Source organism: Cygnus olor, chromosome 2 (genome assembly GCF_009769625.2).
Source record: "Cygnus olor isolate bCygOlo1 chromosome 2, bCygOlo1.pri.v2, whole genome shotgun sequence".
Lineage (NCBI taxonomy): Eukaryota > Metazoa > Chordata > Aves > Anseriformes > Anatidae > Cygnus > Cygnus olor.
The window spans coordinates 114,651,028-114,768,770 of NC_049170.1; the positions used below are offsets into that span (position 1 = coordinate 114,651,028).

Consider the following 117,743-nt stretch of genomic DNA (forward strand, 5'->3'; position numbering starts at 1 on the left):
AACAAGCAAAGCTGTTGTTTTGTCCCAGCCGGTTTGCCTGTCTGCAGGATTCCCTGTCGAGGTGTGGCTGTAGGCAGCGTGCTGTGGTTAACTAGGCCACACGCTTCACGGCCCCGCTGTATGTGCTCGGCCTGGCTGCATGCTGTGGTCACTTCACGAAAGCACAGAGAGACAATCCCCAGGCCACACTTGAGGTTGCAGACGTGGGCTTCTCAGCATTCAAAGAGGCTCAGATTTCAGCCCTGTGCTGTTGGAAACAGATTAGGCATGCCAGGGATGAAATATTTTAGCATCGTGCCATGTTTGGTTTCCTTATGTGGTTATAACCTTCAGACATTAAATACAGTATGCTCTTCACCTAGATTACTTGAAAGAAAAAAATATTTTTTGTTTGGTTTGTTGGAAAGCATGTATTTTGTACATGGATTTTGTATGCCAGTGTACAAAAGAAATGCAATATATATGCAATATATATGTGTATAAATATTAAAATCACTATTATTATTTTAAGTGTAAGGATTCCTATCAAATGTCCATTAGAAAAAATAAAATTAAAAATCTTTATCTATTACTAAGCATGAATGATTTCCTCCAGCAATATATCTAAGTCTTTTTGGTACTGAACAGAAATCCTTTCTTCCAGAAATATTTCGTTGTAATCAGAAGAACAAACGGCAATAATGTTTTATTGGGTCATTTAGCTCTGATAAAGGAGGACCCCACCCACCCCATTCCTCAGGGTAGACTCAGCCTCCGTGCTTTTCTTCACCAGGGAGGCACGCAGACCCATAGCAGCTCCTAGTAGTACTGGGCTTGTCCCAGCCCACTGGAACACCTGGGCAGGGCTCAGGGCACATTACACCTGCACTGTGTCCTCAGGCGTCATCAGTCAAGTGAGGACTGCAGCCCTGCGTCAGACGTGCAGCGGGTTGGACGTTTGGGGTGACAGCTAGGGAAAAACAGTGCTCAGCAAAAACACACCAGCAGGTTGCTTCCCTCATCAGCATGATGCCAGCTTGGGCAAAAATGGAAATTCACAGGAATAATTATGAAAGCCTCTAGTTACTGCTGATGTGATGAGTAATATAGAGAAGGTGATCATATCCTTTTGGCCAGCATGTGAAATTTCTACAAATGCTAAATTGATAACATTGTGACTTTTTTTACGGCCTTTTGGATTGTGCATGTAATGCACTAATGTGTAGTGTTTTAGTCTTTATTTTTTGCCTTGATATATGTAATGTGAAAGCCCATCAGATTCTTTGGGTTTTTCTTCTTCCAAAGCGAATGGAGTGTGTCTTCAATTTATTGTCAATAACAAAAACAGATGACAAAAACCTATTCTCTTTCTCTTTCTAAATAGGTAATGAACTGAAAAACAAGTTCACAATTGCTGTCCTTTGTGTAGCCTTTACATTGCTTTGTACATTGTTTTATGGTGTGGTTAATACTAATATTTGATAATTTGGAGTAGATAGTTCTTCTTTGATCTATATTACCATTTCAAGTCTTTTTGTTGTTGTTGTATGAGACTGTATTTGCTTCAGAAAACTTGTCAGCTTCTTTCTATTTAACATACGTCTACTGCCAGGTATTGAAAAGATAAACATGTTTGTAAAAAATTGATTTTAGTGTTTATCTGGTTACCACCCAATACTATCTCAGTCCTTATCTATTGTTTGTTTATTTTTAGTCAGTCTTTAATTGTAGTTTTTTCTTGTCTCACTCTCATGGGGCAGCTCTGAGGCTCAGGATGCTCTCTCTTTCAGCTCCAATCATACTATTCAACAAAAGATTTTACTCCAAGTGTTGCAGGGCATTCTCTATAATCTGAAGCCAAAAATGGCTGATGTCACAAACATGATTAAAGAAGACTCTCAAGATATGACTGATCTTAGGAGATAATAAACTGTCAAAATATTATATCATGAATTTAGAATTCCATTTAATTATGGAAAAATATGTTTAATTTCTACCTAAGAAGACACTCTCAGGAAAGAGTTAATTACTGCTAAGTCTTCAGTAACACAATTTACATGAGAAATATTAGCTATTTTTCTCTTTATTATAATTAGTCACCTTTATGCATGATAAACAATTTTGAGCCAAGCAGGACACTATCATTCACACCTACTATATAAGTATGATCACGTAATATGTCATTTTCTGTATTAGTCATTTAGACAGGAAATTCTTTGGAAAATAAAAAGAAAGATGTCTCCAGAACAATTTAACTCCACGTGCAGTCCTTCAAAATGTTTTGATCGACAGGCAAGTACTGCAGCCTTTATTCAGTCAAAATGACCATCAAAATTAAACACTCTAGCTTCTGTAGTCATTTTTCCCTGTGGAAAGCAAGCAGAAAATAATTGTTGTCATAAAGACATATATAATAATATATAAATATATAATTGCTACTTCTCACTTTATAAATGATTATAAAAGGAAAGATGTGGTAGAGAGTAATGAAATAGATAGTAGCTACTTAATGGCACCTCCTGTGAACAACTGTAAGCACAGTGGGCCTTGTTTACTCATCAATTACACCTTTTTACATCTGCATAATACTATTGACTTTTTTGATTTTTTTTGAAACAGCTCTTGATAATGAAGTGAATTGAGAAACAAGCCGACTCACTGTTCTTGAAAAATATTGATACGCATAATGAAACACTTTGGATTGCATATCAATTAAGTAGAGAGTAACCAGTCAAGACTATTTTTCTGGCATTTTCTTGGACTGTTTTATTCAGTCAAAGCTAAGCAACAGGTAGTATCTCGGTCTCGACTTAAAGTGTGTATGCCATAAGGTTATGCAAAATCTCTGCAGTTCTCTAGAACTTGATGATACACTTCATAATTTACCGTATTTACAACATATAAAACCACATCAAACCTAATGAGGACAACTTACCCTTGTCCCTGCTTATGTTTTTCTGATGTGTGTATCATTTTACTGATAACAATTCCCTCAAAGATCATATAAAATGCAACTCAGATCTGAAACACTCAATTGCCCTTTGTGCAGTAAAATGAGATCCAGGAGGAATGATCTAGCAAAGCAAATCTACCTCCAGCCAGTTTTGCCCACCCTTACTTATCTCCTTTTTTTTTTTTGCAAAGAGACCAATGGAAATCATACTCTGTAAATGAACGTTAAACAGTAAATGTATTTCACCTTCAGAAAACTGTATGAACTAAAAGCTTTCTTACCAGTTTAGGCTTCCTTTTCCATTTTTTTTTCTTCTCCCTCCTCCTCCCTCCCCTAGCCCCCCCCCCCCCCCCCCCCCCCCCCCCCCCCCCCCTTTAACAAGGTATGCAGATGTGTTGTGCTCCTAAACAAGGCTGATAGGTACTGAAAAGAGCAAGGAATGCTCTGACCCATGTTAGTGGAATGCTATGAAAACCAAGATGCAACATGCATGGTGATATATAAATGCTAGTAGTGATTTATTGATGTGATTTCCACATACACAAATAGTCCATTCAACCCACATCAACACATACAAGCACAAAATGCACGTTCAATTTTATTACTAGAAAACTTGTCTCTATGGGAACAAATTCTATTCAGTGTAACAACAGTAAGTTTGGCTTTAATGTTATTCACCAATATATGTAGACTTTAAATTTTAAAGGAGCAAGGAATTCCACCTGTATGAGTTACGTCAAAAATATACTGCTTCTGGATAAAAATACTTAGCTTCACAAAAATGAGACATAACCAGGCAACAAATATGCAAAATAAGCAGTAAGCTTTTGAAGATCACAAGCTGAATTGGATCCAAGGATTTCAACTACTGCAAAAAAACAACAAATAGAAATAGGAACAACAAAATTATTATCCTGATAACCCTGATTTATAAAGAGAAGCACTGTCTGCAATATGTACAACACAACTTTCTGACCTCCTAATCTCTGATAAGGCTTCATTTCATGTGGTCATTTAAAAGATGCCTATAGGAGAGCTACAAGGATGATCAAAGGCCTGAGAAACTTGGCCTATGATAACAGTTTGAAAGAACTGGTATTGCTTTGCCTGAAGGAGAGGAGACACAGAAAAGGCACCGTAACATTCCAAGATGCCGCAGGAAGAAGGAGGAAGTTGAAGTCTAAGTTGAAGTAGAAGTCAAAGTAGAAGAGGAGGGAAGTAGTTTCAAAAAAAGTGAAAGGATATGTGGGAGAATCTCTACAGAAAAGTAAAGTTGTCTGTGACAAAACAGAGGAAGACCCTTTTCCATGCCACTTATGAGCTTCCCCCAGTCCCTCAGCATGGGTGGTGTGCCTGCCTAGCCTTGCTTCCTTACCTTTACTCTCCTGAACAACCTCTCCCATCCCTTCTGGAGAGGCAGAGCTCTCTGAGAGCACCACTGGCCTCCCTGTGGTCCCCTCCACACAGGAACAGCCCAAACCACCATGGCCCTTCCTACCGCTAGTCCCTTCTCTCATCTGAAATCACTCTGAATTAAGGATATATTTCACTCTGAATTAAGGATATATTTTCAAAGAGCCTTGAATTGGCTCTCTGTGAAGGCCCTGAAGGACTTAAATAGTGAAGTTGCTTTACTCATAGGACACCATAACTTGCTAGTATGTTTTTGGGGAAGCCTAAAGCGTTATAGAAACATTAAGTACTTTACCACTCACAACAGCATTTTAAATACAGTTATATGGTCAGTTTGGTTTTCAGAGGGAAAACATATCATGGGTACTGGTGCACCTTACCACACTTCTTCAATCACAGAAGCAATTAAAATTGAGGGAGAGAATAAAAGGTGGGAACTCCAGGGCTTTGAGCCTCAACTTCTAAACTCCTAACAGTAAATTCATCTGTCTAGGAAAAGAAAAGAAAAAAAAAAAAAAAAAAAAAAAAGATTCATTTTATTATTTGGCAGATTTAATCTCAGTAGGCTATATCTTCATGAATCTGAAAACTGGTCTGAAATGTGTATGAAAAAGAGACTTACTTCAAGTGCCTCTACATTTGGACTGACTGATTTCAGTGACAACTTTTTTCTCTCATTTCTAACTAAGCTTACATTACCCGTTCATAATAAATTATTTTCTCCCTACTGAAACACAGTTTCATTCTCTACTTCATGAACTCGCTACTCATTTTTTAAAGACTCAAAACCAGGCCCCACATTCCTCTGTTATCAAATACTTGTTAAACTCTTCCACATTTTCTGAGATTCATAAACTTAAAGAAACTTTCCTCTTATCTATGAATATAATTTTTAATGTGATATAATTTTTTTAATTTTGCTTTCTTTTAACCAGGCCAAATTACTGAACTACATCATGTTTGAATCCTTTTTTTAGCTTTCTGAGAGATGCATAGTGGCCAAAAAGCAAAATTGTGAGAAACACTCGTTTGTTTATTTATTTATTTATTTATGATTATTATTATTTGTTTTGTTTGAATTTGTTTGCTTGATTGTTTAGTGGATGCGAGAATCAGTATTACTCCACATTTTGAATAAATCACACGTTTCAATATGACTGCAACTATCTATATTTTAAACTTGAATTGCTGTGCTGTACAAAATGAAACTTCGTCTGACAATATTCTTCATTCTTCATTATATATATGTATATATATATATATTATTTTTTAAGTGACAATGATTGCTCCTCTTCCTGCAAAGTAAAAGAACTAAAGGGGAAGAAATATTTACATCCTGAAGACGATTGACTGGAGATAAAATTTCACCAAACTCTTCATACATTGGTTATTAGATATAGTGGCAGTATTGAGATGATTAAATGATGTTGTTGAGTTAATCCACTGTACTGTGTAGAACAAGACAAATATTGTTAGCCTTTCACAGTTTCTTCATAGAATTTGGAGTAGTCACTGTTATCATCAGAAACTGATTAATAAGATATTTATATCTAGCTGCCTAGTTTAAATGCTGTTTGTTTGTGTGTTTGTTTTTCTGTCTTTTTTTTATAACTCAGAATGCATTCATTTTATGAATTTGTCCTAAATTTATCTCAGTGTAGATAGCCTCCTGATTTATGTAAATTGAAATGAAAGCAGAAGAACAAATAAATTTTTATCTGCATTTAAATTAGGGAATTAATGGTTTTCAAAATTTATTTTTTTAGCTATATTTATCTATCCAAACCCAGTAGAGTAGTTGGATTAGAGTATAAATATTTTCATGGGACAGTATTTTCAAACATGTCTCTTGATTCATTTCTGTATCACAAAGTACCTTGCAGGGATCTCTCATTTTCTGTTGGACATAGAAATTAGCCCTTACCATTGTAAAATTATTATTATTGCATGTAATTATGAAACCAGAGAGCCATATTCCATGTGTTAAGTCACATCCAAGATTTTAGCACAACTTTCACATTCTTTATATAAATAAAAATAACCATTTATGAAAATGCACATAACTTTTGGGTTAAAATTTTGGGGTTTTGTGTCTTTGGCATACACTTCCCATTAATTCTTGTATAAAATATGGTGACTTAGAAATAATTATCTCTAGGTTTTGAGAAGTCAAAAACATTGCATATTAACAACAAATGTTTCCTACTGTGAAAAGATACTAAAATAAATTTTACCATTCCACAGGTTTTCCAGCTGAACACATTCCATTTCCATCTTCATTCACACTCTTTCTTAAATTTGCACATCAAAAAGAAAGAAAAATGCTATTACACCTGAGGTGTAATACTGCCACAACAGAAGTGGTGGTCAAATGATAAAATAAATAAATAAATAAATAAAAGCAATATTTGAAAACTTATACTGCAGCCCTTTTGCTTCAGATCTAGAAGGAATCTTTAGTGAAGATGTGGCATGCATGTATTTACACCATCAAGGCTCTTTGCTTGCCCTTGAAACTAACTCTTCAAACCGATATGTGTCTCAGGTTCCTATCAAGGCAGAGTGGTTGATGCCTGATCACATCCTCCCTTTCTTTTCTGGATCCAGTCCAATTCTACTGAAGTCATCAGAAAAAAAAAAAAATATATATATATATATAAATAAAATCAAAAACCTCTGGCTTGAGCAAGACGTTAATTTGGGCTTTCTTGGGTTTGTGGTATAGGGTGAGACTCAAGCCCTCTGTCCCATAATTAATTTACCTGCATTCTACCTTCCAATATTATAGCAAGCCAAGCTAGTACTGCATCTGGAGTGTGCAATTCTTTTATGTTGTATTTCAAGCAGTTCAAAGCAAAGTCTTATTTTATGTACCTGTGTGTAATTATAAAACTGAGATCATCGTATGTTAAAAGCAGATAAAATCTGTGTGGTACACAAGGATATAACAAAGGGTTTTTCTTTTTTTTTTTTCTTTTTTTTTTTTCTTCTCTTTTTTTTTCCTTCCTACTGGATAACAGACTTTCTGTTTACTATATTATCTGGAATAAGGACTGTGTAAGATAGTGACTGGCTAACAAGGAGTTACGATAGTATTCATGATGCTTACATTTTTTCCCTTATGTTAATAACTTCAAAGTTATGATACACTGATGTCATAATACTGTATTATAAGATTTGTTTTAAAAATAATAAAAGGAAGAATTAATTGTATTTCTGATATGAGGAAAAACATCTTTCATAAGCTGAAATGTTTTTCTTATGGTTTATACTCATTTTTAGGCAGGAAACTTTAAATTTTTAAGCAAATTTGAAGGAAAATTACATAATAAAAATACAAGTTTTTAGTTCAGCTGGAACATGGCTTAAAGAATAGCAAAAGAATTGGGACATTTTTTGTTGGAGAGAGTCTGAAAATTTAAGAAAATATTTGATATGTTTTTCTATGTCAAATACACAGTCGCTAATAGCACTGAAGGAAGTGATCAGATTCAGTCACCAGTTCAACAGTCATCAGATATGGACAGTAAATAAAATGTAAAAACAAGTAATAAATTAAGTTTTATCACATTCTGAATCATGCCTGGACCATTTTATCTGTGCTTTAATGGAAGAATATTTAATGACAATCTTAACACGAAGATTAGCATACTCATCAAGTCAGAAGCCAAACATTTAATAACAGTTTTTGAATGTCTATCCTCTTCATATAAAGATCATGAATGATGCAAATTTTGATATCCAGAAAGGATAATACTACTTCACAAACTTTTTCATCAGGAGGAAATTTCTCATTAAAGTAAGATATAGGACAGAAGTCAGCCTGTTGGTCAGGGTCATCTCTACAAAAATCAGGCTTGGTGACCAGCAAGTTTTTAATTGTTTTTACAATGTGGACCAGGTCTGATAGGTTAGAAGGGTGAGAAAAAAAATTAGTAAAGGAAACATTCAACTATCGTTTGTAAACACCAAGGTAACTGACAGCCAATCCTTGAGATTTATTAATGTGGGAAACTGTGTGAGATACAGCTGAATAAATGTGTGTTTACTACACAGACACAAAACATCTGAGCTTAGATTTTTTTATAGTCAGCAGAGATCTGGCCAACAGTTGATGCATGCGTCTTATCCTAAACTAGATGCCTACATTTGGTCAGATTAATTTTGCCCTGTGTGGCATTGATCATATTTACTGTACTTCCACTGAATACAAAAGTTGACTAGGTGACCCTAGTTTTCCTGTGTGACTAGCTCAGGTGCAGATATCTACATCACAGACACCAAAAGATGGATAAATTAATATTGGCCCTTGTGATATTGTGAACAGAGTTTTTGTGAGATTCATTCATATGTTACGCAGATCCAATTAAAGAGCCTGAGCAAGGCACAGTATAAAATAAACAGTTTAGGCTATTTTCTTGGAATATGAAAAACTTTGGGACATATCTTTCTTCTTAATTATTCAAAGAAGCAACTGAAATCACAATACATTCTTGCAAACTGTATTAATTACAGGGCTACTGTAGTCCATATTTGATATGAATGGTACTTAAAACATTGGAAGATCCTCTTTTCATTCCAGTGCAGCAGTGCACGATTTATTTGAAAAACCTCTGATAGTTCAAAGAGATGGAAAAAATATTTTGCTCATTTCAGTTCCACATTTTTTGCTATAGCTGTGCCTCTAAGGCACATTTGAATGTCTAACCCTTTTGATCCATCTGGGGGAATATATAAACAGAGCCAGAGTAACTTAAAAGGGGAGTTGACTTACCTTCCATTACACATTCATAGAGCTTTTTGTTATCTGCTTAACATGGCACACCCTTATCTGGTCCCTTGGCACTTCACTTGAACCAGCCTTAAATTGCCATAGAATTGTCTTAACCTTAGACTATAAAGGCTAAATTCAGAGATGATCTGTCAGATGTAAAGGGAATCCACCGTGAATCTTGAGTAGTTTACCCTGGCAAATTACATAAATTTAGATTACCTCTAGTGTTATTTCATCTCACAACTACAGTTGTTTCAAATTTACATAATATTTAATTCCTGAAGGTGGCAGTATCATAAGCAAATCTATATATAGCCTTCAATGCACACAGAAATCCAGAACATGACCATGCAATTATAAGCGTTAATTTAATAGTAGTGCCTATGAACATGTATAGCTGAGAGTAAATTCTGTGCTAGCATTAGGTTAGAGGTTTGTGCTGAGTACTTACAGTGTGTTTCCCCTGAGCTGTAAAATGTAAAAAGTACATCCTTTCCCTTTGATATCTTTTAGCAGTTCATGCTACTGTTCTTCATGAATTATCATAAATATTGCATGCCAGAAATAGTGATTTTTTAAACATTTTTGCCCTGTTTCTTTGTTTGACAAAGGACATTTTACATAAAACGCATATAGAAAAAGGAGTCACAATGCCTCTTCAGAATGTAAAATGAAATCTGTAGGGAGTCCCCATTTTTCTGAAAGTGGTTTTATTTGACTTTATTGTTCAAAGTTGCTGGCTATGTCTGCATAGACTGGCTGGTTAGACAACAATGTGGGGAATAAGAAGTTTCACCTACCCATGTCCCTATATATACAGAAGCATGAATCACCCTTTTCTACATAAGCACTTTTTAAAAAATAAATAATTTTTTTAAAAAAATGTCTTTGATAGCAAACACTTGAGATTGTGCTGAAACCAGGGGGAACAAAAATCCATTAAGCTTAATGATTATGTGAGAAACCTTTGATTTAAGTAGACTGAAAAGGGAAAAAAACAGAGAAGAGGTACAGGCCACTCTTGCAAAGTCCCTAGGACAGTCAAAAAGTCTGACTCTGCTCCCGGAGGAATGTAAGCTTGAATCCATCCCCATCTCCTCAGAAAAAGCAAGCTCTTCAGTGAGGGTAAGTCCAGCCTTTCACACTTGGGTAAAGCAGGGCAAACCACCCCATGCAATGTACCATTGCCACAGAGAGGTAAAGCAGTATGCAGGCATGTTCCCTGGTGCTTCCTCCTGGAAGAAAGAATTTGCATCATTTCTTAATAATGGCTACACCTGAATGTTGCAAACTAGCCCTCAGTTCTTCCTTGCCATTATCTAGAGCACACAGCTCATTTTCTGGTTTAACAGGACTCTTTCCCCCCTGTAGCACAGGCCTCTCGTTGTGAGGCCCCTGGAGCAGAAGCCTCCAGGTCTATGCCATGTTGAGGGACCTGGTGCCCCCCACCTCTCCCACATCCTGCTCTCTTGGGGCAACCAGGAACTGGCTGGCTCCACAAAGCACATACTTTTCAACTAGAAAAAGGAGAAAATATATCTAAAATGTTGAAATAGCATGAATAATACTTAACTTACCTGCTTGTCACATGGTTTCCACATCAAAATCCTTTGGAGGGTTTACCCCTGTCTTGCTCAGCTTTACATCTGTCAGTGATCAGACGGGTGGTGTGCTTTTTCCCTCATGTCAGAACCCAGATTCTCTGCATTTTCACATCCTCCGTCTTCTAATGCTTCCCAAACCTGACTGAACTAGTCTAAGCAAGTCCCACAGGGCAATACTTCAAAAGACTTTTTTCTCCTTCATTTTAGCATTACAATTTACCCTCATTATTTTTAGTTCCTACAGCAAGCATTCCCTGGTTTAACAGATAAGACAGGAAGACTTTAGCTAGCTCTGTAAAAATGTGTAAGTAACCTCAGTAAAGTCAGGATTGTTGCTACTGAATCTTATATGCTGCTGTAGCATCTGCAAAATTAGCATAATTGAAATGAAACAGTTGAAATGCTAACAGCCTGTTATTTTTATTGGGGAGTTCCTGATGCAGCTTCTTTAGAATTTCACTTAAAAAAAAAAAAAATCTGGCTCAAATGCAAATGTTAGAGGTCTACTGAATTGCCTGTGCTTCCGATACCTCCAAGGCAGAATTAGCTCATCTCTGGTGTGGTTGCACTATAGCCAGTACTACATCTGGGGGATTGTTTTCACCAGAGACACTTTGCACTCCAGAGATGCTTGCAGACTGAGAAAATAGGACGTGTTGCAGTGTATCACAAAGAAAACTGGGGTTTCTAAGCAGTATTGCTTCAGCTAATGGCACGCATTACTTACCTGTCATTCTGAATAATCATCAGCATAAAAAATAATAATTAGACTTAGAAATATATATAAAATGAAGGGCAAAATTTGAATGAAGTGGAAATGATGCCTATGACCCTCTAGTTTCTCTGAAATAAACTCAGACTTCTAGAAGAGCCATGGGTGTATCAGCTGTCTAAACGAGACTGTGCCCACCTGAGACAGGCTCTCCCAAGCCTCTTCTGAAGCACAGCTCTTCCTAGGCACCTGTCTTGCAGTGGCATTTTGTCACCTGCTGCTGTAGCCATTCATCTCTGGTGACTGTCACACAACAAAGGTGGGAATACCAGCTCCCTATACCTCCTTCTTTCTCTTTTTCTCTAAAAACCCATTTTATCTAAAAAGCAATACTCTCAGAAGCCATAACTGCTTTGCAGACCATTCAGATCTGCTGAATGATAAAAAAATAAAAGGAAAGGAAAAAAAAAAAAAAAAGGAAAAAATAAAAAACATTAACTAATTAGTTGCTGTACAAAAGCTTTTCCAATGGTTGATTTTGATCCTTGTATTTTTAACTTAATTTAATGCTTTACCTTTTTAGAGATGACAGATGAAAGCACACCACATATTGAATGGAAATTAATCTGTATTTGGGAGGGAAAAAAAAGTCAATGCAAATTTTATGCCAAGAGCCTTGGAGCCTTTCCAGCATTGCCAAGTTAAAGATAAAAAGGTAAAAGGTTTTATGAAAAGGTAAACAGAAATGTACAAAATCTTTTAGTCATAAGTAGAAAGTTTCACCATTACTTCTCATTGCTATGCCTCCAAAATATGTTGTTAATATTTTTCTGACAATGTCAAAGTAGCTGGAATTCATCAGAGAGATTTTCTCCAGTCAAAATTATAAACAGCACCTGATGTTCAAAGACATTGGAAGTACAATGCAGTCTTCATATCAAAAATCTTTTTAATGCACGTCTGTGCTTGATGATCTAATGCATGTAAACAGATACTTTCAATTTATAAATATTTCATTTTAGTAACCTACAAAAAAACAGTGTGTGCTACACATAGGTTCATGTGTCCTAAAGCATATTTGTACTTCTGCTCTTACGGACTTTACTCAGACAAAGCCTCCAAATGAAGCATTTCAAATATATCTGAATTTCCAATTATAAAATAGATACCAGGCCTTCATGGGAACCAAGAGCTTCAGAAAAATGGTTTTTAAAACAGGGTGACTTGGCTTGGGAGTTTACTTTGGCTTCTGTCCAAGGAGAAAGATTCAAAAGAGCCAATTACACCTCCACGCCCACTTAGAAAGTCTGCAGGTATTAAGTTGTTTGTTAACTAGAGTCATTGCGTTAGTAATTTTAGCAGCATTTGTTCTTTGTGGAAGGCAACAGGCTCTTCCAGATAGTTTCAAAACATGGCAGGGCAAAACTTGATCTTATTAAAGCTAAGTTTCTACACATGCTATTTTTTCTCACTTTGCAGGTCTCCCCTACACTTTTCAGCCAAAATTGTTGTTAATATATCATTATCTGTGAAATATCTTTTTGACAATTTTTTATTTTATATATTAGATAAAAATATTTTAGGGAAAACAAACAAACTCACAATGTTCACAGCAGACTCCAAGGCCTCATGGGCCTGTCTTCTTATGATTATTATTTTATTTTCTGCTCACTGGGAAAAAAAAAAAAAAATAATAATAATAATAAAAAACAAGTACCCCTCTATTGCAGAAAAGTTCTGCTACTTTTTTTTTTTTTTTTTTTTCAAAAGAGAGAAACATGCTTGCACAAGATCAGTAAATCAGATAAATGCTCAGTAAGCTTCCTTAGACTTCCAAACCAAACGTTTCAGGATTACTTAAAGCTGAAGCACAGTTCTGTACAGTGAATGCCTTACTATGTTTGTGTGGTTAGAAAGCAAGGATGACCAAATGATTATGGTAATAATCATATGTTTCATTTGGTCCTATAGCTGGTTTACTAGGAAAATGCTGTTGGAACTCCAGAATGAGTGAAAAGGTCTAGAGCTGTCATCTTTCCTCTGTAATGAAACATCCCAACTGGTGTCACTGAAGGGCAAGGCTTGCTCCAGCTCACGGACATATAACTGAGGGTAGAGTTTAGTTCAAAGGTAGCTATACATGTACCCTACAAGCCCAGCCTGTTCCTCTGGCTCAGTGAGACTGCTCAGATGAGGAGGAAAAGCAGGATTTGGTTTTGCAGAGGGAAACATTGCTTCAACTCTTACCATATTAAACCACAACGCAACCCAGAGGAAGTCTGCTATGCAGGTGTATGCAGTCCCTAGCAAGGGTAATCTTCCTAGCACAGGACTCCCATGCAATGCAGTGCCCTTAGTCTCCCATATATTATGGTGTCTGCAGACAGCTGGCATAAGAGGTGTAGCGGTGGCAACTGGATATGCAGGAATTGCAGGCACAACTCTCTCAGGCTTCCTTTGCCTTGCTTACTGCTGTGAGGTTGCTGTGCAGACTCCTAGCCCCTCTCGAGGAGCTCAGCTGTCCCTCGGGCTCCATCACCGCTGCCGACACTGGCTAGGGCAGTTTGAATTATGCCAGCTCTCAGAGATGACTCAACCTTCTCATGTCCATGTCTCCAAGCATGCTCAAAATCAGCATATTTTGACTCACGTATGTTTCCTAGGCCTAAAAAGGTTCTTCTGCCATTGCTGTGGATTGTGTGATTAGTTTCCAAGTTTGACAGAGATAAATGCCTCTTTGTTGGCTAAATTTGTAATCTGCAAATGATAAGATTTCTTTTGCCTTGTCATAGCTCTGTGGAATTTCTTGTGAATTCAGCCACAGCTTAGACACTAACTTGTTTTGCAAGCTGTACAGAAGTGGGCTGGTAACATATCCAAATGGAGAATAAGCCTTGAGGCTTCTTTTCCAGTCAGCTTTGAAACTATCATATGTTTAAGGCACTAAAAGGCCTGTGGAGCATGAACCTGATGGAATGTGTGGTATTCGTTATCTCTGGAAGTTTACATGTCCTTCTTGATGAATCAGAGCTACAAAGTGACAAAGTCCTGGACTCCAGTAAGAGACAAAAGAAGCTGCAGAGGAAGAGCCTCTGCAGTTACACAAGTTGCTCAAAATCTTGAGTTCACCAAGCAAAGATTTGGTCCTTCATTGAAAATAGTTTCAGAGATGAACAATTTATTGGGCTTCTTGACTCCAGAAAGGTTTATAATAACTGCTGTATAAAAGGACAGTATTTCCCATTTAATGGATAGGTCAAGCACAGAAGCCAAAATGTAAGTAGATGTCTGATCCCGTGTCAAAGAAGAGTGTAAAGAGAGGGAGCAAGCCACATGTACACCCTAACCACAGAATCATCCTTCTCTCTTTTTAAGAGTCAGCTTTACTTTTGTGTTAAATGTCCACAAAGATCTACAAATTACTTTGAAGAGAAGACAGGAATGACCAATTGTTGCTAATACAGTTTTATTTGCAAACTATTTAGGAGTTAAGAACAATTTATTGATTTATATATTTAATTTTAATATAGTCCAAATGGCAATGGGATACAGGTCACTGCAAAGGATGCTGAAGAATTCATTTAAACATGCAAAAGACAAAGTTTAGAGTTGGACCTACCATGCAGCTTGCCTAAGTCATGCAACGTTGTTTCTATAGTCATACGATGTGGAATAACTTTTATAACTGGAGAAATATCTGTACAGTGGATTTCTTCAGAGGTATGGAAAGCCACCTCACCGTAGGCCTCTAACTGATGTTCTGACTTGCTAATTGTTGTCATCCTGCACTCCCTCTGTAGTCACTGGGAGGAGATAAATATGTCCAACAAGTAATTCAGATCTTGGACGCTCTGATTCATCCTCTAGAGGTGATTTCCTCTCTGCTGACTTAACAAGGAGGATGTGCTCCTGTTTGATTTTCCAGAGTTGGGTGCATAAAGCGAAGTGAACTAAATATTACTGCAGACTAGCCAGGGGGATTCTAGTGTATTTTTCCCTCTTTGTTTTCTCTTTTCTTCTGGAAAACAAATTACACAGGATTTGTATTCCAAAAACCTTTATTCCTTTCTGCAAATGAGATAGATCCCCACAGATACAGGCGGGGGATGATATCGTTTTCTCATAGTAGGGAGACAATAAGGATTTTTTTTATTGTTATTTTCAACTGCACCAAGACTTTACCCCAAAGATTTTGGGAATGGTTGGAGCCAGCCAGCCCCTTTTCTCTTTAGCCATAAATCTCATGCTTCTAAAACTGGATTTTCCAGCCTTAATGATGGACCCAGTTTAGATGGTGGAAAGAGAGAAAAACCCTCTTCCACCTCAGGTGCACTTGTTGCCTTTCTGGGTACTTCCTTCAGGGAGCAGTATGTTCTTCTAGGGATTGCTCTCATGATGAAATTTTGCACAATGAGGAAAGGAGAAGGAGAGCAAAGCAGACTGTGGCCTGGCATGTGTGGGAGTTACGGAAGGTAGAAAAGAAATGGCACAGGTCTGTTTGGACACAGAGACTAATGTCCCCTCATCAATCACTCTAACAAAGACAAAAAGTTGCTAAGAGTTTTTGAATGGTTGTTGCCCACATCTCACACTTCTGCCTTCTCGATGTCTGCTGTTGATATAATGCAATCAGCCATATATATATTTAAGTCTAATTGCACAGTTCAGATGCAAAGAAAAGGAAAACAAGACGTTCTTGACTAAAAGGTGGAGACTGCTTAAGTAACCAGAGACTGATGAAAAGGTTTTGCAGCTGGGGATATCTTTTTCTAGGAAGAAAAGAGAGTTGAAATGAAAAGAGAAAAAAAAAAAAAGAAAGGATAAAAAAAAGAATAACTGTTGGAAGGGCTGCTGATACCACTTATAACAGGGAGCAGAGAGGTCCACAGGTATTTTTGTGTGCCATAATTGCACGCATGAGGGGGAGATGTTGACATTAGCAGGCTCTTTAACTTCAGTAAAAAAAAAAAGCCAAAGCAAGACTAAGAATCTGAAATCTGTATTCTAGAGAAATACGAGCTGTAAGCACTGTGCAAATTTTTCATGTGGAAGTGTAACAAATATTAAACAAACAACCAGGGGAAGTGATGGGATCTCCACCTACAAAAGCTTATGTCAAGACCACACATATCTCTGAATTATGTACGCCAGGTATATTTTTGAAGTATGTACTCTGTTTCTAATCCATGGTAAATGAAATTATTATAATGGTCCCCTCTAGCCTTAAAGTACATGAACCACTTGCTCTAGTGTAGTAACCTAAAACAGCGGGCTGAGGGGAGAAGGAGTTTATTATACCAGCTGTTGCCCCTGTTCTTAAAACCACACCCCAAAGGAAAGGTGCTTGAGAGGAAATTGGTGCAGTAGGTTAATGAAAGGCAACAGTGACCAATACAAATAGAGGATTCAACTACACTACTATCTGTACTCGTACTATTTGCACCAGCAGTGGCGGGAGGAGCAGTAGAAGAAGCATCTGAGAAATCACAGCTGAGGACAAAACCTGGGGGTTAGGAAAGTTCTTCCAGTGGAGCTAGAGATTTTTGTTTTGCTTGCTGTGTCTGCCCAGAGTCACTAGCCCAAGTACTGCCATTCTTGTAGGATACAGGAAAACATATCAAGCAGAAAAACTTGTACAAATCAAATGCAAAGCTTATACACTACAAAATACTTATCTGTGGATACTTCAAACTTTTCCATATCTCCTCCTCATATATAAAAACTAGTTGAACCTGCAATGCATACCTTTCAGAGAAAAATAATCAAATCTGAAGACATTTAGGAAGCTGTGAAGGTTTCCATGACTTTTCTTCAAATCATTTTGAATTTATAGCAAAACCAACTTGAGAATGTTAATTTTCTTCCAGAAAATCTAAAGTTCCAAGTTTATGACAATTATATCAGTAATGTCTTCCATAGATTTATAGTGGTCAACAGCAAAAAAGATCAGAAATAGCTATTTTTTTCTACCGAAAGATTGGCTTTTTATACATTGTAAATCATGACTGAATTTTAACAGGATTCTTAAAAAAACTGTTTCAGCTCCTAATCTGTGCATTTTCTGTAAACTGAAAAAACTATGTTCACTGAGGAGACTGACAGCCTGCTTTTTGCTTTCATAGCAATTTCTATACCAAACTACTGGCTGTGTCACTGTCTTTCTCAGCAGTTTCTTAAATCAAGTTGTACCAGTAGGGTGAGGTTGCTTTATTACCCTTCTTGTAACATTTTTGACAACTGTTAAGAAGAAGGATATTAGGTTGTTTTAAAAGGTCTACTTCATGCAGAAAGAACCAATACTGTTTATAACATCCAAAGTTCTCATATTAACTTATAGGTGCCTAGTCCCATTATCTGAAACATTCAGCATCATTTATTTTAATATAGTTTTCTTCTTCTTTTATTTCCTATAGATTTTTTACATGTTTTGTCTGTTGTTACTTTCAGGACTGAAATATTTGAGCTTAGAGGAGTAAAACTGTATTTATTTTCAAGAAAGCCTCTGTTGCACACTTCACAGAAGTTGGAGGATTTCTTGTTTTTTTCCCAGTTTGCTATTACCCTTATTAATACCATTACTACCAATACAAAACATTTATACAGCGCTGTAATTTTTATAAACAAGGCTAAACCCAAACTCTCTTTACTAAAGAGGTTTGTCATTAATTAACAAAAGGATAAACTCGGATCACAGTCCAAGGGGATTTGGGGGGTGGCGAAGGGGAATATCTATTGTTAGCAGAGTGGCGGAGCAGCATCCCATGCATTCCTGCCCCACTCCCAGTCGACCTGAAGGCAGTGCTTCGCTGCAGCGTGCCTATGGCTCATGCCCCTTTTAAAGTTAGTTTGGCAGACTTGCACGTCTCATTACACAGCTGAAATGGTGGATGAGGCATTCTGACTTGCCGGAGTGCTGCTTATCACCTTGGATGTGAGGTACAGAAACTGTTTATCAGTTTCCTGAGTGACTGGCTGTTTTCTTAGGTGTGTGCCTGTACTCAGCGCGCTATAAGGCCGCACCTCTCCGTTCTCACCACTCTCATTCCCTGTGCAATTATATGTGCGTCGTCATACTCTTGAGAAACCAAAGGGACAACTTGCTAATATCATGACAACTTTTTTTTTTTTTTTTTTAGGTTGAGGCATCAATTTTATATCTAACAATGACTAAGACATTTTGAGTGTTTAATCTTTCCTTCTTCTGACAACATCAGAAATTATTATTCATTACAGTCAGAAAGGCATAAACTGCCAGTAATGATCATAATAATGAATTTTGGTTTCAGAGTAAACTGATTGAGTGGAATCCAATATTTGAAAACTTATAATTGTTCTTAACACCTGTCTTTTCCTTGGCTTCACTTTCTCATCCTATGTGTATGAAGAAACCCAAATGGTTTTAAAGCATTTTTGAAACCCAAAGAGCACAATCATTGGTCAGTGGTTTTTGTTGTTGTTGTTGCTGTTTTGTTTGTTTGTTTTTAATTTAGAATGAGAGTCACTATTCTCTCCAGGTCCAGGTTCAGTACATGCCTTGCTGAGGGGTATCCTAGCTAACTGAACTGATGTATGGAGCAGGAGGAACGATGGGGGAATGACCTCATGTGAATTCAGTGAAATAGTAAACAATTTAATGTTGTCTGATGTTACACAGGTGTCTCACTCATTGTTTGGCAGGTGCAAGCTGTTTATACATTCTTATTATATTCACTAATTTGTGAATGTATGTTCATGAATGTATGTCATGTATTATGCATGCATTAGATATACCAGATGATCAGGAATAGCACCTGAAATAACTTGTGTGTCTTCCACAGCAGCGAGGAAGCCCTCCTAGACAGGATACCAGAACAGGAAGCTCAAAAGGGTTGTAGAGGTCTAAGGGGTGAAGATCCCAGGGAATGGCACCTGTCAGAGGAGGACCTACACAGCATCTATCCATCTGGAATAAACCTCCAAGAGACCCCTGAGAAATCACTTTGCTCATCACCAGTCCATGCCACTGGGAGTGCATTGCAGGTGCTAATGAATAAGGGTCAGTTTTAGATTTGAATGGCTTTAGTATGAACCTCTTTATCCAAAATGCTGTGCAAACAAAATTAGAATAATACATATCTGCAGGTTTAAAATGGTTTTCTAGAGGCAATTTTCCTGTGTAAATCACCAGAAAGGGAAAAATAAGAGGAAATAGTAGATAAGGAGAATACATATTTTAGATTTTCTAATATACTTAGAGTGATTTTTCAAGAAACTTAAAGTAAGCATGAAAATGAAGTGTGTCCTTTAGACAAAATACACAGGCAGAGTGATCAAATGGTATCAGTTATTGTCATCCCACTGGCTTCATTAGAGCAAAGCTCCCCTACTGCTATAAGTCTTCATGCAATATTATGGACAACTTTGTGTTGGCAGGGATGGGTCTTACTTCTGTTTTCTGTGAGTTTGGAGTTCAGAATTACATAGAAAGGTGCATTTCCTGTGTAATTTACACATTTTCAATGTTTTTAAACATTGAAACATTTTGTAACAAACTACAATGTTTTTCTACTCTAAAAATAAAAACATTGAAGTCTTTAAAGGGGAAAAATGACTGTAGGAAAAAATATATATATTAATCCTTATTGAGGGCTAATCACTGTTTTTATTATGTGAATGAGAGTCTCTTTAAAAGTGCAAGAAGGCAAGCTGCTCAGAACTGGAAATGAATGAAATATTAGAAAATGACTGAAAGTTATAATATAGATATTGTCTCCAATTTGGATCCAGTTTGGAACTTTTTTTTTTTTTAACCAATTAGTTCTGACAACCTGACAACTGTTTTTTGTTAGTTAGTTAGTTAGTTGTGAGATTGCAAAACTTCAGGAGAACACTTTGGAAAACATTTACCACTCATGACTGAAAACACTAGGTGACCCCAAGAGCAAACATGAGCAACTGCTGACTATCTTCAGCAATAGTCAGCAGAGTTTCGGCCATGGCAGACTCTGCTGACTTCCCCACACCAGTGGACCTGGGCAGAGCTCTGGTACTCCATGCTGGTGGAGGGATTCTGAGAGCTGCTATGAAAGGAAGGAGCTCTATTCCCCCACAGCTTCCACCTGTTTCATACTATGTGTCTCTAAGCAGGAAAAGAGCTTCATGGATCCAGGGTGACTGGGGGCTGCATGGATCCAAACCCACTGAAATCAGGGAGGTAGGCTGTAGAGCTGAGATTTGGAACAGGGCTCAGCTGGGAAGCCCTGTTGCAAAACCTTAGGAGAAGACTAAGCTTGGAAACAGCCTAGATAAATAAGTCACCTGGAACAGCCATCTTATTTGAAAGAAGGATCTTTCCAGATAGTGCACAAGTCCTGCTTGTTTCTCACCCATCTCCACAGAACAGAGGAGTGACCCCTGCTGTGGGCACAACACAGATTCCCCAATTATCCAGACTGGTAGGTAGAAATGTATTTCTGACATGCTTCAGGGGAGCGGGTTTTCAGTTCCCATCGCATCCATGTGAGCAAAGGAAGTGAGGCGAGAGGAACATCTCACTCAGCCTGCAGAAGCAGCCCATCGTCAGCGAGAGCACTGGAAGCTGTGGCTGCTGTGGTAGGTGTTATCTGGGAAAACTGAGAGTACACAACAAGGAGTTTCAAGAAGCACAGTACAAAAAAAAAAAAAAAAAAAAAAAAAAAAAAAAAAAAAAACATTAATCACACTGGAGAGCGATAGAAACAGAAACTTTGCCAGAGGGGCAATGCCTTTCTTCCACGTTATGTTGACCAAACTAGAAAATTAGTCTCTTGAGATTCAAGAAGAAATAAAAACAGGATTTATTTTGAAATGCAAGACAGACACCTGGATAACACAGAACTTTATAACAAACCTAAATCTCTGCATTTTATACACAGTTAATGGAAGTTAATAGACAAATCAGTATGTAAGGAGTATTTAAAAAGAGAAGCTTTAATAAATGCCAAAGCTGTTGTTTGCTTGCATGGAATTTCAATTGCACCATGTAATGCTGGTAATTGTTTCCTTCTAATTAGACATGTAATAGGTACCCAACCCAGTCTAGATGTTCTTCAGCAACTTGTCTGAGATGTCCATGAGCCAGATTGCAACAGGAGCTGACAGAGGAACGATGGAGCAACACACTCAGTAAGCCTGTCCATAATTAAGTGACCACTGCAGTACCTGCCACATCTTCAGTTCCTGCACAGTTGTAACTCAGGCCTGAATAAACCCCATCTGCCTGACTAAAAGTCCACCAAATGAAAGCACCAGGGCAAAAAGCGTAAGGTTAAAAGCACATTAAATTTGATGTCCTAAATAACTGAAAAGAGTCATCTCTGGAGGCTCATTTTTGAATTGTCTTGAGCACATGACACATTACTGGCTATGTATATATTTGTGCTGCTTAAACTAGGCAGGTGATATGAATCTAGGCTTTGGATGAATATAAAGGAAAGCTGATCCAGAAAGCAGGCCTGGTAGGTTATGGGAAATGGGCTGCATCATTACCAACAGCAGATGCACAGCCAAACTTACTAAATGCTATTTAGTCACTGGTGATCCACTTCAGGCTCCATGGGGATTTATTTATAGCATTTAGAAATGTAAGTAGTCTCCACCATCTGTTCTCTGTGAAGCATTTGCAAGACCTAGCTAGGGTGACTGTTCCAGGTCTGCTGCTACAGTGTTCAGCTGTGGCAGCTCAGAAGAATAAATTGAAAGCATGATTCACATAACTTAGGATTCGATCTTCATGAATCTGTATTCAGTCCTCTTGTAAAGAACCTTCTTGCTCTTCTTAATTACATGAATTTGGGACACCCACCTCACCTACAGAAACAGATTTTCTCTCATGGGACCTGTTCCAAAGTTCAGCAAACTCAAAGAGATCCTTTCCTGTGAATTCAATCCTCTGGGTCGGTCACTTCCCAGAGACGGAATCCAGAATGACTGGGAAGATAAAACAAGCCAATCTTTATTTCCAGCAGCACACCATATTCAGCCTTAATGGTGCATAATGACTGTCATTTACAGGGAAGGATGAATCTTGATTAAAAGAAAAGTTTAGCAGCCGTTCTTAGAAGGTATGCATTTCATTTTGTTGTCCCCATCATTCAGTAGGATGCCAGTGAGTGACATGGAGAAGGTGACTAATGAACGACTACTTGCTGCTTCTCATAACAGGGTACATTCAGTGAAATAATCAGTCCTCATGTTTAAAATAACAGAAGGGAGGACTTTTTCACATTGCACCTAACATTACATAAATCTATGGAACTCGTTGCCAGAGGATGTTTTGGTGGCATAAAAGTGTTAAAACAAATTAATGGAAGAAAGGTGTATCAAATACAATTAGACATAGCCATACGGATGCAATTTCCAGCTCATGAAGTTCCTAACCACCAATGACCCTTTTCTGGGAGTTCCTTTCTGAGCTGGACTATTATACTAAGCAACTGCTGTTGGCCACTCTTGAAGGCAAGCTGTCAGGCTAGAGGGAAACTTGGTCTGATTTCTACATGTAGTGATGTGATGCATACTCATGTCATTATCTCTACTTAACACTTTTTATTCAGACATCTTACAAATTCAGTGTAAAAGCACTGAAAATGCAAAGATCCCTGGCCAGATATAATACTTTAAAGGCCTTGTTTGAGGCAGCAGAAGAGTTTGGATGCCGGTGTTACTAGTGCTCATATAAAAACAGAAACTAGCAATGCTATTGCATTAAGGAAGCTGACGTGTAATATGTTATATAAATAAAATGTAAAATGGATATTACATTATGGAAAAAATATTTATAAATAAAATTTAAAAAATTATAAAAATATTTATATATATATACATTGTCTTTTTCCCAATAAATTAAATAAAAATTCTGACATCTTAAAATATTTTTGGTGGATAATGTGGAAATCTGTGATCAAAAAGATCACAAAAAACAAGAGCTAGTTGGTCAAATTAACACTACTTAGGAATTCAGTGTTTTCCATTGGTCACAATATATTGAGATACCACCATTCTCCCTCTTCAGAGAAAAAATAAAATAATCTTAATGTTACTCAGTCATTTCATGTCTAATGTCTAATTTTAAATAAACCACTGTATTAGAGAGATGTTTTTGCTTTACAAAATATCAGGCAATGCTGATATTTTATTGATGTTTGCTGAGCTATATGATTTCCACTTTCTCATTGCCTCAACATTCAGGTGCAAGCTACACCACAAAGATCTGCTCTTAATAAAAGACATAATTTTAACATTTAAAGTGTAAAAGTTTAACATTTAACATCCATCTGCTCCAAAATAATTTGGAGGGACAGGGCAGAACCTGAAGTTATTATCAACGCAGTAATGACTAAGACAGCAAAAACATCTAAGCAAACAACTACTTCTTGAGGGACCCAGTTCATACTTGAATGAAGATGGATTCAGAATGGCTTTTTGCTATTAGTCATGCAATCCACACAACAATCACTGCCTGAGCAGTCAGATTAGACAAGAAACTGCATGCTTTGCTTGTGGCTCATCTACCTGCTCTATACAATCAGTTGAAAAGAAGTGATCACACTCCCAGTAGTGTCATGACAGCTGGTTAGCTAGTTCTATGGATGTGTAAATGCCTCCTGAGCCTCAGCAAAGCAGTACATGAAGACTGCTGACCATGCCCTGCAGCAGTGTGTACAAATATCGTGTTGTTTCCATCTGAAGCCTCTGTTGAGATTTCTGTAATCACTTGCAAGCATTACAGAAAGGTTTCCTTTCCCTCCTCCCTCCTTTCTTTCCTCTTCCCAGGAAGAAAGGGCAGTCAAGAGATTAGCTGTCCTCCCACCACATGTGAAGGCATTGCATTTCACCCAATGAAAGTTCCTGCTCCCTCTCCTCTATCTCCGTAGCAGCGTGATCAGGAGGAAGAGCATGCTTGTCTGTGTCTCATACACACAGAGCTTGCAGGTGGAAACAGACAACCAGAGCTGTATGTAGGCTTGGAGGAAGAGATATTATCAAATGGTGCTAGAAACACAGGCAGGACACGACACCATACCAGGTAGCCTGAGCAAAAATTTCATTGCTAATTAAAAACAGAAAAACATGTGAATGTGTATGAAGTGATAAGTTTAAAAGCAATGTGTTCTGAGATATGTCTGGTGCAAGCCAATGCAGATTAGCATGGAACAAGTTTGTTAAAATGGCTTTTAAAACCTACAGGTAAAAATCCTGAAGATATCTCCTCCAATGTGCCATCCAGAGCTAATGCTCCTGTAAGAAAAAGCATGCCAGTGTCATTGTAGATGCCTGGCTTTATTGCCACTCCTAATACACAGCCCTCCTCACACTCATCACTTTCATCAGTTCCTGCCTTCAGCACCCTCTCATCTGCCCATCCTCCTCAGCAGCTTTCCTTTGGTAAAAGTGAAAAAAAATAATAATAAATAAATAAATAAATAAATAAATGGGAGCACTATGCTCCAGGGAGGTTGTTTGCCTTTAGGTATGTTAAACAGCAAGGCTGGATAAAAATATAACATTGTTCAGTGTTTTAGATACCATGGATGTTTTAGTACAATATATTTAAATTAAGATGAAAAGTTTGCTTGTGTGAGTTTAGAGATTCTTTCCTGGCTCATTTGGAGCTGATCGCGGGCTTAGAAAATATATATAAATATACATATATAATTCACATTCCTGGGATTGGAGTATATATATATATACATATATATATATATATTCCTATAAACACGTTTTTTAGAATATATATCTAAAAAATCCAAAGTATCCTGTCACATTTTTCAATTTTTCAAGCTTATAACACACCTTATCCTTGCTGTTTAGTTCTCTGGTTCTTAAGTGATATGAGTCTTTGCATGCCCTCCACCTTTGAAGACAGAACTTCAGCAGGGTATGTGAGGTAACACTGCCATCCAGAAAGCGGCTTATTTTGAGGTAAGATGAGAATTTTTAGCTGCAACTGATATCAAAAGGGTAAATGCACATTCTTGAGGTCTTACTAGCATCATCACTGTAGGAGTGTGAAATGTCAGCGTAGATTTTACTTTTTTATGTGAGAGAATAAACTGCAAAATTGAAGCAAATACCCCACATCTCAACAACACTAATGTTCATTGAAATTATTCCAAAAGCCTAGAAAAAAAAAAACTCTTTACTATGTACAAAATGTTAGCAAGTAGCTGAGAGGCACGATGGCAGAGTGAGGAAGTTAAATTTTTCCTTTATACCCAGGTACACTCTTGCTCTTCCACTTGCCAACAGTCAAACCTGTTGAATGTGATACCTAAATTTGCACCCTCTATAGAAGATTCACCTTTAAATCATGTAAGTGCAGGGGTTCATGCTTTAGATTATCAAGCCAACATTTTCTTTATTCTTTCTCGTGGCTGATGAAGCTAGATGCTTAAAATCATCTTATTCCTTTTGAAGTGATGCTGTGATGTTGTTACCCAGTATGGTTTTCTAATTAGCAGGTCTGATTTTTAGCAACACTAATCTGGTGATGCTTGGCACGTTTGATAGTTATGCCACTTACTTAGATGCTTGAATGTGATTTTATAAGCCTATTACTTGGCAAGAGCTTTTGGAAATTTTGATTGAAGCTGAGCCTTGACTTATCACAGAATCAGTCCTGGGTAGGTCCAGATTGCTCCTATATCTTCTGGAGCTTCTTTCTTTTCTTGCTTCTTTGGCTTTTTTTCTCCATCAAATCTAGGATCATAGCCATTCTTTGTTCCAGCATGTAGGCTCTCTCCTTTATCTGCAGGATAGCTCATGAGATTTCTAATGGAATTTCAGTTAAACAAAATACACAAAAAGAGCATGTTTTCTAAATGAATATTGGTGTTTCACTCTTCAGCCACTGAAGAAATGTTCAGAAATAATTCACTATTCAGCCTAATCGAAGTGATAGAATATATTTCATTAGAACAGACTCTTCTTTATCCACATTGGTTTAGCCAGCCTACTATTCCCAAAGCCTTTGAACCTATAAACCTTTGACTTTATTTAAATTCCAGAAATGGAATTAGATACCACTAATTATCTTTCATGTGATACTGATGTTTCAAAAAACTGGAATAAATAATTGAATAGATAGGAATGATAAAACTGTTGTAATTTAATATAAATAGTAGGCTTTTTTGTTTAATGAGCTATAATGGCTGCAAGATGTCTGGAACCAAATGTGTATGCATATTATATTTTAAAGATAAGGAAAAAGCCTTTGGAAAGTACTACGTCCTCTCTGAGGGAAGCAAAGGGGCAATGTTTCTGAAACACATTTCCTTCTCTGCTCTGCGTCTTTGTACATACCAAGTACATAGCCATGCATATATATAGAATCATAGAATCATTAAGGTTGGAAAAGACCTTCAAGATCATCTGGTCCAACCATCACTCTACTACCAATGTCACACACTAACCCATGTCCCTAAGTGCCAGGTCCAACCTTTCCTTGAACACCTCCAGGGATGGTGATGCCACCACCTCCCTGGGCAACCTGTTCCAATGCCTGACTGCTCTTTCTGAGAAGAAATGTCTCCTTATTTCCAACATGAACCTCCCCTGGCACAACTTGAGGCCATTCCCTCTAGTCCTATCGCTAGTTACCTGTGAGAAGAGGCCAACACGCCTTCCTTCCAGATAGCTGTAGAGAGCAATTAGGTCTCCCCTGAGCCTCCTCTTCTCCAGACTGAACAACCCCAACTCCCTCAGCCACTCCTCACAGGACTTGTGTTTCAGGCCCTTCACCAGCTTCGTAGCCCTTCTCTGGACACATTGGATATGGATACATGGGACATAATATCACCTGAATAATTAAGTTTTATATCATTCATATGGCTGAATAAATAATTTGTTCAGAAACTGTGGTACTATACTGAGCTATATAATTTGAAGTGGAGAAGAAAGTGAAGCAGGATTAGAAGGGGAGAAGTGGATTTTAACTGCTTTCAAATATTGACTTGGGATTGCAAACTCCTTTCTAAACTTGTGAATTCCTTTTCTGTACTGTGAGCTCCTAGGAATGGAGATGCTGTTAATACGATTTTTTTTAGCAATGAACACAATGGAGCCTGTTGCCAAGAGCAGCCTGTGGGCATTCTCTGTGTGCTGCTGCAACACACAGATTCAATCATACATGTTATGGCAGTGATTTCACTTTGGTTTGTATGCTCAGTGTAATGACAAATAGAGCATCGGCCTTTAATAAAAGGCACACTTAGTGGCTTCTGATGGACATTTCAACTAACATTAGTCTCTTAAGTTCTGGTAATCCTTCGTTATTTATGTAGCTGTCTACACTTATGTCGCAGGTAACACAAACTTCCCAATAGCTTTTAATGAAGTAAGATGTTTTGTAAGATAATTCCAGAACCGTAATGTTTTTCCTTCACATTTTTCTACAAACCTATGTTTTACTTTTTCATTCATTTTAAGTGGAGAGACTGATTGCTCTCCAGTATTTCTGAAGTCAAACATATCAATGTCACCTTTACTTCTGAATCTTTCCTCTGCAGCACGAGTTTGGTTTTTTGTCTCCATTTCTACATCAAAATAGAAACTTCTGGTGAATTATGTCCAGAAGGTTCAAACTGCTGAGGAGACATTGGCACAGCAGAGGAAGGTACATCCACTTCACCCGTTACCAAAGAAAGTCAGACAAGTTATGAGAAAATAATAGTGTTATGAAATGACATTTCTTCAGGTAAAACGGTTAAGCCAATACGCTTGATTAACAAGAAGGAAGTTAATTATACATTGCAAACAATGCTTAAACATTGTGAATATTAAAAAAGAACATTAATATAAACCATCTATTTTGCACTCATATAACCTCTACCTACTGTCCAAATTGTACAGGTTTACTTTCTCCTGTTTTATCAGGACATCTGAGTGTTACATACATAATGGGGCTACACATACACAAATGGGGCTACTTCAGAGACCCAGGTTGCCAAACAGCCTTGGGTCTCACTGAAGAGAATGGGAGGCCCTGTGTCTGGGGCATTAGAAAAAAAAAAAAAAAAGGCATCAATCAGCAGCAAAACCCGGAGAAAGAAATGAAGGTGGCCATAGACCCTATCTTTAAAGGGATAACTTGAGAATCCACTGCATATTAACCTTGCCACCTGAGAAACAATCTTTGATCTTTATGGCTCCTGGCTTGTTGTTGGTTTCTAGAGCCTCTTTGATATCTATTACCCTCCTCTTCAGTTCTGTCTTTCTAGACAATGAAGATAGTCTAAGTAAACTCACTGAGAGGAAAAAAAAAAAAAAAGTCTGTTTATCCTCTTTTCCTCTAAGAGGTACAGTGGATGGTTCAGTAGTAGAATCCAGACAAATGCATAGATATGCTAGATCTTCACAGCTCTTCCACCCATACCCTTCTATAGCCAAACATTTTCTCTTGAGGCTCTGAGGGAAATATTAATTCTGCCTCCTTTCTGAACTACTTCTTTCTCAGGAGATAATAAGGGATAACGGGATAACTTTAGGATTAGAGACAGACAGAGAGGGGTACTTACCTGTAAGACTTTCTTGACCTTCCACCATGTCATAGGAGCATTAACAGTGACTTCAGTGGTGGCGCTCGTCATTCAGAAGGATTCATCGCGATAATTCATTCAGGCAAGCAACACTTTACTGCAGCTAAGCCTAGACACTACTGCAAATTCTAGAATCATTCAATTGGGCTTCACCAGAAGACAAAATTCACTAGTAATATAAATAGATTAATAAAATCATATAAATAAATAAATATAAAAATAAAATTTAAAATAGTATATAAATAAAAGGAAAATTTTACTCCAGACTGGGAGAAGAAGAATAAGAAGACAGCCAGGACATGTTAACTGCTTGAAAAAGTAGCAGGTGACTGTTTCCCAGGTCACCTTAAACATTTTTCCATTGCTATTCACTCCAAAGTTTTCATAGAGAAGATAGGCATCATCTCAGAGTGAGATTTCATGACTGCATTGCTCTAATCAGTCTAATTTCCACATACTTCATTTTTCTTTCTCACCTCCTACTCTCTGGATCATGTTTAATTTTTCTACTTTTGTTGTAAGGCTGTCTTTCTGATTGTGCTCATAGGCTTGACCCACACATCTTCAGCAACTCAGCAATGACCGTGTTATCACCACGATTACTATAATAACAGATATGAGCATCAACAGTAAGCTGAAGCGAATAGGCTGTAAAAATCATCTATTCTGAGGAAGTTGAGAAATTGCCTCTTACACAATCCTGTCTAAATCAATTTTAACATCCAATTTCATTATCCACAGAGAAGGACTGATAATATAACGCAAGATGTTGTTAATCAGTCTGATAACAAGAGATACTTACCCATCCTAGCAACTATTTTTGTCAGAGAGAACTTCTTTTAGACTGAAATGGGTACTTAGCAGTTGTAAGTAATCTTAACAGAAGTCCATACGCCAGAAAAATTTTATCACCAACAAAAGTGATCCTGATGATATTCAAATCAGATTCCCAAATCACATCTTAATATAAAGTATATAACACAATATAGACCCATATATCATAAGGATTGCAAAGTCTGTCTGTGTCTTATGTTTCAAGCAATTCCCAAAATCTCCAGCTCCATAAATTTAAAATAAGGTGTATCAGAGGTAAGTACACTGCCATATGCCACTTGTCATATATCCTAAAATGCAACAGGTGAGACAGATTTCTGTACCTGTTTTGCTGAGTTGTTTCAGACAAGTCACTTCATCTTTCCATGCCTCAGGTTCCTCATATTAAAATAAGGCTAATGGAGCTGTCTTCCTCATACACTGCTTTGATAGAGCTAATGATATTTCTCATTTGCCTTCTCTTGGGCATATATATGCTATTACAGAAACTTTCTTCTTTGACCTTCCATATAGAACTGAATATAGCATTGACAAAATAATTTAAATCTATGTTCCTGCTTGCTTCCCAGAAAACAGTTTAGAAAAGTCCTAGGCTGGCTTGCTTTTTCAAAATGGAGGTCTGTATGGACTTAGGAATGACAGATCCTCCAGGTAACTGCTGGAGAAACACGTCCTTTAATCAAGAAGATAAGACTGTAGCAGAAAAGTTTAATTATATAAGTATTTTTTCTTTTTTTTTTTTTTTTCTTCCCACACAAGAGACTCACTCAAGGCTATGTCTGAGAGCCATTTCAAACTTCAATTTTAGGGTGTGTTTTTGTAGTTATCTCAGGTAGATCCAAGCCCTTTCTACAGCTCAAAGGCCATCCTCTTCCCCTGGTTTGGCACCATTAACCCTTCCTCCTTACCGTCATATGTTCTGTAGGTGTAGTATCATTAGAAAGTGCAGGTTTTAAGCCACTTAGGAAATCTGAAAATAGTACACAGCCTCTCAAACAAAAAGAGTATACACATGTTCTTTACAGTCAAGGGTATTGTAAAATTGTATAAATACATACACTTAGTTCAGACAGAAAAATTGTGAAAACGTTTAATGAAAACATGTTAAGTTTTAACATAAACTTCTAGGAAAAAAAAAAATGGAATTCCCCGCAAAATCAGACTGAATGAAAGCAAAGTAAAACAAAAACAAACAAAATAAAGTTAAACTGAAAAATGCATATTAATAAAAAATAAAAACTTTACAAGATTTGATCAATATAATGAAACTGGAGAATAAAGCGAATAAACTAAAAGTGGTAGAGTTAAAGAAAGCTAAATATTTTCTTTTAAAAATTCAGTTAAGATGTCCCCATTAGTCTGCTCTGTAACAGTCTAATAAAGTCATAATGAATTTATAACTAAGTCAGTTCAGCATTAGCATTCCATATCATACTATGTTTGCTATTAAAGACACTTCATGTTCTTTTCATGTATTTTCTTTTTATAGTAGAACTCACGAGTTAAGATTGTGAGCTTGAGCCTAAAAACACAGAAACATTAACATCAGGCATGTGCAAAAACACCTACAACATAGGCTGAGACTCACAAGTGTCTGCTGGCCTTATCAGGTGATGAGCGGAAGGAAATATTTTGTGCTCCAGAGGAAAAGTGCTATTGTCCTGGAGTTGTGGTTTGCCTTACTTAAATGCTCTATGAAAAGAAAATATAGGAAGATCACTAGCTGCCACCTCATTTTTCAGAGTCCTTTAACACTTGCAACAGGTAACCTCATCACTTGGCCTGAAGGTAAGGAGCTGGCGAGCAACTCTCCTTGAGAAAGGCTTTTTTGCCAGCCTCCAAACTGAAACAAGTGCTGGCAATGGATTTATGCCAGCAGGAATTTCTTATTTGCAATTCAGTTATCTCTTCATCAATGGTGACTCCCTCCTCCTTCATCTGTGACACAAACAAGCTAAAAAAGATTCATATAGCCTTTTCTTTTGTAGTCATATTACACTGTAGAATAATACTGATTCTTCAACCCAGCTGTAGGGAGAACAGGCTCATGGATAACTTCAGATCGTATTAATTTGATTTTCACACATTTTGCAAATGACTGGTTATGTTAATCAGTCTTTTTCAATTGAGAGCACTAACATAGAGATGCCGTTAACAATCACAGAATATTGTCATAAATTTTGTCAAGTGAAAATTTTTATCCCGTTTTGCCATCCAGATGAGACACAAACTGTTGTATTTGTAACCATCTAAAATTTCCGTTGAAATGCACTGGTGCAGAGCAAAATCACGTTACTGTTGTTTCTGCTTTTATATATATATATCTTACAACACTAATTTACAACTTTCAACTTTTTTTGAGCATCTCCCTCTCAGTGGACATCTTACAGATTCTGAGAAAAAAATCTGCCTTTTTTTAATGAGACCTGGCCAGTTTACAAAAGGTCTACCCCACCATGTTAAATTGTTATCAAAATATCCAAGATTCAAAAATACCAATGTTTTATCAGAATAAGAGAATATCTCTAGCTTTTCCATGACAAAGGTATTTCTTATTACTTCATCGTCTAACTTTTGTTATTTCATGTTCTTTTTTTCTAAATGAAGTGTTTTTTTTTTTTTTCTCCTGTACCATGGAAAATGTTAAAAAAAAATGGTTCTCCAATGTCTTTGGGTATGAAAATAAATTCTATTTCTGGGCAGGAGGTAGAGAAGTCCTTCTGACCGTGGAGAAAGGTGCAGAGTGGGTGATGAAATGGTGAGAACAGTGACTGACCCTTGACCGGAGGACTAGGTCACTGCTGGTCTGGGGCAAGAACCCCCTGAGCCGCAGCAGAAGGACATGCATAAACCATATTGAAGACTGTGCCAAAAGGTGTTCAGGAACAAAATTTTTTTCCTGTGGGATGATCAGAAAGTCAATTCCAATGTGTGTATACATCTATGTGATAGAAGGCTGTATAGATGAAGTGAGTTTAAAATTGGCTGTAGGCTTGGGCTGATGTTGTAGCTGTCATGTTTAAGAGCTTACACCTTATTCAAAAGTGTCTCAAGAACAGTCTTAAAAGTAATGAGACCACCACAGTAGGAAAAATATGCTTTCTAAAGCACCTGAACATGTTAGCTACTTTGTGCAAATGGAGGTCAGTAGAAGCTGGGCCAATTTGCAATATCAACAGGATGAATTTTTAGACACCAAAACATGTTTGAAAATCTTTCTGTGAAAAGTGAAATTTTAACGTAGTACATTATATGCTGGTTGTATTTTGAATTATGCAGTTCAGTGATCCCATTGATCCACATTGATCCACATTGATCCCAGGCGCTTCCCTCTGCTGTTCTGTAAGGTGCTGAGAGGGTTGACAGGAAGGAAAAAAAAAAGTTCTTCATAGAAAGTATAATGGAGAGAAAGCCTCCCAGAGCACAATATGTCTGTTAGGTGGATGCCACCAATTCTGCCATATCAACCCCAATGTTCGCAAAGGATAATGGTCAATGGTTTAGGAGTTCTTCTTCAAGCTAGATCAAATCATTGTAACTTTTTTTGGTCATTTTGCTTAGACTAAACCATTATTAGTAATTGTTAATATGCAAATAATCCTTTTCAAAGTTTGACCATTTGTTTTGAAAACCCATTTGAAATTTCATGCAACAAGTTTTCCCATTGAACAATTGTTCTTATTTATCCTCTCTGATAAGTCCATGTGCACTGTACTTCATAATAAGATATGTCACAGAGAGATACAGTGTAATAGCCGGTGGGGGTGGTGGGTTGTTTTCACTGTTGCTGGGACTATTGCTATTGTTTGAGGAATTTTATCATCTTTCATACATCAAATTATTTTTTCTTGTAATAAAAATATTGACACAGCCAACATGAGATACTTTTGTCTGAAAAAGAATATGCCTATTTTACATTTGCAGGAAATAACTTCTATTCAGTGGTCAAAATGGAAATACAGAACTAGCAGAAGCATTTTAGCATAACACTTTCAGCCTTTCTTGTTTTCTGAAGTTTTCTTACCAAGTCTCCTATATAATTTTCACATGCTGTGATATATTGATAATCTAAATAAAATATTTTTTATCTGTCTTCTTTCAAGGATACTCAAAAAATAGTCTACTGATCCTTCCCTCCAATGATCTGTAGAGAAGTTTGAGAATACTACTCATTTTGAAGCCGTGTTTGCCCTTCTTCTATGTATTTCCCCTACATAAAAAGTATAGACCTAACTCTGAACTGCCAGAACATTGGCTCACTTCACCTACTACTGCAATAGTAACACAAATATTTTTCATGTTATTGCACTAATGATGATATCATTGGGATATGAAATATTAAAAACATACAGAAAACAATGCTACGAATTCTGTTAAATGAAATAAAACTCTAAACCAAACAGATGAAAAACACAGAAAGGAAAATGTTTTTAAAATGATATCTTTTGGAATATGTAACTCAGCAAAAGTTCTGAAATAAGCTATTTTGTTCCATAAGGAATATGTACATTCTACATGTGCAACAAATAACTTTTCATTTTGTCTTTATCCAAAAGAAAATTTCAGATTGTTGAGAATTTCCCAGAAAAGGGAAAACTCCAGGTGGTATCTGTTTAATATTTCCTGTCCCAGTTCCCTCACCAACTCACTGCCAGGCACGTTGTGCTCAGTGGCAAAGGCTGAGTGGCAGCAGGGAGGTGTGTGATAGGCTTCGGCAGCCCCAGCCAGATGTAAGGCTGCAAGGCACCCGTGCAAAGAGGCATGTAGACATGGCATGCTCCCAGCAGAAGCATGGGGCTTCATCCCAGTAGCAGCTGCATAGCCCCAGAAGTGCTGAGACCTCTTTTCCCAGCTTGAGATTAGTCCTGGGACATGCCCAGCACCTTGGTGGGTTCAAGGAGCAAGAGAATGCCAGTTGTATTGCACTTTTGGGGGATAGAGTTTGCACCCTTCTCACAGGCCCACCAGCACAGCAGATGCCCACCTTTATCTTTCCCATCATGGGGCAATTCCCAAAGATGCAAGGAAGCACTTACAAAGCCTCCAGTGCAGAGCAAAGGGGTACGCTGATGAGCAAAGATTTCTCCATCCCACACATATTTGTTCTCGTGCCATCCAAAAGGAGGCCAGAAATGAGCTGTGCAGTACATCCTTCTTTTGCACTCCACTGCCTGTCAGTTGGAGCAGCTCTCCAGTTTCTTTGGAGGCATGTGTACATCTCCATGCCGGCTGTGTCAGCAAGAGCACAACCCATAGGAAGGGAGAGGTATGGCATGAGGAGACTTTGCAGGTAGTGAAAGCAGAGTCTCCTTTCTCTGCTTCTGAATACTCTTGTGGGCTAATGAAGAAAACACTTTTTTTTTTTTTCTTTTTCTCAAATTAATAAGTTACTTTTTTTAATGGCAACCTGTTCTGTTCTGAGTACTGCACTTCCGTTGACAATGTGAATAGAGCTGACTTCTCACCTGACAGTAAACAAATGGACGTGTATTTTAACTCAGACTAATCATTTCTTCAAGTCCATGATCTTCACAGCAATATTCATGAAGTTCCTCTATTATACTTGGTGTAAGGAGAAAACTGGCAACTGCATTTAAAGCAATGATAAGTTACCATTTTAATGATTCCTTATGTTGTGAGTAATTTATAAATCACTCAGTATCTTCCGAGCAAAGCTTGCCTTCTGTTTTTAAAACGTACCCTTTTGTATCCAACAAAGGGTTTCAGTGCAATAAGCATTAAGGTGTGTCTCCTAGCTTTTACCTGCAAGCAATAATGATGTTGTCAAGCGTTTCAGGTGAGACCAGCCCAGGATTTTGGGGTGGGGAAAGACACTCTGTTATACAGCATCTTCAGTTCTTCCCTCAGAGGGAGGCAGAGACACCTTGAAAGGCTGAGTATAAGGACATCTACCGAGTGTCTTTTTACATAGACATCAGAGTTGGGGGGGGGGAGGGAAAAGGAATAGACCTGTAACCATAACTCAGTTGGACTTGTATCCGAGAAGTCAGATGCAATGGATTGGCTCCCTCACCGAACAGCTGCTTTTCTGTTCCTTTTATTGGTAAGTCAAATTTTAAAACAATATTTGTAAACTTTATGATTATGCCAGTTGAATCTCCTCAGCAAACCATTACTTTTCACAGTGTAAACTAACCTGACCTTCCCACCCCCCCGTAGCCAAAAAAAAAAAAAAAAAAAAAAAAAAAGTGAATTTAACACAAAAAAATAAAGCTGTGATTGTTTTAAACTCAGTTTCTGAAGATTCTATACAAGTAGCTTAGGTTTTCATTAAATGCTGGCAAACATTTCTTCTGATTATGACTTTGCAGTCTTTTGATGCTTAATACATGACTTTCTGTTTAATGCACGAATTTTCAGATTAATATTGTTTATGGGGACAGTTTAAGGAGTTGCTTTTATTAATAAAAATCTTATATATTTTTTTAAAGCCCCAAAAAACTGATTGGATACTATTTGCTTCTATGTCTTTATTTGTCTGATTGATTGAGGGAAGATGGAGAGCAAATATTATTTCGTAAACTGATTAGCTTCAGAGCTGAATGAGTTTTATGGCTAAATTCCAGAAAAAAAAAAAAAAAAAAAAAAAAGAAATAAAAAAAAAATTAAATTTAGTTAAGATTGTAGCTGAGCAAAAATCAAGACTTGGCCCATGATTTCACATTACAAAGAATTCCTACCTTGTAGTGTGCATTTGTGTCAGAGCAGTCATGTGCTCAGCGAGTGAATGTGTGATGAAAGTGTTGCTCTTTGGGTTTGTTATTCTTACTGTAAAAGGAAAGTTGTGGGTACGGTCAAGTGGAATAGTTGTACAGTGTGTTCATCAAGGCACAGAAATTACTGAGAACGGACTTAAAAGAATTATGGATGCCCTTCTACTCCTGCTTTGTGATTTTCACATGGATTCTTCTCACTCATCTGTGCTGCTCTTTTAAAATTATGTAGAGGTTTAAGGCCCTGAAGATTGATAAAGTTAGAATTTAGAGTATAGTTGTATACTTTAGTGTATTTCACTTTACACAATGTATTAGTAAGCGCAAATGTTTTTTAAATCCTTATTATTGACACCTCTGGAAATGCGGTAGTCAGGGAAGAAGGGTTTGTTGTTAGAGTGTATGAAATCCCAAGGCTTAAACAGTCACAGTTTGGCAATCAGTAAAGTAGAACTAAGCAGCGCAGGGCAGCTGCCAAGCAAACAATGTCAAAACTTGGCAAAAGCAAGTTATGGTTCGGATGAGTTTCTGCTTGTTTAATGCAGCATGCAGATCTGTGAGATTGGCCTGTTGTGCATGATGCTAACAATGCTGGATTTTTATATAACATTACTGACTATTCGTTTTATTCTGTTACTTGGTGATGCATAGTCCTGATGTGTTGAAGTTCCAAAAAAAATTTAAAAAAAAAAAAAAAGGAAAAAGTGAAAAAGTTTGCTGTACTGTATTTAAAATCTGTCTGTTCAAAAGGGCTTTTACTGCTTTATCTTCTCTTGTCAACTCTGGAGCAATTTTCATTCTTTCAGTATATTATCATTATGATTGTGACTGCACTAGGGCATGTCAAGAAAAAGGAGTGACTATGAAAACTGCCACTACATTTTGATGAGTACCAAATATCTGAACTTTTACTACCCAGAGGAAACAACTGTTGTTCTTGTTGTGTGCTTTCCTGCACAGCAGTGTTTATGGTGGCCTGTACAGCCTAACTGCATCTTTCAGCACTGTTCAGAAAGCTGATGGGCAAACCATAGAGAATAACTACATTATAAATTATGTATATGATTTTAGTGCATTCTGAGAAACACTCTTGGCTTTCAGCTTGGTTAATCTTTCATGAAAATCACCTGTCTCAATAGTGTGTCTGCTTAGTATATTGTTAATAAGTTGTATCAAATAAAATGGCTGTGGAATTATACATATTTTAGCACACTAGCACACTTTCAGAAAAAGAAATCTTACGAGCTCTGAAACTAATAATTTTCCATATGCATTTCACCATTGGTGGGACTGATTCTGCAACCCTTGCTCATGTGACTTCAAAGGTGTTATTCTCATGAGTAAGGGAGTTCTGCTTGTGGTACTTGCACAGACACGTTTTATGGAAATAACCCGTTTGATCAGGTATGACTCTCCTCCTCCCAGCCATCAGGTGACTGGTAATAATTTTAAATTCACCACATCTCTCATATGCACTTTTGTCTGGCTACATTTTCCCACGTGTTATCTACTTTTTTTTTTTTTTTTTTTCCAGTTGTTAGGCTCTGGTTACACCTCCTACTCGTAACTTGGTTGCATATAAAAATATTAAGGGGCCAAATAATCCACTTGCACTTGCATACCAAATATCTGCAAGGATTTAGCCAGAAAACTGCAGGCCCTTCTGCAGAAGAAAAAAATATATATTATAGAAACAGAAACTAAAACAATTCTGCACCAGAAATTATCACACAAAATGAGTTTCTTAAGTTTGCAGTTAGATTCCTGAGTAAAAATGGCCCCTAAGCAAATGTGTATTTGCAGCTGGAGCACTCTAAGCCATATTAGAATTCAGGTTTTATTGAGGATATTTATTGAGGAGAGCACAATTAGAGCATGTCTAATTTAAAAAACTAAAATTTGAATGATAATGGCTTACACCCTGTATTGAAATTACTTTCTATTCATTTTTCTAACGGTTAAGCTCAGATAATGTATGGAAATCCATTATTTCTGTATGACTTGTCTTCTGTTATATTTCTCAGTAGAAAAGAAACAATCTCAGTGGAAACGTTCCCAAAGTGGTTAGTTCTTTGAGTAAATATATTTTAAAATAAATACAACTTTAGAATTTATTCTTCTGAGTGACATGAACATTATTATATTTCTGTTGAAATAGTAGTGGGTCCTCCATCCCAAGTGCAATACAAAATATTGACTTCACTTCCTAAGACAGGAAGCAACAGAAACACCTAACTTTTGCAGAATTACAAAAAAAATTGACAGAAAAATGAAAAACTACCCTGAAAAAAATCCCCTTAAAAGTGAAAACACATTCATTAGTGACCTGCAAAAATGAAAAGTACAGACAAAAACTTATCCTTGTTTAGATTTAAAAGTGATCATACTGCTTCTTTTTAAAATATGAGTTTGTGTCTTATATTTCAGGTGTGCTTCTTATTATTTAATGCACTGATTTATCTTTTCTCAAAGAGGTGCAGAAAGCATGAAGAGAAGGGTTAATTATTTCAACCTTTTGCTAGACAGAGCTTGGCTGAGTAAGACGTAAAAGTCCCGAAACGCTGACACAACCAGAGCTACCATGGCACCCTGATGACTCATATAATATATGTGAGTTCTCAGCACTCCTCCCATCGTGGCCAATAACAATACTGCTGTTGACTTCAAAGAGTGAGAAGCAGATCCAATATGAATAATGCTGGGAAGATGTTACAGGCGTGTTCAGTCATTTAGATATGAGTAGGTGGAGGAGGGAGTATTCCATAATTGCATATAATATTGCTTGGCAGTCAATTAATGATTAGTTAATTTTTGTTTGCAAATTGCTTTGAAGGTGCAAAGAACTATGCACATCCTATGGGCCTAATTCTCTTCCCAGTTACATCAGAGTAAATCCAGCATAAATCCAGTGTGATTCTAAGGCATCATTTTATATACAAGGTTCATAGAATAGAATACAAGCTTTCAGACAGGCTACTGTGAGAATGACAGTAACAATAAATATGTTTTCTGCTTGCACCTCTCTTAGTCCACACCAGAAACAGATTGTGCAACTAGCTTCTAGCTTCTCAGCAGAGTTTCCATTTTTTCAGGGTCTCTCAGAGACTAACAGGACAGGGAATTCTGGTTTCATTCTGGTCAGCTTGCCTGCCCCAAGGTCCTTAAGATGCATCTCACATGTTTCAGTGCTTTCTATTGCTTTAATTATCATTAAGCACTGAATCTATGGAAAGTATTGCATGCAGGCACTCAGATACTAGTTTAGAAAGGAAATTTGTTCATTATCTACAAGAATACCAAAGTTAGCTGCTAGCAGACAGATGACAAGATGTACTTCTCCACTCAAAATAACACTAGATAAAGAGTTTGCATCACACAGATGTTAAAAATAGACAGCTGGGGTTGGGGGGGAGCCTTCTAACTGTTGATATTAGTGGAGAACTAGAAAACATTAGGAAGGCAGAGGACTTTTAATCCCTGTGTCATGTTGGATAGATGTCACTTCAAAATTGTCTAGGTTTATCTGGTGAATGAGACAACTTCATATGGTGTATGCCTGCCCTCCTTCCTATAATACAGCTGTAACTGAGAAAGACTTGTTGAATGCAGACCTCAAGTTCATTAGATCAGCATTTTCAAGAAGCATCACAAACTGTACTAAGGACTTTGGATTCAAAACTATCAAGATTTCTTTAAAGAGCTTCCATTAGCAGCATGTAGCAGCAGGGTCCTTTGTCAGTAAGGCACAAATGTGGAAATACTGGGCCTTAATTTACAATTCCCAACATCACTGATGAACAAATTCTTGGCATTCCCAGTATCTGTGCTCCAATGGATGAAACTCCAGTGTAAAAAGGATATTTTCATTGCTTGGAAGCAGAACTCCCTGTAGACTGAAATCAAGTTTTTTAATGAATATTTATGTCCTTAAAGAACAGAACTCTCCACAAATTTTTCTTTACAGAGATGCCCAACACAGTTTTTCAGGTAGCCTTGTTAAACACAAGAGTGACATGACCAGATGTGATATGTTAGTTTCACTGTTAAATGACAGAATAGGCCATAGGATACAGTCAGCAGACAAGATTCACTGGTATTGCATTAGGAGGTGTATACCCATACTTTTCTAGGTCAAGACAATTCCTTGCTTGCATGCCAGAAGAGATTTCAGCCTAAGGGTGGAGAGGATTTCACTGTACTTGCCAAAGGAGTCTCTGTTGTGCAGGTGGGATCAGCTGATAAGAAACGTTGAATCAGTGCCATTTCTGGTGGACCTCGTCAGTCAGTCTCTCTGGTGAGGGTGTAATCTGCAACTTCTACTCTGCCATGTTTTCCCAAGCCACAAGGGATTTAATAAAAGCACAGGGTTTAAGTTCTACTGAGGTGAAACCACTCCACAGTTTAAATGAGTCTGATATTGCAGATTGCCTTCTCTGAGGTGAGTAATGACTCATATGAATCCCATTCTGCAGCCGAAGATTTAAACAGTCACCAAGACATAAACTCAGATTAAAAGCTGTATTGATGTTCTGAATGCAATATGAACATATCTGTTTCCTTTCCAAAGACCTAATGCAACTTTGTAGTGATTTTCCTGCACAGAACTTTTCTTAACAATTTGTGTCAACAACTTGCTTAAAGAAACAAACAGAAAAAAAAAAAACTTACTCTTACTTCAGTATTTCAGTATAGTTACTGAAGTACTATATGAATAAGTACTTCATATTACTTATGAATTGTCCCTTAAATTTAAATGTAATATATATAAAAAAGAGGTAGATCCACAGCCCAAACACCCTCCTTCACAGACATTAGAGCAGCTTTTACATGAGGTTTCAATGAGTGTTCTTGGGAAGATCAGTTCATTAGAGACATCGTTTAAACGAAGTTGAAGGTGCTGTTCAATTATCTTTTGTATGTAAGAGATTGTTTTAATATGAAATAAGTGGAAAAAAGTCTGTGCTCATCTTCTGGCCTTGATAAAACAACAACGCAGTACGTTTAAAGTGTGGAAAGTCCCATGAGGTAAAGATACTACAAACAGAAAAGTCATCTTACATTATATCCATGCAATATCTGTCATAAAATCTACCAGGCAAAAGACGTCAGACCAAGAAACAAAACAAAACAAAACTTGAACTGTACTGGGAAATTACAAAAACATGGAAAATTGAAAACTACAACCATTCATCACGTTTGGTGAGAAAAGACAAACTCTGCATTGCTTTTTGAGTCACCTAGATATTTTGTTTTCTCCTAATTATGAATGAAGCCAGAATCCAGTCATGCAGATCCCATGTTCTTCAACCTTTATATCTGAAGAGAGCAAAGGTAGATCCTAAATCAAAAGCAGTGCTCTCAAAAGGTACATTGACCAAGTGAGCTTTATTGTCACAATTTATTTAGGAAGAAGATTAATTAAACAGTGCTTTCTTATAAATTGTGCTAATCAAGAAATTGATGAATCTCTATGATTTTAAAGTAATTACTCATTGCATCTGACTCTGTAAACGATATTTACTTGAGCCTTTAGCTGCATAGTTAGACTTCAAATTAAAGCCCACTGAACTCCATGAAAATCTGCCTGATTGCAGTTGGTTTTCCATTATACCTGGAATCTCTTTAACCTCAGTGAGGAGGTTGAAGAAAACTTTTTGTTCCTTTTGGTTAAACTGTATATTGAAGTATTACAGGTCTACTGTGGACTCTCTAAATAAGATACAACAACAACAATAACAAAGAATAAAATACACATTCTTTAGAACAAATCTTGCAATCATTTCTTTCTTCAGGTGAGATTGTACAATGTAAAAGTCTGTGTGAAAGCTGCATTTTAATATAGGTATAACTTGTATGGCACATCTCTTCAAACTGAAAGTGCCTTGAAAGACAGAAATCATTTTAAAAGCATTAACTTTCAAAAATTAAAGTGATATATATAGAAAAATAAAGGAATGGTGCAACGTAATTTATGGAAATCCTTCAGCTACAACCTAGACATGTTATTACAATAGATTTCAGAAAACATACTGCTCCTGCTCTGCAATTTAGTAATGTATAGCACCCAAGTTTTGGTTATTGAATTATGTCCTGTGTGTTTATATGCTGATCATCTTATCATTCTTGCAGGTATTCTTGGATTTCAGCACAGGATTTCATGTAGAGGTAATATATATTTCTTTAGAAATCAATTTTCTGATAAAATGTAATGTAACCAATGTAAAAATGACATGGAAAATACTAAAGTTTTATTTCTGAACTTGAAGATTGAAAACATATTTACATAATAAACAGTTACAGGTAATAGTAACCTGCTCATCCTCTCAGAAATTCTCCTGAACCTATATGAATATCTCATATGCAGAAATAATTTTAAAGTACACATGTACAATGTTAGAATTTGGGACCTGCAGATGTATTAAAAAACACGTTCTATAAATATCTCTTCTCCTCCCTATTGTGGGAATTTCTATATGTCTGAATTAATTTCAAATGTATTGAGGTTGGTGGTCATATGATACTGGTACTCTATGTCAAAGGTAAAAGAATGGAGTGAAAATGGAACAGCAAGATGGAAAACCTACAGAAGACAAAAACGTGAATGGATAAAATTTGCTGCAGCTTGTAGAGAAGGAGAAGATAATTCTAAGAGGAATCCAATTGCCAGAGTAAGTAGAAAGCACAGCAGAATTGTTCACTGACAAGGAAGCTTTTTCTAAAGTAAGATAAAAGCAGAGAAATTTAAGAGCACATTTGCTTAGACTAGTCAAGGCAAGGAATGTAGAATAAAAGAAAAATGGTACGGTATTTCCAGGTCTGCTGACAGTCTTATATGTGAAACCACACAACTGCTGAGGAGTGATCAAAGGCTTCCTAGAACACTGCAATCAGGCCCCTTCCTGGAGAGCTCCAACCATAGTCTCTTTATTGTGCAGTGTCTGTACTAGTTTGAGATATTTTTCTTTTCTCTCTCACTTTGAGAAATCCCTGAACAAGCACAAGTTAAGGATGATGCCTGACTCCTGTGAACAACAGAGCAAAGAGTTTGAGCGCCACAATACAAGAAAGACATAAAACTATTAGAGAGTGTCCAAAGGAGGGCTACGAAGATGGTAAAGGGTCTGGAGGAGAAGACGTACGAGGAACAGCTGAGGTCCCTTGGTTTGTTTGGCCCAGAGCAGAGGAGGCTGAGGGGAGGCCTCATGGTGGCCTGCAGCTTCCTCACGAGGGGAGTGGAGGGGCAGGCGCTGAGCTCTGCTCTGTGGTGACCAGGGACAGGATCTGAGGGAACGGCATGGAGCTGGGACAGGGGAGGGTCAGGCTGGGTGTTAGGGAAAGGTTCTGCACCCAGAGGGTGGTCGGGCACTGGGACAGGCTCCCCAGGGCAGTGGTCACGGCACCAAACCTGCTGGGGTTCAAGAAGTGTTTGGACAATGCTCTCAGACACGTGGTCAGATTTTGGGTAGTCCTGTGTGGAGCCAGGAGTTGGACTCAATGATCTTTGTGGGTCCCTTCCACCTCAGGATATTCTGTGATTTTGTGATTCTTCTTCTCCCCCGTCCATACCCCTTCAGCCACAGCGTAATACTCCTGGAAGTTTCTCTCCCCTAACATCCTCACTTCACCACCAGAAGATTTCAAGGAAAGAGGAAACCTGTCCAGTATTTAAGGGCAGACATAGCTATAGGCTGCCTGTTTTTTAGAAGAGCCTTCAATTTGTTCTATAAATTGAATCTTGTGAAATGTGGTTAGGAGGAAGACTAAACTTATAAAGATTTTTTTAGGGAGACTAATTATAGAAAAAAAGAAAACACTGCAGATGTTCTCAGGAAACTGGTATAAATCATATTATGTAATAATATTATGTATTATTGTAGATTCGATCAGATTGTGAAGAAAACAATCCAATCACATACAGCATCTCTGGAGTTGGAATTGATCGTGCCCCGTATGGAATATTTGTTATTAACCCGAGAACAGGAGACATTAATATAACAGCAATAGTGGATAGGGAAGTGACCCCAGTATTTGTTGTAAGTACTCCCATTTTATCTTTCCTTTAAAATGATGAATGCAGGGTGGTGCAGGGGGAGCACAAGGAGAAAAATGCTCTAATTCATTTGTTTCAGATTGTAGCTTTGCTTCCTTCAATTCTGGTTTTAACATGAGTAAATCTCTTTATCTAGATACGCTGCTTTGCTAAACACTCAGTGACGGGTATAGATTTGGAACCACCTCTTGAACTTCGAGTCAGAGTTCTGGATATAAATGATAATCCTCCTATATTTGCACAATCTGTATTTACAGGAGCTGTTGAAGAATGCAGCATGGACAGTAAGTAACTATGTTATTGCCTATCATAGTAAAGTTCGTGAAGATCCCATAGTACAGTTAATATAAACCTGGGGTGTTCATTCGACTTTTTTTTTTTAGGCAATGACGTACTTTTCCCAAGGCTACTGCAGAGGAAGGAGCAGGAGATGCTTCTCAGAGTGTTATTGGAGTAGGGCCCAAGATCGTTGCTTAAAATTAAACAGCAATGCTTCCCCCTTCCTCCCACACACCAGTGCTGAATATTCTAGTTCCTAACTGTACCATCATGAAATTCATTTAGATGTGACAACTTAAAATAAATTGGTCCATTTCTTCTCATTAAATAATAATAACATTACAACTGCATTTATTTCCTGCGAAGATATATAAATTACTTTTTTTTTTCAGCCTGAGTATTGAAGTTGCAGTAGAATATTACTAAACAAGCCCTTTCTTAAACACCTAAAATGGTTCTTTTTACCAAAAGCATTGCAAGTATCATTAAACATGAGAATAACACTGAGTGTGTTACACTCATGTCCTACCTTCTAGAAATTCTCATTTAAAACTGTGGAGATATCTTCTGTGAATATCTTCAGGCTCAAAACTTACAATTTTTACATATTCCCTATGGTGACTTTAAAAAGTTCAGTGAAAATCTACCTTACCCCATCTGACCTTAATTTGTAATGCATTTTACAGTCATTCACGTTCAGTCATAATCAGTACAAGGAAATTAAACTTCCATTTTCTTCATAAATGTCAACAAACAGATAGCTTTCTGTCATTTTTATACGCCAGGTATTTCTGATTTCAGAACAGTTTTTTTCTGATTTTTTTTTTAATTGTTATTCTTAGACACACTGGTGATGAAAATAATTGCATCAGATGCAGATGAACCTAATAACTTGAATTCTAAAATTGCCTTCAAGATAGAGAGTCAGGAACCTTCAGGCCCACCAATGTTTGTTATGAAAAAGGCTACTGGAGAACTCCATCTGGCAAATTATCTTGACAGAGAGGTAACATTTCCAAAGTCAAATAACATGATGTCATGGTGTGTGTATGTTATGAGAGTGAAAAAAAATAGAGAGAAAGAGAGAGTGAGGAGAGACTGAGAAGGTGTGTTTTCTTTTTTTTTTTTTTTTTTTAATGGGTAAATGCATTTCTTTATATATGTTAAAATAAAATATCTAAGGCAAATTCCCGTATTAGGAAACAGTAGCACAACATAAGTATTTGTAGTTTATAACATGTGCAGATGCTTGTAACATGGTCATTTCTCTTTCTGTGACAGCAACACAGTAGCTACACTCTGGTTGTGAAGGCATCAGATCGGGATGGAGCTGGAGATGGAATTTCATCCCTTTGTAGCTGTCATGTGAAAGTTATCGATGTCAATGACAACTTCCCAACTCTTGCTCAAAGCTCTGTAAGTGTTTAATATCAAAAGCAACATTATCATTAGAAAGCACAAATCCATTTCTGCTAAGCTGCATCTGCAAAAATTTGAGGTGATGCAGCTCTTCAGATCTGCAACCAGAATCACAATTTACACAGAACACAATTATTTATTTATTTATTTATTTATTTATTTTACTGTTAAAGTTAGTTTTAGCTGAGGGAAGAGCATTTTTCAAAGAATTCTCTGTGGTCAGCTGTATCTCCCTCACACTACATACATTAGTGTTTGCTAATAGGTATTTATCTGTCATTACAGTTTTCAGCAGCTATTTCAGAAAATTCACTCAGTTCAGAACTGCTACGAATACAAGCTCTGGATGCTGATGAAGAGTTTACTGACAATTGGTTAGCGGAGTTTTTTCTTTATATCTGGTAATGAAGATAATTGCTTTGAAATTGTTACAGATCCAGCTACAAATCAAGGAATCCTTAAAGTAATTAAGGTATGGATAAATAATATGATTCAGCTGTTGAAATAATCATCTTAAAATAATTTTAATTGTTAAATATATATATATCACTAACAGCAATGACACTGAACCATTTAAAATAAAATATTTAAATAAGATTAAAGTCCAGGAAGTTTTATTTATTTTCTGATTTTCCATGTTTTATCTTTTAGGAACTGAATTATGAACATATCCGAACTCACTCACTGAGTATCGGTGTCAGGAACAGAGCTGAATTCCACCACTCTGTTATGTCTCAGTACCAAGTCATCGGAACACCCCTCATAGTAGAAGTAAAAAATGTGATTGAACCTCCAAGGTTTAATCCATCTTCAATTATCTTTTTTGTGTCACAAAGAACGAGGGCAAACTATGTTGTGGGAACATACACAGCATTCGATGAGGACACAGGGACTACTGCAACCAATGTTGTGTAAGCTCTGATCTGCTTAACCTACTGGATGGAATAATTGAGAAATGAGATTTCAATGAGATTAGGAATAGGTATTCTCTATTCCAGACAAAGAAGTAGAAAGAAGTAGAAAAGGAGCTTGCAAAGGGTACTGTAAAATAACAGGAAAAAAAAAATAATAATAATAGCAATAGAATAATAGAAATAGAATACTATGTTCTTATGCTATGATTGCTTTTGTTTCCTGACCTACTTTCCTTAGCCTTGTGCACAATGCAAACAAGATATCATTCTTCTCTCAATCTGTAATTTAAATAAATCAAAACAGATTTTTTATAAACCAACTTAAGAACACAGAAAGAGAATCTGCCTGCATATCTAAAAAAGCAAGCAGAAAACCACAATAATGGGCAATATTATACAATCAGAACAGAAGAGGTCACTAATAGGTCATTCTATAGTTTAAAAAAAAAATGGTTTGACATTTATTTCTGATGAAATTCATGAAAGTTAATTAATAAGAATAATTTGTTTTATTAACCTATGTAGAAATAAATGCACCCGATTTAACAAGGTTTGAAAAGCTTTCATAAAACAGACAAAAATATTAGCAAATACAACCACAGTATATTATAGGAAGAGTTGTGGATTTAACTACTGATGTTATTAAAGCTTTACAGGAACCAGACAGATTTTATTTACTTTCAGACTATGATAGCACTTTCAAAATATAATGAACTTTATGCATTTCCTTTGTTGACAATTATTTTTTATGGTGTATATCTTTTGACATCTACAAGAATTTTGTTTGAAAAGGTTAAAATACAATGGCATCTAGCATAATCTAAAGAAAAAATATTCCAAAGTGACAAACATCATTTGCAAAATAAATATATAGCAGACCACTATACCATATGGAGTCCACATTAATTGGAATAATTTATTCCACCTACATAACTAGGTCTGCATTTGTACTGTTTCATATTCAACATAATTCTGAATATTTTTCTTTAAACAAATACAGGTATAGGATAGGACGTGATCCAGGCGCCTGGTTCAGAATCAATCAAAACACTGGTGAAATCACACTGAACAAAGTTATTGACTGGGAATCCTCCTATGTATCCCATGGGCAGTACAGAGCAGAGGTTCTGGCTATTACTAGAGGTAAGAAAACAGATTCGGTTGTCTAAAATAAAATACTCTTTGTACATTTTTTTTTCCCGTTCCATCTTTTCCCACCTGAACTGCATTATTTATAGTATCAATATTGCCTCCTGATTACAAATACCTTCTTTTTACAGGGGTTCCTCAATATACTGCTACTGGCACCATTGTGCTTACAATGCAAGGCGTCAATGACAATTGCCCAACTATTAATACAGCATTAAGGAAAGTATGTATGCATTCCCCATCAGTGGTCATCACAGCAAAGAGCATGAATGGTGATCTATACGGGCTCCCCTTTACATTCAGCATACATGGTGAACCTCAAACTACATGGATTATCAGATCAATAAATGGTAAATTAAACTACATTTTATAACAGAATAAATCATAGTAATTACCTCCTATCTAAGATTACAGAGTAGGATACGTTTTCATAAGAAACAATACAAAACAGTCATTAAAATCCATTCTTCTCACTTAAATATGATTTTATATTCATTTGAATCCAAAGAGTTGCTCTCTCTATATATGTTAGCACTGAATGAGAATTATTACATGCATTTTATCTAGTTATCATCTTTTAAAGGAAACTAAAAATATGTTGATTAAAAATAGAACTGTAAAACTGTATGTGAGTGTGATAACTACGATAAGCAGCTTTATTGGTCTAAACCTAACGAGGCAATTCAAAAGCAAGTTGATATTTTTTTATTTCTATATTATTTAATTCTATTAATTATTTTTATTCTAAGTATATGACAAAGCTCTTATATTTATATGAGAGCAAAAGTTCTTTGTAAATTTTATGAGAGCCTTATGAAAATGGTAAATAAAGATTACAGCTTTTGCAACGTATGGTACAAATTCTGCTTGCTTTTTGATTAATCAAATCTCATACATTTCTAAATGATGGAATTTGCATAATTTACTGTATGTATAGAAGACTTTATTAAACAGTAAATATCAGATTTGCAAGTACCTTTGTAACTCCCATTTGTCCTAAACAGACACAAATTGATAATTTTAAATATTTTAAAAGAATTGAAATACCTTTTGAAAAAAAATAAAATAAAAAAATAAAAAAATAAAAAACCAGAAAGCATAACTAGCATATAAATTTTTAGTGAGAGAAAACAAAATGTGTAAAGCTTGCAAATTATGTGTTAACAATTTTGGGAATAAAAATGAGGAAAACCAGCAGTAGATATAAAAAACTGCATTTGCCCCTTTTATATTTCTCAAGTTAAAAAGTGATAACTAGATTGATCTGGCTCAGGTTCTCCAAATGCAAAATAAATAAATAAATAAATAAAAATAAAAACCAAACAAACAAATAAAAACCACCAGCATAGATCATGCTTCAGCTTTGAATAAGTACTGTAGATGCATAAGTAACTGAAGATCTAATCCAAACACTTAGTCTGTACTATTAACATTATTCACCAAAATTATAGATTTGAGCAGTTTTTAAAGTCAACACCTTAATCTAAATATTTTTCTCTTTTTTTTTTTTCCCCTAAAGCTACCTCTGCAGAATTAGTGAGTCAGAACATGGACTTCTACCTTTATAAGATCTACATTAGAGTAAGAGATAGCCAAGGCCGAAGCTGCTTACAGCCGTACATAATTCCTCTACAAGCTTGTCGCTGTGACAGTCGCAATTATTGCAGCAGTGGGGCCACAAAAATAATTATCATCGGTGGTGGTGGTAGTCCTGATGGTGAAAGAGTTAGTTGGACTGATAGGCCTGTTACTGACGTTGTGACAGACTGGGACACTACCACTGAAACTCTTGAAACATATACATCTGATGAGGAAAATGGTTATCCTATCACATATCGCCAATCTTCTACTACACTTAGCGGTGCTGCCATTGGCCTGATGTTTCTTGGTGGCTTAATATTTGTTTGTAAGTATTAAATTTATAATATATATATATTTTAACCTTTACAAAGTGTATTTTTTATTCTTCTAAAGTAAGGTGACTTTTTGGTCAGTTGTTAACCCATGGGCTCCCATGTGCAACTTGACAAAACAAAAACACAAACAAAACCAAAAACTATAGGAATTGTATGGATACATATAGGATGTATGTACATGTATGTAAACATATGTATGTATCCTATATTCTACATATATATACATGTTTCATTCAGAAATAACTCTCTCCATCCTAAGACCTAGGGTATTCTTCCTTAGGTATTCAGTTCTCAGACTACCATGAAGAGTTGAAATGTTTAGTAGAAGATTCAGAAGATTCTGGCAAAAGCTGCCTCTATTACTTTACAATTTACACTTTGCAATTTGATCTTCAGTTAAATTACTAAAACAAATGGGCAACTATCAAATTGGGTATGAAAAGATGTAAGGAAAGAATGAGTTTCCTTTGAACTGTAAGACAGATTTCAGTGGTGGAATGAAGAAGATCATCATCTTAACTTTTGGCCATTGCTGCTAAATATGACATCTGTTAAAAAACAGTACTGTATACAATAAAGGATCAATATGTGATTTTCAATATATGAGCTTCAGCAATTACTTCTCTGACTGCTGCAGTCAGATGTGATTGCTCTTCTTTCGTGGCATTGGCATCAAGCAGTCAACATCTGAAACTGTCCAGTGCAGAAGTACTGACTACAATAACTATGAGAACCTGACTCTTGAGGAGGCTGATCGTATTGGTTTTTGATCTCTGATTAACTGGGAATCAACAAAGACAAAATTTTGAAGCTGCAAAGAAGACTGTTTTGTTTCTAGTTCCCATTTGGTTAATTCTCCAGGAAAGGCCATCTTTCTGCCTTCAGAAATCTCCTTTCCTAGTCAGTGGTCTGGATTCGTTATGTCCTTACTCATGTAATGTGAGGTAGCACTGTATACACTTTATTGCCCTTTCTCTTTTTCTCTTTGTTTCGCTTTGACGTTAAATTGGGAGTTTTAGATACTTTGGCTAGTCTGCTGTAAGCAAGTGTGTCTCCCCAGTAACTCTGCAGCAATATTAGGTTTTTAACTTAACTATCTAGGTTAATAGCCTAAATACAGCCAGAATGAATATTGCAGCCCCTTCCTAAAATGAGCAATGCTTTTTTTTCCAGTAATTTCCAACACTGAATTATTGAAAGAAATAAGCATAATGCACCACACTGCGAAACCTGACTCACTGTCTAATCATTTTTTAAAGCCAGGCGTTGAGGGTTTGACTCTTGCTTTTCAAATAAGCATCATATATAGGTGATGGGAATATTGCAACTGGAGTGTCAGCTAAAGATCACTGTAGCCACATGAATAGTACCCTATTGATTCTTATAAGTTTATTGTTACTAATATGTATTTCTGAAAAGAAATTACAATGTCTGAAGAGAAAAATATATGCTTATGTGTCAAGAATGAATATCACTGAATGCTATATATAGCAAGACTGGTTCTGTTTGTTTAATTTTCTTAAATCAACATCTTATATTCATTCAGTTGAGGTAGATCAAAGTCTGTTCCTGGATGTATAGCCATAAATTCAGAGTAACAGCCCTACTCCACCCCAACTTTACTCTGCTGTAACTGAAGGTACAAATTATTCCGAATATCCAAATGCATACATTTTCAAAAGCAGATAATGATTTTGAAAGGCAGACTTGCAGGCTGATTGGTTTGAAACATTTCAAAAGACCTTTTTTCTAAAGTTCTTGAGCACCTGCCCTCTGGGTAAAACAGCTATTCCTATGAAGAAAGGATGTCCTAAATCCCTGTTTCTTGTTTCTTCCCTGTTAAGTGATTCCAATTCTGATGTCAATGAGTGACTGTTGTGGCTGTGGACCTGGAGCTGCAGCTGGAGTTGGAACTGGATTTGAACCTGTACCTGAATGCACAGAAGGGGCGATTCATCCATGGGGAATAGAAGGTGCACAGCCTGAAGATAGGGTCAGTACATCCCATGTTTCAAAACCCTGCAGTAATTTCTGTTTACAGAAAAGACTCCATTTGTCTAGAAGCCAGAAAGTGATCATATTACTAAGTCATCTTGTAAAAGAAGCCTGGCATTGTCAGCCATTGCCAGGCTAGTATGAAAGGTGATTCTTAATTAAGATTTGCAGATGGAGCTTGTGTGCCTTAAGTTGTTTTCGGTTATCTTGGCCCAACAGTCTGATTTTACTATTCCCTCAGCTGAAGTGTAATTTGCAAGCTTTTCCAGTGCAAGCTAGGGCAAGATAACACAAACCATCTTCACTTACCACCTTTTACCTTGAAACTGAAAAATCTTTTTTTTTTTTTTTTTATGGGAGTTGTAACTCTTAGCTGTCATTAACACTTTAAAGTGGTAATTCCTTAGCATGATTCACAAAGTCTTGACCTTCATAAGGGAATTTCAAAGTTATCATTCAAGGAATCAAAATGTTGTTTTCCAGGATGTCTCACACATTCTTGCCCCAACAACAGCTGCTGGAGGTGATTTTGGTGAACCTTCTGGTAAGAATATCCAAAGATTTTCTATGTGTGCTATCATAAAGCTGTCTTTCAGCACTTCATGTCTTCTGGTTCAGGGAGCACATTGGTTTCTCAGCTACAACACAACCCTTCCAACTGTACCTCTGCAGATAGTCAAACTGATGCCAGTAGGACTTCCAGCATGAGTGAAGGGGCTGAGGCTTGAGCCTTGAAAATGGGCAGATACATTTCTTTTGAAATATTTGCTGAGACTTTCAAATCTCAGGCATTTTTTTCTTAATCATTCCAGCTGGTGGATGGAGGCTTTTTTCAAGATACCAGTTTTAGCAGAAATGAATCTGAAGACCAAAATAAGGAAATTTTCTTTCATAACTCAGTGGTGGAAGGTTTGTCCCTTCCCAATTTCAAGGCTTTCCTTAGCACAAGGGAGAATAGGACTCACCAAGTAGCTAGTTAATTACTGCCCATTCGTGCACGAACCTAGATAGAAAGCTGGCACACAATATAAAAAATATATGTTTCTGTGATAAGGTTCCCCCAGGAATTTGGTGGCCATAGAGTGTAAGTCTAGCTCTGCAGTTCCGCTTTCTCTTTTTCCCCCTTCCTTACTCCACAACAGGAAGTAAGGATGCTGGCACAGATCCATTTCCTCTAGCTTCTGACAGGAAGAAATGTCACTGTGCAAGCAACGACTTCTCAGATGAGCACTGATTAGCCAAAAATGTTCTTATCCTTAGACAAAAAGATAAGAGAACATTTTGGGTCATAAATATGAATGTGTCTTTGTTCTCAGGGAAGTTCTGCTGCCATGGCAATAGAAATGTTTAAGACTTTCGCCTGTGATTTAGTTATTTCCACTGTTCAGTATTGCTACAGTGAGAGCCCCAGGTTCAAATCCTGTCACCTGAGACCAACAAGATTAAATAGAAAAACAACAGAATTTGGCCTATATTTCTTAATGCAATCACAGGTTGTCAAAAAGACTACTACATGTAATTGTTTTATTATATTACATGCTAATATTTAAGACCACGCATTCATTGCTATAATATATGAAAAAATGTGGAGAAGATAAAACTCTGAGTGTATAATTTTATAATTTAATATAAAGGTTATTTTCATTCTGTATTACTAACACCAGCAGTTATTATGATCAGCTATTGTTCTCCTGAATCCCCCTTAACAATCTAAGAACTAGAAAATTTGAAAGGAGTTAAAAAGCTATTTCTTTTAGTTAACAGTTTCAGACAAAACAATTCAACCCCAGTGGGGTTATAAATAAGCATCCATGCATTTGCATAAATATCCATAAGCATTATCTTATTTGCCAATGCAAATCCCATGGCAGCATATGCGTACACCAGACAGAAATCTCTCCAATTAAACAAGCCAAACGCTGATATTTTAAAGCATGTAAGTCTAGCTTTAGCATCACAAAATCAAAGTTTTAGATGTCTGCTGGTATGCACTTAATTTTTATTGCAGTTTTAGTGTTTGGCACATATGTGTGGATCTGTGCCTGCAAATAATCTAAAATATCTTTAGAATTTCAGTAGTTTCATTATACTATTTGCAAAAACAACTGGCAAATTCTGTGAAAATTTTCACAGAACACAGGAGAGAGAATTTTTCTTTTCTTGTTCTCAGATATATATACAAACACATATGGAGGAGGAGGAGGAGTATGTCATGGTGTTGAAGAAACTACAGGGGTTGGCTATGCCACTGGTACTGGTTATGGAACAGCTGGAGGAGTTTCTGGAACAGGGGAAGTAAAAGGGTCAACGGGAGGAACGATAAAAGAGTATCGAGAAGGAGGGGTGAACATGGCCTTCCTAGACAACTACTTCTCTGAGGTAATTATGTGGTCTTCTTTGTGTTGTATCTGTGAGTCTGCTGTTACACTATCCTCCCCAAGTGACACTGTGAAAATACAAAATCACAGGGTCATGGAATCTTAGGATCCATAGTTTGGAAAAGACCCTTAAGATCATCAAGTCCAGCCATCACCTAACAGTACCAAGTCCACCATGAAACAATGTCCACAATGTTCCTAAGCACCACATCCTAAGCACCACCTCTTAAATACGTCTAGGGATGGTGACTCCCCACTTTTCTGGGCAGCCTGTTCCAATGTCGAAATACAAATAACCCTGCTCAACTGAAACTCCCATGATACAAGACTGGTGTAAGAGCAAAGCTCACTGTACTAGTTGGAAAAAGCAGGATATTGATAATACTGCTTTTGAGTTGTTGGCATAGAAGTTTTGATAGTTCAATTCTGTAATTCTGTTCATTTCTGTAAAACTGATGGACACACTGCAGGTATGGGCAGTAATTAAATTATTTCAGCTTAATAAGTGACCATCAAATGTATCTATTTTCCACTGTTTTCAGTATATAGATATATAATATCATTGTGAAGTTGTTCACAAATACTTTTTTAGAGATTGTTAAATGTAGTAATTTTAAGTCTTAAGGAACTCTGAATACCAGTTCACTTTCTTCCATATTTTTATTGCCTTTTTTGTTCTGTAAAAGACTTGTGAGATGCAAATGACATAAACACACAGTTTCGAACTGGGAAAATATTAAGTAGACTTTACATATGGGATAAAATCCTATGGAGTTTACATGATTAATGGATTTATTGGATATAAATTGGATTTAATGGATATATTTTTATAATTATCATGAACTGTGATGCATAATACTATAATTGCATATGTCTTCAAAAACAAAATCAATTCATTTGTAAGGATTACTATATTTCAAAATCTACTCAAGATTCAGTGAGGAAGAGCACAGAGCAGTCCTGAAGACCTGAACATGGTTTTCTCCCAGATTGTGATTTCCCTGCCTGGTCCAGGAGCACTATGTATTAATTGTCTGCCTGCCATAGCACCACCCAGATTACCCCTTCTATTAACTATCTCAATCTCCAAACCCTCTGCCTCTCCCTCCTGGGCCTTCTCTTCTGTCCTTTCCTGCATCCTCCAACCTCATCCCTCCTTAAGTTTCTCTCTTTCTTGCCCTGTTCCTCCTCATTGACCACTCCATCCCCAACTCCATCCCAAATCATTGATCCCTATCCTACTCAAAATCGATTCTCCTCTGGACATACCAAGCCTTCCCTGCTGTGGCCAACCCATAGTCCCTTTCCTTCTGTCCTGGTTCCTCTGCCATCCTGCTTCAGTCTTCCTTGCCATCCTGCTTCAGTCTTCTTCCTACTGCTTTGTCTGACTACTGCTGCCCAAAGAGTATGTTCGTTCCCGTTTACCCTACAATCAGACCCACTGATGGCAGACAAATACCACTATTCCTTGGCTGTCTTGGCCACCTGTGTTTATGCTGTCCCCTCGCCCACTTTGCTAACAATTTCAAAATTTTAACATGGGGTTCTTTTATCAAAATAAATCACTTTGGATGAGATTCTCAAGACAGGAAAGCAGGAAATACCTAGGAAAATTATTGCCAGGATATGCCACATTTATAAAAGTCTCAAGTCTCTGCAGTATTTGTCTTAACCAAATCTGAGATGCTAAATGTTTGCAGAAACAATAATAAAATATTAGTAACATTTGAATAAAGCTTATGTCGAGGTCACACAAATTTTGATTTTTTTTTTTCTTTGGTCTTGAGATGTTCTGTTTTTCAAGTCATCTGGGCCTTACTGTGGTTGGGGAGACCTTACTATAGCTTGAGTCAGCACGGTTAACAACCTGACAAAAAGTCACTCTGTTCACCTTTCTGTTTTTTCAACCTACAGAAAGCATTTGTGTATGCAGATGAAGATGAAGGTCGGCCAGCAAATGACTGCCTATTAATATATGATCACGAAGGAATAGGTACTCCTGTCGGCTCTGTTGGATGCTGCAGCTTTATTGGAGAAGATACAGATGAAACGTATTTGGATACATTAGGACCAAAATTTAAGACCCTAGCAGAGATTTGTCTGGGCAAGGAGATCGAACCTTTCCCTGATGCCAACCCACCTTGGCCAGGCATTAACGTCACCTTTCCCAACCCTGAATGTGACCTGAACCTCCCGGCGCCTGGAACCACCATCCTTGTCAACGGCTCTGCACCAATGGCTCCCCCGGTCGGCACTACCACAGTTGTTACCGAAAACACCTACACGTCTGCATCTACCATACAGCCCCCACGGCCCATGCCTGATCCTTTGCTCCACGGCAACGTGACGGTGACAGAGACCTACACCTCCAGCTCTCCTTGTGTTGACCCACTGCGTGCATCCAACGTTGTTGTAACAGAAAGGGTTGTTGGTCCCGCGTCTGCCTCTGATCTGCGTGGCATGCTAGATATTCCCGATCTCACAGACGGGTCCAACGTTATCGTCACGGAAAGAGTCATTGCACCTAACTCCCGGCTTCCGACATCTCTGAGCATTCCTGATTTGGTAGATGGGTCAAATGTGGTGGTGACAGAAAGGGTGTTCAGGCCTGCCTCTGGCATGCCAGGCAGCTTAATAAATATTCCCTCAGAGTTATCCAACGCCCACAATGTGGTGGTCACTGAGAGGGTAGTGTCAGGGTCTGGGATGAGCGGCCTAGCGGGGGGAAGCCTGGGAGGGGCAAACCTGGGGAGCCTGAGCAGCACAGGTCAGATGCTCAGTGCTGACTGCCACCTCGGCCAGGCAATGGGCACAGCGTCCCCTGGCACCTCCCGGAGAAGAGTGACAAAGTACAGCACTGTGCAGTACTCCAGCCAGTAAGGCTTCTGCCAGCGCACCTCCCCACTGAAATTGGCACTTGCATTGATATTTGTTAGCTGCCACCGAACAAGAATATCATCATTATTTATAACTAGCAAACAGCACTGAAATTTCAGGGCTTCCTCCTTGAGTGAGGATCTCAGAAGGGTGCCCCATTTCAAGGTCAAAAACTTTGTCAGTGAAGGGAAAGCTGAGGTGAGCTCTAAATTTATCTCTTTCTTTCCACAGACCAATAAACTTGTACAAACAGACACTAATGATTTTAGAGAGATCTGATTAGTAAACAGAGCAGTGAGAAGGGATCCACATACAGTATCAGCATGAGTTAATGTCAGACGAAAGAGTGTTAAAATACTATATTGGTGAATGATCTCTCAAGACAAGCAGACTTGGGTTAATGGCCCCTCACTGGCAAGACAGGAAAAGAATGCAATTAGCAATTAGTCAACATAAGACTAAATAAGCACTTTCAAACACATCACTTTTCTTTGCATGTAATTTCAGGTGCGCTGCAAAACAGCACTTTGAATCATTTCTGCTATCACCAGCAACAGTTATAAATAATAATCATATAAACACAATGCGTTTTCATAGCTTTCTGAAGTTCTTAGTAAAACGTGCTCTTTCATGACCTACCACGTTGCTATGCTCATGGCCAAGAGTGTGGCTAGGAATTTGCCACAGCTGGAGCTGCAGCATTGATGCTGCAAACCAAGAAGCTGTTGGCTTCATCTTTTTTCCAATATCACTACAGCTTTACTTAAATCTAGAAGGACGTTGGTGAAAACCAGAAGCAGTTAATCAGATTTTTGTGCCAAAATATGCCTACCAGTTAAGTCTCCAACATCAGGTTACTTTACGAGAACTGTAATATAACATGCCAGTTCTCTTCTCAAATACTGCCAAGAAAACAAAGTCTTAGAAGCTTTGTGATGTGGGGAGGCAATAGCAAGTATTATAATACTGACAGTGGTAGCTGAAGGCCTTCGTGAAAAGAGAAAACCCTTGGGAACAATATAAATTTGCTAATACGCAGCATGGAGAATTGTTATTTCATATGTCAATGTATTTTGCATTGATATTTTGAAAGTTTATTTGAATGTGTTAATTGAAAAAGTCTTTATGATTCTATATTCTTAATTAAATCTGGCTTTTATTTTCCCACAAAAACAGCTCTACTGGATTCTGTTATTCTAATAATACTTTAACATGCTTTAGATTATGATCTGAAGGAGCAAAATGCTGAAAAGTAGTAGCTATCTCATTTTACTTCTGTATCATATGTATAGTAAGCATAGTGTATACAACAACATCACGCTGATGTAAATACAATAGAGTTATATGGAGGGATTGTTTGTTGTTGTTGTTGTTGTTGTTTTGCTAGATCACCAGATCAGTAGTTTTCCCTCAAATTTTGCTTCTTCAGCGTTGATGGACAGGTTAGTGAAAAGTTTAAGAGTTGTCTGTGAAATTCCCACTCAGTAAAAAGGAGAAGAAACCTTCAAATCCAGATTAATTCATTTCAGAACTATATGACAAGTTTCTGAGTCTCATGTCATAAAAAAGCTTTTTGAATTATACTTTCTGAAATGCAACTATATCTGCTGTTAAAGACAAGCTGCAGAGTCTGTGCTACAGCCATTTACACCAGTGCTCCCCATGATTAATTGACAAATTCAAGGCTACCTTGAAAAAGGTCCTTCCATGCCTTCAAGCTTTTTCTGAAGCAACTGAGCATGCTAGATGCACTCCCCTGGTAGCACTCTAAAGCAATCTGAAGTATTATTGCTACTTGTACTTCATCCTGTAGCCTTGATTATCTTAAGTATCACTAAAATTGTGTTGACTTCAGTGGAATTATTCTCTATTTATGTTAGATAACTACTTTAAGTATGGTTTCTAGAATCATTCTTTAAAGAAGGTAAATAGATACTAATATATAAAGTTGTATGCTTTTATATGTCTGATTTTAAATCCAGATATTATTTACTGAAATTCACTAAAACCCTGACAAGCTCCTTTTCATTTCACTAACCACCTATTTATATATAAAAAAAAAGCAAGTATTTGCAATATGTAGGGCTCTCTGTGCATTTAGAGAGCGTATGCAATTCCATTAGAGATATTTTTAATGTAAAAAAAAAAAAAGTTTTTTGTAAATATTTAAATAATCATCTTATGCAAATCACAAATATTTTCCCTAATTGTGCTCCAAGGTTATAAAACCAGACTGCAGGAGCATGTGCTGAATCCTTTCTGCCCCCTCAAACAGGAATGCTGTGTGAAGTATGGGTGCTCAAGCTGAGTCTGGGCTCTCACATGTCTAGAAGTAGAAAGTGGAAGAACTAATAGTGAAAAAATAAAACAAAATAATTTTAAAAATCTTTTTAAAAACACAACTTTAGGTTATGTAGTGGTTCTCTATTTTGCTAGCACTGTCTTTTGGTAACTTTTTAACATAGTTTAAGAGCAATAGTTTTTTATTTTACATTTCTCAAAAGCTTTCTACACTTTCTTAATATTGGTTTCTCATGATCAGCAATCAAACAGCAACCACAGCATTATTCCTCAGCGCACTTCCAGTGCATTTCTGATTATTAATCTTTATTGCTGTGTGATTTTTACAAACTTTCTTACAATTGCTTTCTTAGTGAGACATTGAAATTTTTAGGTTATTACAAATTGTGGAACAAAAATGTATCTGAAGATGTGAGTGAACAAATACTCGGTTCATTAAAATTCAGTGCAAATTCTTTTCCTTGCTTTATTATTAAAAAAATAGCATATAGGTTAATCCTGACTAACAGATATTAGTTCTGCTTTTTTTTTTTTTTTTTCCTTCAGCTATATCTTAGAAACCCACTTGCTGCCTGGCTTTAATCCTGTTGTTTAGTAAGGAAGCATGAATGGTTTTCAGGAAAGAAAAATAACTCTAAATAGTGATCTTAATCCTGCTATACGCCATTCAAGCCAAAAGCTCCTGAAGTATCAGCAGTGTGCAACATCAAGTCTATAACTTTCTTTACTTACTTGGATTTTGGAGAGCAGGATCCTACAGCCTTCCAAAGGCTTATTGAGGTCTTGGCAGCATGAAAACCATACTGTCATACGGAAGTGAATAGAGCCACAAGCAGGGGATCTTGTTAAATTACTGTCTTGGGAACACTGTCTGAATTTGTACTGCAGGTTTCAATTCTTTTTGCTCAGTCCTGATTTTGTGGTAATAAATAACACATTTAAACTGCTGTGAGTAGCATATTGTACTACTTGCAATATGAAAAGAGTACTAAATTTAAGCAAAAATCCAAAAGAGCCTAGCATTTTGCTTGAATTAACAAAACAGCATAATTCAAATGCTCCTTCCTACCAAGTAACCAAATGCAGCATTTTCATTCTATCTAAAATACAAGTAATAGCATAGTGTTAGCGTGTTTTCATAAATAAAAATCTAAGAGTTTTGCTTGTAATAATTTCTGAATGGCTCTGAAAAAAATACAATAAATGATCATTTGGAACATTGTGTTTTAAGTAGACTGACTCAGGACTCTTTTTTTTTTTTTTTTTTTTTTTATCTAACAGTGAAAAATGTGGTTTCCTTTAAAACTGAAGGTTTGTACAGGAAAAATCCAGTTTTTGTTTTCTATCACAGAAAAAAAAAAAAGTTGACAAGTCATTGCATCCCAGTGTGAAATTATTTCATGTGTCAAAATTACTAAGATACTTTGTTTTAGGTTGGCACAACAGAACTTTGTGTCAGGTCCCATGGGAATTACAGTACAATTTCCTCAAGTCATCAGTCTCTGCGTTGTTCTCTCCCATTAGATGGCCTTTTCTGTGATACCCTTCTGTCCTGCAGCTCTGAATCAGTGCTTCAGAGGATCTGTAGATTAATGCTGGAGTACAAGCCACAGAGAAGAAAGAACAAAAGACACCTGCATTACAATATTTGGGCAGCACAGGCATCTCAGGTACACTCACTGCACACAGCTCAAGCTGAGCCTATCCAACCAACAAGAATTTGATTCTAAAAGTAAAAACAGCACATTTTAACATTTCTGAATCAACTTTCTAAGGTCACAGGCAAGTATTCATGATAACAACTAATTTTATACAGAGATTTTTCAAAAAAAAAAAAAAAGAAAAGGGGGGGGATTTATTTGAAGACAGTAAAATATTGCTTTTAAAAAAGAATAACATATTTACGATTAAGTGTAATTTATCATTTTATATTGCATCAACATTTTAACATACTTTTTGTCAATATTTCATACAACATGACTTTTGGTACTCACATACCTCAGGTAATGATTTAAATATTTTTTTCAGGAAGTTAACTCAGTTAAAAAACATTGTCCATCTTCAAACATACATCAATGAAATTGAATCAATCAATTGAAACAGATGGCACTACTCATTCCAATAGAGATAAATTATCACTTATCTTCTGTGTATTTAGAAAGAAAACCATTTGTTACGCACAAACAACTTTTACTGAAATCTATGAGAGTGCATGTACAAGTGGGTCATCGGACATAAAGTTCCTTCATATTCCAAGCACACCAAAATTTAACAAAAAGGAGAACAAGGACAAAATTACATTTGGCGATAGTTTTGAATGCACTTTTGTACAATGCTAAATTCTTGTTGGCTCTGGTAGCTAAACAGCATGTTGGAGTTCAGGATACAGCATAATAAGGTATGAAATAGAACAGTTATGAAAAGCCAATTTAGGAATTTTTTTTTTTAAAAGCTGCTTAACAGACATCCATCATGTACCCTGACCTCTGATATTCATCGCACACTGTTGGGCCTACCTGCAAATTTAGTTACCTAACTGCTTGGGCCTTTTGTTTTTTGTAAGCTGAGTAGCCTTGTCTGTGTGAGTACCTGGGAATGGAGTGCCAGCAGGGGCTAGGCTTGCGTGCACTTTCTAGATGGCATCTCCCATTGCTGTTGCCAGAGACAGAGTGCGAAGAAATATATCCATTTTACTTGTAAGTTTTATCAGTCATGCTTCAAAGTAATGGAGGGGATGTCTTCAATTTTATTATGCTCAAGTTCAGTGTCTAATACAAGAATTCCACAGGAGCTTTTTTTTTTTTTTTTTCACTTTTGAAATGCTGGCTAGTCTCTGTGCTAGGAGATTTTCTGAGATTTGCACGTTTTGTAGAGGAATAATGTATCAAAGAATCTGAAATAGGCAAGTATTAATGGAAAGCTGTCAGTCTTAGCACTGATGTTAACCAATAAGCTTTGCACTTTCTCACATTCATAGCTGTGTAACCATTAAGAAAAAAAAAAATGAATACAGCCCTTCAGCCCTTAAGCTTTTTTTTTTTTTTATATGTCTGTGGTTGTGGTTTGGTGATGTTTTTGTTTGTTTGTTTTGTCCTTTGCATTTTGGCAGCAAAATCAGCGTGTATTTGCATTCAACAGAGTAATAGTGGTCTCAAGGTGGTGAGATGAACTTACTATAACCATCCTATGCAGAAATAACCATTTTCCCAACAGACAGAAAACTCCCTGGAGACAGCTCTTATTTTGTTCTATCTCCATTTGTGATTCATGGAGCAATTCTGTAATCAGTTTTAACAATACAATGTTACACTTAAAAATGAATTTATTAATAAGGTAAGTATATGATAACTACTTCGGCATCATCCTTAACATTTTGCTTCTCTAAGAAAATGAGTGGCTCTATGTATGGCTGGAATTTAATAGTTTCATGAGCCCATTGAGTAATGAAATTGACAGGTCCAATGTGTGACAGACTTGCAGCACTTTGCTGTACTTCATCTGTGTGCTTTTCAGTGTAACATATCACCAGCTGTGCCATATCACACACCATAAATGCCAGGCAAAAACAACAGCAAAAGTTTAATCTCAAAACTTCCACCACCTTCATTACATACACCATGAATGAAGAGCTTGCAGGACAAACTTAGCATATATAGTGAATATCTGAGTACAATATATCCTGATTTCCCTCATGTTGAGGTAACAAAACTTTTAACTATGTAGAGAACAGATCTTTCTTCCCCAGAAGTGAACTGTGGCTGAATGTTTAACGTTAGGTTGACTCATTAATATCCTCATAAGGATATTAAGCTCCTGAAACTATGGATTAGGTTTCTTCCTCATTTATCCTTAAAATAATTTCTTTGATTAAATTTAGCTAAGATTAAAGTATGCAAAACAGGAAAACCTTTTGACGCAGCCACTATCAACTGTGGCACATGTTTGGCACTCATATTTAATGACAGGCAGGAGACTTCTTCATGGTATTACTTCTTTATTCTTTTGTCATTGGTGAGTACTTTTAAAGAAGGTCAGCCATTTGAAGTCCGTTCAGTACAAACATAATGAAGTGAAGAGTGAATCTAGGTTCACAGTCAAATGTACATGCAATATTCAAGAGAACAGGGGCTAAGGTGCAACATTCATCTAACACTAGGCAATATGGGAAATTCATGGCAACATATATTCTTGTTTGGATTTGTAGCTGAAAAGAGAATAAAAAGAGGGTGAAAGAATATCTGGACCTTTTTTATTGGTAGTGTTTGGGCAGGGAGAGGAAAAAAAAAAAAAGAAAACTTATTCTGGGAAATATTTTAACCATCAGCATGATACATTCAAGTCATTGCAAGAAATGCTGAGTGTACACAGAGTTATAGGATCAGTCTCTGTATCCACTGTTTGTGAATGGACAGCACCTGACTGCATCAGATCAGCAGAAGATGCTGAATAGGAAAGCCTGGAGGTGTCAAGGGGGTCACGGTGTTTTATTCAGAATCCAGTTGATGCTAATGAAAATAGGAATGGAAGGGACTCAACACAGGATCAGCTCTACTGCTATCTTTCCCAATGGATGGCCATCCTGATCTTAAGATCTTCCACTAATGAGATTTATCAGCCTCCTGGCTGATACAACTCCTTTAATCACTACTGGAAAGTTTACCTGATAGCTTACTTAAATCTTCCTTTTTGCAATTTAAATCTATCATTGTCTTCCTATCTCTGCAGAGGTATAGAGCACGAGCCTTTTTTAATGTACCTTTCAAAAATCTGAGACAATTACCAACTCTGTGAGGATATGAAAACCAAGTTTGCCTTTATCTTCAGATTGACAGGTGTATCTTTATTAGGTTCAATCATGTGACTCTGAGTGCACTTCTCATTTTTTAAATCTAGGATTTAGAAAATTTAAGAATTTGCATAGAGACTGTGTTCTGAGGTATTTTGCTTTTCCAGCTAACTTGGAATTGTTTTTATTAGTATGTTATTATGTTATTACTATTAATATGAACCGCAGATAAAATTTGTTTCAGCCAATACACATTCTCATTTATGCTGCATTAAATTTTTAGGGAACTATAGTTTTTTTTAGTGTAAACACCACTAAAGACATTGTATTCCAAAGCATTTCTTTTGAATATTTAGTTATGCAAAGTGCCTTCGTGAAAAGAACCACACAGCTAACTCCATAAGAGTGATTAATATAAAACCCAATGCATAAAGTTCTACAACAACAATCCTTTAGGAAATCTTACAACTAATGATGGAATTAATTTCTATCCCATACATATATTTTTGGGTTTAACTTTATATTAATTGATTTCTCTCTCATAAATATTTTACTTTTATACGTACTATATATTTCTAGATTGGTTATACTATTTGTCCAAATATTCTGACAGAGCTTTGATGACAGAGGAAAAAACAAGTTGGGCAGATGACTTTGAAAGGGCAGTGTTGCAGAGTGATCTGGACTTCATGACTATGCACAGAGGTGAAAAACAATGTAAGTTAATTTTTTCAAAATCTGTACCAATATAAAATGTGAAAACGATGAAACTTAACAGCTAGTTAAGGACAGACAATGCTTAAATTCTCCCTTAAGTCTGTGTGATAGAAAATCATTTGTAGAAAGATAATGGACATCCCATTTAACATATTCTATCTATGCCTACTGTGTCCATGCCATTAGAGAGATAAGCAATTTGTTGCACCTAGCTTTTAGTAGGACAGTAAGCAAAATTACTGGTCAAGCTGGTTTTGTTATCCATGTTTCAATGTAATTTAGTTATCTTAGAAAGGCGAAGGGCTGAATCCTCTCATTCTCCCCTTCCTAAAAGAAACTACGGAGATCCCACACCTTCCTGGCAGGGAAAGGTGTTCCTCCTGCTTTCCTGAGACAGCTGTTTCCAAGGAGCTGCATGCACCCTTGAGGACCTGTGGGAGGACTAAACACAACCAAGCAGACCCCATTCCTCCGTGCTGTCACTGTGGCTCCCAGTGATGCCACATAACGCCACCAGATTTTTTCAGAAAACAATCTGTGAAACCAAAGATCGTTCCCCAAGGCCCAACAACTGAAAATAAATAAATAAATAAATGGAAGATGGGCTTTCTCAGGAAGTATATATATGGCTGAAGGAGAGATGTGCGTGCTCCTCCGGCCTACACATTCTCCACTGGAAAACATGTATTTTCCAGTAATTCAGAAAATGGATTAAAATATATGCCCTGATGGCAAATTAATATGCTCTGGCTGGGAAGAGGTAGGGAGATTTAATTCAGGCCAATGTGGACATTTGCCCAACTGAAAAAGCAAGTGGAGACTACTGAAAAGAGTTTATCTATTCTAGCTCTGAGTCCCAAATGAAGACCAGATACAACCTGCAGTACAGAATCTGGACAATGAATTATTTGGGGTGATTTTTTACTCATAGTTTTCTGTGGCAAAATTCTAATTATGGGTACATTTTCCCTGGCTGAGTTTCTCCTGCCTAATGACTCTTTTGCATATCTGCCCTTTCTGACCCTCCAAAGGAACATACAAAGAGGAGGAAGGAGGAGTTTTTTAATTTAGTGCACAACGCTGAACATTATTACTCTTTTCCTTGTGTTCAAATGCACTTAAGTAATGTTATCCTCACTTTCTTGTTTTTCTCCTTATGTAGAAATAGTAGGAAATGCTCAGGCAGTTTTTAGGTCCTGAATGTAAATACTTATGCCAGTATATTGGCATCAACCAGTTTTGTAATTTATTTCTCACCGAAGAATTATCAGCTATTTCTGTACTGCCAAGGGAACAAAAAGAAATAAAAAGGCCAAGCCCATTCTCCTTTCATCTCTTTGAATAATATTTATCCAAACTGTAGAGGATTGTGTTGTTTAAGGAGTGTCTTAAAATAGGAACATAAAAATGAAAGGCCAGTTCTGTCTTATCATGAAGTACAGACAGTCCACTTGCATAGGCTCTAGTATTTCCCCCTCTTAGATGGAAAACACTTCAATGAACACATCACTAAATTAACTGTGATGATCACCATCACGGGTATGTGCGAGGTAAAGTCCATGTGCAAGGTCAGGGCAGTTACTTTTGTTCCAAGGCTTTTCAGGTGGTCATAGCTCTTCGAAACTGGCATGAGCTGAGTTGTTGTAGGGCTCTTTTTTCCTGGAGAGTTGTGAGGTGACTTGTGGACTCAGGTCACTAATTCAGGGCAGGCACTAGAAAAGCATCAGCACTGAACAGGTCAGTCTGCAGCGCAGAAAAATTACCAGCACAAATAAAAGTAGAGCCAGAGGTCAGAGCTATCCTCTCCGCTATAGCATCACAACTTAATGAGAGGTTTTCACACATGGATGGATGTTGTGGTGACTGTAAACTAAGAAACTGTTAAATGTAGTGAAAACATATCCTAACACATCAGCCAGCTCCTATGCTTATCGATTTGACAGACTTGCATGCTCCAACAAGCTAGAGAGTGCTTGCAAAGAGTGTATTTTCCAACAAGGTACTCTGGGGAAACAACTGAGGGTGAAGTTCTAGTTAGCATTCAGATGGATCTATTGCACACCAACATCACTTTCAAATAGTCTTTAAGAAATAAGATTTAAAGGAACCTTCTCCATTACCACATCCAGTCTATTGACAACCAGCACCCACGTTACAGAATCTCTTCTCTTAGCTACCATAATCTGCACAAAAAAAAGCAGTTGAGTTCTTTTCCTTACACCTCCAACTGAAAGTCACCCTGTCGATTTGAGGGCTTGCTTTTCTTCTGATTTCCAGACTAAACTTCAGATCAGTTGACACCTGGTTTTGTGCCTGTATTGTTCTTCTCTTTTAAAATTGACACTTTTTTTTTTTTTTGCTAAGCCAGTCCCGTCTAAGGTTACCTGTTGATTTAGTGTAATGGCACGCACAATAATTTTAAGTGTATTAGCTCATGTACCTGAATTGTGACATGAGAAAAAAAATAAGACACTAATACTCTTTTTTCCTGATCAGGGAATGCCACATCCCTATATCTACAGTCCCTGAAATCTTACGTGCTATTGCACTACAGCAGCTGATACTGAACTTAACAAATTGCAGTAAGACCGGTAGGGATTACTTCCACAATTCAAGCGAAACTTTCCAAAAGAGTCTTCCTTGTCAAAAAAAAAAAAAAAAAAAAAAAAGCTATTATTTCTCCGATCTATATGGGAGGATCGTGAGCTAGCTTGTACTTACCTAAATGCTTTCTGTTACGCAAGTTTCCTCAGAAAGGTAAGTCACACTGCCCTGAAAGCAAGGTCTATAGGCAACTTCAGAGCAGCTTGGGTTGCTACGCAGCAAGAAACAACATGAGAGTTGTTCTGCCACTCCTTGTTTCACACACATAAAAGACCTTGTATTTCATTGCTGTCAGACAGTAACAAAACGCCTGCGATAAAGGCAAGAGTCTGGTCCGAGTTTTTACAGCTCCACCAATCCCACAGCTCAACGGGTTTACTCATTGCCACGGCTGCAGCTGCACCTGAAAGGTTGGCCAGCCTGGCTGCATGGAAAAGAGGAGGCAGAAAATAGGAGAGGGAGTACAGGGGAAAGGGCTGAAGAGGGAAAGATAAAGAGAAAGCTGCCGAGGGAGAGAGGAAAGGTAAAACCAGAGAAAGGGAAAGATTATTTCTGGTGGCTACCGGGGAATAAACAGCATAAATGTGTTTGAAGAGCATGCATGGGGAATCAGAAACAGGGTTAACGCACACAGAGAAAACAATGGCTCCATTCTGAGAGTGTGAATGTTTACTTAAAGCACCAAACCCATGCGCTAGTATATTTCTGTCCCTTTTTTTATTTTTTCCTTCACCCAAGGGCCCTGGGCTGCAAGCATGTAGGAGATGGTAGCAGTAGCAGATGGAACTACTCTGATGCCATGAGTCAGCCAGGGTTTTAGGACCCTTCTCTGCAATACGTCCATTTCTTCACAGAATCTACAACATCCATTACAAAATTTGAGTAACTAAACATAACTGCGATATATTTATGCACAGCCTTGATGCACTGCTTTCTACTGGTATCTCTTTTCCAAAAGCAGAGTGGTAGTTGAGGTCATCTTTAAACAATGAAGAAAATTCTAAAGAAATAATTTCAAGCAATAAGAAATATTTGTATAATAGCTAAATATGAACCATGATGAGATTCCAGCATTTCTTTCCTGAGGATATATACTGTATTTCCATCTTAATCCCACTTGCTAAGCAAAGCACTCATCTGATTGAATTGCATGATTAAATGAAAAAACACTACTTTCCTAGGAAAAAAAAAAAAAAAAAGCCTACATTTCAACTGCAACAGTAAGGTTACCTTAGGTTTTGTAAGAAATGCCCTTGTCCTCCACCCCAGCAAACCCAGGGGTTGCCTTGCACGGCTGTACAGCATTACTCAGCTCGAAGAGGGAGTGGCAGCAGAGCTGGGGACAAGGCATGGTTCCCGTGAGTCACCGAGCCCCTTTCACAGAGGCCACTAGGTGAGACCATAACTCCCTAGAATACTTGTGCTGACAATTATCATCGCTGAAAGCAAACACCCTCCCTCCCCAAACACCCTCCCTCCCCAGGAAAGTTATGTTGTTTTAGAAGATAATTTATTTGCTGTTCAAAGCTTATCAAGAGAATGTAGACAGATGTTTGTACTTTGAGAAAACAGCAACCTGGTGCATGCTGCACACCGTGGAGAGCCCCTTTCCTGAGCTGAAGAAGGGCAGGACTGCTTTTAAGGTTTTAAAAGCGAAGATGAATTTTCTCTTTGTTCTCTGGAGCCTGTGAACTTTGAACTGCTGCTATCTCCAGAGGGAAAATAAAGATCTAACGCTCCACGGATCCTCCCATGCAAGCTGGTTTTAGGGTCAGAACAGTTGTGGGAGGAGGAGGGTTTTGTAGCCGCCAGTTTAAAACAGAGAAAAGGCAGAAAGAAATTCAACTTCAGGGGATGGTGACATAGCTAGGAGCTGTGTTAGAAACAAATTGATAGTTTGATACTTATTTCATAACATCAGGCAAACTATTTTTGTAAAATATGAATAATAGTAGTTTCCCATGCAAGGGAACTGAGGAACTTCCACAATAATTATTCCTGCTTTGACTTGTTAAACAAGTCAAAAAAAAAAAAAAAAGCCCCAAACATTTTTTTGATGACTGAGAGCCCTGAGAATGTGCAGGACATGTAGCTCACCCATATGACTGTTATAAGCAACACAAGAACAGATGCCTAAGTTCCAGCATAAAAGCCTGTAGAAAAGCTTCTGGTCTTGCTGTGGTTATTGAGCTCCTTGAAAAAGAGATGATTCTACTCCTTCTTTCTGTGAAAGCATAAGCTTCTTGAAAATTAAAACAGTGCTAAGAATTTTTCAAAAGAAATAAAATTAGTTTTTTTCTCCATCATACCAGCATAAAAAAGGGCAAATTATTGTAAATATGCGTTATTTGCTAACACCTTACTGGCAGTGCATTGGATAGGCAAGTAAAAGCTGTTTCAGAATACCATGGAACTGATTTCCAGCTTAAGATAAATGTTGCAAATCAAGGTTCTCTTACACCCATTTGATGTAAAGAAACGCTTTCCAGTTATGCTTCATCATCAGGCTAGGAAATGTAATGTACAGCTAGAATCAGAATTTATTTCAAAACAACCAAATTAAAAGTACTATAATATGAAGGCTCTCCAAGTCATGTTCTACCTTATTTATCTTAAACAAGAATTACCGAAAGAGAATTTCAGTGTTTTGAGCAACATTAGCTGCACCTATTGCTGTCAAACCTGCACAAAACTACACGGTTGCCCCCAACACCCTGAAGAAGATCCTCAGAGAACCTCAGAGTGCATTCTTGTGCAAACATACACATTTCTGTGCTGTTACAAAGCAACCCATCTAGCTCAGTGACAGAAACAACAAAGAATAAAGAAATCCTTGATATTATGCATTTTGAGCTTACTGACTGCTTTGTTTCTGCCTTCTGTTTTTGTTAAATAAGAAAATGATTTTGATGTAACTATATCAGCAAACTGCATTATAGCAATTTTTTAAAAGTAATTACAAATAGACATACACAACTTCAGAATGAATTGTGAGGTAATGCTGTTTTCCATATAGTGGTCCCCACGTATATTGTAACTGTTGCAACTGACATCGAGGATAACATGCAATTATTTATCACACATTGTTACAGTGTGTAATTGGGGAACACTGTATAACTGGGGAAGCTCCAACAAGGCACGTTCCCTCAGCGAGCATCACTCCCGATATCACAACCAGCCTCTTCAGAAATTATTTTACAACAATTGAGTGCAATCTTAGATTAATTAGGTAAGTAGCACATATAACAGGATGTATGGAAAGTGTATTTAATTGTTTCGCCATCGTGAAGAATCAGTTATGTCTTTGTCAGCATCAGTTAATCAGGTGTATCCAGGAAAGATCTCCGCCAGATAGCAGCAGGAAGGACGTGGCTGGAAGCAAATTTAAAAAAAAAAAAAAAAAAAAAAAAAGACGATTACAGGAAAAGGTTGGAAGGCTATGCTAAAACAGCTCCTGACTTTGTTTTCCCACGAGTCTCTTCCCCCCCCCCCCCCCAATTACTCATTAATTTACCGTTTTGTTGCCACAGGTACTTCGCACGCCTCCTACACGCCCCGACTCGCTCCTCTCGCCGGGTGGGGGGACAAACCCCCGACTTGGAGGGCCGCAGGGGGCAGCCGGCATCCCCCGGCCGGCCGATGCCCACACAGCCCCCGGGGGCCACCTCCCGACCGCCCCCCCGGGCCACCCGACGCCGGGCCGGCCGAGCCAAGCCGGGCCGGGCCGGGCCGGGCCGGGAGGTGCCGGGGCGGGGCGGCCCGGGCGCCACCTGCCCCCTCCCCGCCGCCTCTCTCCACCCACCCGCGGCTACTTCGGGCGCCCCTCCGCGGGCGGCCTCCATTTTACCCCGCCGGGCAGCCGGAGAAGGTGACCCCGCGGCGGAGGGCGGTGGTGGAGGTGGCGGCCATGTCGCGGGGCAGCGGCGCGGTGGCGCGGCTGATGGCGCTGCTGGTGAGTGCGGGCCACGACGGGGGGTCCCCTCCCTGCCGACCGGGGCAGGGCTGAGGGCTGCGCGGTGCTCGGAGGGACCAAGGGAGGGAAGAAGGAGCGACGAAGACCGACCCCGGTGCCACGGGGGCTCGGGTGCGGGCTTGGAGCGAGCTCCCCCCATCGGGGCTTGGCAGCCCTCCCGCCGTCTATCGCGGGTTCCCTTGCCCGGCTTGTGCTGTTGGGTGAGGGCGATCCCCCAGAGGAGGGAAAAGTAGAGAAACCCCGTGGAAACGGAGCGGGTGGGTTTTGTCGGGGCTCCGGGAGGGCAGCGAGGAGTTCGTGTTGCTGTCGTCTTCTCGTTCAGCGTGCTGTCTGTCTGCATTTGTAAGTTGCGTTACTTGTATGAAGGGATCGTGCCCAGAGAGAATCATAAGTATCACTTACTGGAAATCTTCACTCCCTTAGAGGAAAAGACAGCAAACTTCCTTAGAGGAAAAGACAGCAAATTCTTAAAAGTCCAGGACACGTAGGTTTTCCCCTGCCCTCATTCCTTGTTGGCTATCAGCCTGTAGACCTGCCATTCATTGCAGGCTAAAATCAAGGAGCATTTCGTAATGAACTGAGCCCAAAGAAAGCTTGATTATTTTAATTTGGACTGATGGTTTCTAACTGTTTCCCTTTCTTGACCTCCGAGGCACAGCTGCTCAGCCACTCGCCTGCCCAGTCTGGCAAAATGCCTGCGGAAGTCGGGCAGCTACTGCCCAGGCGAAGGTGAGGCTGAAGAGCAAGCCGTGGGCCAAGCTGGGAGCTGGGGTAGGGGATCAAGGATCAGGGATCAAGGAAGGCTGGCTGCATGGTCAGGCTGGCCAGAGCTGGGTATCGGGACCTTGCTCCCTGAGCTCGAGATCCTACAAAATCAAACTAGGCGGGAGACCTGTTGTCCACTACCTTGATGCAGACTTAGCGTTGGCTGCAGGTCAGCCAGCAGGACCCTGTCGGCTTTGCCTGAAGAAAAGGTTTTTCTTCAAGAAGGTTTTTCTTAAGGTTTTTCTTAATCCACATTATCCGCAATTGCAGCTAAAGCCGAGGCAAGGTGCGGTGTACTAAAAGTCCTGCTTGGTGCCTCAATGCGGGATGGAATATTCCAGCAAATAAAGCTGCCTTGCTCGGTTGGTGTCAGGAGAAGGGGGCACTGTTGGGTTTTGCCTTTCCGTGTGTGTGTTGTTTTTTTATTTTTTTCCTTGATCTGGACAAAGCCATAAATGTGGGTGAAAGTAGCTGCTTGTGTGAGCGTCACTTTTGTCATAAAGCATGCCAAGAAGGCACCGATAATTTCAAAACCTTAAGAAATCATTGAAAAGCAAAACCGTTCGAAAGATGATGTCATCCAATAGCATCTTCCACATCAGAAGTGTTGAGAACTGCAAGTTCTTCCTCTCCCTGCTTTTCCTAGAAGCATCTGTTGGTTGGCCATGCTTCCTGCCTGTGGGCTATGTCCCCATAGCGCTGGTCCCAGGGGCCTTGCAGAGGTCCCAGCAGCTTTCCCCCCTCCTTGCTTCCAACCCTTTACCAGGAAAGTCCAGGTGTGTCGGGCGATGTCCCATAGGGTTGGGACTAACTTGGATCATGTCCAGGGCACACGCCCAGAGCTGTGGCCCTGCTGTGTAGACACAGCTATCAAGGGTCATTAGATTGGTAGGTGGCGGGTGACCATCATGTCTTCAAGAGAGGACATCTTAGAAAGCTTTCTGTATTTGAGAGAATAGTTGAGAGAGATGTGCGAGTTTTAATGGGCAAGTTTTTTTTCCTTTGAATGTCTTCTCAGATTGTACCTCATGATATTTGGGATGTTTCACGTTACGCTGTATATGATGAAGTTCAGTCCAGAATACGTGCAATTGCTGTTGTAATATCACTGCCAGTTGCAATTACTTTTCAAAAGTCAAGTTAAATAAAGAAAAAATCAAACACGAGATTCTTTGTTTTAGAAAGAGCAAAGGTGAGGTAATTTCAAGCGGCATAGTTTCTATTCCCTAAAACATTGCAAAAATATTTGCAAGCATCTGTGCACTGATTAAACAGTGTAACATTGTTCAAAAAAAAGGCACTATGGTGAATTATGACAAGGTGTGAAATATAAAAGATCTGATATTTTATCCATCCTGTTCAGCTAAAGAGGTGTATTGTTTCGGAGTCCATCCATCAGCAGAAATTGAATGATCCAAGAGAGACTGAAGGAAAACAAAACAAATGTAATCTAAATTCAAGAAATCCTGCTTTACGATTCTTGAAGTGAGACCAAAGAACTGGGATTCTCTAGTCTAGGGAAAAGAAAGTAAGATGCATGTTAAGTTTTCCGATATATGAAAGGTAATTGTGATGAAAGGGGAATTGCATTGTTCCCAGACTGGCGAGAACACAGCAAAGAGGGAGATTCAGTTTGAGGTTACAAAATCTCAGTATAGATGTTTGAGTTTCTGTTACAGTAAATGGACATGCAGTGGATGCAGAGTGCACCTACTTGGTTGGATCAAATTGTGCTTTTGAAGCAAGTCTCCAGAGTGTGTCAATCTGATTCGTTTGGGTTGAAATTGTGCTGGGAGATGCCTCCATGTACTTCATCGGTGTTTGGTCTGTGGTGTCAGGCTAATTCTAGTCTGAAGTAAAACCCGCGAAGTGTCTGTTGTATACTGTTGAGTTCTTTCCATTATTAGTTCTTAGGAATAGGTTAAACAGTTGTCAGGAAGCAGGTGGGTGTAGTTCATTTTGCCCCAGAGCAGGGAGATGGACCAGGAGATAACCTCTGATGTCCCTTCAGCCTGCTTCTGTAAGTATTCATGATCTCCACTTGCCCATGGTCTTCAGCACCAAACTGACTGACAGAATGTGCAAGATTCAAATCTCTTAACACCCAACATACGTGACAGGACCACGTTTAAGGACTCCATGCTTCACAGCAAAGCAAATACGGGTACATACCTTCTTGCTTACTCAGTCTGCACCTTTACTCTATAAATGAAGCTGCATGTTCAAAATCTGTCCCGTTAGTCACTTCCTTGACTATACATGAACATGCATTTGTGCAAGAGCAGCCTTGTGCTCCCTATACATGTTCGTCACTCCCTTTTTTTCCCCTATCCCCTCTCCCATTCCAGCTACTTTCCTGTTGTGTTTCATTCCATTTTTATTACTTCAGGCCTCAGGTTTTCTGACTCATTTTTTTTAATAATCCAGTTGTCTTTTGCCAATACCTTCTCAGGTCTGTGTCATCAACAGATTTCATCAGTAGATGTCTGCTTTTTATGTGCTGAGGCTATGATTGACACCAAGTGACAGACAGGGTTTTCCTAATAAGCCATTTAATAGAAGGCAGCTCTAGGATATTAAAAAAGGGAAATTCAAAATTCAGCACCTGTTGGTTATGTGACTTTTCAATTTTTCTTGAAAAGAAAATCATTTTAAAATGCTTTTCCACATTTTAAAATTCATGGATCTTTTACAAATTTTCAATAAAAGCTTTTTGTAGCTCTCTTTGAAGTTCCTGAGGAGATTCTCCATGGGCTGTGGACCATAGATTGAAAATTAAAAAAGCAAAAGTATCTTTTAGTCCCTTAACAATAAAGCAGAATACTTTGAGACTGTTTTATTCCTAAGCAAGCATATTGATTTTTACCTTGAGTTATCTTAATGAAAGGCTTTCTGTTTCTAATGACTAATGTGATTTTCTCCGCTTTCTTGGTATGCTCTGCTTTAAAGTTATCTCAGTGGAAGACCTGCTTATTTGTAAACTTCAGACACTTCAGTTTACACTGTGATTCTCAAGCTTCTGGTACAAGGAAACTTCTTGCCTGGTGCCTCTTGTCTGTTCAGCCTCTCTCCTGCAATTTATCTATAAGTGCAAACAAGGATGTTCAAGTTGACATCTTGACAGCCTTCCAAAAGAGTTATAGCTCCTGTTGGAAAACCTTGACTAGAAAACAAAGTTCTCTTGTCACCCATTGTCTTGCTGGTAATACTCTCATTAATCACAAATTTTAAAAACTCATATGACTAATAAACAAGATTAAGAGTATTCATGGAAACAATGTGATTGAAGGTGTGAGATCCTTACAATTCGTTATGGAGTTCACTACTTGCTGATTTTTGTCTTCAGGATATATGGGAATATACATTGGGAAAATTGCCATTTTAAAAATAGATTTATTGTGCAAGTTGAAACAGCAGTCTGCTGCTTTTCCCACTTTGTCCACTGCTGTGCTGCATGGTGTGGGAACGGGATAACATCAAGGCTATCATCAAGGTAGCGATCAGGGTGAGGCAGAAGGGATGAACAGTCAGCAGTCTGGAAGCCAGTCAAAGAGAAAAAGAAATATTCACTGACTTACTTCAGTAGAAAGTCACCTTTTATGAGCCTGCTTTTCCTTAGGCCTTAAGATCAATAACAATCAATTGAAGAAATTGCAAAAAGTAGGTAGATATAATAGTGCTGAGGACAATAAAAGTAGTCGCTTGTCTAGTTGGAGGCCCGTAATGAGCGGACTACCCCAGGAGTCAGTACTGGGTCCGGTTGTGTTCAACATCTTCAGTAATAGTCTGAATGATGAGGTAGAGCACACCCTCAGTAAATTTGCAGAGGACACAAATCTGGGGGGAGCAGCTGACTCAGCAGAGAGCCATGCTGCTGTCCAGGGGGACCTCGACAGGCTGGAGCAGTGGGCTGACAGGAACCTCCTGCAGTTCAGCAAGGAGAAGTGCAGAGTCCTGCAGCTGGGGAGGAACAGCCCCAGGCACCAGGACATGCTGAGGGCACCCAGCTGGAAAGCAGCTCTGCAGAGAAGGACCTGGGAGTCCTGGTGGACACCAAGTTGAACGTGAGCCAGCAGTGTGCCCTTGCTGCTAACAAGGCTAGCAGTATTCTTGGCTGCAGCAGGCAAAGCATTGGCAGCGGGTTGAAGGAGGTGATCCTTCCCTTCTGCTCGGCACTGATGAGGCTGCACCTGGAGTGCTGCGTCCAGTTCTGGGTTTCTTAGTTCGAGAGAGACCTGGACACACATACTGGGTAGAGTCCAGTGCAGGGACACAAAGATGGTGAAGGCACTCGAGCATTTCTCCTACGAGGAGAGGCTGAGAGAGCTGGACTTCAGCCAGGAGAAGAGGAGGCTCGGGGGGGATCTCATCAATGTCTGTAAATACTTGAAAGGAGGGTGCAATGGTGATGATGCCAGGCTCATTTCACTGGTGCTCCCTGCCAGGACAAGAGGCAGTAGGCATCAGCTGGAGCAGAAGCGGTTCCATCTAAACATCAAGAAGCAGTTTTGGGCTACGTGGGTGATGGAGCACTGGCACGGGTTGCCCAGAGAAGCTGTGGAGATCCACCTGGATACGGTCACAGGCAACCTGCATCTGGTCTTGGGTGGCGCTGGTTGGGGGGGGGGGGGGGGGCGCGTGTTGGTTCAGGTGACTTCCAGAGGTCCCTTCCAGCCTTGGCCATTCTGTGATGCTGTGATCTACTTACACAAAGCTCAAAAGCTGTTTGTTGGTTTCATCTGCCATAATAACCTACTTTTTGTCCTTGCTGTTCCTAAATGCTACATTTTTGCCCCATTCAAAAATTTTTGTAGCATGCAGAGAGTCATCCATTACGAATGGGCGTAAGCACAGGGGCTCTGATAATTCAGCTGAGGCTCTAGTTGCTTACATCTAACGTGAGGCAGCTAACTGAGGTGTTTGAGGGTGGGTGTAGCTATCCTGGACTCTTAGTGGATGGAGAGGTGGTTACTGCCAGTACTGAATGTTGTCACATAATGTTTTGTATTTGCTTGCTAGCATGCACACTTCTGTGCTGGTTATGTAAGAAATGTATGTATGCCATTTATTCTCCCAAATTAGGTGGTTAAAGCCTAATTGGGGTGAATCTAGACCATACTCTGTTAGGAAAATTACCACTGGAAAAATTATCATCTGACATCTGATCACAGGCTCTCAGAAATTCTTTTGTTCTCTGTCTTTCAGACTCAGTAAGCCAAAAGATATCAGTGCTGGCATGCAGATAATGCAACAGGAGAAAAGCAAAGTCTGTGCTGGCAATTTAACTATAGCTGCAAAATACGTCCTGCTGTCATGATTTACACAGAACTTGCAGTGATCTTAGGCAAGCAAGGGATTTTAAAACTTGCATAAAAACTACATTAACTCAATTAATCTATTTGTTTCTTGATCCCTTACACAGACATAGGTGTTTGGCAAACTGTATAATGTGTTTTATAATGCACAATGTTATAGCAAGAGAAGTTCTGACTAAAGAGCTGCTTCTGTCATTGATAATTCAGCAGATATTTTGTTATGTCCTTGCTTTTAAATATTTAACCCGTTTTGTTCTTGTATGTGGGTGGTAACCCACCACAGCCTGGACTGCTGGCAACCACCACTCACTGCAATTTATGGAAAATTCCCATCGTTTTGAAATGCTGAAGGATTATTCAATGGTTTTTTTTTTTGTTGTTTTTAAAAAGTGGTTGTTTGAAAAAGTCTACATTTATTGAAAAAGCCTGACTGCTTATCTGCTTCCTGCTGGGACAAAAGTGAAAACATTTGTTTGTGCTGAATTTTATAATTCTAGTGTATGCTTTTAATGGGAGTGCTTAGGGATACATTTTTCAGAAGCTATTATTAGTAAATAGTAATTGATAGAGGTCAGATATCTTATTCTTTATGGCTTTGCTTAGGTTATAAGTTAGGCCTTACTACTACTAAAGTGACATTGAATTAATAATGGTTATTGTAACTTTCTTTTCAGATCTGTTTGAATTATGGAAGTGGACTCCATTGGAAGGTAGGAAATAATGAAAACCTGCTTTTCTTTATCAGTGCCTGAAGAAGTATTCTCTGATCGAAGAGCAAGGGTCAAAGATGTGCTTTACTTCAGTTGATAGGTACCTCAAGTTTTACCATTTTCTGAAAAATGAAAGCTGTGTGAGGGGTAGCGAAATGAAAGCGGAAATGTAAGAATAGGACCAATCCTACATCCATCAAATTGAGTGACATTCAACTTCATGAAACTTTCCCTAAAATGTTACATCTGTAGATACCTTTTTTTTTTTTTTTTTAAACTTTCCATAAATGAAATCAACTGCTATGGTATGGAAGGTGTTCACTATGGATCTGGAAACCAACAAACGCAGCCAGGACTAAGCTGGGCATGAGGAAGAAGGGTTTCAGTGACAATGAAGGGTAGCTGAGAAAGGATAGCTGAGACAGTGGGTGGGTTGCATGTTGTATGATCCTGTATTAGAGAGGAGGCTAAGTCTGTATTGATAGGATGTCAAATAAGGTATAATAAGGTCAAATAAGGTATAATAAGGCAGAAGTGGTGGTTTATAGCAGCCTTAATGGCAAACCTCTTCCTATATCTGGTGACAAGCACTTAAATTGACCAGAACAGTGTATTTTCACTAAACCCTGGCCATGGGAATATACTCATGTATTTAAAGCCTGTTTTTTTATACGTCTGTGTTGATGAAAAGATTACTGTACTTTTTCTATTCAAACAACTTGAGGAACATACACCTTTTAAATTGTGGCTCAGGAGGCTAATTTTGCTCCATGATTCCAAAGGTACTAGCTATTGAAAGAGTCTATTGTCTCCTCGGAAGAAAATGAATGGTAAGGTCAGCATGTGTTTTGGGCAGGCAGAATGCCCAGGTTATGTAAAAGCTATTCATAACTCTGGGCTACAGCAGCAACAAAGCATTCATCATAAATGGCTAGATGCTATGCTGACATTCGACCTTGTTTTTTCACAGGTTTATGATCGAAGTGGCCGGAGTGGCATGTTGTCTCATCCCAACAGCCTCATTAGACAGAAGCGAGAATGGACAGTCCCTCCAGCTTTCATACGGGAAGAGGAAGACAATTCATACAGGAATCCAATTGCTAGAGTAAGCCCGGAAAAGAGAGAAACAGAATACACATGAAAATAGAGATGAAAATATAAAATAAGGATGTGACTGTCCTAAACACAGACCCAAATATTTCTTGAATTTTAATGAACTATTGAATATCAGTAGAATGTTGACACATTTCCTTCCGTTTCCTTCTTTCAGATGAGTTACGCTGAAGCCTGATTTGGCTCAGCCTCTCATCTCTTCCTAGCCAACAATTTTCATAATACTTTTGGGAATGCAGAATCTTTGAGGTTTTTTTCACTCTATCACCCCTACTCAGCTATGGTTGAAGTTGGCAAGTGGTTCCCAAAACTGCTAGGGTACATGGTTGGATAGAAATCATGTACACGATTGGACAGAAAGCTGTACATGGAGCATGATTATATATGCCTAATGTTTTAAGAAACTGTGCTAAAAATAGCTGAGGTGTTAATCCTGTAGTGTCAGACTGATATGCATTTGGTTTAGCACTAGTGGTGAAACCTGAATTCACCACACCAGTCACTTCAGCATATATATTGACTGCAGATGGTAGGCTGTTATCCTCTGTGTGGACTGACCGTTGATGGTGATGCAGGTGCAATGAAATGTGCTTCTCCAGATGTTTCATGTAGTCCAAATATTTGGTGACAGCAGAGGAAAGGTATAATCTCTAGTCTATGCAGCCCCTTTCATCTGTTCCTCTACAGATCTGGCCTTCTTTCCTCTGTTATATCACTTCCTCAGTCCTGGTCCCACTCAATAGCCTAGGACTAGTCTTCTTAAATAGATGCCGTGTTTCATTTTCAGGCTTTGCTCAAATAACTTTAAACTTCTCTGCTGAACTCATTGTTCCAGACTCTTAATATTTTTTATTTTTTTTTCCTCCGTGGTCTTTCTCCATGTTTTATTTGTCCCCATCCATTTAAGCAGCCATTTTCCTTCCTTTTCCCTCACTCCAGCTCTTCATCTTAACTCAGTGCTTTTCTAGCCTTTCCAGTCAGAGTCCTCCTTATGCTTGTATGCTGTCCAGCTCTCTTTTGTCCAAGCAGTCCCAATTTTCTCCTACAGACCTCTCCACTCCATGGTTCCCAGCTTTTGCCACACCCATCGTGCTCCTCATCTCCCCAAACTAGTCCCTCAAACAGACCAGTTAACTCTTCCTGCATTCATCTCAACATTTTCACCCTCAAAGGAATGTAGGAAAACTGCATTTAATGTTAATTTTTGATTGTTATGAAAATAGTCAAAATATTTTGTCTGTGTTTTCCAATGTGGTTTTATTTATCAAAGGCTATTTACATTCCTCCTAGATACATTCTGATCGTGAAGATACAGGGATAGTGGTAACTTATACTGTATCTGGTCAAGGAGTAACAGAACCTCCTTATGGATTATTTGTTATCGATGGGAAGACTGGGAACCTGAACATAACAGGAAGGGTTGACAGAGAAAAGACTCCAATGCTGTTTGTAAGTTGAATAGTAACCTTTTCCTTATAAGTGCTCTCTTAGCCATTTTTTAATTTATTTTGTTTAATTTTGTTAACTTCAAGTAGTTTTAACGTTTCTGAACATTTACATATGTGCATATATGTATGTTAGTGCTAATATTTTTGTTATATATAGTATATATTGCTTTATATGTATCTTCCATATATGTATTCAATGCAGAAGAGCTCATTAAAGAGGTCAAGATTGGAGGCTGTCTGGGCTGCTGTGACCATGCCCTTGTTGAGTTTGTGATCTTGGTGAATATGGGCCTGGCAAAGAGCAAAGTCAGGACCCTGAACTTTTGAAGAATGAACTTCAAGCTATTTAAAGACCTAGTGGATGAGTTCCCGTTACACTGTCCTCAGAGACAAAGGAGCTGAACAGAGTTGGCAACTCTTTAAGGGTGTTTTCCTTAGAGCACAAGAACTTTCCATCCCCCTGCGTAAGAACGAGGGCAGGGAGGGCAGATAGCCAGTGTGTCTGAGCAAGGACCTGCTGGACAGACAGAGGTGCAAGAAGGAAATGCACAGGCAGTGGAAGCAGGGACATGTGGCCTGGGATAGAGCACAGAGATACTGTGTGGATATGCAGGGATGGGATCAGGAAAGCCAAGGCACAGATGGAACTGAGCTTGGCAAGTGATGCCAATAACAGGAAGGGATGCTATAGGTACATTGCTCAGAAAAGAAATGCCAAGGAGAGTGTGCCTCCTCTGATGGATGTGAAGGGTGAACTTGTAACGACAAACATGGAGAAGGCTGAGGTACTCAACAACTTCTTTGCCCTAGTCTTCACTGACAGTCAGGCTTCCCACGTCTTTCGTTTCCCTGAACCCGTAGATGGAGGCTGGGGGAGCAAAGTCCCACCCACTGTAAGCAAAGAGTAGGTTCGAGACCACCTGACGAAACTGAACAAGTGCAAGTCTATGGGGCCTGATGACATGCATCCCAGTGTCCTGAAGGAATTGGCTGATCCGGTTTCCAAGCCTCTCTCCATCATATTTGAAAAGTCCCGGCAGTGAGGCAAAGTCCCTGGTGACTAGATAAAGGGAAATATCACTCCCATTTTTAAAAAGGGTAGAAAGGAAGACCTGGGGAACTACAGACTGGTGATCCTCACCCCTGTGCCTGGGAAGATCATGGAACAGATCCTCCTAGAAGCAATGTCAAGGCACATGCAAGACAAAGAGGTGATCCAAGACAGCCAGCATGGCTTCACCAAGGGTAAATCGTGCCTGACCAGTCTGGTGGCCTTCTGTGATGGAGTGACTGCATCAGTTGACAAGGGAAGACTGACCGATGTCATCTACCTGGACTTCTGTAAGGCCTTTGACAGGGTCCTACATGACATCCTGGTCTCCAGATTGGAGAGACAGGGTTTGATGGGTGGACCATTCAGTGACTAAGCAGTTGGCTTGAAGATTGCACCCAGAGAGTGGTGGTCAATGGCTCTATGTCTAAGTGGAGGCTGGTAATGAGTGGTTTACCTCAGGGATCTGTCTTGGGACTGGTGCTGTTTAATATCTTCATCAATGACATAGACAGTGGGATCGAGTACACCCTCAGCAAGTTTGTAGATGACACCAAGCTGAGTAATACAGTCAATACAACAGAAGGAAAGGATGCCATCCAAAGGGATCTGGACAAGCTTGAGAAGTGGGCCCATGTGAACCTCATGAGGCTCAACAAGTCCAAGTGCAGGGTGCTGCACTTGGGTGAGGGCAATCCCAGACATGAGCACAGGCTGGTAGAAGAACTCATTGAGAGCAGCCCTGCAGAGAAGGACTTGGGGGTTCTGGTGGATGAAAAGCTTGACATGAGCCAGCAGTGTGCGCTTGCAGCCCAGAAGGCCAACTGCATCCTGGGCTGCATCACCAGAGGAGTGGCCAGCAGGGCGAGGAAGGTGATTGTGCCCCACTGCTCTGCCCTTATGAGGCCCCACCTGGAGTGTTGTGTCCAGGTCTGGGGCCCCCAGCACAAGAAGGATGTGGACCTGTAAGAGCAGGCTCAGAGGAGAGCTACAAAGATGATCAGAGCGCTGGAGCACCTCTCCAGCTGAGAAAGGCTGAGAGAGCTGGGTCTGTTTAGCCTGGGGAAGAGAAGGCTTCGGGGTGACCTCATTGTGGCTTTTCAGTACTTAAAAGGGGGCTTATAAAAAAGATGGAGAGTGACTTTTTGCTCAATCAGATAATGACAGGACAAGAGGGAATTGTTTTAAACTAAAAGAGGGGAGGTTTAGATTAGAGGTTAGGAGGAAATTCTTCACTCTGAGGGTTGTGGGGCACTGGAACAGGTTGCCCGGAGAGGTTGTGGATGCCTCATCCCTGGAGGTGTTCAAGACCAGGTTAGATGAGGCTCTGAGCAACCTGATCTAGTGGGTGGTGTCCCTGCCTATGTCAGGGGGCTTGGAACTAGATATCTTTGAGGTCCCTTTCAACCCGAGACATTCTGAAATATATATATTTATATATATATATATATATAAAAAAAATACAGTCACTTATATTTTCTTATTGTTTATCTCTGTATTATTTCAGCTCAGAGGTCATGCATTAGATAAGAATGGAGCAAAACTGGAAGATCCAATAGACCTCCCAATTAAAATTTTGGATATAAATGACAATCCTCCAGTGTTTTCACAGGAAGTTTTTGTTGGTTCAGTTGAAGAATTAAGTGAAACAGGTAACATGATAAACATGAAAATGTTTTTTTTCTAGTTACTTATTTTTTCCCAACATACACAAGGACACAAGTGAATGTAATTTTTGCAGCAGCATATCTGCAGTAACAACAATGCGTTCTGTGGCTTGTGTAGGACAGCTTATCCAAGTGTGAATGCGAGCTTTTATTCAGGGCTAAGCTTTGTGGTGTGATGAAGGGGAAGCGTATGCATAAAGGCAACAGAGAACAAGACTTCCTCTTATGGCAACTTTGGTTTTGTATCAAAGCTACCACTAACCGGGGGCCTGAATCCTTAAGCAGAAACTGCATGAGAAATGCCATCTGGCCTGGCAATTCTAGCCTATTTGGGATAGGATGCTAGCTTCAGCTCTAGGGGGCCCCAGCACAAGAAGGATATAGACCTATTAGAAATATTAGACCTATTAGGCCACGAAGATGATCAGAGGGCTGGAGGACCTCTTCTATGAAGACAGGCTGAGGGAGTTGGGATTGTTCAGCCTGAAGAAGAGAAGGCTTTGGGGAGACCTTATAGCGGCCTTCCAGTACCTAAAGGAGGCCTACAGAAATACTGGGGAGGGATTCTTTGACAGGGTGTGTAGTGATGAGACAAGGAGTAATGGGTTTAAACTAAAGAAGGGTAGATTTAGATGAGATATATGGAAGTAATTCTTCACTGTAAGGGTGGTGAGGCACTGGCACAGGTTGCCCAGAGAAGCTGTGGATATACCATCCCTGGAAGTGTTCAAGGTCAGGCTGGATGGGGCTTTGAGCAACCTGGTCTAGTGGGAGGTGTCCCTGTCCATGACAAGGGTATTGGAATTAGATGATCTTTAAGGTCTCTTCCAATCCAATGAATCTATGTTTCTATGACTCAGCTCTGCTGTGCTTAAAAAGAAGCCCCCCTTTATCTATGGGCTGGAGAAGTACATTGCTGTTCAGAGCATATGACAGTGACCCAAACCTCAGAGAACAAGTTAATGGCAATTTTCCTGTTAATGACAGTAAACATAAGAGCAGATCTTGAAGCAACAGACTGTTTCCCAGAGTAAAACATCCTCATAAATACCTGACATTGTGTCCATTTCAATGCCATGGTAATCTGAAGACAGAAATTACTGACCATCCATTTATGTGAGGTATTGAGTATCCTTGGCTCTCTTTCAAGTCAGTAGTAGCCATATGGTAATCATCTCTCTGCCTGAATTCTAGTTAACATTCAAACCCAAGTACTGGCACTGGACACTGAAGTAGACTCCTTCCAAGAGGACAGTATCCTGTGCCATGACTTATAAGGGGGTTGCAGCATGGTGGCCACCATGTATTTTGAGTGAAGCTATTGGAGAACATCAGTCAATACAGAGCAATTGTTTTTATTGGTGTTGAGGTGCAAAAGTCAGTACTGCTCCCTTTAGAATGATGTGAGGGGAAATGCAACTTACTGTCTAAAACGTTTCTCTCTTCTCTGTACAGTATTTACAGTTTTCTGTCACATTTCTTATTCAGAACTCTATCAGAGTTCAACTTACTAAATAGTTGTGGTGCATTGAATTCTGTGGGTTCCAGGTATGTGTTGATAGTGTGCTTTTGTTTGCTGAGTGAAATACTTTAAACACGTTGGATTTCAAGAATGCTTCTTCAGCTCTATTTATTAAATAAGTAAAGGTAGGGGCATTAGAAAATTGTGCAGGGCATCTGACAGCGCTCTCTTATCTGTGACATTATAGTTAAATACTTGCCAGTGCAGTGCAGCATAACCAAATAATGTATTTTGTTTGCTTTTTTTCAGGTACAATTGTATTGAAGATAAATGCAACAGATGCAGATGAACCAAATAACCTGAATTCCAAAATTGCTTTCAGGATCATATCCCAAAGCCCTAGTTCCGCATTCAGCATGAATAAAGATACTGGAGAGGTTCGAGTAGCCGCAATAAACCTTGACAGAGAGGTAAAAAAAAAAATAAAAATGTATCAGTTAAACAGCATTCTTCTGTTATCTGTTGTCACTTTTTTTTTTTTTTAACCTTCTTTCCCCGCCACTTGGGATTAAAGGACCATTTCTTGCCTGGCTGATGCATATTTTCCAGAGACTGTGGGAGCTGGATGAGAGAAAGCTTGCATTCACCTTGTCACCTCCCTAGCACAGTTCCAGTCCAATGGCTGTTGCTTTCTGTCCCTCCTGTGTATCTAGGCAGCAGTTAAATGAAACAAGGGATCATTTTGTTGCTGGTGAATGTGTGGCAAGGACAGTCCAGATCACCACCTGCAGAGCTGCTGATTGCATGTAGACTTCTGTAGCCTGCTATGCAAATTTTGGCACAAAGATTAAGGATGTGTGCTGCTGTGAAACAGTGTTGAAAGCCACATATTACCAGCAGTTTTCCTTATGCTCGCATGTATTTTCACTGGCCAGCAGATGGTGATGTTTATGCTAGCATTCTGTGTCTGAGGACAACATCTCTGAATCTAGCCCAGTCCTAACATGCAGATATCACTGTTCCTGCCCCTGTTCATGGCCGCTGAAATTTTTCATTCTCCATTTGAGCACAGTCTAATTCTTTGAGGAAAATGCAGAACTCACAAATCCTTTTCTAAGCCTCAGCTCTCCTCCAATAGAGATAGTTGTACGTGAGATTTAATACTGGCTAGAGAGATATTATAACTGGCTATTGCATGAGAGGGATGACCAAAATATGATGAAAATAACACATCAAATAAAAAAAAGCCTAGTTTAAGCACTTTTTATTTTGTTTCTTTTTTTTTTTGACAGACACAAAGTAGCTATTCTTTGATGGTAGAAGCAAAAGATCGTGGTGGTGCGTCTGATGGAAATGGTGCAACATGTTCTTTAGAAATCAAGATTTTGGATGTCAATGACAACCTGCCTGTGGTTGAAGGTCAAACAGTAAGTACATTTATCACGATACTTGTATTGTTCCTACACCTGCTGGTATCTCATTACTTAAGATGTTATGCAAACATTTTTGCATTGATGAAATGAGGTAAATTGTGACATCTTTTTAAAGAGGAGCATTTTTTTGATTGCAGTTTGAAGGAAGCATTGAAGAAAACAGAGCAAATGTGGAAATTATGCGAATAAAAGTGTTTGACAAAGATGAAGAGTTCTCTGATAACTGGCTGGCAAATTTTTCGTTTGTTTCTGGTAATGAAGGAGGCTTTTTTCGTATAGTAACAGATACCAAAACAAATGAAGGAATTTTGACACTTGTAAAGGTTAGTATATTCTTCAGAAAGTTTTCTACATGTTAGAATAAATGATTCTTTAGTATAAATTGACACACAATGTATATTCAGTAAGTAAACTGTAAATTTACATTGTGGATATTCTTCCTTTGTCATATCTTTTGGTGCTGTATTCGATAATTCTGTACAAAATAATGATTTTGTACAGCTTTGCCATTAATTTTCTGTGAGATGGCAGATATATCCAGTGAGACAGAAGTCCCCAAACTTCCCTTGTTGGGTAGCAGTGCTTGCACATACTCCGTAAGCTTTCTCACATTCTTGCTATCCTTGCTGGTCTCAGTTTAATTTTCTTTATTTCCCATGGCCACAGATAGACTATTTATTTTATGGATTTCCAGGGAATTTTTCACTGCCCTTTAATCCACAGGGACTGAAGATGCATAGTGCCCTATGTTTTCTTTTTTGCTGTTCTGGTTTTGTTACCTGAAAATTGATAATTATTTTAAATGTGTATATGAAAAATATATATATATATATATATATATATATATAAAAGAGCATTACTAAAGTAACTGCATTGGTTGAAAAAAAATTGGAAGAGCAGAGTAATTCTGAGTACTGATTCACTGAAGGCAAAGACAGAATATACATATAGGACTCGTTGCACCTTCCCTAAGTTAGTTAAAATTGAATAACATCAAGTCATAACTATGGTGCCATCCGTGAAAAATAAGATATGCACTCTTCAAGAATTAAAGCTTTGTATATTGACAGTAACATGTTAAACAACAGTTCTTTTCACTGTAGCATCCTTCACCAGTATTATTTAAATATTAAATGTCTGAATGTTTTCTGGGTATCAAATACCATCAAATTCTGAGGTTTTTTGTTGTTTTTTTTTGATTGCTCTAGGAACTAAACTACGAAGAAATGCAAAGCTTAAACTTGGGTGTTGTTGTTACAAACAAAGCAGAATTCCACAAGTCAATTAAAAACAGTTATAAAGCACAAACAATTCCAATCAAAATTAAAGTGATTAATGTGCGGGAAGGCCCTGTATTCCCCGGTGGCACAAAAATTATTACAGGAAGTGAGAGCCTGCGTGTAACCCAGGTTATTGGACAGTATCAAGCACTTGATGAAGACACAGGAAAAGTAGCAACGAACATAAAGTAAGAGTCTTTTTATAACCATCATAACTGAGCATGTCACATCTTACTGAAAAAGCTGGGTACTGAACTGAGATAATTTCCAAGGCAATCTGTTTTCTACTATGCACAATTTACACCTCAAATAACACCTTCACCATGAGTATTCTATTATGCAGAAAATGGTTGGCTTGAAAATCCTATTTGTTTTGTCATATATGGCGAGACAAGAGTTCGTACTGAAATTATCTATGTTTGCTTGCCATTTGTCATGCCTTTCTGTTTTTGAGAGCAGGTTTGCTCATTTGACTTCATCATCTGCAGAAACATCAGGAAGGAATAGGCAGAAACACACAGAAATTGGACAAAAAGGGTGTTAGGGTAGATAAGTCCACATGCACATGCATGCGGCTGTGTTTAGATTTTTGAATCACAGCTCTTCAGCTAAAATCTTGTTGAACTGCCACTGTGATGGCATTTAGAAATGGTGTGGACTGGCAGAGGTGCATACCTAGCCCTGAGTCACTTTCCCCCATGCCTCTAACGCTGCCTTTCTGGGGTGGCTGCTGCTCTTCCAGTGCTGGGAGCAAGGTTGGGGGAAGGGGACCACCATGGCCAGCAGCAGGGATCCCTCTCCTGCTCGGTTCTCGCTCCGCGAACCTACCTTTTATAACACTGCCACACCTACATCCTGGCTCCCTTGAGAGGGAAAAGCAGGTTTCAACATTCAGGGGAGGTTTATAATCTTAGGTTAATAGTTCAAACCAATTACAGTGGCAGGAGCATTAGGCCTCAGCCTAGGGGGTTGGTCGCTGCTCTAAATGAAGAACGAGCATACTGTGAAGCTGCTTTTTCTGCTGATGGTTGTTTTGATCTTTATAAATGTGTACATCTTTATATGTGATTTTAATCAGATACATCAAAGGAAGAGACGCAGCAAACTGGATCAAGATAAATCCAGTTACAGGTGAAATCCAACTTGCCAAAAGCCTTGATTACGAATCACAATATGTAGTAAACGGCACCTACACTTTCACCATGTTGGGTGTAACTACTGGTAAGTTTAGAGGGTTTTGTTTTCGTGCTGCCTGGTCAGATGTATTTTGTTAATTTCCTGTTCATCTAGGGCTTAGTTTGTCTTTCTATAACTATGGTTGGCTTAACCTCCCTATCTTTAATTGCCTAAAAGTTAGGCACCTAGTGCAGTTTGCCATAGGCTCTATATTTGGAGGAGAGACATGGGCAACTCTGTGAAATGGGATGAACCCTGGACTGGGTTCTTAGGATGTCCATTTCTCTTCTTTGGCTGTATGGAGGTGAACTGTTACAAGAAGTTCTGTGAAGACCTAGTTTGACGGGAAAATCCCCTGTTAAGATGGAAAATACCTGCTTCTCGCTATGATAATGGGCAGATTTCAGAGTCCTAAATTTTCTGGAAAGCCAAGCGAGAAAGACTCTTCGAACTTCTTGTACATCTAATAAGAATTCTCTTTATAATCTGCATGTTATTGTGCTGATGTTATTTAGATGTAGAGCTTAGTGATATGGTTTAGTGGAGGACTTGTTAGTGTTAGGTCAGAGGAGGTCTCTTCCAACCTAAATAATTCTGTGATTCTGTAACTATACAAAAAAAATAATACATTTTTTAAGATAGTAAAACAGCTTGCCTTCAGAAGAATTTTGTCAACATGTTTCTTGACATTAGGAATGAAATATTGCTCCCATAAAATCCAGTGAGAGCACTTCCAGCTTGTTGCTTGTTTCTTAAACTTATTTCAGAAGTGTTTGTGTTTTGGAAAATACTTTTTTTTTTTTTTTTAATTTTAAGATGAAATTTCTGTACTTGTCAAATATTGATTTCATTTTTCATATTTTCTAATCTTAGATCTTCCTGCGAAAACAGTCACTGGCACAGTTGTTATTCAAGTTAAAGATGAGAATGATAACTGCCCAATTATCAAGAACCCTGTGCAGACTGTGTGTTCAGATGCAAAACTAATTGATGTAACAGCTAGTGATTTGGATAGTTACCCCAACAGTGCTCCCTTCACCTTCACTATCATTGATGAGCCAGAAGGGACAGCAAAAAATTGGATAATTGCATACAGAAATGGTAAGAAAATGTGTTTTGAATTACTTTCAGTTCTCTGGAGTTGCGTAGGAATGTTGCACTTTGCTAATTACAATCAAACTGACACTTTGCCTGATCCAGACACACACACAATTTAAAAAAAAAAAAAACAAAAAAAAAAAACATATGGAGCCAGATGAGAAGATTCATTGCTTATGTTCTGCTCCCTTTTCTTTAATATCTATAAAAGCAGTCGTGTTCTGGGGCCTCATCTGCGTGATGGGTCTGCTGGTGTGAAGCTCTTCCGTAGTTATCTGAGACTGCAAGTGAGCAGAGCTGCTTTGTTACCATCATGAATTACTTGATAAGAGCACACATGCTGTAGCAGCAGCTCTGAATTTAAGGTGATTGCATTGGCTAGTCCTAACTGGAGGGGACTTACTGGGATTTTGAGAATGTTTACAGGACTTAACTTTCTGTCCACTTTTTTCTTGTTGTTTTTTTTCTTTAACCACACCATTCTGCCTCAGACACCAGCGTGCAGCTGGTCCCCCAAAACCTGAAGGTGGGCAGATCTGAAGTTCCCCTCTTAATACAGGATTTGCAAGGGTTCAGCTGTGCTCAGTCGCAGTCCCTGCAATTGACTGTTTGTACGTGTGCAGCTGATGGCGGATGCAAAGAGAAACTTATTGCCAATCCGTCAGTGGGCCTGGGACCAGGAGCGATTGCACTAATCATCTTGGCGTTTTTACTTTTGCTACGTAAGTAATTGTTTCATGTTATCTCAGAAGAACTATGAGTATATTGTGCAAGGCACCAAGGAAGAAACTGTCCTGCTCCCAGATTTATCATCTTGTGTAAACTCCTAGTCTATGTGAAGTCATGGCAAATCTCCAGTTAATTTTGGTAACGTCAGCATTTCACACTCAAAGCATTTCAAGCTGTGCATTTTGAAATGAATATGTACAACTCTAATATTTGTTTATGATGCCATAAATAACAAGGGGGGAAGCCCTAAGGAATCCTTTCAGTGTTTCCCACACTTCCCTCTGTGAACCCTAACTTCCCACTCAAACCCAAGCACTCTCTCAATGCTCATCGCCCTCATTACAGACCCAGATCTGGTTCCTTACCCTGAGTAGCAATTGAAGTTGTTCTTTGGTAAGACAACACAGAAGCTCAAAAATAAGAGAAATACTTGTAGTCAGGTTATGGCCATATATACCAGTGCTGCACTTGAAATGGCAATAGTTCGTTGCTTGTAGTAGCAGCAATCTTGCTGTGGTAAGACAGAGCTAATTCCACAGGAGGATGTTTTCCTCTTGAAACTGGATTGTTTTGAGCCCCTCAGGTAATGCTGAAGACATGTCATAGGATTGGTGAGGTGAAATCCATATGAAGTTTTGTCTCAATCTAACAGTATCAGAACAGGAGGAGTTGAAAACGCTGAGGTTGTACAATGATATTTAGGGGCTGGTTTTGCTATATGAGATCTTCAATAGAAGTATAGATAAATACCTGCACCTGGTTATCTGCGGGAGTGACAGGTTAATTAACAGTTTACTGTTTAGGAAAACATCCTGGCACATGTTTCTAGGAAATAACCTTGAATGTTTAGGAATTTGTCTGCAGTCTTTATTAGCCCTCATGATCATTAACTTATTAAAGATAGACTTCTATATAGGAGCTGGCCAGACTTTAGCATTGGCTGTTACTGTGCTTTGACCCTAATCTTCCCATAAGTAATGGCAAACTGATGTTTCCCTGCAGTTCTTCCACTGTTACTGCTGTTGTGTCCATGTGGCTCGGGAGCAAAGGGATTTGCTGCAATACCAGACTGCAGCGAAGAGATGTTGCGTAAATGGAACAGCGAAGGAGCAGCTCCTGAAGAGAAGGCATGTTTCCCTAATAGCATTTCTCTTTGATTTCCATCCAAATGTTCAGTTTTGCACTTGGCATCTCCTCCACATTACGGGCTGATGTTTCAAACCTGCACAGCAGATTTTAACTACACGTGAACATTAATTAAAGTTAACCCTATTAGGCTCGATGAAGGATGCTTGGAAGGTGAATTCCCGCAGCAGCTCTAGAAACACCAACTGTAGTGTTTAAATTCCAAAGTAAAGGCAAAGCAATCAAGTAAATGCTGATAGTATCTGAGCATAAGATAGAAGTGTGGGAAAAGCATCCATGCTATAAAGAGTAAAGTATTTGCATCTGCAAGCCTGGAATGTTTTGTGCCTATTTGGGAGTAAAGCAGTGAAAGAACAGGTTGTAAAGCTTAGCTTCCCATCACTAGTTTAAGGTTGCACGTTGCATTTTAAATTACTTCCTTGCGTGTTTCTCTTCTTAAACAAGGCAGAACTCTTACTGAAAAAAGCGGGGGGGGGGGGGGAGGGGACGGACAGAAAAAACTTCAAATATACAGAGAGAACAGTGAATGCAAAAGATGTTTGCTCTTTCTTATTATCCTACACAACCCCAAAAAAGGGCATGACACTGTCCTGCTTTTGCACAATAATGAAGAAACGAGTACGGCAAAAGACTTTGATTTAGGCACATAAAATTCATGATGAAAAATGACAAACTTAACAGGGAAGCCAAACTGCTGGAAAAGAAGAAAGGGCCAGGTAGCTCCATAGATGAAGCAGGCAATGCACACTCCGCCAAAACTGGACATAGTCTTTTGGAACAGCTGAGTGCCCTGGAGTTTTGCAACCTTCCCCCCCCACCCCTTTTCACTCCCAACCCTTTAAGTTTTAAGAAAACAACGACCTATAGAAACACTTCTGTGATCCTCCTTGGGAACACAGTCATGGAAGCTGCACCCTCTTTCAGGAGGCCCTTTGCTCTTTGCAGCAACATGTATAAGTGCAAATTCAAACATGTTGTAAGACAGCACCCTCCCAGGTCCCACCCAGCCCCGCTGCTGGTTTGGTGAGTTCCGTGTGCTAGACAGCCCAGCTTTCATGTCACATCCTAATTTGTGTTGTTCCTGCAGCCATTGCAAAGCATCATCACACCCACTGCACTGGGGAACTCTAGAGGAGTGACTGCTGGAGCAGCAGCAGCAGCAGGAGCAGCAACAGCAGCAGCAGCAGCAGGAGGAATGAGTGCAGAGGAAGCTGCAGCATGTGGAGGCAGCTCTGCCTCTAACGTAAGAGGGCATTGCAGCATCGTTACCAGGGAAGGATGGGAAGAGCAAAGACATCTCCTTTCTGGTGCTGATTACCATGCCAGAGCTGCAGCAGCTGGAGGTGTTGAAGGCATGGCAGCTGGAGAAGGCAACGTGGTGGCAGCTGGAAGAGGTGTGGCGGTGGGAACTGCAGGAGCCATGAATGAAGAATTTTTAAGAGACTACTTCAATGACGTAAGCATATGACCTGAGAATAACAGTATATTGAGATGTACACTTAGCATTGTGAAATGCCATTTGTGTTGTTGCAAACACAGACAAATAGGTTTGCGTATGTGCAAACAATCCCAATAATGGTCAATGTTGCGTGCATGTGGGTGGGGGCATAAAGGATTTGAGGGTTAGGCCCGCATGGAGGATATAGATACAGACCTTGGATATAGGACATAGGATATAGACCTTGACAATGCTCGGTTTTGTAGCATCTTAGGTTGTTCACCAGATCTCCGATGACAAGACCCTTCTCTCAAGGTTTGAGATCCAGAATATTCACCAGTGACCGAGGAGCTCCTTGTCCAGGAAGAAGCCGTGAGGCAGATAATGTGATAGAAACCTCAGGGACTTGAGCACATGAAACTGTCCTGTAGGGAGGCACCGATGACTCTTCATGAGTCACAGCTGCGGATCTTATCATGGAGCAAGTTTTTGAAAGATAAGCCACAAAAGTCAAATGGTAGAGGGCGGGTCTGCGTATTCAAAATAGTTGATGAAGCGGTGCTGGATTTGTCTGCACAGTAGCTTGGGTGAAAGAAGCTTTATCAGAAGCGTATGAGCACATGTTGCAATACCTTTTCTGAATTATTTTTTTGTTATCTAATCATTGAACAATAGGATAATCCTACTCGATGCAGCTATGCTCCTTTCGTAACACCCATCGTTAGTCCTTAGGCTGGTGAGCTCCCTATAGGGAAAACTCCGCTTCCATATGCCAGAGAGTGTACAGATCATTCATCACCTCTACAAATAAAACACCTTCACTCTCTACAGCTGGCTGACAATGGGGCTGTGCAGGGGAGTAGCTGTACAGGTTCAAATCGCATCTAGGTGGTTAGTCTTGGGAAGGACTTGTGCATCTCCTGAGTGCTCCGACTACTGGTCTGGTCTTCTGGGTGAACAGACACAGCAGTAGCAATTCTGCTTTCCTTCTGCTCTTGTTGCTTCTGAATATTAAGGCTTACTTTGAGCATATCTGCCTGCTGAGTTCCTGTAGGAGGGCTTAGTAATGGTTGTACTATGAAAGGCTAAAAGGTTAGTTGAGATTATACTCCTCTATAAAGTACCGTCTAAAGATGGTGAGGCTAAAGTACCTCAGAAGGAAAAGAAAAAAAAAAAAAAAAAAACAACTAGACAAATATCCAAACCATGTAGTTCCAGGTGTGTGCTGATTTCTGTCAAAGCATCTCTGGTTATGTGCCTACTTCTAGGATCAAATGCAGATAAACATACTGAATCAATTTGGGCCTGGATATGTACTCCATTACACAGATGCCTGAGCTGATATGCACTCCAGAATTTCAAATGTGGCAGAAGAGTGGTTCTGAGCACAAGCCAGTAACCATATTACGTAAAGCTGGTTCAGCAGGCCCAGAGGATTTGGCTGTCTTCACTCCTGGAACTGCAGCTGGTGCAAGAGCATATGAAGATAATTGTGCTAGCACCACCAGCAGCCCTATTGCAGACACTGCTCTCAGACTGAGCTGGCCCTGGAAGCAATAAAGTCTGAACCCAAAAGCCCTCCTTGTTCCAAAATGGTCTGCGTAGAGCCAGTTTATATGCTGGACTATGTTTCCATGCATGTCAAACCATTTAACTTGGTGATTTGTTTGCTGTTTGACTCCTTGGGTGTGATCCTGCAGGCTACGCAAGTGAAAAGAGCCATGGCAGGTGATGACATGTCAGCATGTACTTAGTAAATGTGTGTTTAAATGTGAGGATACTCTCAGGCATGGTTTTGGTACTCTCATAGAAAGACCTAGTTACAGATGAAGTTCATTCACTGAACCAAAATACATATAATCTCATCGTCTGTTTGTGAGGATGGAATAGTATCATAAACGGTGGTCTGGGAGGAAATAGTAACAGATAGTGATACACCTGAGGCTTTCCATTTAATTCCAAAGTGCTCTGTGTTTGTTTCTTTGTTTTGTTTTTTGTTTTTCTCATTAAGTTACTAGTAAGTTCAGGCAAACTTCAAAAAAGCAAAAAGCAGTTCTAGTACTGTCTTTAGTTTGTTGACAGTTGCTGTGGGTTCAGTTAAATTTTATTATGATCCTTTTGACCAAACATGCCTGATTTTTTTTCAAATTTACTTTCTAAAAGTGCCATTAATGATCTTTTGTTTCCTGTCTCTAGAAAGCTGTCTCTTTTGCGGAAGAAGATGAAGCCCAAGCTGCAAGGGACTGTCTCCTGGTTTATTCCCAGGGGGAGTCTGGCTCCCCCCATGGCTCCATCGGCTGCTGCAGCTTCATTGAGGGTGACTTTGATGACCACTTTCTTGATGATTTAGGAGATAAATTTAAGACTCTAGCAGAAATATGCATAGGTAGACACATCGACATGAAAGATGGTAGCTCCAGGAATGAATCTGGTTTCGGCGTTCATGATGCAAGCTTAAATCAGCAAAAAGCTTTCAGCTCCAAACAAGCGTTCACCTCGGGCAGCCACTTCTCGTCCGCCCCACCGGCACAGGCAGGCGGTGGCATGGGACAAGAGGCCGTGTCCCAGGAGGTGGTCACGGAGACAACCTTCTCGTCACAGCAGCGTGATGCCCGTCCCCATCCCACATCCTACGCGGAGACCAATGTCACCATGACGGAAACGTCCTATTCTGCGGGGGGCCCTGCCCACTCGGCTGCCGTTTTTCTAGATCCCCAGTTTTCAGAGAACGTGGTAGTGACAGAGAGGGTGCTGGCGCCTGCATCGAGCTTGCAGGGAATGGTGGAAATCCCCGACCTGCCCTCTGGAAGCAACGTGGTGGTTACGGAAAGGATGGTGAAGTCGGAGGGCGCTAGGGCAGGAACCGTGACGGTTCAGGACCTCACCGACTCGAAGTACGTGGTGGTGAGGGAGCGGGAGAGGGTGCTCGTGCCTGCTGCTGAGCAGGGCTCGTTGAGCTACCCCACCTTGTCTGAGGGGCAGAGTATAGTGGTGAACGAGAAAGTCCTCACAGCTTCGGGGGGGACAGGCAGAGCCGAGCAGGCAAACGGTGCCGGCGCAGGAAGGCAAGAGCACGTGTTGATCACGGACTCCCTGATGAACCAGGTAGGCTCAGCTGTGGACGGGGCACCTCCTGCCAGCTCCACGCTGAGCAAGTCCTCCAGGGTCACCAAGTACAGCACGGTGCAGTACACCCGCTCCTAAGTGCGGTGCCCGTATTTCAGCATGCATCTCACTTCCGGCTTTTTCTTGAGACCTGGATTTGTTGGTGCTTTAAGAATGGCATGGACTTGGGTGTGGTGGCTTCTGTCAATGATTGCAACCAAGAAGATAGCAAAGAAATCTGCTGTTAGCATGGAACATTGGTGACGAAGCTTTTGAAGTGCAAAGGTGCAGGAAATGTTTCTTTTTCTTGTTTGCTATTTTTATAACTATTTTGCTATATATATGCTATTTTTATTATGCAGTTAGTGTAATAATACCACAGAACAAAGCTGCATATTATGGGAAAGCAGAAAAAGTCTAAAATCTAGCAAAGCACAAGTTAGGTTTCTAAGATGTTTAGGCTATGCTGAAGTCCCCCCCAGTGGGGCACCAATTTCTCACTATGTTTTTCACCATCTTTTCCATCTGTTACCTTGTGGGGCAGGGCATCTCCCCTAAGCTGCAGCTGCGGGTCTCTGCACCCTCGTGAATTCATAGGAAATTTAAGAAATTTCTCCTTCCTGACAAGCCCAAATCACTGAAGTCCTTACAGCAGTGGTGTGTTATCTCCTGGAGGGTTGTCCAAACTTCAAGTTATCAGCATCTGTACCTTAAGCAATCAGTTCTTGCTGTCTTTAACCTCTGTGCTAACATGCAAGTAGCAAAAAGAGCTGAGAACTGTCCTTTTCTTTTTTTTGGTACCTCTGTAAAAATTCCATTACGTGATGTAGATGTAGACTGACATGGAAAAGTAAGCATTCGTATCATACATATTTTTCACCGACTCTAATTTAGTCATTTAATAATGCATGAGAAATGGCCAAAACTTATTTTGGCTTTAGAGACAGATTCAGTGGCTTCTGCTAGCAGAGTTTATGGGCCTTAGGAATCTGTTGGATCTGATTTACAAGTGCAATTAATTGATTTTAATTCTATCTGTGGACTCCCAGATAGAAGCAGAGGAATGCAGCCTAATGCATGTTTCTGCAGTTGTGCTGACTCCAGCATCAGAACTCCTGTGGCCTTTGCAGTGCCATGTAATGGTAGCTTTCATTAGCTCCAACAAGAAAATAAAAATCTTTATATGATTCTGCAACACTTAATGTTAATTCTCTTTCCATGAAGTCTGTGTGGTGAAATGGAAAGAGAGTACTGTACTATTTGGCACTATGTATATATGCACATGTAAATATTTATTTTTATGCAGTTTGAAACATTTTAAAGTGACTTTTATAGGAAAAAAAACGAGCATACACAAGTTCATGTTTTGTCAGAGTGGAAAGAAGTGTATTAGATCAGATCTGATTAGATCAGATACTGTGTGTATCTCATACCTGTAAAATCAGCAAGCTAGTCATACGGCAATGCAAAGCCCATGGACCTGCGGAGCTTTCTGGTTGTCTCCATCTCTGCTGCAGTTTTCACGTAGCTGCAGGCTACATTTTCTACTGATATGTTTTGCCTTTGATTAGAAACACTTTCAGTGTATTTTGTTTGAGGGTATTTTATTTGAGGGGTAAGGTGATTCAAACACACAAACATAAAAAGTAAGAAATATGGCTCAGCGGGGTGCACATAAGCATGGGCTGTTACAGTACATGGAGGAGTACTTACAAGCAAATAAAATGATGAGCTTGCTTAGACCTGTTGCTTATTTCTCTCTCAAACTTCATTTTTAAAGTATATGTCTTTACTTTTAAGCAAGCATGCAGTTTTAAGTGGTGACCATTTTTTCCTACAATTAGAGGAAGTGAACTTCTGTATTTTTATGCAATCTGAAATAAAGAACTCTACTGCATTTTTTCTATTTTTCATTCGGTGTTAAGACAGCTACCCAGGTGAAAACAATGACTTTTCCACTACAAATTAAAAGTTTAAAGATATAACTAAGTTTGGAATTTCACAAATAGCCTGAAGGACTACTTTAAAGATACAGATACAATAAATGTTTCTTTCTTGCTAACTTCTGGAAAAAGAAAAAAAAAAGAAAGAAAGAAAAACAAACCACACATGAATTCTGCCTGCTGATTAAAAACACTAAATTCTTTTAAGTCTTCAAGCAAGATAACAGCAGCTCATGCACCAATTTACTGGGCTTTTGAGTCAAACTCTTTTATGCTTCCAAAGCATGTTACAAACCACATGGCAGAAGACAGTGTCTCTGTTTTATAGTTGTTAAAACTCAGGCCCAGAAGAGGCTTTAACAGTCATGACTGCATCACAAGTCTTGCCTTTGCTAAGTATTGTTTATTCACAACTTCTCTTGCTCAGTAATCATCACAGATTTGCTAGTGCTGTAATAAATCTATTGGAGTAGAGTCATTAAACAGTGAATCTCCATTGACAAGAGGTTATTGATTAAAAACAAATAGACTTTTGTTACTAATAGTTAATTTTCAGTGTTACCTTGGGGCTAGGTTACAGCATTCTCCTATCACTTTTTCATTTGTTCAGACTTCTACCTTTTCATAAAAAAAAATCAGTATGTGGGACAGATGGTACAGAAGAGTGGTAATTGCAGGTGAATTAGTATCGCATAGTGAAGACACTAATATTTAGCACTTATTCAACATTTCAACCAAGGATTTTGAGTGACTTCATAAAAGAAATCTGAGTTTTGTCTGTCACTGCCATGAGCGCAAAGAGCAGTGGCATCATGCCTGCCACATCTGATGCCTTTTGAGGGAAAAGAAAACACACAAAATCCCTACCTTTTATCAACACTTAGATGTTATCAGCATGTGCTAGTGCTGGCAAAACATCCATCAGATTAAATGCATCGCTTCTAGTGAAGCTGTGTTTTGAAAATGGTCGTGGGAGGAATGCACAGACCCAAACTAATGGAAGTGCCTGGTTAGCATCCAACCACTAGGTAACCCTGGGACTGGGACTGGCCCTAGGCACTTACCTTCTGGCTTCAAAAGGAAAATTGAAGTCTGTAATTTTCTTATCTAAAAATAACAGAGCATGGTTATGCTAGGGCTGAAATACCAGAGTGACAGGGACTGTATCCACACTGCTCTGCGGTGAGTTATGGTTCCTTCAAATCCTCCCTGAGTACACAAGACTTGACAAGCATGACCCAGCAGGCTGCAAGCAGGACGTGGCCATCCCCAGCAGGATTGCCAAGGAGGGCATGTGGAGTGCAGGTCCCCAGCACCCAGGAGAAAGCATTTCCTGGGCCGTGCCTCAACATGTGTGTGGAGCCATCCTGGAGTTTTGCAAGATGGGGCATTTTCTTCCAGCCTCCATTCTTTCCTGAATGTTTGACCATCATCCACCATCAAAAGCTTAAAGCTTGGTGGGGTTATCAGCAGTAAATCAGTTTAAAAAACAGAAAACAGCTGCTCTCCCCAGGAGGCTGGCCATGCAGGGAAGTGCTTATGGCCTTGAAGAAGCCCAACAATCCGTCATTCCCTCTGCTTGCACTTTGGTAGCTGAGCTACAGATACTGGCTATCTCCTTCTCTGGCCCCTTTGGCTTCCTGGTGGCCTTTGTGGTCACTCTGAGCTCAAAACACATTCACAAACATCTGCTCTTCCTGCCTGGTGGATAATAAAAGAGGTCCTGTGCCTGCTCCTCCAGCTGAACCAACTTGGGTGAAAACCCTTTTTACCTGGGCCTGGTTGTGAGCTGCCTTGCCTTGCTCTTCCTACCCTGACCTCAGCCGGAGCCTGGTGGTGGGGCTGGGATGGCATGGCGATCTTTGGCCTTTCCTCGAGGGATTTGAATTCCCTGCTTCGCCAGCCTGGGGTGCTCCATGGCACTGCTTCTGCTGAGGTCCTCACCTCCAGCTGAAGCACAAGCAATGTTAAAAAAGCTACTATGAATGGTGCAGTGGGTTTTGCACTCCAAGAGGATTTGGACAAAAACAAATTGTACCAGTGTTTGGTAGCAGTGGCCCATGCCATCCCCCACGCTGTGCTCTGTCTTTATTTCTGCAGCCTGAAAAAAAGACCAAAGTAGGCAAGGCTGCAAATGTAATTTTGAAGCAGAGCAGCACTGGGTGTCTGCTCACCTACTGCATGGGTGCAGTCTGTGGGGAGGTTAGCCTCCTTTTTACAACTCCCAATTCACTCAGTCACTGAGGCTGTAATGAAAGGGTCATGAGGATAGGGGCCAAAGCAGAAAAAGTGTATTTTTATTTAATAGCATTTAATAGTATAATTAGTATTTAATACTAAGCAAATTTTTTGACTTGCCACAGACTGAAGGAAACTTACAGTTACTGTACTATGTGTACAAAGACATAGCACTGGTATTAAAATTCCCCTGGAATTCATTTCCTTGGAATATATAACAGAAAGCATCCAGCTGAACAGTGGGAATGTCTCCAGAAGGTGCTGGGACGGCTCTGAGGGAAAAAAAAGTGCCTGGCAAACAGTTTGTGTAGGGTGCTGGGGGCTGGTTTATAACCCCTCCTACCTCAGTGCCACGCTGGTTCCTGACCTACGATTCAAATGTTTCATCAGATTATTTCTCTTAGATCTGTTATCTCTAGCAAATAAAACTCAGAGACGAGCTATCTCCTCCTGGTGATTAAGCAACGAACTCGACTGATTTTCTGGCTAATGATTATCTTCGGTCTCCCGCAGGCCTTGAGTTCGGCCTCCCCAGGCACCTTGTTTCTGCTTCTGGGGCAGGCCAGCTGGGCTGCAGGCCAGCATGGGTGCCAGTGAGGTGGTGCTGGGCACCGAGCCATGCCATGGTGGGGCTACCTGCCTGGGCAGGCTGGTGATGGCCTCCCTGGGTGACCTCCGGCCTTCACTGCCTTCTCCTGTCGCCCACACAGGTCGGATCGGGGCCTTCCTCGCTTCCCTTGACTTCTGCCCTCCCTGAAAAAAACTCCAAGTGTTGCCTCTCTAACAGGAGCCAGGTTATATTTTGTAAACTGCGAGCATTACCAACTACTCCTTTCTTCTTTTCTTGAGACAAAAACTAAAGGCAGAGCTTCCAAGTAGAAGGAACGCGGTACTTACGGTTTCCATTTTTAGGTTGTGCCAGACCACGTCTCCCAGATGATTCATTGCGCCTGGTGTAACCCATATCGACAGCACAGCTCATGCTGGCAGGGGGAGATCTGCTCTGTGTGCAAGGGTGCTCACCCTTTGCCATTTGTCATCCTGTGATACACCTAACATTTTGTCCTGTAGGTGACAAGCTTGACTTTTGCAACTACAAGAAGTACAGAAAGCTTCTTCACTCTCAGATCTGGGCCCCAGACAGGTACTGCCAAAACAATAGTGCCATTAAAGAAGAGCTTTCTTGTAATCCATCCTGCCTTTGTCTTGTTCCTGTGAACAAGATGTGGGTGAGCTGAATTACGGATCCATACAAATATTTGATTTTCTGTATGTCTAGAGAGGAACTACTTCTCCTCATATTCTGTCTAGGAGGACTAAAATACTTTTCTCTGACACAAACAAAACTATATCCATGCAGAGTTCTGTTTGTACTTTTTCAGGCATCTCGTAAAGCAAACATGCAAATTAATCTGTGTCAGGTGGCTAGGATTCTGGTTGTCCCCTTACCCACCTCTTTCCAGCTTAGAAACCATGCTAATAGCTAGTGCTAGTGGAATCTCTCACTGAGCTCACTGTGCTCAAACAGCTGTCAGCTGGGGCACATAAAACAGAGACTAATGCAGGCGAAAAGCTGGAGCAGATCTCAAGGATGTGTCCTAACAAGGGGCAGAGGATTGTTCTCACACTCCTGTTCTTTGAATTAATGAGCACTTAAATATTTGATGCTACATGAACCAAGTGTGTTTCACACACTAGCATCCAAGCAGAGTGACCTTACAGCAACCTTAAAGCTCTTAGGAGGTTCTTGTCAAAGAAAGGGAAGATGGAGTTGAACTGAACACAGGTCTTCTTCCCTCACATGAAAATTTCCCTTATGATTTGAATATAAGCAACCAGCATTATATACGCTGCTAAATTTTCTGGCTCACTCTGTTCATGTTACTCCATAAAATAATTAGTTCAAATACTAATGGTAAGACTGGTGAGACATTCAGAATCTTTTTAAAAACCTCTCATATGCCTTTAAATCCTCACTCTCTCCAGTTGTGTCCTCTTCCTCCTTTTAAATCCAATAAAAATCTTGCAAAATGGTTTAAAATTAAAAGAAGTTGCAAGTACCTTGCACCTGTTGAGCATAAAATCCATGATATTAGGTGCTGAGAAGGCAGCCACAGAAATACTGACCTCAATTTTTTCCAGGACATCAGAGAAATACAGTTAGTTCTCCAATGATTAAGGAAGTCTAAAGGAGTTTTTTAAGTAAACATTCTGCTAAAATAAATAAAAACCCAACTAAATAGATAAAGCATGAAATGCCCCCACTAACACACCTATAAGGGATGTTTCAGTGTATAACCTACCAAAAATCTCGCCATTTTATTGTGATTCCCCCCGTTCAAATCTCACTGGAAATTTCCTAGTGCAGTCTGGCAATGCCAGAGTGCCAAATACTAAAGGAAAGGCAGAACATGGTGCTGTCCTACCGTGTCTTTAAACATTTTCCTGGTATAGTGTTCAAGTTTTTCACTGAGAAGGAGTATTTTGCTATATGACAAAACAGAATACCTTTGAAGGATGTGACTGGAATAGAAATATTCTTGAGGTGAATTTGGTGTTAGGAGTAAATTGCAACCTTAGCCAAGATAATAATTTGGAATAGAAAGCTCCAGAGTAGTGATGTTCTGCTGTAAACATGATTTTATGCTCTTAAAAGTTGATTTACTGTATCAGCTGAAGTTTGGGAGTTGTGGAAAAGGACAATATGACATAACTTGTGATTGCACAGAAGGACAGAATCTGTTCTTTTAAAAATCATTTCTGGAAGAGAAAGTGCTCAGTGTACCTCTAAATATGAGTTTATGAAATTATCATCTGCTGCATGTTAGAGAGAATCTGTGAGGAATGTGTGCTGCCCTGGGAGGAATTTCTACCACAAATAATAGCACTTAGTGCCACTAGGGCTCATTTCAGAGAGAGCCTCCTCTGGAAAGCCTTGCGGCTCAGATAGCCTCTTTGTTTCTTTCTCACATATACCTTTTCCTGCTGTGCTCCAGCCAGATTAAGGGATCAGCAGGAATTGAAATACTCCCCTGTGCCACCCACTTGTCCAGCAGGCTCTGTGCAGTTTTGTTTAGAGGAGTTTGACAGCCTGACCTATCTGAGTGCATTACCCTTGTTTGTGGAGCGTTAGGAAAGAAATCCAGGCCTTCAGAGGGAAGGGGAAAATGCCTTCAGCATTTATTTTTCTTTTTTTTTTTCACCTTGGTGACAGAGTGATTGCTAGTTTTTATGGCTGGCTTGATGACACAACAGATAAGCTTCTGAATCATGGTAATAAAGGAATGCCAGGCCTGTTCCCTGGTGTAATTGGAAAGAGAATTGGTTTATTGTATTTATTACCAATGGATGACCAGCTGCTTCCTTAGAGACACAAACAGTTTATTATATTTCTTGAAACAGAACCATTAACATCTTTCCTTCTGTACAGAAACGCAAGAAGCCTGAAGACAATAGAATTATGAAGCCCGAAGCCAATATTTCCCAATACATTAAAATGCATTTTCTGACGTAAGACTCAACACACACATCCACTGTAGCCACAAGACATGAGCGGCTGCTCTCAGCAGTTCTCCAGATGCCACTACTTGTAAAGGAACCCCAGGCTCTGTTTTCTGCCCCTGTGAAACCAGGGCGCAGAGCATTCTTCCGTGGCTTTTGCCCACCAGACCCAGCATCAGCCCCCAGCAGCCGGGAGCTCCCTGGCATCCCCGAGCTCCCTCGGGAGCCTGCAGGCAGGCTCAGAGCCCAGCATGCTTCCCAGCTCTGGCCTGCCCCGGCAGAAATTTTGGAGAAAAGGCATTTATTTCCCTGAGCAAAAATAGCAGCAGGAACCTGAGGCAGCAGGGTGGCTCAGACCACCAGGTGGCAGCCTGCTGCTGTGCTTGTCGGTCCGCAGTACTTGGTGCCATTACAGGGGTTGAGAGGAGAAGCCAAACCAGAGCTATGGCCCAGGTCACAAAGTGATGCTGGAAAACCAAAAAGCAAGGTCCTGGACTGCGATACAGCCTCTCTGTTCTAGTGTTTCGTGTCGGTAACAGAGAAGAATGACTTCTCAAGCTTTGTCATTGATCTCTTAAACATTCTCCAGCAACACACCAGTCCTTTTTTATTCTCAAAGGACAAATCTCTTAGGATGAATTTACAGCATTTTTCTTTCAAAAATTCTGAGATTTTCTCTAGTGAAAAAAAAAAAAAAAAATCAACCTGATTAATAGAAGTACAGCTAACAAATGCTCTGGGGGAGCAGTAAGTTTTCTTATCAATCTTGTCATCAAATAATGCTGGAGGCAAGTCTCTTCCAACAGCTCTCCATCCCCCTTACCTTCACTCTTCTTCCTCTTGACTTTTCATGGTTTTATACTGAGGCAGAACTACAAGCATGATGGGTTTATACAGGTGATGAGCAAAGCTACAGAGGGAAAAAAAGAGACATCCCAGCATCTGGAGTCATTGCATGATGGTTTCTGTGCAACTCTCACCCTGACTTAAAAGCAACAACCTATCAGTGACACCTTTACAAGAGAGCTATCGTGGTCAGGCTTTTCTTTTTACAGCAAAAACTAAGAAGGGGTCAGAGCAAAAAATTACACAGAGCAGCATGGGAAGTCTCCTCCTCAGAACCTGAATGGTCTGTTATGTGCTATGCAACACAGTACTTTTTTCACCCCTTTTCTCTCTCCTTTCTCTGTAGGTTTTCCACACAAAGCTGCTTTTCTCCTCTCAGCGCTTATTTCTTTTGTGACCAATCACTTCCACCCCGCTGGTACTGGAAGTGTTGTATGAGGAGACCAGAATATATGCCACAGAGGTACTATTAATTTTGCTTCATCAGGGTTCACTTGGTATTTCCCTCAGCATCTAGTATAAGGAAGTGTCACTACAAGGTCAGGGACAGACTGCTCACCCTGTCAGAACCGGATATGCTGACAAACAGCGAGGCTGCAGTGGTCCTAGTCATTTAGATTTCTTGGGTCCAAAAAATTTAGATTTTGACTGCTCTGGTCAAAGACAGAGTTCAGACTGCAGATGACTAATCACAAAGACTGCAGGATGTCTCTAAGAGTGAAAAGAGAAGGCACTATTTTTTGCAGGGTATTTTTCCTCATTCCAGAATGACTTGAGATAAAGGGCCCTACCTGATAATAGGCAAAAGTTTTTTTTGTTTGTTTTTTTTTTTCTCCCCAAACCAGACTGTTCACATGGGCAGCAGCTAAAAGCAGAGGCTGTATACCACTCAGAAGTACTTACCTCACCGGTCCCACTACCTGCTCTCCTCCTTGCTTTCCAGCATCTCCATGTTGCAAGCTCTCCCAGACCACTGCTTCTGGAGTGCTCCCTTAGCACTGCTGTGCTGAGGTCAATTCTATCCATTAAGACTGAAAGCCCCCCCAAAAAACTGTATCAGAGGTGGACATCAAGAAGGGACACTGACCAGAAGAGAAGACAGGGAGGTACCTCCTGTCCTCATTTAGGGTGCTGTGCGGAGAGCTACTAGGAGTCTGCAACATCTTCTGTAGCTTGCTGATAAGAGAAATGAGAACTGATTCTTCAAGTCTGAAGGAGGCCCATAACATACATGGAAAAAAAACTGTTCTGGGGTAGGAACTGCAAAGTGAATGTTTGTGTTGTGCTTGATCAGCTGAATTACCACCAAAGAGAAATTACGTGCGAAGCTAAGGTAGAGTGGGATGGCAGAATTACACAAGCTGCTGAGGAAGGACAGAAGGACGGAAGGATGGACAGGAAAGGTGTTTTCACTCACTCTAAAATTTCACACACACAATGCCTCCTTTGCAAGGTGCACCATAAAGCAGGATGTCTATAAAGGACTCGGCCTTGAGCAGGCACATGAGCAGCACACGTGCTGAATGTCAGCTACAGCTTAAAACACAGAGACTGCCTTGGAAAAGATTTCATCAGCTTTGGTATTTCTTGAGTTCCCATTTCCCTGGGAGGCTTGAGCATAAAGACACAGAAAATGCCTATCTCCCTGGAAAACATGTATATTGGACTGCCCTCAGAACTGCTTTTTTATACACTGCTACATCCTGTTTCTCTATTTGCGTGACACTACCTACACCACCTCCTGAAAGGGTATCTTCTTTACCTTTCTCCTTCCGCCCATTTTTCGTCCTTCTCTTCCACTGTTTTTGCAGCTCCTGTTTCTCACCATTCGTCTGTGCCAATCCTACATTTTACTTCCATTTTAGCCAAGCCACTCTCCTTCTCCCCTGCTTTCATTATATGTTTGGCTCCTGTTTTTTCCTCCTCCTTAGTTCCAAGGATGGGTCTGTGCACAGCTTTGCCCATCTTTCTCTCCTCTTCCTCACACTGTTCTCCTCTTTGCAGCTTTTCTACTTAAAATAATCTAAACCAGTTTTTGACTCTCTCCTACATGAAGAGGCCTTTGCTCCTCAAGCTTCTGTGAATGCAAGTGCTGTGCATGACCCCCACCTTCGCACCTGAAAAATTAAATGTCCTCCCCAGCCTCTCTTTCTGTCTGCATCACTAATACCGTCCAGCTGCATTGTTTCCTGAATTTTCCATTCACCTTTCACTGGTTCTCTCTCAAAGCCCCCTCTAAGCAATTTCTGCCAGAGGTTCACCCATAACATTAAGTAAATAGCTCAGTCACTTGGCTTTGTTTCCTCCTCCACACTCTGAAGTTGCTTTACCACATTTGCTTGAGAGAGTGGAACTGCGTTGGCTGGGAAAAATGAAATAGAAATGGGGAATCTCTAGACAATGGAAGAAAGTGGGAGACCTCTGAAAGACCTGAGCTCTCTAAACCATTTTACTCACTCATTCCCGTTTTCTCGTGAAATAAACCATTCAGAAGGACTAGGGTAGGACCTTAGTTTCTGAGACCTGACAGGAGCAGAGATCCTCCATATAGCCCAGCAGGCTGAGCCATGCTTGGGCTCTGAGGCTGCTTAGGGTCTGGGCCAGTCCCCAAGAACAACAGATTTCTGTAGGGATGAGGGTGGGGTAGGAGTGCAGAACCTAAAAATCATTTCTCAAGTGAGTAAATGAAATGTATAATTACACAAGAGAACTGAATAGAGGTTTCTGTTAATCTGTGATCCGACAATCTGCTTTGGTTGCCACTTAGCAACAGAATTGCACATTGAGGACAGAAAGCCAGGGTGACTTAAAATTCCTCTCTTTGGCAGAGAGGAGAAAAGGTCCCTCAGCAGGCGGAGCAGGTTTCCCAGGTGCAGGTTATATTGTGCCTTTCAGCACTGTTATGCAGACACCTGACTTTCAATGTGCCCAAAGTCCAGCTCTGCTGGGCAAATAAAATTGTTTATAAAAATCAGGAAACACAGGATTTATCCAAACAAATATATCCATGGACTAGTGTTAAGGTCATACACTGTAAGCAGGAGGAAGGTGAACAAAGAGACCTGTGGGCTAAAATTGCTGTACCAGAAATTACACTTAACTGGAGGATACAAACAACACTTCTCTCACCTTCTGGGGGATGCATCATGTCACAGCGATGCCAGGAGAAAGGAGCAGGAAAGCATTATCCTGCAGCAGCAGTCCCTACCCACAGCCACTAGCCTTCATCGTCCTGTCTTTGAGAGGCACCCTACATCCAACAGAGAGTACTAGCCCACCTCAGCCCTCTCCTAGCTTCAGCTATCTTCTTCAATGCCACAAAAATTGATAGATAAGTGTAAAGAGGTGCCTACCTCTTTACATCTCAGTCTGTTTTTTTTCCCTTTTTCTTACCATTTTTTCCTTCCTCTTACTTTTTTTTTTTCTTTCTCTTTTGCTTTTTTACTAATGATTCTAGAGCAGCCAGACAAGTTGACATCTTTTGTAATGTTGCTATGAATCTGGGGCCAAAGAGATGGTTAAAAGACATGGTAAGAGCTGCCTGGCAGCCAGGCTCAGCTGCATTTCAGAACATCTGGTAAGACTGCAGCCTCTGCTTGACATTCAAACAGAAGCAGATTCTCCCTCACAGTCTGGTTTGGATGCCTTTCTCTTAGCATGTGTCCTGGTACTCATAGAGAAGACTCCAGCAATGTCAGCTTCTTCCCACCTCGAGCATTGTGCAACCTGTGCTCTGGGGGCATGGGCTTCCACCCCAGCAGTGCTGCCCAACAGCAGAGGAGAGAGGGGAGGTATCCCAGTCAAAGGGCAACAGAATCAACAGTGCAGTTAAAATGAAAGTTTCATTTAATATTTACATTTTAAAAGGATTAAATTTGTTTTGCCAGGTTTGTTTATCTTCAGTCAAGGACATGCTTTTTTTTTTTTCTTTTTCAAATTTTTACAGTGGAGTTTTGTTCCAAAACTGAGCAGCCAAGAACTGTCCATGCCAGATGCATGAACCTTGTTTAACACAAAACATGACTCTGCTCCAGATTTCTGGAGCTGTTTATTCCTAGGCCAAACTAACCGTGGTGGTATGTGTCTGGCCATTGGGGCAGGGTCCCCTTGGGAAGGAGATGAGGGGCCGGTGAATGTGAAGGGCAGAAACAGGCCCTCTGCTCCTTTGCCTCTACAGTTTTTTGGGGGGACTGGGAAGTTGGCCAAAAGGGACAGCCAAAGGAAATCTGGCTTATAAAAGTGTGTGTGTCTAATGATGCGTGGATAGCTCTGGGCTTTCACAAGTTGAGTTTTTTCCCAATTTCTGCATGCCAACACTGGGTTAAAAAAAAAAAAAGTGCAACAGAAAGGAGTGTGACTAGCGATTACACACTTCTGCTATTTACAGCCTTCCTCACATAATGGTACAAAGAAGGAGTAAAAATAGCATGTGTTCTTTTTATGTGACTCTTTGTACTTTGCGGAGGAACTTCAATAGACTCATCAAGATGATGCTAATAAAGAAAAGATCTACAATTCTGTCTGTAGTCAAATATTCCCCAGATAATACTCGTGGGCTGGTGCTATTTGCTGTTTTTTTTTGTTTGTTTGTTTGTTTTTTTCCCATCTTAGGCTATGCTACTTTCATCATTAAAAAAAAAAAAAAAAAAAAGTACCTACTGTAGATTATCATCTTTAATGAAGAATCTCAAATTTGCTTCTTCCCCTTCACAGGAGCCCAATATCTAATGATGTCAAGCTCAGAGGAAATCATCAGTGTAAAGCAATAGGCAATAGTGAAGAGAAGTCTAATGCTGAGGTCAGAGGGAATCTTTTGGATTGCGTGAGGAAAAGTAAAGTAAAGAAATCATCCAGAATTGAATAAGCCTTTTGCCCTCTGTTGAAGGAGAATGCTAACTAGCAAGGGTGGCTAAGGATTTCAATCTGATATTTCAACACTTTTTGAGGGACCCAAGTGATCCAGAGGACTTGTCTCTTTGGCTACACTTGACAGTTACTTAGGGCAGTATGTGAACGCCAAGCCTGGTAACTACTCTGCTTGGTGCGCACAAGCTTCCAGCGCACAAGCTTCCAGCCCCCATGTTTTCTCCGGCCTACATGAAAGAAGATTAAAATTCCTTTGAAACATGCTCGGAGAGGAAAATCACAGGGATGAAGGGGATTAAACAAACTTATTTTACCAGTATGTATCTCTCAGAGCTAGTTTCCAGTGGCTGCAATGCTGTGGGCTTGTGATGCAGGTTCAGAAAGGCATGGGGTGCTGTACACTGTCACATCATAGCAAAGGGACAAAGAGAGGGGCAGCACCTGGCAGATAGATGGCTTTGGGCAGGTGGCCTAGTGCTGCCCCAAGAGCAGCTCTGCAGGAACACTGGGGAGATCCTGACCAGGAGTGGTCCACAAGCAGTGCTCTGGTCTGTGCTGTTAGACGGGCCAGAACAACAACCACAGTACGTACTAGAAGGACTTCCAGATTTTCGTGGATGACTTTATTCAAGCAACACTGAATTCCTCAGAGATTTTAAAAGAATAAAGCCAACCTCTGAAGGAAAAAATGTCCCAAACAGGAAAACAGGAAAACCTAGGCATGTTTCACTGGTAGGTTCCACAACATACCCTGCATTATAGAACTTTATCAATTTTAGGTCCAAGCAGTGAGTGCTTACGCTAATTGCCTGAATGTGAGGGACATGTGGCCTTATACTGAAGTCAAGTCATTGGCATATAGCATTCAGTGCACAAACATCCAACATCAAATGATCTTTTGGACAGCTTGCCTACTAGCTTGAATTGCTGCAAACAAGGGAAAGGAGCCTTCACAGAAAATTGCTTGAGATCTACATGTCCCATGACAGTGGTCAGTGGGAATAACTCCCTGAGATATTCCCCATGCTCATCCAGTGCTGTGGATCACTCTGCTTGCACTGTGCTTTTTTACACAATATTTAATATCACCATGTGGACTCTGGGTTTCTAAAACAAGTTGTTGGAGCCAGGAACTAAAACTGCCTGCCTCTCTGACTTGACTACAGGCCATTCTCTCTTTTCACACCTCAAGTGGAGATTGGACGAGCTGCTTTACACCAACTACTATTTTACCCCCTGGGCACTACATACTGCATGACACATAAAGGGTCTGGTAAATAAGGTGGCTGCAGTTCTGTTTGAGTCACGCTGAACACAGATCATGCCTCTGCTTCATTATTGTTATTGATAAAGCATGCCTGGATGTAACACAAGTCTAATGATTGAACAGTTTCTCAGCAATGGTATGTGGCAGGCCTGTGCCCTGTGCAGACCAAGAAAGAGAAGGTATACACCCCCCAAAATAATCCCCATTTTACCCCAGGGATAAAATGAATATTCCAAGTGCAAAAAACATATTTATAGCCACTGTGATTGTGGGTCTAGAGCAGTGATGCAACAGCCATACCTACAGCTAAGTTGCAGCCTCAGCAGCTGTATACTTTATTTATGTGCTACAAGATATGTTCTGAACATAGTTTAGAGATGGTAAACAATTACACTTATTTTTGTCCTTAGCAAATGTTGCACTGAACTATTGACAAGTTTGCACTCTATAAACCTGAGCATGTACCTGTTACCTGATTAGAATTCAGTCTCCCAGCTTGGCTGGCAGTAGGTAAAGGGGTTATAAGCACAGGGACTTAATCAGAAAAAATGTTTACATGTAGCTTCTCTTTGTCCATTTAAAGCAGCAGTCCGTGTTTGCAATTATGTAAGGCAGGCAGCACTTCATACAGAATGCATATGGGAAAAATGTTGTGTTTACGTACATGAAAACATACACACGCTATATTTTCCCTTACAATATACCACGCCATGCTTTTCGCTCAACCTCCAGCTAACTCATGTAACCCACGATATTTCAAAGTGTACAAATGATTTTGTCTCGCATAATACAAAACTAGCTCTACTTACTGGCAATGTGGCGAGAAGCATTAGGAATCCCAGAGCTACTCAACATTTTTGTAGTATTCCTTCACCCCATATTTCCTACTTTGCTCACAGACTTAGCTTGCACATTTGCTATGGACATAAAGAGTGACAGATTTTGGCTCAGGTAACCTTGTCTAGGAGCGGTGGCTGGTCTACAACAGCTATTAGCTCTTTTCCTTTGCTTTTCTTCTGCTTATGCATCAGCTGTTGCTGGTTCTACAGCACAGAATAGTATCTAGTCCTTCTCCAGGAGTTCTTCTCCTTGAAATGTTATAGTATATTCTTGTTCTTAAAAGTTGAGTAAGAGCAAAACAAAAGAAAAAAAAAAGGAAAATCCAGTAGTTTTTACTGTCCCAAACATAAGGTTCCTAATCTGCCCCGTTACTGCCCTTCTGAGAACTTTTTTTCATTCACCACCACCACCCCCTCCCCCCCCCAAAAAAAAAGAGATACAGGGTTGCTTCCTCTCAGACCCATTTCAATGTGGTGTACATCTGCTTTTGCCAGACCAGTAAATCTGGTAAACGTACTTGGAAGCTGATGTAAATAATCAGTGAAGCCCATGAAAGATATAGACACACATTTTGTGAGATAAAATGCATTCCCCCAAAGCTTTTGGCAGGAAGCAGACACTGGTTCAATTACCAAAAACGAAAGGTATGGATGTGTGATGGGCATGCACATGACAATCTCTGTAACTTGGTAGCTCCCTGCTCAACAGTATGTCAAGTGGATTTTAGTCCAGGGCAGATGATGATCTTATGCCAAGATGGGGCAGCTCTGCGGATGATCTAAAGGGGCTGGGCAGCCCTGGACACATGGTAGAGCATAAATGCAAACACAGGCTTTCCAGCTACAGTTCACTTCAAAGCTGCATCCAGATGAGTCCATGTGGAGATCTCCCTATATTGACCTCCACTGAAGAAAGAACTGGGTCATTTAAATAACGTTATAGGATGATTAGTCATTAACCAATGGATAATTTGGCACTGTGTAAATTTGAAGAAGCTTTTGAAAAGACTACCCAGGTGGACCTGCATGCTGGAAAAACAGGCATTTCCACACACCTATTTGTATTAGGTACCAAAATTAAGTGTCTGGAAACAAAGCCTTAGAGTCAGCATTTTACAATCTTAAACAGCAAGATGCTGAGCAAAGTACATAGCTGCATTAGCTGACACAGGACCTTCAGCAAATACATATGTAACTTAAGAAAAGATTATAATTTAACCCTACAGAACCTTTTTAATGGTCATAACAGCTGGGGGAAGATTTTCAATGTCAACAGTGTCTGATCTAATTATTCATTTGACATCTGCGGTCTGTTGAGAATACATCAAGTATATGTGGAGATTGCCTTAAAAACTTTGCCTAGACAAAGCCCCTGAAAATTGTTTTCTATTATATTTTTATAAATATATTATATTATATGTTATATTCTGTTATATTTAATATAAATATTTGCATCACATTGTGGATTTACTGTGTACCTCTTACTGTAAGAAGGGTACAAAATTAAATCGATAACCTTCACTACCTCGTCATTTTGCTAACAAGGAAATTGACCTTTAAAAAACATTGACTACCTGGGAAGTTCAAAGCATTTTTCAGCAATATGAAAAGTTAAGACACCAGGACTGCCACAGGGGTTATTCAGTTAGCTTTGTGTATACATGTATTTATTTGTGCATTCGCTTGTCTAGACTGATGGATTAGTATGTAGACATGAATACATACTGAAGTTGAAGAACAGAAGTTTGTTTTAGAGGGATGACAGGGACTACAGGGATAGCTAATGAAGTAGAGTTGAAACACTTCAACATGAAAGTCTGCAAAGATGAGAAGGTGCCAGGTGAATTCATAGATTACAAAAAGTCCAAAGTAACAATCATTTATTTAGATGTTTCATTCTTTTGCAATTTAGGCTATGTCTCAGGATGCTCCTTGAACATGGCCTTGAAATGATCAAAAACTGCGATTTTGTACCTGAAGCCCAGCCCAACCCACCTGTCTTCTAAATTGTTTGTTAACAGTTTACACTTCCTCTTTATCAGATTAACTGTTCTTGATACAGTGTACAAGATAAGGATGATTCTCTTATTTTTCTATGTCAGAACAGTAGTGTTTCCTTATTTCCCATTAAAATACCCAGTGTTAGTCCTATGAACAAGGCAATTTGAGAATGGTGATTAAAACTCTAAATGCAGACATACTGTCTATACAAAATCAAAGTGCACGGCTGACTGACAAACATGCACTCAGCACACACCTCTGAAATGCCACTATTTTTTAAGGCGATTCTTTGCAATCTGAAATTCAAGCTCAGACATGCATTTCCCTGAGCACATTTTTAATTAGAAAAGTATTATCTCCAGCTGTGCAGAGAGGGAAAATGGTACATAATCAGCAAATTGCTGAATCAACAGAAAACCTCTCACTGACTTCAGCAGTGCCCTAATGTGCCAGAGGTCTGCCACAGCAATTCAGTGGCAGATGCCTGGACTAAAACTCAGAGTTCTTGACTCTAGTTCAGAAAGTTCAGGCAAACTTTGTCAAGAGGAAATCTCAGGTCTTTCCCTGTAAGTCCTAATGGAATGTAATTCCAGAAAAGTGAAAAAAAAAAAAAAAAAAAAAAAATCACATTGAGATCTATATACTATAAGAAAGTTATGGTTTTGTTTGTTTGTTTGTTTTCTCAGAAATTCATTAATTCTTTAGAAGTGTAGGGAAATTTATTCAAATAACTGAATGGCTTATCATCGATCAGCCTCTTTCCTGCTGATGTCAAATGAATAGCTTACAGGGTTTTATGGTCAAAGTCATATATTCCAGCATGTCTGAGCATTTTGCCATGTGAAATGGTTGGTTTTCTAAATAAAATCAAATAGAAGAGAAGAGGGGAGAGAGTAAAGAGCTTATCTATGTAAAATAAACTTAAGTGTTTGAGACTATATGGAAGAGAAAGAAAGATACACTGTGAAGCAGTTGGAAAAAAACTCGACATAAACAAGAGTATTAGTGGGACATGTTTATTCTTGACCTGAACACTGTAATGCTTCCAAGCAAAGAATATGCTTTCAGTAAAAATAAGCTTTAATTCTAATTCTTCAGCTATGAACTTCAACTGATTTGGAATTCAGATAAGCCTTAAAGTATTTACATATTTGAGGATTATCTAATTTTTTCCATACCTGGGGGGTCTCATATTTCTTGGCTTCCATAAGGCTGTGGTTACTGTTCACACCAGGGACCCTTTGCCTTTCTGTTCTCCAGCCCTCTAACCCCCCCGGATGCTACTCCCTTCTTCTGGGTTTTGCATGTTCCCCAGGCCCAAATGGCCTCTTTCTATTTCTGTGTTAGCGGTATAACTCTGCCTTTTCTTCCACACCAGGATTCCTAAATATCTTTTTTTTTTTTTTTTTTTGAGGTGTTTGCGGTGATCCTGTTAACTATTTCTTTACATTAGGGCTTTTATGGTACTACCCTGTGCCTGATGCTCTGTGTTGCATTACTTTCCTTGTAGCATGTACCCTCCTAGCAGACTCTCTGGGAACTGCCCAGTTCCCTGCTCTTCATGGCAGCTTCCTTACTGCTTCAGAAGGCTGAGTTCCCCAACTCCATTTGCTCTTCAGTGCTCAGCCCCTTTTCATTTACCTTTCCCATATTTTATTTTATTTTTTCACCTAGGATAAATTATGTAGTTTGAAAACTTCAGACTCCCATTACACAGAAAGTGACAGACAACAGTCAATCAATCATCACTTGCTACATGCTCTGCAGTTACTCATCTCCTGTCTCCTTCTTCGTCCTACAGTCACGTGTTTTGATTCTTGCTCAAAATAGTAAGATTTCATTCACTGAGGCTGGTACATTCTGTAAAATTTTAGAGTTTAGTTGGATGCAAATGTCAAAAACTCTCACAGTACAAACACACACCATCCAGATGATAGCCATGCCCTTCTAGAACCACCGCATCCTTCTCTATTTAAAGCCAGCCAAATAGGAGCTTCTACCTTCTCTTTGGTGCCACCATTTCTTCTGACTCCAAGCAGATGCCTTTTTCTTTCAGCTAAAATTCCACTCCTTGTTCTCCTCAGCCAGCTATTCCAAATTCCTGGACCCTCTTATGTATTTTAACAAAAGCATTTCACTGGCAATATTTGTGATAGTAAGTTGAGACTGACAATGGAAGGGGAATGGTCTAACTATCATTAATTTCATTAGGCTATAATAATTCTAAATTAGATTTCCATGGGATTTTAATAGAATTCAGTATAAATTCTAGATATTCTATGGCCTCCCAGACTGGAGAAATAATGAAGTCCATTCATATCTTACAATTTACAGCAATAATCTAGTTACCTGCAAAATGTGTGAAAAAAGATTCACAAAAACACAGAGTCTATTTTCTTTCCAAAATGGTTACCCTGCTAATAGTCAAAGAATCCCTATTTAGATTATGTTTGGGAGGGGGAGAGTCCAAAAAAATTGTAAAGGAAGGAAGAGAAAAAAAATAATCACGTTTGGGGGTAGAATTTTCCATTCTTCTTATTCACTTCGGAAGCCAGCTACCAAAAGAACAATGTTATAAAAGAGGAAAGTAAACTAGGTAATACAGACAGATGAAACATACTGTCACTGTAGACTTGATTTTTCAGAAACACTTATCTTGCAGAAAACCTAGGGAAAAAAAAATATTTTTTTTTGAAGTCTTGCTCCCATATGAGGGCAATTCCATGTGCAGGCAGACTCATTAGCTCCTTAGCATTATTTCCTTGCAGACCAGCTGACAGAAAATGAGAGGACAGTCTACTTGCACTAAAATGCAGATAATTTCTTTTCCTGGCATACAAAGCCTTACTGCTTCAGAGAAATATTTATAAACAATGAGAGCAAAATAAGGAAGTAAAACGTTGATGCACTGATCTAAAAGCAGTGTTTACCTCTCCAAGATCTGAATAGAACCCACAAGCACTACATTGCAGCACGAATTGTTACTGCTGGGCACCTCAAATTGACTTTTTCGTGCATGCAAAATGAGCATAGAATGCTACTTACGTATTAGCCTGCTTTGCTGTAAGTTCAAAGGGCACTGTGATCCCAGTTCAAGAGATTACTGTAATATAGATTTTTTCCAACCCACAACTTTGCCAAAAGAGAACAGACTACATAGATCAGTCTGAAGGCATAAAAGCTTCTGGAGAATACTGTCTGTAACCTCTAAGACCTTCACCATAATCCCACCCAAGAGGCAAAATTGCATTTTTTTTAAATACTGTGAAAACAGTAAAAACTAAGTTTACCACCTTCAAAGAACAGAAGTATAAAGTCAGGGTTATTCAGGACATGGGAAGAAAGAAATGCCAAAGGACTGTTTCTTTCTCACTCAACTAGCACAGGGTG

The 117,743-nt window shown here is 39.3% G+C and overlaps 2 protein-coding genes and 1 long non-coding RNA gene across 5 annotated transcripts; 2 read left to right on the forward strand and 1 right to left on the reverse strand.

Annotated features, from left to right (window-relative positions):
* Positions 1–10,068: 10,068 nt before the first annotated feature.
* LOC121065808 lies at positions 10,069–10,959 on the reverse strand. Its single transcript, XR_005817327.1, has 2 exons — positions 10,697–10,959; positions 10,069–10,354 (listed from the first exon to the last, which is right to left on the reverse strand). It is a non-coding gene; the product is annotated as an uncharacterized LOC121065808 (long non-coding RNA).
* A 24,712-nt stretch (positions 10,960–35,671) lies between these two features.
* On the forward strand, positions 35,672–59,058 carry LOC121066601 (desmoglein-4-like). The gene is given in 17 exon segments (XM_040550280.1): positions 35,672–35,888; positions 42,688–42,723; positions 43,098–43,226; positions 44,436–44,591; positions 44,745–44,892; positions 45,730–45,893; positions 46,169–46,303; positions 46,592–46,690; positions 46,692–46,778; positions 46,958–47,217; positions 48,221–48,363; positions 48,501–48,719; positions 49,889–50,275; positions 52,130–52,278; positions 52,764–52,824; positions 54,451–54,659; positions 56,573–59,058. Coding segments are annotated over 17 exon segments (3,396 nt in total). The 5' UTR covers positions 35,672–35,840; the 3' UTR covers positions 57,539–59,058.
* Positions 59,059–71,197: 12,139 nt separating this feature from the next.
* DSG2 (desmoglein 2) lies at positions 71,198–98,186 on the forward strand. Of its 3 annotated transcripts, none has more exons than XM_040550281.1 (15): positions 71,198–71,371; positions 78,671–78,706; positions 79,677–79,811; positions 81,110–81,268; positions 83,826–83,970; positions 85,757–85,917; positions 86,740–86,874; positions 87,018–87,203; positions 88,089–88,348; positions 89,239–89,381; positions 90,210–90,437; positions 90,926–91,156; positions 92,166–92,290; positions 93,397–93,765; positions 95,944–98,186. In XM_040550281.1, the coding sequence occupies exons 1-15, from the start codon at positions 71,198–71,200 to the stop codon at positions 96,949–96,951; spliced, it is 3,495 nt and encodes a 1,164-aa protein (XP_040406215.1). In that variant the 3' UTR covers positions 96,952–98,186. The 3 variants fall into 3 exon arrangements, with proteins under 3 accessions (XP_040406215.1, XP_040406216.1, XP_040406217.1); XM_040550282.1 differs by lacking the exon at positions 71,198–71,371 and adding an exon at positions 71,733–71,895; XM_040550283.1 differs by lacking the exon at positions 71,198–71,371 and adding an exon at positions 71,941–72,258.
* Positions 98,187–117,743: the final 19,557 nt, after the last annotated feature.

Bases quoted from the DNA above. Each gene is read 5' to 3' on its own strand.
- DSG2 (XM_040550281.1), top strand. From the start codon at position 71,198: ATGGAAAGTGTATTTAATTGTTTCGCCATCGTGAAGAATCAGTTATGT. The intron at 81,269-83,825 runs GTAAGTTGAATA...GTATTATTTCAG, and splicing joins AAAAGACTCCAATGCTGTTT to CTCAGAGGTCATGCATTAGA. The intron at 87,204-88,088 runs GTTAGTATATTC...TGATTGCTCTAG, and splicing joins GAATTTTGACACTTGTAAAG to GAACTAAACTACGAAGAAAT.